Source organism: Oenanthe melanoleuca, chromosome Z, assembly GCF_029582105.1.
Source record: "Oenanthe melanoleuca isolate GR-GAL-2019-014 chromosome Z, OMel1.0, whole genome shotgun sequence".
NCBI classification, from domain to species: Eukaryota; Metazoa; Chordata; class Aves; order Passeriformes; family Muscicapidae; genus Oenanthe; species Oenanthe melanoleuca.
In genome coordinates, this window is record NC_079362.1 from 34,871,844 (window position 1) to 35,016,022 (window position 144,179).

Consider the following 144,179-nt stretch of genomic DNA (forward strand, 5'->3'; position numbering starts at 1 on the left):
TTCTCAGTCTTGAAAGAATCTCACAAACTTTCTTAATGAGCAGCTGCTTATTAAGGTAATTAAAGGCTTCTTCGTGCTAGTTGGTCATAATGTCCATTCCTCTTCCCCTTATTTCATGCTTGCCTGTTCGCATTCCAGAACACAGTTATCACCCCAGTTTCTATTTCCCTTTTTAATTTCACTCTGTGTGAATCTGTTCTTGATATTGCTGAGGTTTTTTTATTGCTTATATTGCTGAGTGCTCATATATATTTTTTATTATTATTGAATGCAAATAATAACAAATAAAAAGACAGGAGTTATTGTTGCAATCTCTCTTTGCAAAATGTGAAGTCTTAGCTGGGACTTTTTAAGTCATTACAGGGGTTTTCACTTAATAACTTAGGAGTGGAAAAGGGTGATTGTTTACAACAGAAACTGTTTTTGAATAGGCTCACAATAACAGAATTCAATCACACTAAAATGTTTTAGGTTTACTGGAACAGCAGAATTCTGAAAGCAATGCATGTGCCTTCTAGCATATGAATCATCAATCATAAAAGATATGCCTTAAAGGTAATAGTTCTTTAAACTGTAGTTTAATCATGTCTGTATCAAAGAAAAGAAACTATAGAGGTCTTCTGCAGGCAGACAGGAGGTGCTCTTGGAAAAGCCTCGGTGCTTGTTCAGATGTGCTACAGTTCAGGTGCCACAGGCAAGAAGAGGTCAGTGTGGCCTGACCAGCACACGCTGCTGTGCGCGGTGTGTCCGTGACCAGAACAGGGACTCCAGCTCACCTGTACTGCTGAGCAGGACCTGGTGTTCTACTGGTGCTTTTCAGGTCTGCTCAAGGTAGTCACATGTGTACAGAGTTTGGGAGCACAGATGTCACCTCAATGGTTCCATCTAGCAAAATTCTAAGCACTTCAGCTTTTGGAGTCATCTACTAGAGATGCAGCTGTTAGAGCCTTCTGCCTTGGTATTCTCTTTCATGAAATGTTGACTTCATAGACACTGTAGCTTTACTGAGAGCATTAAATACATCCAAAGAGTATTTCTAGTTTAAGCGCTAAGTTTTGGTCTTGTGCTAATCACCTTTCCCTCTCCTTTATTTAACAGTTTCAAAATAAATGGTTTCTTCAGTTCCTTTTTTTCTGCAAGATCAGGATGGGATCAAGCATGGTATTAGTATGTTTTCTATAGCCTGATGGTCATAAAACACAGATGATAGATTTAATCTGTGGATTGATTTTGTTTCTGTGGGTATAATTTGTGTTGAACTCTTAATGGTTTCAGGTGAAACAAGGTAGTTATCCTAATTTAGCAGAGGAAAATTAATGCCCTTCTCTGTTCCTGTGCACTTTGGTAAAGGAAGCATTTAGTTGCTAATTTTGCAGGGAGTGCTTTTAAACCTCAAAGTGATTTTACAGAGACTTAAATCTGGAAGTAGCATTAAAAGTTTGTAATGGATAAGTGGTTTATACCTTCCTTCCCCAAGGAGCTGAATTGTCAATTTTTGAGGTAGCATGATATCAGCAAACCTGTGGCAACTTCAGTGACATTTAGTCTTTTTTTTAGAGGTCCTGCCAGTTGAAGGACCTGAAGTAGTCCGAATGCTGCAAAACATTGTCAGCCCTGTTTGTATCACACTGGACTTGTAAATACAGCTTCAAGTACTGGCAGTTCTTTAAACTTCCTTTACAAAAGGAAAAAAAATATTGACAATTGAAAACTAAAAATAAAGGCTGACCAGCTTACAGGAAGAGGTGAGACCTAATGCTTCCCAGCTTTAGAAAACTTTTTCCAAATTCCTTGCAAAATTCACTCCTTAAGTCTGAAGTTTGGTAGGTTGTCAAATCTTTGATCTTTAGCTTTATGGAAAAATAATTATTTAAAGCACAAACGGGAACATGAATTGAGTATTATGGTTGCTTTTTGGTATTAAGGATATTGAGGTGCTGGAATGTGTCCAGTGCATGGCGACAAGGATTGTGGAGGGTCTAGAAAACATGCCTTATGTGGAGTTTCTGAGGTAGCTGGGTTTGTTTAGTCATGAGAAGAGCAGACCCAAGAGAGATCTCGTTTCTCTCTACAGCTCCCTGAAAGGAGGCTGTGGTGAGGTGGGAATTGGTCTCTTCTACTGTGTCTGCAGTGAGGGGATCGGAGGAAATGGCCTTCAGCTGAGACAGGAGAGTTGGATTAGACATTAGAAAAAACAAATTTTCACTGCGAGGTCATGTCAGACATTGGAATAGGTTGTCCTGGGAGGTGGTGGAGTCACCATCACTGGAGGCAATTAAAAGGCATCTGGATTTGGTGCTGGATGTGGGTTAGTGGTTTAGGGGTTACTGTGGTACTGCTGGGTTGATGGTTGGACTTGGCAATCTTAGAGGTCTCTTCCAACCTTGATAATTCTATGATTTTACAGTTACAAATTTTTTATATTTTGATAGTCGAAATCCAATCATCTTTGAAGGTAAAATATATGTAGCTTCTTTGAGAGTAAATCTGTGGCATAGATCTCCAAATCCTGTTGAACACTTTACTAGTGTAGCTTCTATGCCATGACTTTTTTTCTGCCAGCACGAGTAAGTCTGGGGATAGGAAGAGAGAGGAAGATCATAGCTTTATACTTTGAAAAATAGCCATAAGTTTAAATAATTTGGTCTTTTTATAAACAAATATTTCCATTTAGTTAGAGCTTCAGTAATCTGGTTTACCTCAAGATGGAGGAGTAAAGCACCTGCTTTTCAAATTGTGCTGTCCTTTTTCTTGTGGTGAGTCCTTCAGGTTTTCATCTCTTCGACACAAAAGGCTGTGGCTTGAATCCAGGATTAGTCAGGATTAAATAAACAGCTGGTGGAACGATTGCCTCTTGAATCTGGGAGAGAGGATGGCATGCTTTTGCTAGGCCATGAAAGTGGGAAAAGTTCTGCTGTTACACCTGCTGCTGTTCTCTGAGGTCAGTGGCTGTGGCTGCAGGTTGACTCAGCCACCCTGAACCACCTTTCCACCTGAAAGACATCTCCAGGAATTTTGTCACTCTGTGCACTGTGCACCAGAACTGTGATAGTCAAAACAAGCAGGCAGTGACCTGTGCAATACTCTACACTTCTCCCTGTCAGTTTGTAGAGGAAAAAACAAAAAGGTCATTGCAACACTTCCTTACTGTTCCAAGTGTGTATTCATTGAGTGGTCTGTTGCTGTCCACCTGCACATGAGCCAGCACTGATGTTGCTGTATGGGTCTTTTATCCATCCATTCGTGCATTTTCTCCTTGGGAAGGCCACATCCTTTACTTCAGATTTTCTCCTGATGCTTAGAGGTACAGTCTGAAGTCAGTTTCTTGGAGAGTTTTTGGAGACTCAGCACAAACTACCTATGAAAAAATGTTCTTTTAAGGACAAGGGAGAGACAAACATGCGTGTTTCACACATATCTGTGTTTAAGGGTGTCACAAGGGGAAGAGCACAACTTTCAGGCTGTAATTCTCCAGGATAATATTTCAAAGGCTACATAATATATATAGCAATCTTTGTAGCAGTTTGCCTTGTTAATCTGTATCAGCAAAAGGGATTTCCGATATAGCCCTGAGAAGGGACAAAGAAGAAATGCTTATCTAACTGAAAATAGCCCCTGAAGGAATTTCTCTTTAATATTAAGAGTATGCCAGATTTTAATATTTTTTTGGTCACTGTTAAGTAATTATTCATTTTTCCTCAGTAATTTTCCTCCAAACATGCATTGTGGAAATACAAGCAGACAAGTGGTCTCACTGAATGCTGCAGTATAATCCAACAGCAGCTGAGGTAACTCTGACTTCTGCCAAACCAATAAATGAAGTCCAGAGTGAATAAGCACAGGACTGAGAGCAAGAGCATTAAAATGCATAGAAGGAAGAGTAAATGGAATAAAGGAATATTATGGACTAATTCAGCATGAGTGAAACAAAAATTTCCATGTACTAAGTGGTTCTTAAAACAAATTTCCTCTATAGATAAATGTCAGATTTTCATTGTTTAATTATAGTCTGCAGTGCAGACTGGAGGTGAACAGAAGACTGATTATGTTTGGACTAAAAGGAACAGAGGACTGAATATAGAAATAGTAAAGGCAAAGAGTTTATTCATTTGTGCTTGGTCTGGTTTCATTGCAGTCATTAGAACTGCAGCATGTTCAGAAACATTGAGGGTCAATTACCTCTTTTGCAGTCATTTTTCTGTGTAATTTTGCCTGTTTCTACTTTATTTCAGGTGCATTCAGTGGGACTTAGATAAGCAATTACTCAGTTGCAATGACCTATGGAGATTTCTGGCTGTATATTTTATTTCTTTTGGAGAATGAAGGAAGAAAATTTCCCCTATAAGAGGAGTATAAACCTCTTAGACATTATAATGAGGAAAATCATATCAAAACTTTACCTGTATTACTTTCTATAATATTGTAGATATGCACACATTAGGTAGAAAGCTCTCAGCTTCCCACAGTTTCATAAAAATATAGAATTAAATCATTATAAGCTAGGTATGAGAAAATGAAACACGTTAACTTGTGCCAGACTAAAAATACAAACAAAAAAAGAAAAAGGGACTCTTGAAACAGTGGGGTTCCTTTTGCAATGCCTTTAATGTGTGGTCAGAGAAGAAGCCATGTAAAAAGGCATCAGGTGGACAGAACTGTGACAGGTATGCTTCTCAGTAGTGCTTTGCTTTGGCTGCTGTACAAAAGGCAAAATTGAGGGAATTTGTGTATCCAGTGACAAAACACTTGACAGATAGTTGTAAAGGGTGCACTGCCTGCCTTTGTCAAATGGGAAACGTGTTGTGATGCACCAGCTACATCAAATGATGAATCATACTTTAAAGCATGCTGTTTGATGTATTCCCATTGCCCTAAGAGACATTTGTTTGAAATTCTGTTTTAAGATGCTTGTTGTGATTTCTTTCACTATTTTCTAAACCACATTTCAATGAGTATTTGAAACTATAAACTCTTAAATTAGAGAAGAAATATGCAAGTATCAGCAAATGTTTTTTCTCCATTTCAGGCTAGAGCACCTGAAATATGCAGAAGAAAAGAAGTGTAAAAAAAGTGCCCAAAACCTGGGGAAAGAGTAAACAACACTGAGTCTGTGATCAAGACATCCAGTAGAGCCTGCTGCAGGTTTCATCATTTTGTTCTTGTACAATTCCATTGATTTAAAACTCACTTTTCAAACAGGTGAAGTAATTTATCAAATATACAGTAAACCAGAAAAAGTTAAGTCAAGTGGTCTTTCAGGGATTTCTCCGAAGTGCTATTTCCTCTACTCCATGTCAAAGAAAGAAAATAATTAGGGAAAGACAAAATTTTAAGGAAACAAAAAAACCAACCCTGCAATAGCATTTAAACTGGATGGCTTTGTAATATCTGGAACAGATGTGAAACTAAAATTCCATTGAATCCTAAAAAACCCCACCTTTTTGGAAGTAATGGGGCTCTGCAAATTTTAGCAACAAGAAAAAAAAAAACTAAGAATTTTTGCATTCATTTTTATATATGTATTTATTTTTGTTTTATTTAGAGGACTGTTTCATATGTGGAAATTACTAAGGGCTGCTAAATAGAGGTACAAAAGCTACTTTGAAAGTTATTAAACGGGAAAAGAAATAATGTTTTATATTCATTACAATCTGACTTTAGAAATAAACTAAGATAAGCCAAAAAGTTTAAATAAATCTCCAAGGCAGTATCCGTATACATATGGAAATGAAGAAGAAGGAGCTGTAGTGCTGGTTGGTATAAAATAGCATGCTTGTGTTTTATGATTACTTTGCAAATACATGCCCTCAGAAGGTAAGATAAGGATGGGACAATTTAACAGCTATAACCAGGGCTAAGAGAAAAATACAGACAGAATATCAAGAAGAGCATGAAGTGCAGTTCTCACTGATGTCAATTAGACTGTAGTCAGTGCCTTCTCATAGTGAAGTATTGCCTCCTATACAGCAGATGCCCTTTTTCTTAGGATGTTTGAAGTCTTAACACCCACTGTATCAGAGCATATTTGATAGAAATTTTAGAATGAGTAGGAATGAGGATTCAGCTGGAGGCTTGGAAAATAATGTGTTATATCAGCTATATTATATATTTGTTAAAGTAATTTGGAAGCAATGTGCTCAGCCACACTGAAGGCAGCAGAAGCTGAAAGGGAATGAGATTCCTACATCTCCACCATAGCTTATAACAAAATAAGGAGACAAGGAAAGAGATAGAACAAAAAAAGATGATGTGCTGCACTTGGTGGGAGTATACTTACACCCTTCTGAGAGTTCATGATCTCTACAGTAAGAAGTGTTCCTGCTAGGTAACACAAGATGAAAATCCAGTGAGATGCTAGTCTTTTTTTTTTGTCTTAATAGTTTTTGTATGAGCATTGCACATTAGACCTCTACCTGTGTGTGGTGAGTTAACACTGGTTAGATGCCAGGTACTCACCAAAGCTGCTCTATCCATCCTATCCTCAGCTTGATGGAAATATAACAAAAATAATATAACAGGAAAATATAACAAAAGGCTTGTAGGATAAGGACAGGGAGAGATCAGTCACCTGTAACCATCATGGGTAAAAAAGGATCCATGTGCAGAAAGTAGTTGAATTTATCGTAAAAAAGATCAGATTAAGATAATGAGAAAATAAAAACAAATCTTAAAATACTTTCACCCCACCCTTCCCTTCCTCCCAGATTTGTCTCTTGGTTTTCTCTGCCTCTTCCCCTGGGTGCAGAGAGGTAGAGAATGGTTTCTGTTCATGCTTTGCTCCTCACATTCTTCCCTTGCTCCAGTGCAGGGTCTCTCCTATGGGAGGCAGCCCTCCACAAACTTTTCCAACATGAGTTCTTCTCACAGACTTCACAAACTACTCCAGCATTAATCCCTTCCTCATCATATCATTCTTCAGGAACAGGCTGCTCTGTAGTGGGTCTCCTGTGGGGTCACAAGTCCTGCCAGCAAACATGGTCCAGCCTGGGCCCCTCTCTCCACAGGTCCTGCCAAGAGCCTGCTCCAGCAGGGTCATGTTCTCCTTCAGGTGCATTTACCTTCTCCAGAGTGGGGTCCTCCACGGGCTGCAGGTGTATTTCTGTTCCACTGTGGAGCCCCATGGGCTGCAGGGGCACGGCTGCTTCATCATGGTCTGCACCAGGAGCTGCAGGGGAATCTCTGCTCCATTACCTGGAGCACCTCCTGCCCCTCCTTCTACATTGACCTTGGTGTCTGCAGGGCTCCTGCTGTCATGTGTACTCACTCCTCCATTCTCTGGCTGTGATTGCTGCCTCACAGGCTTTTTCCTCCTTCTTAAGCACATTATTCCAGAGGCACTGCCACAATTGCTGATGGGTTTGACCTTGGTCAGAGGTTGGATCATCTTGGAGCCAGGTGGCATTGGATCTTCTTTTCACAGAAGCCCCCATGCTAAACCAATGCACCACACTCTTCAAGAGCTCCATGCAGAGTCAGTTTCAGTGGTGTTAACTGGCTGTTAGCACTGTATTAGTATGGGTTATTTAATCCTCTCCCAGCAGATGGATTCTGAATATACTACTCCTGAAATGGTAATGGCTAAAAATTATTTGCAGGGACTTTCCTGGTATTTCCACAAAGTTCAATTTGAGTCATCTCAATCCCACATGGATCAGTGGGATTCTGCTGTTCCCACTCCACATTTCAGGTTCATTCAAAAGCTATTCAGGAGTAGCTGAGAAGGTTTCTTGTAAGTATGAATTTATAGTTCTGTTTACCTGTATAATGTTTGCCCACAGCAAACTCTGACTTGGGTACAATAGTCAGAACAGACTCAGACTATGTACAGAAAGGAGTGTTTTTATCTCTATCTTTTCTGTTTGTTGGCCGATATCTGTCTTGTCTTTCTTCCATCAAGATTTTTATAATTTTCTTGCTGAGAACCAAAATTCTCCTTTTTTGTTCAATATATAGGGACCAATGCTAACCATGTAGCAAATATCTCAGATGATTCTTTTTGAATGGTTGATGTTTTTTGCTAGCCCTGCTGAATTATGAGAAGAGTTAGCAGCAGCCTACTCCATGCCAGATAGCTGCAACATGTAAATCACTGTGGATACCCTGAGTACATCAAAACCAGAAAGGCCGGTGCTGCTTGTTGCCTTATCTTCTTCATCAATCTCTCAACAAGGAAGAAGAAAGGCGCTGTATGGAAACACAATTTTAAAGCCTCTGGTTGTGTGGCCCTCACCCACAGCATTACCACTACACAAGTGGGAGAGGGCTTTCAGTAAGGAGTGTCTTACTTCCTTAAAGCATTACTTCATATGAAAATTTCAGCTGTGGCATAGAATTTGAACTGGGCAGCATTTGAACAAATACATGCTTCTGCTTATCTAAACAGCCTAATTAAACCCACTGTTTGAAAGCTTGCAGACCTGGCAGCATGCTTTATAAGGACAGTTTGCCAAGGAAATAAGGAACCTGGGACTAAAGTTTTTCTATCTTATGTACAGGAGCAATATAATTGAATTCAACTTCTTGCATAAAGCAAGCAGAATTTGGCATTATCTTCAAAGTGTGCCAAGCTCCTGTGTGCACTGCATGCCTTCGGGTATGTAGTAGCCTAAAAGCAATACAGAAATCAATAGAGAGAATGCATAACCACTCATTTTATTTCTGGAGCCATTTTAAATTTTATCCTGGTAAATGTCTGTATAGATCTTCAACACAGTGATTGATTTACTTTCAAAGAAAGTAGCTCTGTGCTTCATGTCTTCTGTGTTTTATCTCTACTGACAATGTGGCTGTTATTTAAGCAGTATATCTAGTACAGTTAAATATATACATATGTGTGTGCAATGTATCAGTCCAAAAAGGTAGTCATAGAACCAACTGCAGAGAGCACCAACAAAACCTTTTACAGACCTCCTAACCTGTGCTTGCACGTAGTATTTTGGCATGAAGCAACAAAATTGTCCAAGAAACTCAACAAAGCTTCAAGCTACAGAATGCTTGCACAGCTGTGCAGCAGTGGACATGCTGCTTCAATGCCAAGTTAGACACTGTGTCAAGTATTCTAACTTCCTTCATTTGTTATGCTCATCTTTATGCTTTTACATGTGGCATAGTAATGCTTTAACAGATATCACCTGACTTGAAGGAAAGGCATGTTTGATTTTATGAAATGCACATTTTGACAGAATAAAATATTCTAGTTTTCTGCCCATCTGTGTACCTGAGCACCCTTAGATAACCTTAGATGGACACAAATACATCAAACACGAACACTAATGCATTGCTGTCATATGGCTTTCATCTGTGCTCTTGGCTCCTTTATTGTATGCAATAATGTGCCCTTGCAGGAAAGGCAGGAAAGCTTGATACATGAATGGAGAATTGATCCTTAGCATTCTAGGTGAAAGCCTAATTCCATGAGAAGTGCCTTCTCAGAGCTCCAAATGGCAGGCAGTACTCTGGCCTATTTCCAGCTGACCCTAAGGAGCCCAATGAATGAAACCAGGTGAGGGACAGTTAAGGCAGTCCCTAGGGCACTGCTCAGGGAAATGCATGGCGTGGGAGCAGGGAGGGATAGTTGTACCCACACTCAGCCCACAGCTGCTGTTACTGGCACTTGGGAGTTGGTGCAGGACTTGGGAGTGCTGCACTTTTCAGGGTCCTAACCTCCTGGCACAGTCATCCCCAGACTTTCAGTATTCAAAACAATACTGCTGCCATGATATGATAGCCTCTCCCATAATGTAAAGGATAGAACTGGGCCCTCCCAGCATCATCCAGCACCTTGGTCAGTAGCTGGCCTCTGCTCTGTGCAACAGGAGTGGTCAGCAGTGACCAGCCTCAGGGTCATTGGCCATTCCTGGTGTCTGAGCACAATCAGAGGGAGGAGCTACTGGGGAAGGCATGGGAAGTGATTGGTGTTTCCTGGGAAATGGACATCGCCCCAACATGAAGAGCTGGGTAAGACAACTTTGCAGATGGTTTCTGGAAAGATCATAATGCTCCTCAACGGCTGCATCCAGACCCCTGGAAATTCACAGTGCTTTTTAAAATTCCCTTCAGTAGCATAAGAGCTTCCTGCCTGGAACTTCTTTATCAGTTAAGCCAGGTGAGTGCCAATCAGAAGAAGAGCTAGGAAAAGCCATTTATATTGAGAACAGAAACTCTTCCCTTTGGATAAAGTTTTTCTTCCTTTTGCCAAAGAATTTGATTTCATCCAACAGCCTCTGAGCCTGCAGAGCCCTCTCTGGTTGAATAATGTGTCAGCAGCAGGTACTGCCTGACAAACAGCTGGACTGTTTGTAAGCCACAGTCAGTTCAGGAAGCCCAGATTTTCCCTTGTTATTTCATCAGGTGTAGATATGTATCGGATTTAGGTTGCAAATACTTTGTAACTATGCAGATTACATTTGCATTTTGATGCCGGTTTACAGGCTGAGGACTAGTTGCAGCTCTAGAATACTGAAAATTTCTTCCTACTTGCTAGGAACAGTGCTCTAAGATAGAAACTATCTTGCCCTTCCCTTCCCTTCCCTTCCCTTCCCTTCCCTTCCCTTCCCTTCCCTTCCCTTCCCTTCCCTTCCCTTCCCTTCCCTTCCCTTCCCTTCCCTTCCCTTCCCTTCCCTTCCCTTCCCTTCCCTTCCCTTCCCGTTAAGTTCCCTTCCCTTCCTTCCCTGAAACTTCCCTTCCCTTCCCTTCCCTTCCCTTCCCTTCCCTTCCCTTCCCTTCCCTTCCCTTCCCTTCCCTTCCCTTCCCTTCCCTTCCCTTCCCAGAACTTCCCTTCCCAGAACTTCCCTTCCCAGAACTTCCCTTCCCAGAACTTCCCTTCCCTTCCCTTCCCTTCCCTTCCCAGAAACTTCCCTTCCCTTCCCTTCCCTTCCCTTCCCTTCCCTTCCCTTCCCTTCCCTTCCCTTCCCTTCCCTTCCCTTCCCTTCCCTTCCCTTCCCTTCCCTTCCCTTCCCTTCCCTTCCCTTCCCTTCCCTTCCCTTCCCTTCCCTTCCCTTCCCTTCCCTTCCCTTCCCTTCCCTTCCCTTCCCTTCCCTTCCCTTCCCTTCCCTTCCCTTCCCTTCCCTTCCCTTCCCTTCCCTTCCCTTCCCTTCCCTTCCCTTCCCAGAACTTCCCAGAACTTCCCAGAACTTCCCAGAACTTCCCAGAACTTCCCTTCCCTTCCCAGAACTTCCCTTCCCTTCCCTTCCCAGAACTTCCCTTCCCTTCCCGGAACTTCCCTTCCCTTCCCTTCCCTTCCCTTCCCTTCCCAGAACTTCCCTTCCCTTCCCAGAACTTCCCTTCCCTTCCCTTCCCTTCCCTTCCCTTCCCTTCCCTTCCCTTCCCTTCCCTTCCCTTCCCTTCCCTTCCCTTCCCTTCCCTTCCCTTCCCTTCCCTTCCCTTCCCTTCCCAGAACTTCCCTTCCCAGAACTTCCCTTCCCAGAACTTCCCTTCCCTTCCCTTCCCTTCCCTTCCCTTCCCTTCCCTTCCCTTCCCTTCCCTTCCCTTCCCTTCCCTTCCCTTCCCTTCCCTTCCCTTCCCTTCCCTTCCCTTCCCTTCCCTTCCCTTCCCTTCCCTTCCCTTCCCTTCCCTTCCCTTCCCTTCCCTTCCCTTCCCTTCCCTTCCCAGAACTTCCCAGAACTTCCCAGAACTTCCCAGAACTTCCCAGAACTTCCCAGAACTTCCCAGAACTTCCCTTCCCTTCCCTTCCCTTCCCTTCCCTTCCCTTCCCTTCCCTTCCCTTCCCTTCCCTTCCCTTCCCTTCCCTTCCCTTCCCTTCCCTTCCCTGAAACTTCCCTTCCCTTCCCTTCCCTGAAACTTCCCTTCCCTTCCCTTCCCTGAAACTTCCCTTCCCTGAAACTTCCCTTCCCTGAAACTTCCCTTCCCTTCCCTTCCCAGAACTTCCCTTCCCTTCCCTTCCCTTCCCTTCCCTTCCCTTCCCTTCCCTTCCCTTCCCTTCCCTTCCCTTCCCGGAACTTCCCTTCCCTTCCCTTCCCTTCCCTTCCCTTCCCTTCCCTTCCCTTCCCTTCCCTTCCCTTCCCTTCCCTTCCCTTCCCTTCCCTTCCCTTCCCTTCCCTTCCCTTCCCTTCCCTTCCCTTCCCTTCCCTTCCCTTCCCTTCCCTTCCCTTCCCTTCCCTTCCCTTCCCGGAACTTCCCTTCCCGGAACTTCCCTTCCCTTCCCTTCCCTTCCCTTCCCTTCCCTTCCCTTCCCTTCCCTTCCCTTCCCTTCCCTTCCCGGAACTTCCCTTCCCGGAACTTCCCTTCCCGGAACTTCCCTTCCCGGAACTTCACTTCCCTTCCCTTCCCTTCCCTTCCCTTCCCTTCCCTTCCCTTCCCTTCCCTTCCCTTCCCTTCCCTTCCCTTCCCTTCCCTTCCCTTCCCTTCCCTTCCCTTCCCTTCCCTTCCCTTCCCTTCCCTTCCCTTCCCTTCCCTTCCCTTCCCTTCCCTTCCCTTCCCTTCCCTTCCCTTCCCTTCCCTTCCCTTCCCTTCCCTTCCCTTCCCTTCCCTTCCCTTCCCTTCCCTTCCCTTCCCTTCCCTTCCCTTCCCAGAAACTTCCCTTCCCTTCCCTTCCCAGAACTTCCCTTCCCAGAACTTCCCTTCCCTTCCCATCCCTTCCCAGAACTTCCCTTCCCTTCCCTTCCCTTCCCTTCCCTTCCCTTCCCTTCCCTTCCCTTCCCTTCCCTTCCCTTCCCTTCCCTTCCCTTCCCTTCCCTTCCCAGAACTTCCCTTCCCTTCCCTTCCCTTCCCGAAACTTCCCTTCCCTTCCCTTCCCTTCCCTTCCCTTCCCGGAACTTCCCTTCCCTTCCCTTCCCTTCCCTTCCCTTCCCTTCCCTTCCCTTCCCTTCCCTTCCCTTCCCTTCCCTTCCCTTCCCTTCCCTTCCCTTCCCTTCCCTTCCCTTCCCTTCCCTTCCCTTCCCTTCCCTTCCCTTCCCTTCCCTTCCCTTCCCTTCCCTTCCCTTCCCTTCCCTTCCCTTCCCTTCCCTTCCCTTCCCTTCCCTTCCCTTCCCTTCCCTTCCCTTCCCTTCCCTTCCCTTCCCTTCCCTTCCCTTCCCGGAACTTCCCTTCCCGGTAACTTCCCTTCCCGCAACTTCCCTTCCCTTCCCTTCCCTTCCCTTCCCTTCCCTTCCCTTCCCTTCCCTTCCCTTCCCTTCCCTTCCCTTCCCTTCCCTTCCCTTCCCTTCCCTTCCCTTCCCTTCCCTTCCCTTCCCTTCCCTTCCCTTCCCTTCCCTTCCCTTCCCTTCCCTTCCCTTCCCTTCCCTTCCCTTCCCTTCCCTTCCCTTCCCTTCCCTTCCCTGAACTTCCCGGAACTTCCCTTCCCGAACTTCCCTTCCCTTCCCGAACTTCCCTTCCCTTCCCTTCCCTTCCCTTCCCTTCCCTTCCCTTCCCTTCCCTTCCCTTCCCTTCCCTTCCCTTCCCTTCCCTTCCCTTCCCTTCCCTTCCCTTCCCTTCCCTTCCCTTCCCTTCCCTTCCCTTCCCTTCCCTTCCCTTCCCTTCCCTTCCCTTCCCTTCCCTTCCCTTCCCTTCCCTTCCCTTCCCTTCCCTTCCCTTCCCTTCCCTTCCCTTCCCTTCCCTTCCCTTCCCTTCCCTTCCCTTCCCTTCCCTTCCCTTCCCTTCCCTTCCCTTCCCTTCCCAGAACTTCCCAGAACTTCCCAGAACTTCCCTTCCCTTCCCAGAACTTCCCAGAACTTCCCTTCCCTTCCCAGAACTTCCCAGAACTTCTTAGAACTTCCCAGAACTTCCCTTCCCTTCCCAGAACTTCCCAGAACTTCCCAGAACTTCCCTTCCCAGAACTTCCCTTCCCTTCCCAGAACTTCCCAGAACTTCCCAGAACTTCCCTTCCCAGAACTTCCCTTCCCAGAACTTCCCTTCCCAGAACTTCCCTTCCCTTCCCAGAACTTCCCAGAACTTCCCAGAACTTCCCTTCCCAGAACTTCCCTTCCCAGAACTTCCCAGAACTTCCCTTCCCGGAACTTCCCTTCCCGGAACTTCCCTTCCCATCCCTGAACCTTCCCTTCCCTGAAACTTCCCTGCAACTTCCCTTTCCCTTTCCCTTTCCCTTTCCCTTTCCCTTTCCCTTTCCCCTTTCCTTTCCTTTCCTTTCCTTTCCTTTCCTTTCCTTTCCTTTCCTTTCCTTTCCTTTCCTTTCCTTTCCTTTCCTTTCCTTTCCTTTCCTTTCCTTTCCTTTCCTTTCCTTTCCTTTCCTTTCCTTTCCTTTCCTTTCCTTTCCTTTCCTTTCCTTTCCTTTCCTTTCCTTTCCTTTCCTTTCCTTTCCTTCCCTTCCCTTCCCTTCCCAGAACTTCCCTTCCCAGAACTTCCCAGAACTTCCCAGAACTTCCCAGAACTTCCCTTCCCTTCCCAGAACTTCCCAGAACTTCCCAGAACTTCCCTTCCCAGAACTTCCCTTCCCAGAACTTCCCTTCCCAGAACTTCCCAGAACTTCCCAGAACTTCCCTTCCCTTCCCAGAACTTCCCTTCCCTTCCCTTCCCTTCCCAGAACTTCCCTTCCCAGAACTTCCCAGAACTTCCCAGAACTTCCCTTCCCTTCCCAGAACTTCCCTTCCCAGAACTTCCCTTCCCTTCCCAGAACTTCCCAGAACTTCCCAGAACTTCCCTTCCCAGAACTTCCCTTCCCAGAACTTCCCTTCCCTTCCCAGAACTTCCCAGAACTTCCCAGAACTTCCCTTCCCAGAACTTCCCTTCCCAGAACTTCCCAGAACTTCCCTTCCCGGAACTTCCCTTCCCGGAACTTCCCTTCCCATCCCTGAACCTTCCCTTCCCTGAAACTTCCCTGCAACTTCCCTTTCCCTTTCCCTTTCCCTTTCCCTTTCCCTTTCCCTTTCCCTTTCCCTTTCCCTTTCCCTTTCCCTTTCCCTTTCCCTTTCCCTTTCCCTTTCCCTTTCCCTTTCCCTTTCCCTTTCCCTTTCCCTTTCCCTTTCCCTTTCCTTTCCTTTCCTTTCCTTTCCTTTCCTTTCCTTTCCTTTCCTTTCCTTTCCTTTCCTTTCCTTTCCTTTCCTTTCCTTTCCTTTCCTTTCCTTTCCTTTCCTTTCCTTTCCTTTCCTTTCCTTTCCTTTCCTTTCCTTTCCTTTCCTTTCCTTTCCTTTCCTTTCCTTTCCTTTCCTTTCCTTTCCTTTCCTTTCCTTTCCTTTCCTTTCCTTTCTTTCCTCCAGGATTTTTGTGCTGGATGCAAGCTGTCAAAGGAGTTGACTGTGTGATATTGGAATGTCAATACCAGTATATAAAACTAAAGAAAGTGTGCATCTCTAAGTCCTTATATATGTCACAGTTGCAAAACTAGTTAGATTGGGTACCAAAAAGGGATTTTTTTTATCCAAGTTCAGTTTGGTAGGCCAGGTGTTGAGAGTAGACCTATGGTCATTAAACAAATGAAGTAACAAGAAACTGTAAGATCTCAAAAGTTATTATCTGTTGAATTTCATTACTCAGTGATATTTGACTGCTTCTTTGTAGTCTCCATAAAGATTATTTTGTGGTTCAGAGCCAAAAGCTTTTCTATAAATTATCAACAAGTACAATTGTTTGTAATTTTAAATAGTAGTAAAAGCAAATGACAGGAGGACAAGGCCTAAAATGCAAAGAAGAGATTATAAATTAGTTTTTTTAAAAAGCAACCAAGGTATAAATGGAGCTGGGCACCACAAAAAACCTGATCAGAACACCACAAAGTTTTATTTTAGAACATATGTGTATACTCTGTGAGATGTGCAGAGATGCATAAACAGAGATAGAGTTATGAAATAGAAACAGAAACTATAAAGAGAAAGAATCACCAGCCAGTCAAAAGAGGAGATAGTCCTGTTTTGCTGTGCACTGGTGCAGCTTCACCTTGAACATTGTGTGCAGTTTTGGTCACGACGATATAAGAAAGATACTAAGCTTTTAGGGAGTATCCCAAGGAGCACCACAAGGTGGTGAACAGCCTAAAGGAGAAGCTGTGTGAGGAATAGCTGAGCTCATTTGGTCTGTTCAGCCTGGAGGAGACTGATGAGAGACCTCATTTCACTTACAACTTCCTTGTGAGAGGGAGAGGAGGGGCAAGTACTGATCACTTCTCAGAGATTTAGGTTGTATATTAGAAAAAGGTTTTTCACCCTGAGGGTGAAAACACTGGAACAGGCTTCCCAGGAAGTGGTAACAGCACCCAGCCTGACAGAGCTCAAGAAGCATTTGAACAATGCTTTTGGGCACATGGTGTGATTTTTGGGAACATCCTGTGCAAGACAAGCAGTTGGACATGATGATCTTTGTGGGTCCCTTCCAACTCTGCATATTCTGTGATTCTGTGTGATTCCATGATTTTTATGACGAAAAGAACCCAGAGATGACCAGAAAGAGTCTGAGAGTGCCTCCAGAGAGAGAAAACCATGATGTGAGGGCAGCAGCCAGTAGAGGGAGAGATGCATCAGAGACTTCCTAGAGAGGAGCTGGCTCTCACTGAACTGGGAGACCAGAACAGCAGCCTTGAGCTAAAGGTAATGAAGAGGGTTGATGAGGCCAGGTTTATAGACAAGCTGAACAGTTCTAAGATATGCTTTATAGGTTAAATGACAGTGAGGACCCAAAGAGAAAGAAGTTTTAGTAATTGTGGTAGTAGGCTGTGGGAATCCATACTCACAGCTGCGTTACCAGAACAGCAGAAAGAGAAGAGGTCAAAATCTTTTGTAGAAAAAAAAATTGTTGTGTTGTTTTTTCTTCATATTCTGATCATAGCAATTGGTAGTGTTTAGGAAAAAATCTCCCTGACCTAGCTAGGATAGAAATACTTCACTAGTTGTGACATAGGACTGTTTTGAATAGAAAACAGGAAATTAAGCTCTGATTGAGATCTGTTTCTTATCACTCTTGTCCTACTTTGAAGTTCTTATGTCCAAAGTGTTTTCCCTGCAAGCACAAGATTGTTTTCATAGAAATAACTCCCCTCCCTTCCTCCCTTCATGAAATTAGCTGTTGATTCCTTTACTTACATACCCTGTCCGAAGAAAACATCTGGAACCAAGGCAGGAGTGAGGTATCTGCGTCAGGGTCTGGAGTGTCCATCTGTGTGGCAACATAAAGGCACCAGGGAGTGTAATGAAACCTGCCCACGCTGCCTGGTCCAGAGTGAAGAAGAGGTCAAATACCACTGAGCTCCAGATGTCTGGCTGAGCGAGCGGATGAATGTTGGCTGTGTATGAGCAGTGCATTAATGGCCCATGCATTAAAGGCAGCTGAGGGTAAAAAAATATATGCAGTCAGCAGAAAGGACTAGAGCAGGTTATAGTTCCCAAAGGCAGAGAAAGCTAGCCAGAGAGTCACAATCAGGTTGTGCTGTCCATATGACACCACAACTGCTTTTCAGAGTGACTGTGTCTGTCTTTTGCTGTCTGCATTCAGCTGCAGGAACAGGACCACTGCAAAATTCAGCAGTGTTGGGTGTGCATTTGCACCCACAGTAAAGAAGAAGCAGGGTGATGAGTATGCACCACAGGGACTGTACAGAATAACCAGAGATTGCTCTGATTGATTTTTCACCTAAATACCCTGTACAATGTCAGGGCACACGGGTGGGAGGGGGTGAGAGATAGTCCAGGGAAAAGTGAGTATGAGTGATCAGCATCTATGCACATAAATCATAACAAAGAGGAGATTTCTTAAACAGAAACAGAATATGCAACATGAATAGTCAAAGGAGCAGAATAGCACTACCTTGCAGCTGGCCACAAGCAGACTGTGAAAGGGGACTAGGGGAAAGAGAAAGGTTATAGTGGCATTGCAGAGTTTCCTTAGGGGGATACATGTTCTCCATATTAATGGAATCAAGAGCTTGGTCCTCCAGGCACAGGAATAAGGCTATCTGTATAAAAGCACTTTTCCTTATGCATTCCAGGACCTGCTCATGCACCTGGGTGGCCTTCTCTGCACAGCTTTGTGACAGTGTATCAGCAGAGTCAGTTCTCATTTCTCATCTTTAAATTAATTTAATTTGCCCCCAAAGAGGAAGATGCATGAAATAACATGGGAAGTTTTCACTTAGTTTAGTAATAAGAAAACACCAAAGAGGCCTTTGCCACTTTAACCTGGTTTTCCATGACATGTCAGCATACCTAAAACCAGCATATAAATGCCTGGGTGAAAGGGAAAGATCTGGGACTTTGGGTAATTTTGTGGAGGTCAAGTAGTTTTTTTCACAGTGTGCGTCTGAGATGGACAATAGAAGTGACAATACTGTTGGGGGAGAAAGGTCCTGCTCAAACAGGTCATATCTTTGTTATTTTAGTCTACTTTTTGTACAAATAAATGTACCTTGTCTTATTCATCTTGTAGTGCCCAGTTTTAGAACCCTCCTCCCTTATATGCGGAGACGGATACCTATGTATGTGATTTGCATGTTTGTGTATGCACTCACAAACACATACATGAAAAGTCCTGATAGCCCTATTGTCATCTTGTCATACGTCAGGCTTGATTTTTTTACAATGTGAAAGTAGTAATAGTACTTTTTGGGGCCTTGTATCTGGAATAGGAAATATGGGATCTGAAGAATACAGAAATACTGAAAATCTGCAGGGACCAATACTGCTCCAATTTTTCTGCTTTCCACAGCAGGAATTTTTGTTAGAAATCACTCCTTAAAGTCAATCCCAGGAGATATGGTGCAACGTTACAATTCTCTGATGAATTATAGACAGCATCACTGTGCCACAAAATATTGCACATGAAATGTATTTTCTGAGTAATAATTATCTGTCAGACACACGCTATCCAGAATAAAGTTGGGGAGAATTGCTGGTGCCCACAACAAGGTAGGAAAGATTATAGAAAATTGATGGGAGTTTATAAGTCACTGTAATAATTGTTGTATGTGCTTGTGTTCAATGTTATACACTCCTACAACATAAAGAAAAAACACAGCCTGATGCCTTTAGCTTGTCCTAGAAGAAACTCTGAAAAGTATGATTGTGCAGGTAACAAAATGCCTGGATTATGGTTCATGATCTTGTGTTCTTGCAGGTTTATATATAGGTAATGCTTGAATGTCTTGAGCCATCAGGTGAGACTTAGATCATGAGACTCTAACACTGGGTAGCTGCCCTTGTCAGTGCTAAGCTCAGCTCAAGGTCTGAACTATGTCTGTGGGTTTCTTGCTCCACAGCACAAACTGGACATTGCCTAAGTGTAGGGCTAGTGCTCTTGCAGAGGACAGACCCAAACACTCCCTGCTGCAACATGCAGGTTTCTCAGACATCTGTAATTGTTGTGTTTGAAGTCGGCTTAACCAGATACTGACACTTGGCAGGCTGTGTTTGACAAAACTACACCTCAACACCCACACTGCTAAAAGAAGTTATATAAGCAAACACATTAAAACAATTGGTTCTGGTGGTGCAAAATGTATTCCACATACTTTCTTAGCATATCATTTTTGTGTCAAGCTTCTCTATCTCAATGATTGAATTGCCACTGAAAAGGGTTATTGGGCCTTGCTCTCAGGAATGTGGTCTCTCTCCTATCAATGTTAGAAATTATTTGTCAAGTGAGATAAGCTTGTGGATCTGGTTAAAAACTGTGCCTTCAAGAAAAAAATACTTCTTCAGTAAGATCAGAGAGTTGACATCTCATGGCTGAGGGATGCCTACAAACGTGCAAACATATGGCAAGCCTGTGCAGCTGGATAGCACAGGAGAAGCAGAATTGCTTCTTTTAACAGCAGCTGGGCCTAAGATCAGCTCAGGGTGACACTGAAACCACACCCTCACTCAGGATCAACTCAGTGCTGCTCCTGACCCTTGGTATAATGGAGCACCTGGAAAAAGACAGCTACTGGCCTGTTTCATAACGAATCTCTGTTTCAGGTTGATGAAGTCTTAAAGAAGCTACAGACAATTTATCCCTCTGCATTTCCTAGGTGAATTGTGTCTGACTCTTAACTGAATGTTTTTTTGGTTTGGGGGTTTGTTGGTTTGTTTTTTTTTTTTTTTTTTGTTTTTTTTTCCAGATATAGCTGGGGACATTTGCAGACTGGCTTCAAGTCCTCTAAGGTACCAGTAGCCTTTATGGAAATTTTCATTAAACTGGTACTGCTGCATGGTTGTTATTGAAGGAAAACAAAGGAGTAAATGAAAATTAGATCTAAGCCCTCCCAGCAGCTGTCACAGCTCACACTCCCATTTAAAATTATCTGAGCATATATTTTTGTGGACCTGATATCTTGCTTTATGACCTCTGCCTTCCTGATTCTAGAGAGTTATCTCTTGCATAAAATTTTTTCATTTACCTTGTGGTGAACAGCATTGAACAAAAATAACTTTGCCTTGGTAACAGTATGAACTTGTTTCTCTTCCCTCACTGTGGACAAGCCTGTTAAAAATATTAAGTTTTATATTATTAGCATTTTTTGGTACCTAAAACACCTTGGGAAAGGGAGGATTTCATGGCTTTCTAAAAGCTGTACTCAGAACAGTTGTCAGAAGTAAACTGATTCATAATCAATGTTGCCAGGAAGGCATGACTGAGGCAAAAGAAGTATGTGGGCAGGAAATTTAAAGGAAATAACAGCTGCTTCCACAGATAGAAGTTGCTGGTAATAAATACCAATAATTTTAGAAATTTTTAGATCAATTATAAAAATGAAATTTATTGCTCTGACAGCTGATATGTGATTCTTTTTTTCTCCTTATTCTCCCCTCTTCCATACCATAAGGTCCCCAAATAAGATTTAGATTGCAGATGGAGATATTCCAGCTATTGCCACTTTTGAAAAAGCTAGAGACATCTAGACAGAAGGAAAAAGCCTCTGCACTTCTGAATCTTGTATCCCTTATGGATTTGATGTCTAATTTAGTGGTGGAATGGAGTTTGTGCCCTTGGCTTTCTCATCACTGCCTGAGATAAACTATTTGCTAAGAAGTGGGGCTCATAAAGGCCATCATTAGTAAGTTCTCAGCACAGAATTACACACGGATAAATCAAGTGCCAAGGTTAGATTGTTCCTTTCGGCTTGGTGACTTTCTGTCTTTTTCTGGACCTCCAAGGAACTGTCTACCTCTCCTGAATCATTTCCATAAAACAGCTCTAAAGTAAACCATCACTTTAGTTTGAAAAATTGGTGAAATTTAGATGTATGCTTTATTCAATCAACTGTTACCCGGTAGTGTTGCAGCACAGTGGTACAATATTGCTCATAATAGCTGAAACTAATTGCTAGTGTCAGAAAGATTGGCAGTGTTTTAGTAAAAGGGAACTCTACCATCAGTTAAATGGCTCTTGGGAAAGAGCTTTGGAAGGGAACTTTTCTCAAACACTCCATACGTTTCTCAGCTTCAGAAAATTTTCAAATCAAGAATACTAAATTGTATATATACTAAAAATTATGTTCATTTTCAAGATGCACCCAAAAAAATGAACCAGACAATTTTAATAGATTGAAATCCTTGGGGAAAAATTAAATTGCTTATATTCTTACTTTGGGTTTCTGCCAGATTAATATAGGACACCTGCTAACTAATTTACCTGTAAAATAACCCCCTGACCTACAAACCTATGAGGTAGATTCTGCAATAGAGTGATTGTAGGCCTCCTCTATAATATTGACCTGCAAGGTAGCTGTGGTCAGCTGAACAAACGCCCTGCTCAGACCAGGGTTATGTCCATCCCTCCTGCTGTGCCAAGTCCATCAAGGCCTGGGCAGTAACACCTGGCTCTCGAGAGTACATTCTGTAGTCATGAGTTGCAAAAGTACTTTCATGGTAAAATGGAGCTTGCAAACTTGGAAAGTACTGCCACTCTCATTTGACAGGTGGAGTAACAGATGTGGAGAGGTTAAGTGGTTTATTGAAGGTCTCATATAAAGTTGGTGGCAGAGCTGAGAGTATTTCAAGACTGATTCTCATGTCCTTGATCTAAGTGACACTCTTTGAAAGTCATCTTATTATTCATTCCTGGAATTTGGTTGTGTGGTGTTTTGGGTTTTTTTTTTTGTTTGTTTGTTTGTTTTTTGTTTGTTTGTTTGTTTGTTTGTTTTGTTTTGTTTTGTTTTGTTTTGTTTTTGTTTGTTTGTTTGTTTTGTTTTTTGTTTTTTTTTTTGTAAAATAGAGATACTTAATTACAGGAAAGGAGAACCATAAGAAATGGCAAAGAAATGGCAAATTATGAGACCAAGGCTAAAACTATTAATAAAACAGAGGAGGACATTTAGTGCTGAGAGACTGCTATGTTGAGTAAACTGGGAGCATGAACACTGCTGGTTCTGGCTTCTGCAAACAGAATTTGTTAAATTGAAACCTGGCACAAGTGATCTTCTGCTGCATTTCCAGATATGGGCTTAGTTTCCCCATGGCTGCCCTCTATGTATTCATGTTTTAAATCATATAAACGATGACTTCCTGAAAATAAAAATAGCTTTGTTAAACTTAGACTTTTAATAAGTACATCAGATTACATTAGGCAAGAAAAGTATTTCTTTGCAAAATAAAAGCTTCTGGCTAGTAACAAGACATTTTAAACTTCAAACATTTGCAACATCCTGAGCCTTCTCTCATGTTCACCAGTTCAGCTCTGAATGGAGTGAATGCTTCTTCTCTCCATAATTAATTTTCTCCTCGTACCAAAGTAAAAACAGCAAAAAAACCTTAAACTCTTAATCTGAATTGTTCTATCAGACAGAGAAGTGAAACAGCATAGAGCAGTATCAGCATTTTGTATTTTCTTCTCCATGCACAGCAGGACATCAATCTGCATTCAAATCTGTGAACAGTCTTACTGAAGGCAATCTAAGTATTCCTATGCTAGGGGATAAAGAAGAAAAATATGAGTTTTTAGCTTGTGAGGCAGATTGCCATTCTAGAGTTATCCACAGGCAATCTGTTAGGTGAAATCACAGCTTCTGGAGGACCACCAGGTCATGAAGGCAGCATTTAACTGATGGGCTACCTGCACTCCCCTCAGATCGGGCAGGTGGGGAGTGCAAGCAGCACAGGCAGTGTGAGTCACAAGTGGCTTCTTGTTAAATGAATTAAACAACTTGTCTGTATGAAGTTTGACATGGATGTGTGAAGGGCCAAGGCCTTAGCAATGTATTAGAGTGAATGCAATTATATTTTCGGGGAAATACTAAAAGGGAAAGTTAAATCCTACAAATACCTCCTGAGACCCAAACATAAGCAATGTACTATACCATCTTTCTGGGTCTGTCTGCAGGCCTGAATCACAGAGGATTTTTTGCTTGCATTGCAATTTGTCTGTTCACCACAACACATGCTTCAAGCAAGTTAGGTAATTTGTTTTTTTTCTTGTTCTCTGGTTGACAGATATGGGAATCCTTGGCATCATGAAAGAATGGATGCTCATTCAGTCTAATCCAGTCAAAATCACAAGCCAAGGAGATTATTCCCTTGCTGAAGAGGATACTGAGGACAGGGCCCTTCTTCCATGGGTACTTTCATTGCTGGCTGCCAGTAGCTCTCTTTCTTTCATTTCTCCATTGCTGCAAGAGGTTTATAACCTCTTGGCAATTGCAAACCCACTTCACCAAAGACAGCAGAGTGAAGTGACAGCTGGGAAGGATGTGTAGGAGAAGCAGCAGCTAAGAACACACTTTTCTATAGCACCCTGCTGCCAGCCTGAGGAGATATTACAGAGCTACTCACAACATTTTCTGCAGTAGTTATTTCATCTGGGATAATAGAAGCACAAAATGAGAAAAAGCCAGCTTACAGAATTAGCAGCCTTACAGTATGGGCATATTGTGACTATATAAAGACAGCAATCACTGAAGTTCCTTCAGTTGCTTCTCTCCAGATAGCAGCATTGGCAATGACTCAAAAATACAGTATGAATTCCAGCAGAACCACTGATACAAAAGGGAATAAACAAGAACAGTGATGATGTTTTTAATCAACCTCCTGCTCTGTCAGAGGCAGTTTTAAAAGGTTATTTTTACGATTACTTTGTATTTATATACTGTTATTTGCAAATGCACTCCTGCTAGTACATGCCACTGACTCAGTCTGAAAGGCACTTCTCTGTTTTTTATATCCTCACAGGAGTGTGGAGTTGTTGAAGCCTCATGGAAATGGTTCTTTCTCTCTCTCAACCATGCATGCATGCACGTGGATTTGATCTAAATATTTATTAATTCTCCACAGAGAATATAAATACAATGAAACAGTCCTTGTATGGCCAGGGTCTGACAATCTAATATTTCTGAGCATTACTGAAGTGAAATATTAAAAGCATAGCTGTTTAATTTACATCTTTAATTGTACTTCAATGAATTCAGGTGGCCTAAGTCAGGTTTTAGGGCACTCTACTATATTTGGAGATCTGTGTGTCATCTGAAATTTAAACAAGCATATATAAAAGGGGTTTTCTTTTTGTACTGATAAATTAGGATCCAGCACTAGCTGTCTTTTTCAAACATTTTCTGAAACTAAATCTGTCCTGTTCTTGGGTTATAAATTTGTATGTTTGATGCAGAGGTATTTTTGGGAAGGAAAGGAGGAATTTACAGCTTTAAGAGAAGGGTTTGGGGTTGTGTGTGTCTGTGTGTCTGTGTGTGTGTGCTTGTATTCATTTTAAGTCTCATTTGGAAGAAATGGTAGTAGGAAATTTTTAGAGGAAGACCAGAACATATTTAGTTATTCTGTTCCTGCACCAGATTGTCCAGGCATAACAGAATACAATGACATGTCTCTAATCTGAAAGTCTAATTTGTCTCTAATTTTGAAAGTCCTCCACTCTCTTTTTGCCAAAGGTAAACAAGTATTCTGGTTCTAAAAGTCCTTTAAAACTACCAAAGCTTAACCTAGTTCCAATTGAAGTAAATAGGAATTGTGAAAAATTGATTTCACTGGGAAGAGTAACAGGCTTTTAGGATATATCCTTCCATTACTATTTATTTCCTTTAATTTCATCACATTATGTCTTCATAAGAATATCTGCATTATTGAGGATGTGGCATGGGAGATAAAGAATCATATTTCCCAGGAAAGCTCACATTATTTTCCAAATCTAGAATGAGTTGGGGGAAAAAACTTGGAGGAGTCCTCCAAATCTGTCCTGTAACCCAAATTAGTCAGTACATTGTTTTTGTTTCAACATCCAATAACATATGCCTAGATATTAAACTTGATTTGCCCCTGCAAATATCTTATAAAATATCTTGCAATACCAATCTGTAAACTTTTGCTAGAGGTTAGAATTTTTTTTTTTGTAAAAAAATTCCAACCTTTTGTGAGTAGTGTGAATCTGCTGGCGTAATATAACATGGAAAGCTCTGGCAACTATGTGGAACAGGTTTGAGCAGCACTGGTTGCCAGCAACGTCTTTGCTGTTGTTCCCACTTGTTTTCCACATTACTGGAGTTGTTCTAGAACTGGCAGTATTCAGGTTAAAAAATACATTTAAAGAGAGCTAGTGCCTGAGAGGATTTAATCAGTTTTTAGACATGATCCCACTTTGCATGGGTAAATGGGGCTATTTTCCAGCAAGACTGTGGTTTAAACAGAGATATAGCTTCCAGCACTTGAAGTTCCATGGGGACAGGGTCTCAAAATTGATGCTGACAAAACTGTGAACACTGAGGGTGGGAGTTCTGAAGCAGAATATCATTCCCAGTCTTATTCCCAGAACTCCGTTGCTTTTGGTGTCCTACACATCCTCTTCTACCTAATAAAGCCAAAAAGAGCCTTTGTGATACTCCTAGATGTTTTGAATTCCTTGCTCCTGGACAATGCAATGCAGTGTGTTAACGAGGATGTAGCAGCTGGTTCTGGTTTTGTCCCACAGGTAGGCTGCATTACCCCTGGTGAAGCAGGTGGTGGTTAGATTGTTTACCAGTGTGTATTTGGACCAGCAAGGCTAGAGATACAGAAGCCAAAAGGGAAACAAACATGTGGCAGAGACAAAGCACCGGAGTACACAATGAGTTTCCAAAATTACACATCCTTATATCCTCCAGGACACAGTCCTATTTAGATATCATTATTATGTACAGCTCAGCTGTGGGCTGTTTGAGGAAAAGACCTTTCACCGTTTCAGTCAAGTATTCAGGACAGAAATCCTTGTGATATTTTCCTGAATATATAAATGGGTATTTTATATTGTTGTTCCCTGGTGCTGTCCTACACATTTTCATTAAAACTTCTTATTTAACTTTATTTTTGTTTGGTTTTAGTTTTGGTTTCTTACACGCACTGTAACCAGTCGGGAATTTTTAAACTGGAACGCAATTCATCAAGAGTTTTCTCAGACTGTTTTTGGGTGGTTAGAAAAGTATCATTGTACTATTTAGCAAAGGGTAGCCTGTTAAACTCCTGAGCCTGGTCTGGGAGAATACCTGACTGGTATTCATACACTAGTGTGCTTTGTTCATAGAATGAACTGTATTGAGTTGAATAGCTATTGCTTTTTAATAAGATATGTTCCTGAAGTTGCTGTAAATTTCAATGGGAATTCAATATCTGGAGAACCACCCAGATACAATTTGGAATTACATTTATTATCCATTTAAAGCATTTTTTCACAGAAACTTAATTGCATGAGTTAGCGTGGTTGTTTCATTACTTTCACCTCAAATATTTTCTTTAAACAGTTCCAGAACAAGATGGAGGTAAAACTTCTGTGAGACAAGTTGTGAAGTGTGAATGTTCCAAGAGTTCTCTGAGCGAATGGAAGATGTTTCTCAGCACGACAATCACCTCCTGCTGTGCTACTATTGATATCCCATGAAAAAAGAGGTTCCAGGGATACTTGCAATACAACAGGGAGCAATAAATGTCAGTTAAAACAACTTTTGTGCCATTTAAAGTGTTTGTTATCATAATAAAAGACATTTAAAGTCTTGTCTCCCTGGATGAACACCTGAACAAATACCACTGCAGTAGGAAGGAAGCTTCGTTCATCCCACTCTCACTACATCGGTACCAATCTACTCACCACACCTGCTGTAGGCTGCCAGGAAAAACCCTGAAGGCACAGCAGAAAACTGCTTCCACTGAGTGCTCAAACTTCTGAAATCCACTTCTTTTGACACATCTCAGGAAGGCATAATTGATTATCTTTTAGTTTGCAACTTACCAATGAATTCAAACAAACTTTTTTTTTTTTCCCAGAACAATTTCCAAGGCATTAAAACCCCTTAGTTTAAAAATACATTTGTATGTTCATTCATTTTTCAAAATAGTAAGATTGTACTTAATTCAGGTTAAATATCATACCGTGATGCTCTGATATGTTAGACAGAAATGTTGCTACTGAGAGCTCAGCAGTTACATCTGAGGAAAGCTTCCCACAATTTGCATGGTTTCCTGACAGAAGGAAATAAATTAAGATTAACTGTACAGTGAACAGAAAGAAAACCATTGATTAAATAATGCCTTCTCAACTTTGTGCCATGGGGGAGAAAAGACAGTCACTCAACACACAGAGGAAATACAGTTTAACAGAATATTTGGATTACAGTGTGATTAGATGGCAGATTTTATTGCCACTATATATTGCTAAAGGCACAAAGCTGGAAAAAAATGTATTTGGCTGCCTATGGCAGATGTGATTTCCATCATGTCAGTGGGGTAATTGGATAGATCCATTTTCTAGGCCAATTCTCCCAAATGCATACATGCAAAAATAAGAGATTTCTCTACAGCTATTTTCCTCTTATTCCATTTGTTCTCTTTCTCAGTTCTGTGATAGATTTTTTTTTTTGTGTCCTCATAAGTAAGGTTCTTCTTACCTTAGTTCAAATTGTACCTGCCGTACAATTTGTGTATTTATCATAAAAAGGTAAAGTCACAGGTTTGTAGACGGTACAAGTTTGACCAAAAGAGGTAGCCCAAAAGATAAGAGAAATACTGTCCAGGAGATGGAAACCAACAGAATCTTGTTTCCCTTCATGAGATTGTGGAGAAATGACACAAGAGGGACTTCCTGAACGTCTTCTCTGCAAGAAATACTTTAGTTATTTTTCTTTCTGTCACTGGGGAATCAATCACAGGATAGAAAGTCAAAGAAACTAGAATATATGGGTTACAGAATTCATAGAACTTCAAGTCCATCTTAGTCATATTTCAACCTATATGCATACTTTTGTCTTTTGTAGTTTTGGCACAAACTGAGATATCTCTTCCCTTTGCAAATCTGAGCCCAGCATCCAGAATGGATGCTAATATCCATCTCAGCTTCAGGAAAACATTCTTCTACACCATTGTCAATGTTATTTGCTATCAGTGTGCTTGTTTGGCTCAGCAATGAAAAGGCAGGTGTTTGGGTGCAGGCCTGTGCAGACCCACGCCCTGTTGTGGCAAATTCTGTCTATCTGGCAGTGCATCTGGACATGCAAAACTGCACCTTCCCCAAGAATGAATCAGTTAGGCTGATGGCAAGATGATAAAAAAACCTCTGTAACCTCACACACGCATTTTCTGGGGCATGAGTAGCAGCTTGAGGTGACTTCTTACATAGTCTGGCTTGATCCAAGAGTTTTCTGAAAGACTCCCAACTCAGCTAGCAGTTAGTGGGTTTTTTGTTATTAAAAAAACCCCTTCAGTACAGTTTTCCTAGCACATCAACTAGTTCTGTTGTGAGCCCCACCTCCTTTGACCAGTACTATGGACATGAAATAAACACCTGTACTCATCACTGTCTGACATCCCAGTTGCAAGTTCAAAGCATATGCTTCAGGTTTACAGCTGCTGGTCAGATGCTGAGGGTGGTTGTTTTCTTCTCATGAATATGAATACCCTGTTCAAAACAAAGGTGTCAATCCGTGGTGGCATAGGCCTGAAAACAATTCTGAACTAATCTAGCAGGTTGTTAAGAGATCAAAAATACCAACACTGTATGAGCTGATGCAACTTACTGCCAGTTACATAAACCAGGAAGGCATCTTAATGGAGTGACTGATAGCACAGCAAATACTACTGCAAGAGGCTTTTGGAGTTACCCCATCATTTTAGGTTACCGTTTCATTAACTGAGTAACATTGTATTCAGTTACCTAACATTAAATGATTAACTTAACTAGCTACAATAAACAGTGTAGGAGAAGGCAGACAAAAATCAAAGGAAAAGATACACTGTATGTTATAAGGTAGAATAGAACACGAAAGACTCTGGCATAAAGAAAAACTACCCAAATACACACATTCCCCTGTTAAGACCTGAAATTTTTTACAAGGTGAAAAAACTGGTCTCACTGACGACAATGGTATGTCTTCCACTAAGTCATTCAAGTCTTAAGGTCAGGATCAGACTGAGTTCCTGAGTTTACATACTTGCCTGTGTTTAAGAAGCAGGGAACATTTAATGGATATGACAGAGTTCACCTTACAAGCACAAAATACCCCTGACACTGGATACGCCATTCTACTTTATTTTTCAGAAGTCAGAAATAGAATTATTCTGAATGTACAGGGAATTCTAGTTTTCTTTTGATGTTCCTTTCTTTTTGGTGATGGGGCAAAATTAGTTTAAAAAGCTTGAAGTAGGAAAAAGCAATGGAGGTTTATATTGTTACTAGAGCAAGGCTTGTCATTAATCCTCAGTTACACTGAGTTGGTTTATTGCAGGGACAGGTAGCTTAATAGTGGTTAGAATGTGAATACACCTGGCTTGCAGTTCAGAACAGAGTTGATGCAGTCGCATTGAAAAAGAACCAAAGGAGTATAAACTTGTAGCAGGAATGGCAATTTAAAAATAAAAAAGATGTAGCAGGAAAATTAACTCAAGGAATTAAACCCATGTCAGTTTTCAGAAAGTGCTAGCTGGATGTTAAAAAGTCAGAGGATTTTTTCCCAGACAAACGAGTTTCCTTGGAAAATACTTGAACCTAGCTAGCAGCACTAATAAGTCTGTAAAAGTTTCTGTGCCATTAGCAAGGCACCAGGAATATTAACAGCAAGAAAAATCAGATGTCACAAAGGATTCCAGAGTGTTTCCTCCCATGCACAGATCATACTACCTGTTTTCACAGTAGCTTGTTGCAAAGCCTGTAAAATGCAAAACTTGATTTCTACTGTGCCTAATGGAATGTCCCCAGTCTCTGGTTAACCCAGCAAAACTTCATGTTCATTAAGAGGAAACCAAAGTTAATCCCTAGAGCTTCATAAATAATAATGATTATAAAAAGTGTGGAATTACTCATAATTTGTATCACAATAGCAAGTAGAGAAGCCAAATAAATTGCGAGTTGCTTAACACTGGGCAATGTGCAAACATAGCACAAACATCACAGAAATATGCAACCTAAACAAACCAGACAGCCAGAGGGTGAGAGAGGAAACAAAGATGCATGCTAAATAATTACAAATTTTCAAAGCCAGAATAAAAACCAAAGGAAGTTAGAGAAAATACATTAGAAACTTAATTACCTCAGGGTTCTTGCAAGTGTAAAAAATGCTATTGTTTGTGGAGTTTCATTTCTGGCAGAATAAAAGGACAATGAATGAAGGTAAGTAGATATTTTATTGTAGACTCACAACAAAGCAACTACATCTCTCCAGCTACTTAGCAAAGTTCCTTTCTGATAGAAACAGTATGACTGAGAAAATCCTGTTGTGTTTCCATTTGGTGAGTTTCTTTTGTTTCAGGATCTTTATTTTATTATGCAGAAAAGCTCTGAGCCACTTTGCCAAGTTCAGGTCTTTACATGTTGAGTGAGAAGTTACTGAGTCAAGAGGACACACATTCTTTTCCATTCTTCCCACAATTTTTTGATGAGTGGTGAATCTGCCTCACACTACTTGGTGAAAGAGCACCTCAGCTTGTGTTTCAGGTGTCTGGATCTAATTCAGAAAAAAACATATGCTACCTAAAGCCTTAAGGGAGCACACACGGTGCATCAGCTTCCACATAGGTAGTTATCAAGCACATACAGGGACTTGGATGCAAAACATATACAGATTAAGGGAGCTTGTTGGGACTTTCAGATGAAACTTCTGCCTTGCCTGGAAAAAAAGCACAAGTTTTTTTCTTACCCTGGCTTGTTTACAGAGAAGAACCAATTAGAGGAAACAGTGAAAAGTGACTATCCTCAGCAGTTTCCTATTTTACCCTAAAAGAAGACAAGCAAGAAGTTAGCCTTTCTCCTCCACTCACACCACCCCCATTCACTGGGCTGAGCTCCCCTTAAAACTGGCAGCTGCGATTGGAGCCTTGCAACCAGCTGAGCAATCAGAGCATAACACATTGCCTCTTGTTAGCTGAGCCACATTAACAGACTGTATTTCTGGTTCCTTGCCTCTGGCAGCTGCAAACCATATAAGTTTGCCTAGGCTGCAAATCACAGAATCACCAATCATTTCATTTGGAAAAGACCTCCAACATCATGGAGTCCAACCTTTGCCTGATCACCACCTTGCCAACTAGACCATGGCACCAAGTGCCACTCCCAGTGGCTTCCTGAACATCTCCAAGGATGGTGACTCTACTACCTCCCTGAGTGCACATTCCAATGTTTAACAGCCCTTTCCATGCAAAAGTTCCTTATGAGGGTATGAGGGCAGACAGTTGCCACAGTGAGAGACTCAGGTATGGTCAGCTAAAGCAACTCAGTGTGTAGCTGTCTTGACCACTTTTAACTGCTGGTACATACCTTCACTGACATGTTTATGGCTAGAAAAGAAATGGAGGAATCCTGTTGTGTTTATGAGTGTTTTATTCAAGTACAACTATTTAGTCACAATTAGTGGGTGTATTTTATTGCTCATTTGAAAAAGCAGACAATATATTTTAAAATTTGAAATTATAAGCTGATTTTCCCTTTTAAAATAAATCTTTTATTTTTTCACAAACACTGCCAATCCCAGAAATGATAGCTTTTTCTATCTGTTTTGTTTGGTATGTTAACTACCAAAAATTCTGAACCACAGAGTGGGAAGGATGCCATATGAACCATGAAAGGTTCATATAAATGTTGAGCTATTTCTGCCTGACCATTTCTTTCAGGCTCTGTCATGAGGCCCTGAGGGACAGCAGGAGAGGAAGAGGTTTTTGAAAGATAAAATTCTTGCCTATCTTTGGCTATGGGAGAAGGGATTTATAAAGGTAGTCAGTAATACAGGCAAGACTGTCACTGGAGAAAGAAATCAGGAGAATTGCCAGTATTTAGTAAGAAGGACATGAGAGAGATACTTGGAAAATGGTAAAGGCACCATGACTGCACTTTTGAAGACCTAACCATAAAAAAGCAGAATAAAAACTGTTGGTCAGAGCATGTTTGTCCAACACAGTTCAATCTTTTGAAGGCTTGAGTTCACTTGCAAGCATGGCTTGCTCTATACAGGGCTTGTTCTCACACACAATATGATTAGTACTCTGTTAGTAACGATGGAAGCTGAATACGTACCATTGCTGCCAGAAGAAGCCTGGCACATGACTGTCCTCTGACAAGAATTTGGCACATGCTTTCACAATGCAGCTGACTCTGCTGCTAGACCTGGTTTGAAGAGTTTGGCTTCTTACAGGTTCATGCTGCTGGCTACACAATTCCACTTTGGGCATACCAGTGTCTGTTGAGACACATGACAGTGGAGAGGCTTGAAACTCTGAAGTGGTACCAGAAGCATCTAACACAGATGACAGTGGATGTACTTGACATATCTTTGTTCCTTGAGAGGAATTGCTGTGGGGAACAGTTGAACTGTGTGTTATTAGAGTGCTTAATGAAAATGTCACAACTCTTTAGAATATAATGGTACTACTAATGTGGTCAGTCCTTCAGGATATCATTACTGTGCTAGAAGTTTTGGCCAAATCTTTTTATCATGTTTCTGCAATTCATCTGCTCCTGCATGAAATGTCACCAATAAAAACTGGAAGTTCTTACATCACATACCCTAAATGTACAATATTGAAACAGAAATTGCATGGTGTTCCCCTTATTGGTTCATATGCTTAGGAAAACAGATATTTGTGCTGATGTTTTATGTGTAAATATGCTTACTCTCAACATTTCCATGTGAGAACACATTATATTCTGTGCAAATTCAACAAAATTTCTTTTAGCATGTATTTTTCAACATTGCTTTGCTCCTTCTCACAATAGTGTTTTATGAGCAGAGTCCTGAGAAACAGAGCTTGAGAAAGAAAATTAACTTGTGGTTTTAAACTAACTGGATCTGCACCAAAATTCTGGATTAAATTTCTGGTTTTACCACATACTATATATATATGACCCGAGGCAAGGTATACTGTCTCTTTATGCTTCTATTTCTCATCTTGAAAGGAAGGATAATAATAGTTTCTCTATGTAACAGGATTCTTGTGAAGTAAAATCCATGAACGCTAATGATAATCGTCAGCAGAATGGAAATAACAATTGCAGCTATTCTTTGCAGGTATAAAATAATATGAAATGAAATATATATATATGAAATATAAAATAAATGAAATGTCCTGCACATGGGTCTCAGCAAACCCATGCAGTGCTGCAGGCTGGGGGAGGAGTACCCTGAGAGCTGCTTGGCAAAAAGGATTTGGGGGTGCTCGTTGAGAGCCAGCTCAGTGTGTGCCCAGGTGGCCAAGAAAGCCAATGAATTGTGAACCAAGAATGGTGTGGCCAGCAGGACAAGGGCAGTGGCCATCCTCCTGTGTTGCATTGCTGAGGCTGCACCTTGAGTCCAGTTTTGGCCCCCTCTTGCCTCCAGGACACTGAGGTGCTGGAGCTCATCCAGTGAGAGCCAACAGGGCTCACAAGAGGACTAGAAAACATGTCTTGTGAGAAATGGCAGAGGGAGCTGGGTTTGCTTAGTCATGAGAAGAGCAGGCCCAAGAGATGTCACTGCTCTCTACAGCTCCCTGAAAGGAGCTGTGGTGAGGTGGGGGTGGTTTCTTCTACTGTGCCTGCAGTGAGGGGATTACCTTCAGCTGAGACAGGAGAATCAGATTAGGTATTAGAAATTTTTCTTCACTGTGAGAGCATGTCAGGCATTGGAATAGGTTGTCCTGGGAGGTGGTGGATTCACCACCTCTGAAGGTGATTAAGAGGCATCTGGATGATGTGGGTTAGTGGTTTAGGGGTTACAGCAATAGCACTAGGTTGATGGTTGGACTTGACAATCTCAGAGATCTCTTCCAATCTTGATGATTCTAGGGTTCTAAATAAGGGTGTTCATCATCTAAACACAGCAGAGACACCATCTGCAGGGCACTGAGCAGAAAATGGTTTTCAGTGACTGGCTTTTGAAGGGAAGATCAGTGTCAGAGCAAAGTGCTTCTCACACTATGTCCTTCTCAAAGCAAACAAGACCTAAGTATATTGGTGGGCACAATGCCCTCTTAGAAAAATATCAAAAACTGTAAAAACAGTCTGGGGAAATAAGAAACCATAAACACACTGACAATTAAAAAAAAAAAAAAAAGTATATTGCCATATCTTTCACATTAAGTCATGCTACCGAACCATGGATGATGTGCAAAACCAGAAGCCGTGCACAGGCGAGATGGCTACCTAAGTCTCTCTGTAAAGAACCACGGCTTGAAAGCAACGGTGTCACTATGTATAGCTTCCAGCCATACTTCTGCACTCAGCAAGGAGTACCTGCTATTGCATGTTCATCGTGCTTCACATTAGAGTCATGTTTGCCACCTTCAGCATTTTTCCCTTATCTTTTACATCTAAAAGACAGTGTATGATCTGTGGAATGGAGCTGAGATAGCTCTCTTCAAGACTCGCAGCGGCACCATACCTATTTTTGAATCAGTAAACCAGCTACAGGTGCGAGGCACCCACGATGACTCACCACCTCTCTGTCAGCAACTTAAAGAGACTCCGGGGGAACGATGGTCGTGAGAAATTTTACCGGCACGCAGAGTGAGCTTGCTTGTCAACAGCTGGAGGTCAAAAGACAAGTCCCCTTACCATTTCCTTGTCCGACCACCAGCACACCAGCTTTCGTGACCTGCTTTCCGCTACTCTTGAAGGCCGTGGCGATGCCAGCGCATTTTGCTTAGGGCACGGCCACGCAGGGCGGGAGTGGAGCGGAGGAACGGGGCGGGCAGGGAGCGCTGAGGGGGGAGCGGGCCGGGCAGGGAGCGCTGAGGGGGGAGCGGAGCGGGCAGGGAGCGCTGAGGGGCGAGCGGAGCGGAGCGGGCCGGGCAGGGAGCGCTGCGGAGCTGGCGGAGGTTGGACCGGGCGGAGGCGGCGGAGGAGGAGCGGGCGGCACAGCGATAGCGCTGACGGGCAGCGGCAGCCGCTCTTTGTCCCCTCCCCTCCCCGGCGCGCCCAGCCCAGCCGGCAGCGCGGAGCGGAGCGGGCCGCCCTGGAGATTCCTTCCCCGCGCCGCCGAGGTCGCCATCTTCGCCCCCGAGCTCGCCTCGGACGCTGCCGGCCGGGCTCCCGGGGAGCCGCCGGGAGCCTGCGCCGCGCCTGCCCGCTGCATGTGACCGGCGGGCGGTAGCGGCCTCCTCCGCGGATCTCGGCTGCGTCCTCCTCCGCCCCCGGCGCGGCGGGGAGGGGGCGCGGGGCGCCCGGCGGCGGGAGACGGAGGTGCCGGGGCGCGGCGGGCACACAAAGGAGCGGGCGCCGCCGTGGGCAGCGGTGAGTGGCGGGCAGGGCTGCGGGGATCCCCGCTCTCGCCAGCCTTCCCTGTACCTGCCGGTGGGCTGGGCTGGGCCACTCCCTTTCCCGGGGGCCCTCTGGGAGCGGTCGGCGCGTCGTGTTGCGCCGCCGCCGGGGACCGCCGGTGTTTCCCGCACCGGCTGCCCCGCGGCCGGGCAGCGGCGAGCGAGGGCCGAGCGAGGTGCCCGGGGGCGGCGGGGCCGGTGCTGGGCGGGGCGATGCGGGGGAGGCTCCGGCCGCGCCGCCTCGGCAGCGGCAGTGCCGCGGGCGCGGCGGGCGATGCTCAGCCGTAATCCCGCTTGACGCCCGGACAAAGAGGAGCGAGCAACACATTTTGTGGTGGGCGATTTAAAAAAAAAAAAAAAAATAAAAATGAAGGGGGATTTGTGTTTCCTGGGTTTTGTGGGTTTTGTTTTTTGGATTTTTTTTTTTTAGGTTTGTTGTGAGGCTTTTGGGGCTGGGTTTGGGGTCGGTTTTTTTGGTTCTTTTTTAACGCTCTGCCCCCCCGCCCCGTGGCCGGGCGTGCGCCGGAGCGCAGGTGCCGCGGCGGGCCCGGGTCTGGCTGAGCCCGGGTCTGGCTGAGCCCGGGTCTGGCTGAGCCCGGCGCGGGCAGGGCGTGGTGCCGCGGCGGGGATGCCGCGACGCCTCCATCCATCCCTCCATCCCTTCCTGCATCCCCCCGTGTCCCCGAGCGCCGCCCGGAGCCCCCGGGCAGGGGAGCCGGGCCCTCCCGGCAGGGCGAGGAGGGCGCTGGGGTGCCGCGGCCATGGCTTCGGTGCGCGTCCGGAGAGGTAAATCGGCGTTCGACAGCGGCTGTTTGAAATGTGGCGCTTGTCTGCTGGGGTGAGCGGGTGGGTTTCGGGCAGCTCCTCCGGGTGTGTGACCCTGTGCGCTTACCAGAACCGTAACTCTTCCGCAGGAGAGCGTTCCAGGCGAACGTGAGGCCCTGTGACATTTAACTCTAAGCTGGATATGCATTAAACTGTAAGTTTTCCAGTTTTGTTTCTGAACTTGGATTGATGAATGGCGTGGTTATTTCATGTCTGCGAGGCAAAAGCTTGAGAAGTTATTTAAGTGAGACCCTAGGTAGACTTTTTCCATGCTGTTGCATATATATGTCTCTCTCCTAGATGGCAATAACTGGCTAGAAAATAAAAAAGTAAAGAAAATGTGGGAGAAAGTGATGCCTTAAGCACTTGCTTTAGGTATGGTAATGGGTCTTACATAATCCTCCAGCGCTTACAGTCACCTTTTAGACTTTAATCAGTGTATTTCCTACACCTGTAATACTAGTGTGTTTCCCTATTTTTCACTGAAATAACTGAGATTAGATGCTGCTTTTTCCTCACTCATAAGGCATATTTAGTCAAGTGTTTTATTAAGGTGATCTGATTAATAGCACCTTGTTGAAGGTATAGGTTTAATTTTGAGGGTTTTTTACAGTGTTAAAATATAGATTAATTTTTAAAGGTGTAATTAAATATTAAATTTCTACGGTAATAATGGGGTTTTTTGAAGGGTAAAAGGGACTATTGAAGATAAAATTGCAGGAAATAATCAAGCAAATGACTACAACCACTAATGAAATAAGTAGCAGATCAAAAAAGCAGTGAGATAATTCACTGTACAAATAGTATATACATAAACTTCATTGTATGTCAATAGGTACATCACTGCTCTTTTAAATTTGGGTTCTCCCATAAACTTGAGCGAGAAGCTGGAACCTAGATATAGTGTCTGGGCATCTAAAATGATTTTGCTTTTGCTATCAAGTGTGAGTTATTCAATGTTCAAGACACTTCCTAGTGAAGTTTCTCTGTATCTCTAGGCCAGAGTTGTATAGTTTACAAATTACATCAAGCAGTCCATATAATGTTATATAGCATTTTTGCACCAGAGGAAGGAAGAACTCTGAAACTGTTGCAATATGTAGCTTGCCCAGAAAAACTACAATTAAATTATCTTCTATTCAAAGGCTGTGTTGCAAAAAAATAATTGTCAATTTACTTGTGCTGTCATGTAATGATACAAAATTCATTTATTTTGGAGCCTGCTAGTAATTTCGATGCTATGAGTTTTTTGGAAGTTCTGTAGTGGCTTGGTGTGCAGTGTGGCAGTTTGTGAGAAGTCCTGAGGACATGGTGGCTGATCACAAAAGGGAAAAGACAGTTAGAAATGTTTCAAATATCCCATAATGAAAAAAAAAAACAAAAAACAAACTAATTTAGAAAGAGGAAAATGAGATGAGAAATTGAGTGTGTGTTCCAGCTTTCTGCATATTTTACTGTCTTTTTTAACCTGTGTATCAGAGCTTTCATTGCAGTGATAAAATAGTAACCCTAAAGTGGTTTCAGAAAATCAGATCATGTACCATGGAGTTGTTACAGTAAATAAGAAGGATTAAATATCTCATTTAATCTCTTTCCCCAACAAGGGGTTGCTTCTCTAGGAGTAATGGTTGTTGGTGGTGAAATAGCACTAATCAACAGTTGTTGCTGTAATTGATTGTCCACTGCAGAGGAGTCCATGTAACACTCATTAACTTAAGCAAGCTTCCACAAACCATTAAGATACTTGTGCCAGACCTTTTGAACCTGTGGTGGGGCATGAAGGGGCTTCTTTTTTTGCCTCTTGACTTTCTCCTCACTAGAATTACAGAGCACTGTTAAAAAATACTTTTTCCTTTACACCACTGACAAGAACATATTTCCTTCTGTGATATATCTTTGAGGTGACAGTTTCTTGAAGTTCAGGATGGTTTTTTTCAAATTATTAGGAATAGCACTGAGATACTTGCTTTGCTTAATGTGATTTATAGACCTACCTTTTAGGCATGAAGCATAATGTGAAATTAAATGACTCAATAATGGAAAAAAAGAGCCGTGGTGTTGAAGTGCTCCCTGGAGATACTGCTCCTGTTGAATTTTTTTGTTGTTGTTGCTTTCATTTTCAGTGAACTTAGCTTGACAAATTAAATGTAAACTTGGCATACCAACCTGCTAAGGAAAATCTTGTGCCTATCTGTTTTGCATACTCTGTTGTGTTTCGTTTTAGAGCCCACTGGGTTCTGGTCAGTATCAGTGAGTGCTTGGTTAGAATTAAAATGTGACTAATTTTCACTTTTAAGTGCAAATTTCTTTGCCTATGCAAATCAGTTTTCAGCAACACAGTTGCAGCTCTTGATTGCACTTGACAGTCTGAGTCCAGGTAGTGAATGGCAGTTTATCATGTTATTCATTAGGGCAATGCATGTTTTTCCTAGGTAAGATTCTAGCAAGCAATTATAGACTGTAGCCTTACGTAAACATATGTGAACGCTTATCTTTGGTCACCGCCTCACCCCTGGGTGTGTGTTTCTCGTTCTTCGCCTCTGTGTGTGTGTAGATAGAGAAAGTGGATGGAGGCTTGTGCCATATTCATTAAAATGCTTGTCACTACCACATCGTTTAAAATTAGCTGTCCTGTGTCTCCTAGTTTTAATATTTGCCTTGTATTGTATAGCTAATAAAAGAGTTTTAAAGGAACTTAGGGTGTTGTGAAAGTGTTAATCACTGTTTTCATACTTTAAAAGTGAGAGAATTGCTTTCTTATATATTCTGAAAGACTGTGGACAATTGACTGCTGGAATATGAATGCCTGTCTCTCAATTTTATCAATGCTCAAAGTATATTTAGCAGGGTTAACATGAAGGAATTATTTTAATATTATAGCTGCTGTATTACTTTTGTGTTAAAAAGTACTGAAGCAAAATGTATTTGATGACTGCACAAATTTTTTTAATAGACTAGATGTAGATGCGCTAGAAAAGCAGGCACATGGTGTTCTTTTCTGTAACTAAGCCTGGGAAGAAAATAAAGGAGGGGGGGGATGGAATGCTGCTCTGAAGGATGCTCGTCTTGAGGCAGGTGGATTGGATTAATTTTTCTTTAAAGAACATCAGTTGATCTGAAGAGAGGCTTTTGAGTTTTTCCCTGTGACATAAAGGTTTCATGTTATTTTGATCTTGCATGATGAGCGTCTCATTTTATTGTATGACTAGCAATGATAAGAAACTATGACGAGTTCAAGGAAGAAGCAACCTGAAGCAATTAAATGTGGGTAAGAGAGCAATCAGACAGCTGCACTGAACATGTTTAAGTGGGGGCTTCACATAAAAGGCAGATTGAAGAGTAAGTTTAGCAGTGAGAAAGCTGCCCATTAGTAGCAAAGTGAATGTAGGAAAATTAGGCTGGTGATTGTCCTACGAGAGGGTCTTGGCTCAATGCCCATTACATAGATGGGTAGCTCTGCCTCAGGACTCCTTTGGTCTTTCTCAAATTGAATGTTTTGTGTGTGCTTAGAAGTGGGTGTGTGAGATGAGTCTGCTAGACCAAGGGTAGTTATAAGAGGGACAATAGTTTCTGGTGAGTGCTTCGCCTCAACTCCAAGGGGAAGAGGAGCTCTCTTGTCTGTGTAAAAGACAAAGTTAAGGGAATGCAGACCTACTTCAAAGTAGTCTTGCATGTTCTTTGTCAGTATCACATTAACAGAACAGCTTAGGAAAGAGGTATAAAGAGGAAGACGTAAGATGTCAGTGTAGTTGTCAGCAGGTTTTGCAGGCTTCTTCCTGGAAACATAACTGAACTGTATTAACTTCCTCTTCTAATTTATTTAGTTTTCTTTCTGGTGTTTTTTGTTTTGGTTTTGGTTTTTGGTGTTCTTTATTTGTTTGGCTTTTTTAAAATTTTTTTTACTGTGGGACATCAGAGGGAGAGCTAGCTGCTGGTGTGACTCTTGGGGATAGCCTGTGCATGGCTGGGAGTTGGACTTAATTATCACAGCATATTCTGTGATTCAGTGGTGCCTTCTGTCTGCATGTGCAGGTGCATGGGAGGAAGCAAGCTGCTGGTAATTGCACTGTCTGAAGAGCTAGTAACTGCTACACAGCTTGCTTCTGTGTTATGGCTAAACTATATTCAACAAACAGCTGAAATGGGTCTCTGTGAATTGTGTTCAACAGTTTACTTATTTGGCTGATGCTGAAAGTAGGGGTCATATTATAGGCTGGCATGTAGTAATGCAAGAGGTCTATTGAGTTGCAGTTACCTGAGCCCTTGATCTGATAGTTATTAGAAAGCAGTTACCTCAGTTCTTCACTGGACAGGATTTTAATCCTTTCCCCACCATACATAAATTTTAACAGAAGTGTGCTGGCCTGTGATGAGGTTTGTTTGCACTGCATAAACCAATGCCTCTGTGTTGGGGAAGAGGTGCTGGAGGAGAAACTGCAGTTCATCCTTATAGAAAAGGAGAAACTTTAATCTATACAGTAAGGGCCTTGTAATGCTGAGAGTTTTGTACATGGAAATTACCTCTCTGATCTAATAATTTTTCACAGCTAGACAGTTAAAGTGCTTTGAGTTGCAGTTTAGGCAAGCAGGGATAAAATATTGCAAGTATCTCTAGCCATTTAGGCTAAAAGAGAGAGCTATTTGTTTTATTAGTATATGAATAGTACAAGGTCAAAACTGTGCATGAACCAAGTAGCTGATTACAGACTGCATCATGGTTTGCTGGATATTTTGGTATCTTGTACTTTTTTACAAATTGCTGTACAACTCAACCTGTTTTCTTCTGACTGTACGTGCCTTGAACTTTATCAGTTATTACAAAAAGTTCAAAAATGTTTCCTTAGGAAGATTTTATTTTCACAGAATAGAATGTATTGTCACCAAAGCCTCCCCAGTTAAAATCCCAATTGTCCTCACAGAAAAAAATAAATGTGTGCTTTTAGATTGAGGTTTGTGAATTCAGTCTTAAATTTAGTATTTAGTACCTTTTCTGTCTTAAAGTTCTGGCTTGTCTTTGTATGGGCTTGATATACTTTTCCCATGCTTCATTTTTGGAATGGGACATTTATTCATCTTTTTTTTGTTCTCACTGAATTTGGAGACCAACTGTTTAAATCTCATGGCAAAATAGGACTTTTCTAATTTGCAGCTGGCTTCCTTGTCAAAACAGTTCACACTGCTTAGTACTGAAATATTATATGCAGAAAGTGTCTTGTTACATTCATTGGTTGCTTTTATCTTACAACTCATATTCAATAAATCTTGTGCTGTCTGATAACATCTCTTTTAATTGGCCCCATGTGATGCAGCTATTAGCATCAAACACCAGTTGCTAGAGGAATTCCACCTACTCCTTTAAAGCTTCCTGAGAACAATTTTTCACTTGAGCTCAACTACCTATTTCTTCTCTTAACCCTTCAAGTGAATGGTATCTTGCTCTGGTATGTTTGCACTGAAGTCCTTTTCTAGTAAGATGAGTTTTATAATGTTTGTTCTGCCCTGATATAGTTAAAAAACCCTTAAAATTGATGTAAGAATGTAGTTTCAAGTTAAGCAGTCCTGTTCACTTGAACTGTATAAACAGATTTTGAGATACAGTAGAAGCTGTTTCCTCCAGCCAAAATTATGTGTTAAGTATTTCAGAAATAGAAGTTTACCCATTTTATTTGGTAGACATACTCAAAAAGTCTGTATACAGTGGACTGGAAGAAAGGCTTAAAATGCATATTTAAGTAACTTCAAATTTTTAAGGGGATGAAGAAGGGAGCAGGGAGTAGTCTTCACCAGTTGGGTTATTTTTGGTATTTCACGCACTCCTTGCTCATCTGATTTTTTCCTCAAGCATATGGAAGGAATAATTTGCAGAGGTGATAGAGAACTAATTTTTGATGCATTCTGTTATTTTACTTCTTTTTGGTTGGCTGTTCTGGTCCTATCAAAAAGCACTTTGCACAGATGTTTAGGTCATGTTCTTACAGTACGAGCATGTCACTAGTACAGCCAGGGGTTTGCTACATAGTCTTTATTTCAGTGTTGAAATAGTGACTTTTTGTGAAGGATAAATCTAGATGTGTTGAGCTATTTTCTGTAATTGTACCTTGTTTTATTCTAAGCTGTCTTGTAAGTGGCAAAGCCTTGTGGTACTCTTCAAAAATCTTAGTTTAACTTGAGACTGCATTGAGATGGATTTGAAGGGCAGTATGTTAGTACAGGCAGTTTCACTTTGTTGTGAAACATGTGGACCATCCTCCAGGGCCTACTGTCTCCAAGCTTCCTGTAATCTTTTTCTGTAGAAGAACCTCTAAATCCCTGCACTGGTGCCTTTATGTTCCATGAGTTATTGTTAAGTGGCACTTTCACTTAGCACAGGCCTTTCTTGGGAAGTCAGCAGGAGTGGTGACTCCTTTCAGCTCTAAGCATTGCAGGTCAAACCCTGGCTATGATTAAATTAGTGGTGAAGCTTTCATTGAGATCCTAAATTCATCACGGTTTAAAGTCAGCAAAGCAAGTTAACCGCATCTCTGCAAGAATGCATTTGCAAGGGTGATACTGGCCATCAGCCAGCAGTTATGGTGCAGTCTTATTCCTTGTATTTATTCAGTAGAATTGCAGGTAGTTGGATCCAGAGGTGCTTACAAACCAAAGTGTGAGCATTATCAGCTTATATACAGAAAAATACAGATATTGGAGGTTGTGGTGGATTTGGTTTTTAATGTATTTATTATTTGGTTGAAGTACAGTTGTCACCTTTGCTCCCAGTCCTTTGTCCTCTGTGTTATCAGGAGATATATATATAGATATATTCACAGTAAGATGATCCTTATTTCTTAAGATTATTTTATTATTATTTAGTTCAGTTGAAAATTGTATTAGCAAAAGGAAACTGCATGAAGAATGATCCCGCTTGGGAGAAACTTACAGCAGGCTCAGACCTGTGATAGTCCAAACAAGTGTGCATTTTAGTGAAATAGTGTGTAAATTAGGAATTACAATAAACTGTTGTTCTGAATGTGACACTTCCACAGATCAGATAGGTACTCAAATATTGATATAGATAATGGGTGATTCTAGATTATGCTTTTTATACTGTGTATATGCTACCTCCTTTTTCAAATTCTTAAACTTTGTTCTTTTTTTTTTTTTTTTTTTTCAAGGACAGAAAGTGTGATCTGAAAGCTTTGTTGCTTTGTTTCTACTGGTTGAAATCATATCCAGATATTTTTGTCATTGTTCTTCTGTACAAACAATTTTATCAAGCTATTTGTGACTTACTTCTTTTAAAATGTAACTTAATTTGTATCTGCATCTATTCAAAGATGCTGAGGGCATTTCAAATACTGTACTGTTCTGAAGTCCCAGGCAGCAAATTTTGCAGATCACCATGGTAATGTGCGTGTGTGTATGTGGGAGGGAGGCTAAAGTTGGAATCTGCATTAACAGAATCTGTTAATATTACATATGCTCAGTGGCACTCGTACTGCTTGTTCTTCGACATGCGTGTTCTTTGGCTGCATGTTCTTTGCCTAATTAAAAACAAAGTAATACGATGGAATTAAAAGCCTGTATTGTCTGATCTTAATTTTTTTTCTTTTTGGGGTGTGTGTGTTTCTGAAACTAATCTACAGAAATAATCAGATATGGTTAATTGTGGAATCTTCTTTCTGTTCAGAAAATGGCATATAATAATCTTGTAAACTAGCAAAGAAGCTCCACAATTTCTTTGTTCCCTCTCTGATAACCTATAGATAGATTTTAAAAGTCATTGTGTTACAGCCAGAGATATCTACCAAGAACACTTACTACTGATAATGTATGTCATGGTGATTTCTGCCAAAACATTGTAAATATTTGAGGTTCTTGATTTTGGTTAAGCCTATTTGGCTTCTTTTGTATTTGCAGTTGTTTTCTCAGTTACGAAGTTTGTTCTGATGTATCATTAATGCTAGTTTGGTTAGTTTGTTTTTTTTTTTTAATGCAGAGGAACTGTGTTGTGTTCTGAAACTGGTTCAGACCTTAGCCAGTTCTGATGACAGATAAACTTATAAATGCCTATAAATTTGTAGGAAAAGTGGACAATAGAACAGTTAAAGCTGGCTTTTCTTGTCTCTTTATTACTGTAGCCTAAATAAAGTTGGAAAAATTGGTGACTTGCATTAAGAATGATGTATTTTCCCTATTACTATATTGATTGTCTCTAATCTCAAAGTATAAACAATGAAGACTGTGAAGGATGTAGAGGGGAAGAAGTACGAGGAGTGGCTGAGGTCACTTAGTTTGCTGAGCCTGGAGGAGACTGAGGGGAGACAGAGACCTCATTGCAGCCTACAATGAGGGGAAGAGGAGCAGCAGGCACTGGTCTCTGTGATGACCAGTGACAGGACCCGAGGGAAGCTGCTGTGCTAGAAGGGGTTTAGGAGTTAGGAAAAGGTTTTTTATCCAGAGTGTGGTTGGTTCCTGGAAAAGGCTCCTTTAGGAAGCAGTCACAGCATCAAGCCTGACAGAGTCCAGAAGTGTTTGGACAGTGCTCCTGGCCACATGGTATGTGTGACTCTTGGGGCTGTCATGGTGATCCATGTGGTTCCCTTTCAGTTCAGCATATTTTATGATTCTATGAAATTTAAATTACTTGCAATAACTTACTAATTTAAAAATGACCTACTGACCCACTGCTATTGAGAATTTCAGGCATTGATACAGGTTCAAAATCCAGACCAAGTCATTATGACTTTTGTTAGATGGCCTGAGAGAGTGGGCTTCTTAACTCTTTCATTGCATAGATAAACCTTATAGCAAAACAGCTGAGTAGGGTGGAGTTGATGTGCTCTTGTTGCATCAGGGTTCAGATAAGTTAGGAGGTTCATCAGAGCTGCCTTTACACCAGCAGAACAGAGTTGTTATTAGCCTGGCGTGACGTGAACATTCAGACTATCCTTAACTTGGGAGGTCATCTGGAGATCTGAGCCATCTGTGTGTGCATTCACATTACTTGGCGCATTTGTTTTTACAGTGCTATTCACTTGTTGTATGCAATCTGTCATCGTAATAACGCTTATTACTGTGATATTTTTCCTTCAAAATGCCAGGCCTCTTTTTGAGAGTGCAAGTGTGGGAAGTGATGACTTTGACAGTCTTTGCCTTGGGAAAACAAGCTGTTTTTGTGAGGGCTGAGCATCACTATGTATGCAGTGTAATCATTTGTGTATCTAGAGACTTGCTAGGTCCTTTTTTGCTTTTTGAGGAGGAAGATACTTGCCATCCACTAGACTATCTCTCTTTCTAGTTCTTTAACAGACAAAACTTGAGGGTCAGCAGGACTTGAGACAGTGAACTGTTGTAGTTTTGGGTGGGATTTTTTTCATTTCATAATTCCCTTGACCTGCCTACTTCTGTTAGTACAGTGTCTGTAGTAGCACACAGGTTGGTTGTCACCAGGGTGATTTAAAACAGACAGATAAAGGATTTTTCATATTAGATTTTGAAGAAAAATTTAAGTAAACTACAACCTTTATCTGATGAATCAATGAAGTTACTCATGTCAGGTTTTCAAAGTCTGTATTGGCAGGTGTGAAAACAGAGTACCTTCTTTGAAAAGCATGCTAGTAAATGCACCTTACTCCCACTCCTTAGGAAAAGAGAAAAGTCTATGGTAGTAAAATAATCTGAGAAAGAAATATTAGCACACAGATACCTTTTCTTTCACTTTAGAAAGATTTAGCCTCTCAAACTTTGTAATACATACTGAGTTTTTCCATATTCAAAATTCAGTGTGTCTAAATAAAGTGAAATACAAGGTTTCAGTCTTTATGTAGCTGAATTTCTTCACTTTCTGCTTCTGATCCCAAGGTATCTTTCAGTCTTCTCTGTAGTGTGTTCATACAGTGTTATGTGTTCATTTTCTAAAGCAGACATGTGTCTCTGATGAGCCAAGGAATTTCATTAGAAAGAGAAGGAATAGGAAAGCCTGATGCCAGTATGGATAAACATAACCTAGACACCAGTCTTCTGGGTGTCTGACTTCTACTAGTTTCTGGGAGAATTATTTGCCTTTTTTTTGAAATGTTGGTATTGCTATCTTCTGAGGATCTCTTGAGAACACTATTTGAGGTGAGGAAAAGGCATTTAGAGGTAAGTTTAAGTAGGCTACTGTCCCAAGTCCTCTTGTAGTTTAAGTTGATGAGTAAAAGTATCTTTCTCCTAAAGAAACAGAGTGTCTTTCTCCTAAAGACATGTCTTAAGTAAACTCCATCTCTAGTTTGTCCTCTAGGGAACTCTAATTTTGAAATTTATATCCCTCTGATAGGAATGGGAGAAACTAAAATGAGCCTTCACAACTTTTTTCATCTTACCTTTAATGTTATATACCTTATATTTGTTGCCGAATATGCAGACTCAAATTTCACTCAAATTTCACTGCTCCATTCATTATGGTACTGTGTAATTAACTGCTGTACCACTTACAAGCTTCGTAGTGAAATAATACAATGTGCTCTATGGGCTGTCTGTAATTTTCTTTATGTATCTGACCTTGCCTTTGACTAGAAGAGAAAGAGAATTGTAAATCTGTATGTATATATGGTATATGTCTATGGAGATAAAAAATACTTAGGTGCAAGATTAATAATTGGGGGTTTTTTCCATTTCTTAAAATAACTTTAAAAATGATGAAAAAGTTCTAATGAAGACAATGAAACCCAATGCAGACTTTAGATTTTTATTTTCTAATGGATAGAACAGCAAAACTGCTGAAGTTCACTGCTTTTGTTCTTCTAATGGACAGGACTGAATGTTACAGGCTATTTAACTGTTCTTGTGTTGTAAATTCATGGGCTCTTTAGCTTAGAAAATATTTTTCTTCATGTACGAATACATTTTTAAAGTTTACACAGTATGTGTATATTATTTTCAAGTTCTGTATCAAATTTCAACCTGTTTTGTGTAATTAGAGAACAACTAAGACAATGTTAAAATGTTATGGACCTACACTAATGATTTTACTCTCTGAATTTGATACTTAGGAATAGCAGTATTAATTTTCTCAATTCTGTTGATGCTTATGATGCTCTTATAGCTGTTCCACTAAAATACACTTTTTTGGCATTGAGGTTCTCTAAAATAATTTGTGTCTCTTCAGAGAGTAGAAGCAGTACAGAAGAAGTACAGTATTAATAGATGTTTCACTTTTTAAAGGGAACTGATATCTCATTTACCTTATTGATTCATTTCTTGTCATATTTGTTTTCATGCACAGGTTTTATAGTGAGCTTTTCATAAAAGGCTAATGTGACTTATAAGCTTGGATGGACTAAGTGAAATAAAAGATCATCTGAGAAGATAATATCAGGATGACAAAGAAATCACCTGTTACTGTGGTAACATTAATGATTTCTTGTAACTGGTTAAATCAATAATATAATTATTATTTAGAAATACAGGCTTGAAAACAAGCCTACAGCTTCAGATTCTCACACAAATGATACCACTTAGACAAATGCTTGTTATAAATGGCTTTTTTAATGAATGTGATGTGGGCAAGTCTGCAGTAAGCAGACCAGAGTTAATAAGAAGCTGGCACAGCTTGATTAGTAGTGTGCCTTGGCAGTACCTGCAAACAACTACTTTTTACACTCTGCTGTCATTTAATAGCCTTTCAGGCCAAAAGTCTACCATTTTTAGAAATGATTTTGTTAATTAAATTGTCCATTGGGATGTAGGTTTAGTCTACAGGCTTCATGTATCTGGGATTCTAAATAGCTGTGACATTATGACTTAAAACCACTGGTCCAGATTCTCATTTGTGACTGACTTTTAAAGATAAAGGTACAAGGAGGGCTTTCATTATTCTGTCCTGCTGCTCTTAGAGCAAGGCTGTAGATCTCTAATGCTGAAATTTAGGAAAATCTACTTTTCTTTAAGGAGAGAGGTGGAGGAAGACATATGCCTTAGGGATTGTAAATCTAGATATTCTTATATCTACTGTTACATCATTTGTATAAATATTACTGCATATTTAAATTGTTTTTACAGAATTGCTCTCTACATGATTAGGATGTTATGTGTGCTATTAATGTGTTCTCTTTGCTAATTTCTCATAATGCAGGTTTTTTCTCAGTGCAAATTACTAATATGAATCTATCTTCACTTTGCTTTCAATTGCATTGCATTTGAGTGAGGAGGTCTGTGTTTAAGTGCAGATAAAGGAGTTGTTTCTCCTATCTGTGTATCAGATATTGTTCACAGAGTCTTTGACTAGAAGGTAGCTAACTTTCAATGACAGCTCTATTACAAAATTGACATCTACTCTAAAAAGACATGCTTGCCTTTCTGGCTTTAAGGAGTTTATTTGCTTTCATATTGGACTTTCATAGCTCTTGACATGTAATGCTTTGTGGATGAGTTTATCCCTTTCCCCTCTGCTTCACAACATTTTTCTTTTAATTTACCATTTTTCTGCATTTATACTCTGTTTTACCTGCTCTTGTCTGCCTTAGCTTCTAAAACTACATGGATAAAGATAAACCCCACCCCCCCTTTTTTTTTAATTTGTAAATTTCTTATGTCAGTCTGAGAAAAAAGAGAGGACTTGGTTCCCTGGTTTGTGAGCATTGAAGAGGTGAGATGTGATAAAAAAGCCCCCAGTAAAAGTCAGCAAGGAAATGCCTTGCCATGTAGGGTGAAGGTTAAAATGTTGGAAATCTCAAGTGTAGTAGGGAGGTGGAGCTTTCTGTCTGGAAGGTTGTTCTGCTCTGTTTTTTTTTTTTTGTTGTTTTTTTGGTTTTTTTTTTTTTTTTTTTTTTTTTGTTTTTTTTGTTTTTTTGGTTTTTTGGTTTTTTTTTTGTTATTTTAATAAAATTTGCAAAACATTGCCCTGTCTAACATAGGAAATGTAGAAATGTAGAAATTTACTTTACTGGATTTACTTATTTTTATATGTACATTTGAAGTGTGAACTAGATTGTTTGGTATTTTCAGCTTTCCTCACGTCTTCTGTCTGTTTTGAAACCCATTTCTGATAGATCAATGCTGTCATGGCTATGTCATTGCAGGTAGATTCTCTGTCAATACCAGGGTGTTCGGGTTTGTTTGGGTTGGGTTTTTTTGAATAGAGGTTTTTCAGCTGCTACTTCAAGTAGCAGTGCACTTGTCACTCAGAGCCAGCTCTTATGAATGTGTTTCCTTTCTGTTATTGCCTGCAGTACTTGTAATCCATCCTTCCTTTTACTGAGAACTGCTGAACTTGGTAACAGATGTCATGGACATGATTCAATAACAAACTTGTTTGCTAGTTTCACACACTTCATGGCATTTAACTACCAAGTTATACATTTTATTGGGAACTAGTACAAAACAGTTATTCCCTGAACTACCTGGTATTACCAGTACTTTGGAATCTGATCACTAAGAAAGGTTAGCTAATCATGCAGAAATAATGATGGAATATACATACAATTCCCACACACCCCTGCTAATATAAGTCTGACCCTAGCAAAGGAAGCAGCCAAAACTAAGTAGGTATTTCATTTAACTGTGAAATGTCAAATGTATGTGTATATATACATAAAAATATTTATATGTTTTTAACTGTGTGTAAACATGCTGGGATATAAGAATTCAGAGGACCTGAGTCACAAGTCAGTATTAATTTCTTTCAGCACTGCTGTAAACAAGGTAGGCGGTAATGCACAAGTGGAAGGAGATAGCTCAGTCATTTGGTGCTTTTCCTTGAACCATGAAGTTACATTGCTTTTCACTGTGAATCTTTTGGATTAGGTGCTGTAACAGATAGTAACTTAATGCTGTTTTTTCAGTTTTTCTTCACTCTTTAGAATTGGGGATATCTTCACTGAATAACTTGCTGCTTAAAGAAAGTAACTGAAGTTGGGAAATTCAGGTAGGTAATACTTTCAGTTTACTTTTCACTTTAAATGTTGGTGCAAATATGTATGACAGATCTATAAATAATTCATTGTGGTACCAAAACCATCAAAGCATGATATAGATTTTAACCTTACTAAGATTGAAAGTGGTTTCATGGCACCTCTTGTGAACTCTAATCAGCCCCTGATAAGAAATCCAACAGACTTAGGATATTCAAGGGTTCATTGTGCTCATAATAAAAATATATTAGTGTTCATATCTAGTATGAGAGGAGGTCCAGGTACTTTGTAATGCTCAATGAATTCAGCAAATTATTTTTGACAGTTTTGTCTTATAGCCCCAACAGACAGGTATTCATGGTATGTGCAGACACTTCAATTTCTTCTCCCAGTTTTCTTAGCAAGGAAAATTCTTGATGAATTTGCTAATTGCATCTGTTTCACATTTCACTTCCTTTGTTTCAGCTAAGGCTTCTAAATAGATCTCTAATACCTAATTCTTATGTAAGATGACAAAATTCCTTTGGTGTTCTTAGTGTAATAACTTTCATGGCTTTAATATTTTGATTTGTAACTCCATATAATGCAGTGTTGTTTGTTCTAGTTTTCTCTGATTTTGAGGATCCATCCAGCTACATTTCACGACTTTCTAGTTTTTGCTTTGAGTACATATGCTTTGGTATGGTATTAAATGATGTGTAGGAATGGCCAGTGGTTTTAATAACCTGAATTTGCTTCCACCAAAATTCTCAGAGAGACTCTATTCCTGTTTGACTTCAGTCACTGATGATAATTGTAGCACATTTATGTAGGGTTGATTTCTGTGGATTACATGAATACCAATGGAACAGCTAAACCCTGAAACTATTGCTGATTTCTTATGAGCTCAATTCCACATAGCAATTTTAATTTTAAGCTTGTAGTTCTTCTTTAATATTTTTCTTTACTGTTTTCATATTTTACTGTCCAAAAATCCAAATGAACTCTGTGGAAAAGGACTCTGTGGTATATCAGTACCTTAGGAAATGTGGGTAAAACTATCTTACACATGCTGTTTCCTCAGAAAGAAATTTAACTTGTGGAACACAGGCTTTATGCAGGCTTTGTTGTCAATTTCTTTTTCGAGAACTAAGTATCTTTCTGTTTACCTTTCTCTGTGCTTTTGATCATCATTCATGTAGTATGTAATTCAAGTAGGAACAAAAATTGATGCTTTACCCTAAAAATACTCTAAATATGTTGAATTTTGTTTAAATACTGGTAAAATTACATTTTAAATGTAATTAAATTTAAATTACATTACATTTTAAAATACTAGTTAGTGTTACATTTTCTGTTTTGTTCTTTCTGTCTCCCTTCCCCATGTGCCTTTGACAACTCTGAAGTGTTTTCAGTACGACTGACGATACCAGACATGTTTGGGCTTATCCTTCATGTTGTGCACTTCCTCTCCATTATCACCTGATCTTTTTAGCTGTGATTTCACTATTACTTGTAAAATGCTTCTGCCAGAGAGTCTGGGGAAGAAAGTCTGCACAGGAATTTACCCTGGAAAAGCATGTGACAGAAAGGTGATTGTATTATTAGTGTGAGAAGCTGAAGTGCAAATGACATCCCACACTGGAGCAGGAGCTGCAGTCTCTGTTACTGACCCTGCAGCTCCTCCTCTGGCCTCCTGCTTACTGCTGGGACTCAGGGGCACCCCCAGGTATTTTGTGTGCCCACCAGGTGAAAAAATGTTTAATTGCAGGATGAGAATGGGCTGTGCAGATGGGGAACCTCCTTCCCTTTGACTGTCAGGAAAAGGGAGAGAGAAAGAAATAGTAGCCCAACCCTGAAGTAATTATTAAATAGTTTTTAGAACTGCCAGCCTCATAAATATTCACAACCAGAAGAATCCTGTCCTGTGAGGGTGGATGGAAGGGGGAAGAAGGAAGGCATGCAGTTGGGTAGCATGTGTAGGGGTGATAAGGGTGGGTAAAAGATGATGATGATGTATATTTGAAGAATAAGACTCAGAGGAAAAGAGGAGCAATATTTAAAACCAGAGGGAAGTAAGGGCTGTACTGTAAGCAGCAGCAGGAGGGCATAGGGATGGATGACAATTGGTGCAGGAAGGAAAGTGAGGAAGAAACAGAACTTCTGGAACAGTGGTTCAGTGAATGTTGATCCCCACTGGAGCAGGAGCAGAGAGAAGGAAGAGGAGAGGAAGCAAAGAGAACTCCACAGTGCAAAAATATGTGTATTTCATTCTTGTGCCAGAAACAAGTGAAGTGCAATGGGTGTTCCCAACCTGTTGGCTGGCCTTTCTGTATGAGCTCCAGGAGTGTCTGCAGGAAGCTTCAATCTCAGATCAGGAAGTACAGCCTTCCTGACTTGCCTTGCTGGTAGCTATGAAGTTGGTAACAGTAAAATCTCCATAAACACCTTATGAAGTGGCCTGTTCCAAATTAAAAAAAAAAAAAAAAAAAAAAAAAAATTTAGGTCCTAATATTTTTCTTTATTTATCTTAAGTTTTTGAGGTTCAGAAATTGAAAGAATGTAGGATAGTGATGGACAGTGCTCTAGTGCCATTTCCTGCTGCCTCTTTGCCTAGAACCCTGCAACTTTTCCTATCCCTGCCTCACTGCAGTTGTGTGGGTGGACTTGCATCTTTGTTCACATGCCAGGGTTTTTTGTCGCATGACTCTGACCATGTGCTTTGTGGATGTACTTCCAGTCATGTGAAGTAGAAGCATTTAGGCTTTGGCTCTTTTCATACTTAGTATATTCCTCTTCTGGCCTCACAATACTCTTAAGCATACACTTTCCAACTGTTTAGAGAAACCTCAAAAAAAAATCTGAAAAAAAACCAAACAAAAAAACCTCACTCACAATACAAAAAGTGTTTTTCCCAATTTTTCCTTTCTCATATTGCTAAATCATGAAGTTCTAGAATACTGGGGTAAGGGAAAAGATGGAAAAGAATTCCCTCTTGTCAAGGTAATGTCAAAACTGTAAATTACTTAAGTTTGGCAAAGAAGCCTTTGTTCCATTCATGTCTAGCACTAAAAGCTGGTGCAACATTCCTGCATTACTCTTTGCATCCAAAAGTCGTACCCTAAAATGTTGGTGGACTGTTCATATGTTATGTATGCATCTTGATGCCACCATAGAAAAACTCAATCATAGAAAAATCTCAATTATGTCTTTCATGTTTTCGTGCTTTTCTAGTATATGATTTTCAAATTTGGTTCACAAGCTGGCTTTCCTGCACAAGATTTTAGTTTCCTGTGTAAGGAAATGTTTAGACTTCATCCACCATGCCTTCATTAATTCTCTGCAATTCTAATTTTCAGTTTAATAATTGATTCATTAATTTGGAGAAATGCCATGAAGAGAAATTTTAGTTAATTTATGTAATTGAAATTTAATTCAGTGCTTTTTACTTTAAAGGCAAAGGAAAAAGAACTCACATGAGATGTGGGATTTCAACATTTTACTTCATGAAGGACTCTGTGTTTTCAGTGTAGCTTAACTACCTCTAATTTCTTAGTTCATATGTTATATTAATCCTGTAGAATAAGTTAAATAACATGGGTAGAAAACTGTGTTACACCATTTCAGATGCCCCTTTGTGGAAACATTTAATTACTGCTGACTATTGTACCATCTGTATTTGTATCTGACTGTCCTCCACTTCCTCCATTGTTAAACTTGTGTCAAATCACTGGGGTGCAGCTGACTTATGTATCTGATCCAGCTTCTCACATAAGTGTTCAGAAATGGTTTAATATTTCCCTGAAACACTTTATTTGCATTTTGAGGTAGAACATAGCTGATCCAGCTGAACTATATTAGTGTGAAAGTCTACAGTCCTTTTGCTCTCACTTTTCACAGTATGAACATGAAGCACAAATTCTCTAAAGCTTTGTGGCATTGGAGACCATAAAACAGAGGAAAGCTAGGAATTAGAGTCTGTCAATAAGAGAATTGCAGTCTTGGAAACCAAATTTCATTATACCTGTCTGTATGAGGAGAATAGTAAGCAAAAAGTAAGATAGAAAGGTGTATAGGGAATATTGGTTAATGTCTAAGTTAGATACTTAAACTAGTTAGTACCCCTCTGTGCTGTAATGGGGGAGAGAAGGAAAGCACAAGATTCACAAAGGAATTATGCTGGGAAATACATCTGCATGATGTGCAGTTTCTGTAATTTGAAATACTGAGTACACACCTGAGAGATTTTTAATTTTTGGAGTTTTATAATTAGACTTCTAATTTGCTATAAGAACCCACTTTATATTGCAGATTGAGTAGTTCTCCTCTATAAGACTTTTTTTTTCTTTCTGGAAGTTGTATGCTATAATCTTTTCCTTAAATTGGCTAATCTTATGTACAGTGGGAAATAAGACTTCCTGAAAAACCTGTTTCCTGCTCTCTTACACTATACTTTGCAATCAGTTTTTTTTTAATGTGTGACTTTATACAGGAAAAAAATCTGCCATTTTTTAGAAATGGCACAGAGCCCAAGAAGTATAAGAGTGTAATTCTGGCTTTTCCACCTTGAGTAATCACATCTCCACAGAAAATGCCCCAAAGTCCGTTTAATACTTAATGTTTGAGACAAAGTGCTCTCTGCAGAGAGAGGGCCGAGGACAAATGTCCTGGGTGTACTTGAACCCTGGCATCCTGTTTCCTAGGAGATCTTGGCCTGAGTGTTAATAGTTCTAGCCATGTTTAGTGCTTATTGTCTTCTGTTCATCAGATTTGTATGTGCCATGCTCTCCATTATTTACTAAAGGTGCCAGACAAAGTGTTGGTGTTACACAGTCAAATTAGATTGCTATAGGTATGAATAATTAAGGACTCCTATTTTGCAACATGAAGTTATTTGAAATACTTAAAACCTAGTAAGTTAGGTAGCTCTGAAGCAGAGAAAAGCTCCTGTGAAATATAAGAGCTGTCTGAAAGTGAACACAAGGAGGGGAGATCTGTTTGTTCCATTAACATACCTAAATGTTCTTGAATTCTGGGTAGAGCTTCTCATCATGCAGCTGTCCATTCTCTTGAAAGGAAAGAAAAGGATCCTATTCTCTCCTATATGAATGATCTAGTGGAAAGAAGGAAAGAGCAAGGAATTAACAGACTTGTGCTAATGGCAGAATTTAATTTTCAAGTTCATCTTTGCCACACAAAATAGTCTTGCAGTCTGTCTTTCAGACCAGCAGTTGGTACAGCACACTGAAGGACACAGAGTGGACTATATTCTGGCTTTGTTCTTAACATTATGTGCAGCTTACTGTTTACTCCCTTATTAGGAAAAGCATGTTCACCTGTGTCCCTTGAAGTGATGTGTTCCATACGCACACGTTCAGAATTTTGGCACATAGATTCAGAATACTGTCTTGAAAATTTTGGTAACATTTCGCTTTGGACTTGAAGATTTTGCAGACTTCTTGCTTCCTTTCTGTCATTTCTCAGAGACCTAGTTTGCATGTCTACTCACGTCCAGGATTGTTTGACTGGGCTGTTTGGGTGCTGCCTTATGTCCAGGATACACTGATCCAGTTTCTTGGAATATGCTTCATTCAAATTATATTAGGTTTACCATGAGACATCCCTTAGTTATATTTTCTTTTTAAAATACAATGAGTGAGGCGATATCTTGCTGCTCCTGCCCCCTTTTAGCATGAAGTAGAGGCTGTAGATTTTTCAAAAATCCAATTTCTTCTTTTGACCAAGGCAATTCAAAAGAAACACATCTTGTCTTTAAGTGTTCCTCTGCATTGAAATGTATATCAGTCTTTAATCCTTCTAGTCTTTCTTCATTCCCAGTTATTAATCCTACCAGGAATGTTTTCTGTTACTGAGTAAATTGGGGAGGAAGGGTAAGTAGGCCAGTATTTCCATTATTCCTGTTGCATAATAGATCTGCCTCTCTCTGTCTGTATTATGCATGACTGACCTTCTGTTTGGGGCTGATTTATTAGACTTCAAGTATTTGTCAACAGTTACTTTGTCAGTCATGTTGGCCCTTAAGTGTGAATCATGTTGAGAGGCTGAACTGCTTTTGTACATCCTGGGCACATTCACTCGTTGGTGCACAGCTGGAAGACCTGTAAGAGTGGATGGCCTCAAGCTGTAACTTCTTTAAATCCCATTGACAGGCAGAAGAGGAATGCTGCTTTTGAGTTGTCTCAGGCAGGAAAATAGTGGGGAGTTTCAGTAGCTTCAGTGGGGTTTTGTTTGCTTTTTAGTTCATAAGAGTGGATTAAAAAAATGAAAATGTTAGGCCACCCTAGCTCGCTTTTTAAGAGTATTCTATTCAAGTTAGTGCAAGTATTGTGGGAAAAACGCTTTTACTGTGCTAAGGAGGAAGTGTGAAGTACCTCCTCTTAAAGAAGACTACGTGGGTGATAGTTACTTGCTATAGCATATATGTGTGTGTGTGTGTGTATCTATGAATTACCTTAGGCAGAAGAGGGATGGGAGGCACAGGGAAGCATTGTAATTAATTACTGGGAGGCAGGAGTGCCAGAGGAATTGTTTGATTTGTAAAGTAGCAAGCTAAATCTGCAGCTGAGTAGCACCTGCATCTCAAAAAATCTGTCAGGCATTGAGTCGAAACTGCTGGTACTTGGCACTTCTGATAATCTAGCAATCTAACTTTCCATCTGAGTTTTGAGATGCTTCTAACATAAGGCCCTAACTTGAGAAGCCACAAGAGACTGCTGTATTGAATGTTTTCTGCCTTTTAATGGACTGTGGCTTAACAAGTAAATGAAAAGACACACAGTGACATGAATCTCTGGTCCCCACTGATTTTAAAGTGCAGATCCCCAGAGCAGTTTGTATATCGGTGTTACTACTTGATTTATTTGTTGCAGTGAAAACAAATGTATGGAGTTTTCCTGAAATTTCTCGCTGTTAACAGAATTGCTGTAGAAGAAAACCACTTACTGTCAAAATTTTATTTACCTTCAGATAACCCAGTCTAGAGGATGATTTTGCCAAGTACTCTCTCATAAATGGCTCCTTTGTTTCTCTACCCTCTTTATTTGCTCTCCATCTTGCTCCTCCATACTTCCTGCAACTATCTTTGCCTGTGAATATTTAGATATATTGCAGTAAAGGTTTGTATTGTAGTAGGTTATCTGTGCTTTTACTTTCCATTCTTTAGATTTTTTTGTTTAAAACCAAACAAATCTCCCACCCAGTTATTTTAGATTATGTGTGAACTTCAGACCTGTTTCATGAGTGTAGTTTCTCTCTCTGCTATGCTCTGCCTTACTTCTCCTCTTCATCTCTTTCCCCCATTAGAACACCAGCCTTTCCTATTTCCTCCAGTATAGCACTAACCCTTCCTGTTAGCTTCTGCCTCTCCCTTTCTGCTGCTTGCATCTCAGAATAGCTGTAGTGGTTGGTACCACTGTGGTGATTCTCTTAGTTTGACCTAGAATTTGGCGGCTGATGGCTTGCATCCTTTGTGGTGGGTAGTGCAGGAGAAAGACTGTAACTATTTCTGTTTTTTTTAAAGCCTGGGACAAGGTGATAGGTCTGCAAATACTGACTGTAGTGCCATTAATTGGGAAGGGAGTTGATATGTGATGCAAATTACAGAATGGTTTGGGCTAAAAGGAATCTTTTAAGGTAGTATTGGAAACTCATGCATGCTCTTTGTGAACCTATAGATTGGTTTGCTGTGACTAGTAACCCCTTGCAAATAGACACCTAATTCCCCAGTGTAAAGTTTTGTAGCAGAAAAATTCCTGTGTCCCAAAGCAAGCTGTTACAAAAGCATGTGCTTGTTCCAGTCTCTAGAGGTTGATATACTTTCATTTCCATATGTTTAAAGAAGTCACGTAGCATTTACTCACCGGAAGCTTTACAATAGAGTAGCACTGCAGCTATTGCTAATTTGGTAGCTCAAGTGTGGAAGTGGTTTTTTGTTTGTTTCACTGCCTCTTTTTTTTTTTTTTTTTTCATATAGCTGAGAATCCTCTAGAAGCAAGATTCACATATATCCAGAAATAATAGCTTGTTTTGCAGAAGCTTATGATGTTCTGAGGGTGTTTTTAATAACAGTTACTAATAACATGCAGCTACAAAAGGAACAAAAGTCCATCACTTGACAAATTAGGACCAGTAGCTTCTCAGAGGAGCTTCTAAAAGACGTTTCACTATCTTGTTGTTGTGCTATTAGCATTGGTACACTTAAAAAATGCTACATTTTTGATAAACTGCATTTTCAATTTTATAGTAAAATATTCATCAAGAAGTGAAAAAAATGTATTTTAGACTATTGTTTTCAGAACTTTTGCAAAAAGCCTAAGCACTGTGTCTTTTTTCCATCAAAATACCAGTACTGTATTAGTCAAAGTTGATAACCATTATGCATTGACTGTTGTTAGTGGTGTTACCAGCTCAGTCAAATTTTGCAGCTGTCTGGGATATCAGTATATTACAAAGCAAGTTAAATAAGCTTTTTTTTTTTCTTTTTTTCAGAGTGATTGATAGATTTGTGTAAATCGCACTGAAGCAGTTGAAATGATTGAGGTATCTATCTAGCTATATAAGAATATACACACCTACTAGTTACTTTCAGATGTTCAATAATAGATGTACTGGTGACATAAAAAGAAGATTCACTCTCTTTTAGCATGTCAGCATTATTCACTACATTGCATGTTCAAGAACTGCAGTTATTTCAACATCACTGTTGTTATTCTATTGCTCTTCTCTTACCCCTCTTTATTTTCCCAGTTACTTCTGCCTTGTGGGCTGCCTAATGTAAAATACATGTGTTATTTGTAGTGGTTTTGTTTTTTTTTTTTTCCTTGGACTCTAGCTGATGTATGTCTTTAACATGGAAATTGAAGTTCTTTCTACTAGTTGTTTTGTCATCCCAGTTACAGAGCTATGCAACAGGAGGGGGAGAGAGAGATGGCAGATAGGGCTAGATAAAAGAGCAGGTGGAATCAAATACTGAAATACATAGTATTGCAAGTAAACAATGGTATCTGTACCATTTCTTGATCTTTTGCTCATGCTTTAAATATTTATTATATATTCACATGACAGAAGAACGGAAGAACACCCACAATTTGTAGGTTAAGAAAAAAAAAATAAACCTTTTGTTGTACTAGAAATATTTCACTGAGAGTTCTTGAATAATATCAGTTGTATTCTTCAGGATTAGATGTTTTACACAGAACTGAGACAATTTACAATTAACTGAGTTAATTGTAAATGTGCTGCTTTTTACAAAATGTGAACTTTTATTTTGTTGAAAGAAGTGAGGTTTGCTCAACTCTGCTTTCTTTTTCCCTTTAGAATTAATCATGTAGGACAAAGACCTCAGTAGAACTACCAAGGGGAAACACGTGAGGGAAGATCTAACCTGTTTCTCAGAAAGTTGCAGTGAGCTAGGCTGGACTGTCCTTTGTTAACACAGAGTTGAAACAGCGTGCTTCTGCCTATGGATGGCCATTCCAGTCCTAATTCACAGTTGTCAGATCATGGGATAGGTGCCAGCCTTTTGGTTTCAGACTGTATCTGCAAGGTATCATCCCCTGACTATACAGAAGCGCAGTAAGTGCTCAGCCTTGCCAGCATGCTCTGGTTAACTTACGGGCAGGAAACAATGGAATTCGTGTTGCCTTCTATGGAGACTTGGTTTCCTCGGAGCTGGCATGGATCCTAGATGTTACCTCCACTATCCACTGCTGCAAAGAGACAGACCTTCAGGTGCAGGACTGCTGATTTGAGGACATTTAGTGAAAAACTCATCTGGCTTTCAGTAACTGTGATTTCCTTTTGCTGTGTGATAGTCTGACATGTCGTGTGGGAATGCTTTTGTACCCTATTTACTCTCTGCATCTGCTATTAATCACTTCATTAAAGTGTATGTGTAAGATGTGCATGAAATAAGCATTCTGTTTCCACTGTAAACTACTTACTTGTACATAGCCACAAAAACATATTTTATGAATTGTGTGTTGATACTCAGGGCTCTTATGAAGAGTTAATGTCTTTCTCTTCTCTAATAATTTTCTGCTCTTCAGCAGTGAATTTTTGCCTTGAGAAAGAGAAAAACAAAATGAGAACAATTTATTTTAATTGTTTTCTTTCTTCTGACACCAGAAATGCTAAACAACTTATTTTGAGGAAATTGCTGACAATATTCTGGCATTTACAAGCAAGAAGATACCAAAACTTCTCCAAGAAAGGCCTAATTTTTAAATATTTCTAAATTTATTTATTTAGCTACATTTTCTGAACGGAAACACTGCCTATAGCTCTCTCCTTCACAAGTGTACAGAATGAATCTAGCTCTTAATGTCAATAAAGATTTAAATTAAACCATGGGAAGGTTGTTCAGTGTGAGTGAATAGCTCTTTGGACCACAGCACATTATGCTGATTTGGTCATGGAGTCCTTTTCTGTTTTCTGTTTTCAATCTGTATGCCCCAGAGAAGGCCACATCTCTGAAACAGAGCTCCTCCTTCAAGACTGGGTTTATTAGGAGACTGTTCTCACTAGTTTAAAAAGACAGATCTCATCTCAGTGGCTCTTAAGCTGGACTGCAGCCTGAGCTCCCCAGCAGCCATGAGTCCAGATGGGTCACGAATGAACAGGTTCTGCAGTGCATCCCTGGAAGGGAGCTCTGGTGCTGTCAGGTGCTGAGCCAGGGCACTGTGCCTGCTGCAGCTCCTCCTCACTGGCCACGTCTGGGCAAGGCTTGCCTGCCTGCTGCCAGGGGGAGAGGGGGGCAGGCTCTTATCTGCAGCTGGGAGGAGCAGATAATGAAACCTTTTGTGTCCCCCTCCGGAGACATGAGCTACAGCAGCAATGAACTGTGCAGCTGCAACCCTAGCAACAAGGGCCTGGAGAAAAGAATGAGGGCAGCTTCCCAGCACAGGATGGCTGGAGGGTTAAGGATGAGCAAATTGAGCGGGTAGCACAGTATTTAGATGAACCTGTGTGTCTGTTATTCTTCCTAGGAATATATATATATATATTTGTTTTAATTTTGACCCTTAGACTGAAATATATCCACATGTCTTTTAGTACACAGATAAATCAATGCCTAAATGCTTGCCAGTCTTTGTTGCTTTTAATAGTCTTGATAGTGCTTTTTCTGGAGAGTTCACCATGTTGTTTGGTACAGTGCAGACAGTTCATTGTCACCAGTTAAGGAGCATGAAAGAAGTCAGTTTGAGCTGATTTTTGTAGTGTAGGTGCACAAAATCCTTAGAGATGCAATGGTTTAAAAAAGGAATTAATTTTTAAAAGTCCACTAATTCAAAGGGTTATTTGCATTGGTGCTTCTATGCTTACTGTGACAGATGTTTTCTGAGAAACTAATGTCAAATATTTCATTTCTAAGGTGTGGCAATCTGATCTATTTCCATGGGAAGTTCTATGAAGGAGTTGAGGATAACTCTACTGATGAGAATACGATAGGCTTCATTAATTACCTAGCTGCGGATAGGGATTCAGTTTGGGCTGCATGTCTGGGAGAGAGGGGGCGTTTGTTTGAGGGAGAGACTGAATAATGAATACCTTAAACCAAATGATCTGTGTCTGAGTGGCAGACAAAGAGGGCTTTGGGGCAGTGACTGATTATTCTGTGTGAAAGGACCACAGCCATATCTGGCCTGCATGCTGAATCTCACATGTGAGCCATCGCTTCTTATTTCTCCAGAAAAAAAAGGGAAATCAAATCTGCTTAGGAAGCAAGTGCACCTTGCCAGTGAAGGTTCTATTACCGACTGCATGATGCTTATCTAGTTACTGTAATGAGAAAACTTTGGTTATTTTAGTTCCTTTTTCCAGTCTTTTGACTAATGCAGTAGACATTTTTTAGCAAGTTATGTACAGATCTTTCTTTGTTCTCCCTTCCACTTCCATACCTCCTAGAATATTTGTCCTACAAATCACAGCCCAGAGCAAATGGAGCAGCAGATGTGGTGATTCCTGGATGTTTTCTAATAAGGTCAAAATGCTGACCTGAGGCAATTGCAAGTCCAGGAGCACGTTCACTTCCACTGGCTGTGCTACACAGGCACTGTTGTCCTGCACTGGAGCTGGGTGAAAAGCTATCATGTTAAACTGTTCAAGCAAGATTTAATGATGCTTGATGGTAGAATGAATGAGTTTCTGATTTCTTGGCTTCCCTTTTTTTTGGCTCTCAACCTGAGCACTGAAGGTGAAAGCTAAGAAGACCATTTTCCTTTTACTAGGTATATATGTTGACTTGCTGTAAAGTGCAGAGGGAAAGGTCAAGTGTTAAAGTATTTGGAGGCACCTCAATACTAAGTTGTAGAATTCTCTGTGGTTTTTTGTGAGGGGTAGGAAAAATGAGAAAAACATTTTGGATTGGGAGAGGATTTGAGACTGTACTTAAATACTTAATTTATTTATGTCATAATTATATCTTGTGCTCTTATCAGAATTTGATAGAGAAATCAAAGCTACAGATTTAAGGTTTGATACAGAGCAAATCTTCATTAGCAGATACAAGGAAATGTCTCCACACCACCCACACACAGAGAAGGAGAAATTAACAGTTGTGTGATATTGGGGGAGATAAAACCTTGTTTGAAACAGAGAATACTTTTTATAGTTGCATCTTTCATTAGAGTTTATTTGCTTAAGTCAATTACACATGCAGATTCGATTGTACCCTCCAGCAAAACTCTAATGACTTACAACAGATCTTTCACTGGAAAGGATTATACAAATGAAATACTATTATGTTAGTAAATAACTCAAAGCAAACAAACAAAACCAGACAGAATTAAGACAAGTGTTAAGGCAGGAAACACCTTTCTTTTTTTTTTCTGTGATGGAGAGGCTTCCACTGAATCTTACAGCTTAACTTGTCACAATAATGGAGTTTCACAGCAGTTCTGTAGTGTACAGACAGAGTGCTAAAGTGAACTGCAGTTTGTGAATGTCAGTATGAAGGTATTTACCAGTTGTAAATACCAGTTGTATATTTCAAAGATGTCTTTTTCAGAAGTGTCGCAAAGCTTCTTAGGAATTCAGGGTAACTGGACATAGGGGAAAGCGTCTCCACAGAACTAAACAAAACAGTGCATCTTCTCTCAAAGTAAAAAAATGTCTTGTTGTACCTCTTTTGTAAAAGGCAGAGAGCTAGTTTGGGCTGTTTTTGTCTTTTCAAAATTACGTAATGCCTGTTTTTGGGTCATTTGCCACAGTAGTTCTTGAGAGAAAATGAAGCTGTTGTACTAGTCAGTGGTTTGTATCTCTACATTGCTGCAATGAGGGCAGGGGACAAGTTCCCCTGTGTTAAATTAGACTATGTCTTTGTTTTGAAAGGGAAGCTTGTGCTGATCATGGCAGTACTAGTAAAAGTAGTAGATTTGTATCTTAGGAAGTTCTTATGGTTTGTCTTGTCTCTCCATAACAGTTGGAGCCAGGAGGATGCTTCTGAACATATGTTTACCTTGTGGTCTAAGGAATTAAGTAGTTGCCAAGAAAAATAACTGATTAACTAAGTTTACCTGTCAGAAGAGTAGAATAAGACACCAATGGTGACAGTAGTGTAGCAGGTTCTGGAAAAGCATTTATTTTCCAGACTTAAATTCGAAAGCTTCTGATCTGAAGTCCGTCAAGAGCTAAACCTTCTAGTGTGCTGCCTGTGGCTGGTTTGGGTCTTGAAGGAACTTGGTAGTCCTTCCTCATGCAAAGAGCTGCAGTGGTTGTCACTGCCATTTTCCTGACGGCTTTGTCATGTGTGTTACAAAAAACTATTGTGTTTGCTGTCTGAAAAAATCTGTAGTTGATCTTGAATAAAGGAACTTGTATTTCCCTGTTTCAAGTGGGTAAAGGGTTTTAAATGATGTGAGAGGCACTTGAGTCTTCCTGCTTATATTTATTGAGATTGTTACTCTGTGTGGAAGCAGCATTCTTTTCATAGCGAGGCAGCACAAATATTATATTTCACATTTGTTGTTCCGTACTTTTCAAGTTATCAGCAGAAGTACTCCATGCCTTGTGATTGTTTTGGCATGAGAAATACTGTGGTCAAAACATTGTTTATTTTTTAGGCTTCACTTAGGGTTTCTGTTTAGGTCAGAAGATTGGGAACTAGAGGGAAATATGTTGTGTGTGTATTTCATTTGCCTTCCTTACCTGTTGGTAAGCAGGTAACTAACTAAAATAATGCAAGAGAGATTGCTTGGAGACAGTGTGCCTCTGATCTGTATCACAATTGCTGATACTGTTTTCAAATATGCATTCTTACAAATAATCTGATTTTTTCCCTTTCCCCCTATCAAACAAATTCTCCAGAGCTAAGTCTTTGTACTTGAAAGCATTCGTTCAGTGTGGATAAGCAAGTACTGCCAGGTAATGTGATGGCCAAACTGAAGTGCCCCAATGGGACAAAGAATGTAACTTCATTGCTGTGTCGTTTCACAGCAATAAGATTTTATTTCATGCTGGTAACACCTGCTGTAAGTAGATACTGTTTTGACCGGTACAGAATTTTGTATAGTGGATCATTTTTCCTTGCCACATGTATTCAGTGGAGGAGAGAAGTACAGGTATTCTTGAGAAAGAAGACAAAGCAAGAAGTAGGTAAGAGAAATGTCTGAAGACTGTGCTGGGCTGGTGTGGAGATCTGGACAACACAGAGCAGAAGCAGAAAGCATAGACTTCTCTATTAACAAAAGCTGTAGGAGCGAAAGTATGAAATGACTCCGTAGTAAGAAGAACCTAGTTCTCTTTCAGTGGTTGTTTTTCACCATCACTGCGTGAAAGGGCTTCTTGGCTTGTTCTTTCTGCTTGGTTTTTCAACTTTTGGCTTCTGCCCCTACTGTCCTCAGGACATGCCTGCCTCACAGTGCAGAACAGGAAGAACAGAGACAGCACAAAAGGAAAAGCATTAGAGACTGAGAATTGTGTAGCATGACTCACCTTGAGGGTGATTGTTTTGTTTGTTTGAAATACCAGCAGAAAGAACATTTGCACACAATTCTCACATTAGTTTCAGTCTTACCAGCTGCATACCAGTGCAAGTGTCCTGAAGAATATGCCTAATAGCTTGGGGGCCACTTTTCCCAATTTCTGCATCTTCTGTTACTCTAATATCTTTATTTCTTTGAGATTTGAGCTGTACCGGTTCAATCATCCTACAGAAGCTTGATAGACAAGAACAACAGAATATTTATTAATTTTTTAAAAGCTGAAAACATATGGAATGCATCCATGGCAAAAATGTCAAGGTAAATTGTGAAATAGGAAAATTGCTACAAAGCCTTGGTTAATTTATTTTAAAAGAAAACAATGTGTTTTATGTCTTTACTTGAAATGTAATTCATAATGAAAATAGTAGTAAAAGGCTAGTGATGCACTAGTTCCCCAACATGCACACTTTACAGCTCCTTATTTGTACTTCTTCCTGTATCTTGTGTTTTTAAAAGGGAGGAGGTAAAGCAAATGTTCTTTGATAAAGAGGGGGAAGAAGTTAAGGGGAGGGGGTGGGATGAGAAAATGCTTAAGGAAATGAAGGGGCTTATTTTTCAGACTTAGATGGCTTAGTCATCAGAAAAACTTTCTAATGGCACTAATGGAAACTGCATCATTCCTTTTCTTCAAATGGTATTTGAATGCCTATTTTAAAAAATAAATTATACAAATGGACTAGAGGTTCAAGATCTTCAATTACTGTTTTAGTGTCTTTAGTGTTTTAGTGTAGAATATTGGTTAATGGTGTTTTGGAGGCCTTTTCAGATGGAAGCACACCTGTCCATTTATCACCGTTTCTGTTTGTAACTAGAAATTCCAAAGCCGGCTACCTTTAATTAATCTGACATTTATCTACACAACGAAATTTCAAACTTCAGGGGTTTTTTTCCTGCTTCTTAGTTTACAAAATAAAAACCCCAAGCAAACAAAAGAAGACTAAACATTTGGGTAAATGCAAAGCAGTACAAGCATGTTAGTGGTCACAAATCAACCAATGACTTAACTATATATTTATTTGTTGTTTTAAAAATATACTTGCAACTTAATACTTGGCAAAGAGCAATTATGCAAAGAAATGTAGTTCTAGCAAATATATCCATCAGAATTGAATATCCATCAGGATTGTATTAGTGTTTTTTTGTTAACTTCAGTGGGTCAGCGTTAGTAACCAAGATTTCTTTCCAAACTTTTGGGTTTTATAACCTCTTTTGTTTTTTTAACCTGTTTTTCTTGTGCAGGTTGTCTCAGTTAAAAGACTTTTGACTCTTATTCATAATCTCAAGCCAGAAGAATAAAGTCTGTATCTTGAGGAAAAAATGGCATTTTAAAATCTTATGTCATATGAGAATCCTTTCAAAATAGAATACAGAATTCTGGTGACTTGCACAAACCCTTGTATTAATAAGCGGTGAGAAATAAAGTGTTATCTGGCACAGTTACAGTCCTGTGTTGTTGCCTGTTTGTAGCGAAGACAACAAATCTTCTTTCACGTTTTTCTTGGTGTGTTCCTGGAAAGTAAGCATTGATAACTCTGACAACTGTGTGTGTCTTTTATTGGTGTTACCTAAAGAACAGACGTCCTGTATCCATTAGGGGTTTGTTAGATGGTTGAACACTGAGTTTTGTCAAAGAGCTGCTGTGGATACTGCAGAGCTTTTATAAATGCACAAGATTGACATAAGGGGAATGACTCTACTAAAAGTACATAAAACTTGCTAAGTGTATACTCTTAGCCTGCCATGTGGATACTGTAATTCTGCTTGTCTAGTAGAGAAGTAGTTTATGTTGACACTGCAGTCACTGCAGTATATTAATATTATATATCCTTACTTCTGTCAGTCTTTCCACTTAGAACGGGATTAAAGCTGGTCTTCTCTTAAAATTGTATTGAGGAACAACGTGTTACCACCAGACGTGCAGAGGACCACTTGTTATGTTTGTTCTGAGCAGTAAATCTGTATAACTGAAAAGATTACCTTTAAAAACAATGTGATCTTGTAGTGAAATTATTTGAATATGTCTTTGTAGTTGTATTGATAGAATGCTGTGAAAGCAGATACCAAGGCAGATGTGTAGAGTTCTTTTTAAATCCATCACAGCTCAAGTAATCAGTAGTGCATATTCAGTGTGGTTTTTTTCAAGGCACACTACTCAATGAACTACAGAGTTCTGTGAGCAAAGTACAGAAAAACTTCTGCTGAGGCATGTATCTGTTGCTTTCTAAGAAAAGATAACATATTTTACTTTCATTATGTCTGTTCATAGAATTGTAAAATGCAACATACAGAATTTCAAAAACTACTAGATATTTGTTGGCCTGTTGAAAGGGTCTCTGGCTTTTGCATCTGTGAGCAGTTCCAATGCCCCACCTCTGTGAGAAGATACACACTGAAATTCTTAAAATGGTGGAAATGTGTGCATAGAACAAAGTTGATTATGAATGTCCTTGGCTGTCTTAAAATACAATTGTTGCATGGCTTAGTTTCCCATACATGTAAAGAGGAAGAGGTCAGGAGAGTTACTTAAAGCCTGTATATGTTAGGAGCTGCCTGTTTGTTTGTTGGGTTGATTTTAGCAATTAAACTAATTCCTATTAAATACTAGAAATAGAATTAATGATAATTGATTATACTCAAAGATCCTTACATATATGCACAATTTTTTTATTTTTATTTTTATTTACAGTAACTATCAGCCTTTGCTGTGATAATTCTATCTCAAAATAGACATCAAAGAAGTCACTGGATCTGAGATAATGAGTCATACTCATTCAGGGAAAAAACTATAGGCTGCTTACCTGCTTGGTACTATTTTTCAAAGTTTTGGCCAAGTCTTTGAATCCTTACTGAATATTTTTTTTTCATAATGTAACTTTTTAATATACATCAAGAACCTTTTTATTTCTTCTGCCACTGAATAACGTACTGAAATTTCCTGTACTTGCCTACTGAGACTGTTATACAATTTAGAAAAAGACCCCAAGAAATTTTTTTTCTGGTAATAGCTTTCTGGTTTTTCCCTATACCATTTAACTTGATTTAGTGGATAAATTGATTAATACTCTAATAGAGTAGTAAGGGGAACCTTGAGTCTGGGTGTCAGAGTACGAAAGTGCTGTTTTGCAAACCTGACTTAGAAAGTAATAACCCAGTTATATCAACAATGTCCTTTGTGTTTTGGACATAATAATAATTTTTTTAATTAAAGTTGTTTTATGGTTCCGTATTTCATCTGAAAGCATGGCCATGCAAATAAAAACCTTCAATGTTTGATAAATAGGTGGATAACTATCTTATTACTATCCTTCATAATTTAACTTTGATTTTTTTATTTATTGGTGAAAACACTGTACTGGTCTCTTAATAGTTCACAGTGATTAAAAATACTTCATTAACAGATGGCTTTCTATCTAGCATCAAATAAATGAGAAATCCACATCTATGCTCAGCTTAGGCACCTCTCTTTCCCTTTAGAGCCACAGTGTCTTTCTGTGAAATTGACAGACAGGTGTGGTACAAGGTGTCTGTCTTGGCAACATGCTCTGAGCTTGTTTGTGCTGTGTAGTAGCTATTGACAAGTAGCTCCATGTTTTACAGTAGAAGCCATTTATGAGCTCAGTGCTATTGTAAACCATTTACCTAGGCCAAACACAAAATCTCTTAAGTCCCTATTTTTGTTGTTGTTGTTACAATTATATGGGAATAGTTTTTCAGTTTTGACACGATGCAGCTCTGACCTCTTTGTGCTTGATAGCAATACACTGCACTTTTCAGGAGGAAAACACTGGTCTGGCTAATTTTTAGCTAGGCCATATGGCATGAGTCTGCTTTGCAACTATCACGTCTTAAAAACAAAGTTAGATTTAGCTCTGGATGCCCTACTGTCAACCCTACAGAGATGGCCGTGAGGGGGTTGAGGTGCAGCAGTGTGTGAGGGTCAGGGAGGTGCTTTGGGAGGGGCCATGCTCTGAGGCTTGGCCAGTCTGGATCGTGTCTGTCTGTGGGAGCTGCAGCAGCTGGTCCAGACTCACTTTATGCAGTCTGCTCCAGAATTCTCTCTGGTGTAGGTGATTCTGTCTGGTTCTGCTTGTTCAAGTCAGCACCCTCGCATACAGCCACACTTAGGATCTCCAGAAGTGCCATCATGGGGTGTGGATGAAGTGTAGCACAGTGTTTATGCATGAAATCACATCTCAAACATCTAAACACTTACCTCTTCTTGTATGTAACCATGGGCAGATCTGGTCTTGTATCCACTGTGTTCTTCATTGCCTTTTTTTTCCCCCCTTTTCCAGAATATGTTTTATGATTTCTTAGTTAATAAATTGGTCTCTAATCTGTGACTTATGTTAAGAACAGACAATCAAAGGCAGAAGTGTAGGAACATGATTAACTGAAAGCTAAAAGGAATTTAGTAGCAAATGCTCTGTGGCTTTGAGCTAAATAATTAAATACCCTCACTGGGGAGCAGGGAGGATGGTAATGTGGTTCTTTGTGGGCTTTTTTGTGTGGTGAAGATTTTTTGGGACCATCTTATGTTGTTGTGATAGCTACTTATTAATTCAGAATAGAAAGAACTCTCTGATCAGTCCAAGAAAATGAACCTGATAAGAAGAGCTGGGCACCTTTTTAATTTTTGTTTAATGAAATTGGAATCTAATTAAGACTCCAGATAGCACAAGCACTGTGTTTGACTCTGCATTCACAACATCTCTTTCTGAACTCTGGGTAGCAGAATACAAAGTAGAGTTTTTCTAACTGGGCTGAATTGAGAAGCAGGTAACTTTGTTGGGAGTTGAGTTTTAGCATACAGAAAATGTCTTCTACCAACAATAAGGCTAAGAATTTACCTGATTTTTTAAAAATTGTGTTATTTAAATATTTTTAAAAAGAGATTGTATTTAGTAGCTGACATGACTCAGCTTTGCAAATGTCATGTTCTGCCTCCAGTGAATATAATTTTTATTGGGTGACATGAGCTTAATCTGGTATTGAGAAAAAAATAATAGAAAGGATGTTTCTGCTTAAGAGCAAATAAAAATAATTTTTAAGAAAGAGAACTAACAGCAGATGCATGAGTGCATCAAAGCCAGTTGGCTGAAGTACTTCTGCAGTCAGAATGAATGAGTAAATGTAACTCAGGTGAATCAGATTTTATTTGTGGGAAGAAAAATAAAACCTTAGTATTCTGCATCCCCATCTGTTTTCTCCTTCAGCTTTTAAAAGCGTCAGCTACCCATGCTGAGAGTGCTTGCAGAGATAGATAACATCCACGAGGCTGTACGTGGGGGTTGGAAAGCTGTCTGGCATCCCTGACCCAGGGCTTGCCTCCTGGGGTGAAATCTGGAGCCAGCTGCATGGCCAGTGGCTGCACCCTTGGCCAAGAACCTGCTCCAGATCTTGCCAGTGTACCTGCTGATCTGGTTATTGTCCCCTGCTGTCACACAGCCCAGATCTTAAGCAAACCAAATGCTTCTGTTTCACAGGAAACTTTCAAGCTAATGGTGAAATAGGCACAACCATGAAAGTTTTGTCTTGAGGAGTAGGCAAGAGGCTATGCACTGAATCCAGGTGTATCCTGGAAAGTTTCTTGGGCTGTGTTCTGAGGAACAAAACAGGAAGTGTCCAGGTATAATGTCTCAGTCATATCATGTTATTCATGTAACTTAGAGAAAATAGTTTGCATCACAGAGAACAGAGGGTTCTTCAGTTGATGAATTACATTTTTCACAATTTATTAAATTGAGGTTTGGAATTCTTTTTTTTGTATTTATTTAAAAAAAACCCTCAAAACTCAGAGTCTAAAAGAGAGGTTTTTTTATGCTTTGAAGCATGTTTTAAGCATGTTTAAACATACTCGGTTGGTAGTCTTTTGGATAAGACAGGACAGTTGTGACATGAGATTATCTGCAGTTTATTAGTGTATTGTTGACAGACTGAATTAACATCTATCAAATTAAATCCTATCTGTGAATATACCTGGTTTTTTAAGAGGCTGTTTCTTGTATTTTCTATCTGCTGTAAGACAGTACAATTTTGAAGCTAGCAAATATAACTAGCAGAGTTCATATAGGATCATTCATGGTTATTTGGTGTCAGAGTATGCTTTTCACATTACCTATTTGCTTCCTTATAGTGAGAGGTTAAGAACTGAGACAAAAGATTCCTTCCATATTTAGTGAACAAGTACTGTAAGTTGTTTCCGGCTTTGTCAGCAGCTTTCAGTTTTGAAATGAATCTGTTTAACATTTACTGGTATGAACCAGCTAATTTAAAGCTTGCAGGAAAAATGGCTTGTAGCCTTGACATGTTTGTTCTAGGTTTTCCTTTCCCTGGACGCCTGTCAATATAGGTAAGCCATACACCACTGCATATGTGTATAGGTGAGTGTTCCCTGTGAAAGTCAAACCATTTGAGGTTGCAGTGGTTTTACACTGGTTGTAGAGCTCCAAGTGGGTTTTGCTTTGCCACTGCGATATTACCCACAGGACGTTTCCCAAATGGACATTTTTTGTGGGTACACAGGGAGCACAAGTCAGTGTTCCTTGGCAAGATAGGCAGCTCATTTCTGGGGAGACCATCTAGTTTTCTTTGGGAAATTTCAGAACAGCAGTAAATGTTCTGCTGAGAATATGTACTTTGTTAAAATGTTTCTGGAACATTTTGAAACTCCCTTTTTTGTATAGCACTTTGTTTCTTAGCTAGTTCAATCATTCTGGTATCTTCAATGAAATTACATTGAACTGTTCAAAATTTGTGCACCATGTGCTTTTACTTCAAGCTGACTGTATGTACTTGGTTATTTTTCTGCATGTGTGGGAAAGATGGCATTGTGTCTTCCGAGCTTAAGACTGGACATCTCTACCTGGTTTCCTATTTTATTTTTCTAGATTTTAATAACTTATAATTGAACTTAATTTGGTAAAGTTGTTCATATTGTCTGATGTATAAAATGCCATGTGGCAGGTGAACTAAGAGAAGCCAAGGTTATAAGGTTAACTAAAAGGCTTTTAGTAGTGATTACATGGTGATCAAATTGCTATTAATCAGTGATTAAATGGAAATTAAATGATAATCAATTAAGCAGTAATTGAATGCAAATTAAGCAGTGATTTAACCCAATTTTCAAGAGAGATGAGAAGGACTGGTAACTACAGGCCTGTCAGTCTCACTTCAGTACTTGGTAAGGGAATTACTGAAAAATATCCTAAGGATAATGCAGTCATTGGTCACAACCAGTGTGAGTTCATGAAGGGAAAGATCTGTTTGCCAGACTAAATTTTCTTTTACAAGGTAACCTATCTAATTGACCAAGTGAAGCCAGTTGATGTAATCTTTTTGGATTTCTGTAAAGCTTTTGACACTCACTGAATCCTTCTGGAGAAAATGTCCAGCCCACAGCTGGATAAACACATGATGTGATGGGTGAGCAGCTGGCTCATGTGTCAGACACAAAGGGTTACAGTGAATGGGTGACATCAGTCTGGGGACCTGTCACTGGTGGGGCTGCATCTTAGGGACAGTGCTCTTTAATGTTTTTAAAAATGGTCTGAATGCAGGTATTGAGTAAGTAGCATTACATGAAGTAACTTTATCAATTATACTAAATTAAGAGGAGCTGTGGACTCCCTTGAGGGTGGAGAAGCCCTGCAGAGAGATTGGGATAGACTAGAGAACTGGGCACTCACCAGCCATATGAAATGTAAAATGAGCAAATGCCAGATTCTACATCTGATCCAAAGTAATGCTGCTTGAATATACAAACTGTGAAGCAAATTTGAGAAGCAGCCATCCAGAAAGAGAGTCGGAAAGAGATCTGAGGCTTGGTTTTATGGCAAGTTGAATATGATCATGAGTGAGCAGCAGTGCCCTGGCAGCCAGGAGGGCCAGCCCTGTCCAGGGGTGCATCAGGCACAGCATCACCAGCCAGTCAAGGGAGGAGATTGCCACCTCTGCTGTGCACTGGGGCAGCCTCCCTCTAGTGCTGGGGGCTGTTATGGGTTACACAATTAAGGACATAAAGCTATTAGAGAGGGAAAGGTGACCGAGATGGTAGTGGGTCTCGAAGGCAAGATTTCTGAAGAGTGGTTAAGGTGACTTGGTTTGTTCAGCTTGGGGAAGATAAGGCTGAGGGAATGACCCCATCACAGTCAACTCAGGCTGGTTCTGTTAGCTCGTGGTAAGACATGGCCTAGATTCCTTAGTTCCTGTGAAGTTATGCCTAGCAGAGTTCTGCACAGCAGGGCTGGCTTCAGTCAGACCTTCTTGTTGATGATGTCTGAATCAAAGCACTCTTCACTCAGCATGAGTTCATCCATCCATGGACTTTCCAAACAACAGACTTGATCTCCAGCCAAAAAAATCAGTGAGCATCTATCTAACACAAAATGAAAGTCAGTGAGGATTTTCAATATTTTGTTTGTAGTTACATTTTTTTCATACTCTGTGGAGGTAAACATTTTTATCAGTGTAAGCAGCAAGAGTTCTCTGTGGTCAAGCACTTATTTAAAAAAGTAAAGTAAATAGTCAAATACACCTCAATATTAAGGATCATTTGCATTGAATTTTGGTTTGGGAAAGGGAGAAGCAAAGAGCAGTAACTCAATTAATGTGCATTATTAATGTGCATTATCTGAAACAAGCTCATATTTGAAGATAGTCACAGAAGAAGGTATTTGGGGAATTTCAGTATTTTTTCTATGGTAAACAACCCTGTATTGGTACTGGTGTTATTGCTAGTAACAAGGTATAATTCTGTTCATCTGTAATATCTTAGCGCAAGCAAGTGTGGATATAAAAAAAAATCGGAAGAGTTTCTGATTTTTCTTCCTTTTCTAAATTGTATTCTCTTTTGAAAAATGAGTGGTCCTTCCAGCAAAAAATCAAAAATTGCTGTTGACCTGAAAAATGTTATTTCATACAGTCTGCAACTTTAATATATAATTTTTTATTTATCAGGAGTCCCTAGAAATTTTTTTCAGTTTGTAGTTGTTCTCCTTAGTAGAGGCTGGCTGAAGTTTGTAGAGGTAAAAGCTTGTTAGTTTTCTGGTTGGTGGTTTGTATACTTGCTGGATATAGCAAGTGAGAGCCTTAGCCACTGGAATGAAACACTTTCTGACTGCTGCAGTTACTAATTGCAGTGTGTGTGGCTTCATATGGACATGTGCACACACATGCAGTCACATAGCATTTAGCAGGTTTCTTGTGTGTAGAAGTGTCTGAAAAGGGTTTTCTGTGCTGTGGAAGCGTAGAAGCTCTCTGTGTGTGCTCTTCAGGAGCTGTATTTCTGTTCATCTCTTTCTTTGCACTTGTTTAAATGTTACAGAATTAGGACTCTCTTACATGCATTATGGCATTGCTATAGGTACATCTAGATTTTCCTTTCCCTTAAGTGAATTAAGAAAGGTCTGGAGGCAGGGGAAGAAAGCATTTAATGCTGTACACTGCCAGAAAAGGATAAAATCGGACTCTCCTGCTTAGGCATCACTTTGTGCTGTGTGTTACACATTAATGTGCTAGCTAAACTCGGGCTACTGATGGAGAATAGGAAAAAGCCAAGCATTTTACCAATTTTCTGCTTCTCCACATGGTCTGAAACCACACATAATGCTATGGTTAGGATTTTCACATGAATGCAGGTTTCTGACTAGAGCATTCTTTATGAGATATGGCGCCACTCCCCATGCTTATCTTTAGAGTGAAATCTAAATGGGCCCAGTTAGCACTTGCCGCCTCTCACAAGTTATAAAATTTCTTTGCTTTCTGGCTCTGCCATATGCCCCGCCTGTTTTTTCTGCCAAACTTGGGTGGTGTTTCTGCACCATTTTATGTCTGAAGATGGACTGTATGTAAAATAAACCCAGTGTTTAATACAGCGTTCTCAAGTGTCTAGTCAGGAAAAACCAGTATCACTTCAGACCAGTCAAAGCCTAATTTATACTTGTGTATGTGTGGTTCTTGTGTGAGTGCTCTTCAAATAAGCAGACAGTAACGGTGGTAGAAGTTGAAGCCAGGAGATACACCTGCATTAAGCTGCAGAGTGGTCATTTAAGTGAGTTCTGAAAGTACAGTACACTTGGCAGTAACAAGAGACTGTACTGCTTCTTGGGAAAAAATGGACTGCATGAACTCACAGGCCTCTGCCTACAGCTTCTGTGAGTATCTACTCCACAAGTCCTAAATTGCACTTCTACTCTAGAGTTACCCAAAGTATCTTTGAAAATGTGATTTGTCTTAAGTTTTAAATTTAATTTCTTTGAGCCGTCTCCCGTGTGCCTACATATGGATGCATATACTGAATTCAGGTCATCTAAATGAGTTGAAATAGAGAAATTTTAAAAAGGCTAGAAAACAAATATTAATAACTGGTAAGGCCTTAAAAGATAGAAGATTAAAAATGTGCAGCTCTCTTGTACTCTGAACAAACACAAATTGGCTTGTCCAGTCCCACAGAATGTGAGAATGCTTTTGCTTGCTGCACTTGGTCTCATAATTGTTTTGTACTTGAGTGGGAGGTGAAGAAGTGATGTCCAGGTATTAGATAAATTAGTTGTAAGTAGAATTGCCTTGTTAAGATTTAAGCTTTTACATTCTTCTGTGATTTCAGACCCCAGGGGAGGTTGACAAAACTTGGGGAGAAGAATGTACTGCTGATAGTGGACAAAAACAAAGCAGAATTTATGTGCCACAAGGACTTTTGGCACAGCTTCTAAGATAAGGAAGAAGCTAATAAAGCAAACACAGCAACTGTGCTGAGACTGGCTCTAACTGGGTAAGGAGTAATTCTGGCAGAGAGAGACAGGGACCACTGACTCACAGCCCACCAACTAAAGAAACCTGCCGACTCAAGAGAAAAGAAATCTGCATATGTGAACTAATTATTGTAACAACTTGCTAACCAGTAGAAGGTATAATACTAATTAATATGAGAATCATGTAACTTGTAGACAGTGAGCTGTGATTTCTTTGTTTGCTGAAATGTAGAAATGGTGTAAAGTTTTGATGATCGAGGAGCCAGCCTTTTATGGGCTGCCACCTAGCTCGTATTTTGCACAAACTAGAATAAAACAATAGAGATCTCTTGTCTCAGTGTGTAAATTGGCACTGTACACCAAGCATTTGGGACAACAGAAGTGGCAGCAGTAATTTACTGAAGTATATTAAAAGGTCTTTAGGTACAACCTCAGACTTGTGTTGCAGTACTGTTTTACAATGGCTGGTAATAATGGTATGTTATAGTGGTATATTTTGAAATGAAACACTTGCTGTGATATTAAGAGTTTGCCTCTATGAACTCTTGCACTTTTCTTCTCTTTTTCACACTTACTCCTTTCCTCTGCCCCAAACTTTCCTTGGAAATTACTTTGATGTGTTAGTTTCCTGTGGAAAAAAGAACATTATAAATGCTGTGAGTAATGCTTTTTGTCAATTGTCATACTGAAAACAGGTGAGAGTCCCTTCATTGGCTTGTATGGTCTGCCATGTAGTATGTCATGAGCACAGACTGTTCTGTTCTCTTCAATGCTGCACTGTTTTTAAAAGGATGGTCTCCTTGGATGCCAATATTGAGGATTTCCCATCATTACTGTAGAAGTAATAACTGGGCATTAGGTTAGTTTTTTTTGGGGATTTATTTCTTTCCATCCTTTACAGAAATGATACATTGTTGATGGTTTGCCTTTGGGCATTACTTTGCCCTGTTTATTTGTTTCCTCCCTGACTGGTATTACCTGTTGCAAGTAACAAGGAGGCCAGCTGAGGAAAGCATTGTTTTTCCTTCTGTAGGACTTGCCACTTAAAAAGAAAATGTTATTGACCACTTAAAGCTTTGTCTAACAGCATTTTTTTTTTTTTTAATGCAAATAGGAAGCAATTCTAAAATCAGATTTTCTGATAGGGGTGACTTCTCAAAGGCTTCTCACTTGTTCTTAGCTGACTGTTTATGGAGGTAGGGCAAAATATGTCTAGACTATGTCTTAACTAGGACAGAACACATGAGGTCTTTGGATTGCCTTCCTGTTATTTAGTAAAAAAATTTGGATTATTAATTTTCTGTTAGTCTTTCTGTATTTTTGTAGTGCAGAACTATTAGGTCTTCAGTGCTGTGGTTTCAAGAGAAGTAGGTTGCTGCAGGCATGTAAATGTGGAGAATAGTATCAGCTATGAGTTGGCTGTTTTAGAAAGATGCACTGAAGCCGTATATATATCCAAAGTAGTTATTAGTTAAAGACAGGAGGAAGCTTTGAAATGGACCTGGACATGAGGAATTTTAATGTGACCAGGCGGTACTGTCTCATTTGTTGGTTCTGTGCACAAAACAGTAAGGACCTTTCAAGGGCTGGATCTCTCAGGTGAAATAAATAAATGTAACTGAAGGGCTACAGAGTAAAACTCAGGCAGTTGCAGATGGGGGTCTATTTAAAAATAAAATAAAAAAAGTAAATATTTGAAGGCTTTCTGCTTCAAGGTCACAGCTGCACTTGCAAATATGTTTACTGTCACACTTGGTCCTTGACAGAATTGTGTGCTTTCCTGCTGTCCCCTTTGTTACAGCTCCCTTTCATGCCATCAGCAACCTGATAAGGAAAACCTAGTATTTCTCCTTAGAAACTTCCTGTGGTTTCCTTCCTGTATCTTTTGCTGCCCTCCCATGTATTATTCCAGGTGGCTACATTTATTGCAGGGGAGCTTGTCATGGCTTCTTACAAACTGAAAGCACAAAAACTGGAGAGGTTCCAGTATAAGATGTGATTGTTCCAAAAGCTAGATGCTGTACTGTTAGCAACAACAATTTAAAAAATCACCCCATCTGTCTCCTTTAAGTAAGCTATAAATAGTACCGACATCCTATTCCCTTGTTTTCATAAGTCTTTCGAACCTTTAACTCCGAAGCAAATTGCTCTTATAATAGTAATTGTTTATGGCTATTAGTTTGTGTTGAGCTTGATTTGAAGTACAACCTATTTCTAAGTTGCTTAAGGAAATATATTAATGAAAACTGTTTCAGTATTAATAGGGGCAAAAAATAAGAACTGACTCCAAATGATCAATAAACCCAAAATAAAGCCCTACAGTCTTATCATTTTAGTAACAGTGTGCAAAAACTGTATCACAAAGAGGTGAATAAAATAACCTTTTTACAGAGTCTTGATATATGCATTCAGGGTTTTAAAATGTACAAGAAAGTCTAACTCAGACTTTGAAGAAGATTGTTGAATGTCTTGAAACGAGACCGTAAGGCACTTGAGAGGCACTAAGGCAGAATTGATATGGGAAGATTATGAGGAAATGAAAAAAGAATTTCAGCCTTTTTCAGGCTATGTTGATAGTGAATGTTGTCTTTTGTGTGGCAACAAAGGGAAGTTATTTGCAGCTTAAGTTTCTCAGGATTTGAAAGTGCAAAACATAATTGCTGTATTAAAATTGGTGTCAAAGTGCCCAGAAGTGTCTGTTCTTGTAGTGGGGAATGGAGGAAGAGCACTTCTGCAAATTCGTTGCCCCAACGAGATAAAGCTTTTGATACAAAATTCATGAACAAAGGAAACTTTCTCTGTAGGTTGTGTTTGTTGAAAACTTCTTGCTTCTTGTAGATTTTTTTAATTTCAAAAAATGAGGCTGGCAAGTGAATAAACACCTCCTACTGCCTCTGAGAGCTGGAGAGTGTCCTTCAGTTCTACAGCTGTAAGTGTGCATGAGCACAACCTCTCTCTTGGTTTGGACACACCTTTAGTCCTCTCCTCCCCCCATTTCTGGTTGCTACATGACTTTATTTAGTCATCATCAAGAGGAAGTAGTGTGGCTGCAATTAGAAATTTAAAGTGCAAAATACGAAAGAAGTCTTAAAAATACACTCAGAAATGATTTTTGTACTTACAGCTTTCAGGATTGAAAGAAATGATAGCTTTTCAAAGCCTTTAAGGCAAACAAAACCCCAAAAAACAAATCAAAATACATGTATTTCATGGGATGAATCTCTTATAGTATAAAAAGCTATGAAGCATTTTCTTATGAAGTACTTGAGACTAAAATACTAGTAATGGGCTTGGTCGTGACTTTGTGCCTACATGTGCTTATTATGGCACATCATGTTGTGTCGTGACATACCATGACATAGCATGATTTTTGTTCATTATTTGGTTGGGGTTTTTTTTTGCCTTTTTTTCCTCATTCTCCTTTAATGGTAATCTGAGCTTTGTAGCAAGCATAGTTAAATTCAGATGCTAACACACCTGTAATTTTTTTTTTTCTCTTCCTCTGGTTTTATTTGCTTCAAGTGATTGTCTAAGAGCATGTTACCACATTTCCTGTTTGAAGCCACAGTGAACACTATACAGTCAAAGGATATAGAAAGTTCACCCTTCAAAGGAACTAGATAGATGCCTTTTTAAAAAGAGCAGGCTGTTCTCAAGCTGTATAATTAATAAGCAGTTTTATTTTAACTGACTCTCCACATCATAGTGCATATTCCTGTTTGGATCAGTTAAGGTAAATGCTGTCTGACCTTCTCTATATGAATAAATTTGAAAAAATTTGAAAAGCTCAGAGGGAAAATTGATGTCTTAGTTTACCTTTCCTCCTTTCCTGCTCTGTATATTTCTCATGGAAAAGTTAATACTGCTTTACTAAGAAAAATGGATGATACTATAAAAAAAATGTGCTTTGCCCACTATTCATTAATGCAGTGCTTGCACTTACTCTTTGTGACTGGTATTTAACAATAAGCAGTAGTTTTGGTTTTTGCATTAAACCAGCCTCTGTAGAATAAACCTACAAAAACTACCTTATGTAATTTTGAGTGTTTAATTTTAAATTTTAAACAATCTTAAAATCTTGATTTCGTCATACTTAGAATTTCTATAAATGTTAAGAAATTGATATAACTAAGCTATATAAGCCTTTAAATGCAACAAAGTTGTTCAGCCTGATAATCCTGAGTGTTTTTGTAACGTGAATCATTCTCCCTAAAATAAGTTGCATTCAGAGTTCAGAAAGTTTTCGTGAGGAAAGCAGAACAGTGTTTCACTGCTCATCACTCTGATAAATTGTCTTTTCAATGTGAGCTCCACGTTGTTGTGCCACTCTGAGCACCATAAGCTGGGCAAAGAGCAAAACTGATCCATCAACTATATCTTTCAACTAAAAGTCAACAGGTTGAAAAAGTGTTAGGGATTGTAGAACCACCAAACTGAAGGCAAATGTAGCACTTTACAGGCTAAACAACTGAAAATAATTTTTTAAGAATAAACACGTAATCAGAGATTATTATTTACAATCTTTAGCTTGGCTTTGTCATTCAAAAACTTTAGGTCTAAAGCAGGGAGTCACAGAGGTCACAAGTCCTGAGTGCCGAGAGTGGCTGTGTAGAACAAGACTTCTGCACCCTTGGGCATTCTGTAAACAGGAGGAGCTTTCCAGGCTCACAGGTGCCCACACAAGCCCTTCAGGTTTGTTCCCAGGGCTGCAGCTCAGTGCAGTGCTTGGGGATGCAGGGAGCTGGAGGAGTGTGCCAGCAATCAGTGAGCAAACACAGAGACAGATCAACAAAAGGAATCTCCCTGCCCTTCAGTGTGTGTTTTCTGTACTTGGGTGTAACAGATCAGAGTTAGCCCTCTGTGAGAAAAACAATTTGATATGTCAGTTCTGGACTTTGTCAAAAAGAGATTGTAGGGAAGCAAACAAGTGTCATAATTTTAGAAGTCACAAATCAGAATATTGGGGCACTTGTAGAGCAAGAAAAGCCCACTGCAAAATACCCATTTCTTGCTCTTGCAGCTTACAATATATCAAACTTCAAAATGCTAACTTTGAGTATTTGATTTCTAAATTTCTTATGATCTGAACAGCTAGCATTGGGGATGCATTGCTATGTTTCAGAACAACTTCACACTTCTATCTTAAGTAAATCAGCCAGGTCTTAAGGAGACATAAAACATACAGACACTGGACTAGAATTGTTAAATGTTACATGCTTAATGGAGGTTAATTGTGTTTTACTTCTGATTTTGTAACATAATAAATCAAATTTAGAAAAGAATTGTGTAGCTTGCAAATTCTGAGCCTGTAGAGAAGAACAGAGTATTTTTCCATCAAGGTTTTCTTTGTTAATCTTGCTATTTAAAATTAATGAAATTTTCAGTCACCAGAATAACTGAGAAAATGAATGTGAAGCTACCTAATTACAGTGAGAACTTCCTTAGAGACCTTTACTTTCATTCTTGGATTCCATGCTACTGGTAGTTGAATCCCAAGTTTTATTACCGTTTCTTGATTTATTCATGGAATTTAGATGGTGATCTTTTTAGTAGGAAAATCTTCTCTTAAGTAGTTAAAATGTCACATTAGCACTGTTCCAAGACCTTTTTTTTAAAAATGCCTGATGAGCAAAAGGTTGTATTTTTTTGCCAAGAAAAGAAGTATTTTTGGCAGAGTGGGGATTGTTTGCTTGTTTAGGTTTCTTTCTTGCCCTCAAGGTATCCTGTTTAATAAAATTGCTTTGTTTTATATGGTGTTAGCAATAGGATAACTTATCAAAGCAGATTTCCCTCTTCCTATTCTTATCTCTAAGCCAGGAATACCAGAAACAGGCAGATAAACCTAATTTTGACACTACTGATTTTTTCAAAGCTAGGAGGCACAAGTGATTCGGCTGGGGTTTTGCTATTTAGATGTTTTTACTGCAGCATGCATTTGTTTCTCAAAGAACTTCAGTTAGTGGCTTAAAAGCTGAGAAGTGCGAGAGTTTCCCAAAGGCTTTGGATAAGGTATGGGAAAGGTTCTGCTGTATTCTTTTTGTGTGTGTTATAGATAGTAGTCCTCAGAAGTACCTGGCTAGTCATGGCCACACAGTGCAGTGACTTGGCATGCATGTAGTGAATGAGGGGGACATCTTTGCTCATGTGCTTGGCACATGGAGAATTAGTGAAGGTGGTAGCAAAGTGAAGCTGCTGTGCCACAGAATGTGTGTGCATATATATGCAGAGTTTCATGCATTGCATGTAGACTCCAAACCACTGCATACTGTGAGGAATTGCATAGAAATAATAGTTGTGCAAATGTCTGTGTGAGTGAAGATGCAGTTTTATAAAGAATTGTTAAGGATTATTCACTTTCTCTGCAAGTAAAGTTTATGATATGCAGCGAGATAAGTGAAGTCTCAAAGGAATTTTTATTGCACTCCTGCTGAAAGAAACCAGAATGGAGGTTTACCAATAAACATCATTTAAGCAAAGGAATGGTTGGAATCTGGAGCCTCATTTGTTCCACTTGAGGAGTTTCAGAGGTTTAAGGAAACAATTTCAAAGTCTACAACTAATACCCTGTTTTGAAGTCAACTGTAAATGAAGGATAGAGTAGAAGACAGTGGAAGGAAAATACACTGTGTTGACCAGGTCCAGCCATTTTGCAAATTTTTCATATACCAAAATGTATTTATTACTCAACATTTAGGATAGCATACCTTTGATTGACAATTGTGTAGAAGGGTTGAGGGTAAATACCACTGAAATCTCACACTGTGAATGGACAGAGTAGCTTTTCCATCGAGAAATATGATGTGTTAGCAGGTGCAATTCCCTAAGAAGCGTAAAGGGGTGTATGGACAATTATCACATCCTGAAATTACATTTGAAAGTTAGAAACAAACCGAGATGATTGCCAAAAGATTGGACACCAGTTCTTGGTATTGCTTCATCTAACCAAAGCTGGAGTGTAAATCTTATATGGATTTATGGTATATGCTGGTTTTGGTAGTCACTGTAGAAAAAAGCACATGACTTGTTTGTCATGTTTGACAGTGGTGTGGGTGGCTGGCTTGATGCTTGATATTCTTTATATTCTCCCTTTTTGACTAATTTGACTTATTTCTCTCTTTTTGAAAACTTCTGTTTTCAGGTTCACGTAACGCTAGGGACCAAAGAAGCATACGTAATATTTTTCTGGTGCTGGGACCAACCTTCTGGAAGAAGATTCTAAAATAACTTTTTGCCTTCAAGTTCTTTGTCCTGGGACTGACTTGTCTTTGGAGAAGAGCTCAACAGAAAAGAATATTTTAACATTGGAGCCATTAAAAATAAACCTGTTCAAAGAACTTACTACCTGCAGACAGACTTACAAAGGTTGAGTCCTGCTTTTCGTCCGAGTTCCCACTTCAGACTGTAAACAATGAGTGAGTTCTGGTTGTGTTTCAACTGCTGTATTGCAGAACAGCCTCAGCCTGTAAGTATGAATATTTTCACTGCTTTGCTTTTATATAGTTAACCAAATTTTTCATGTTTTTTAGTTTTCTTATGTTACTTTTTTTTTTTTTTTTTAAATTACAGCTGTTTGTCCAAGCTTGGTGAGGATTACGCAATTAACTGATACCCTCCTTGATGCAGATCAAAAGACGTTTGTTCTAAACTGTTGTCATTTTCCTGTCCTTGAGATCAAATCTATCCAAAATCTTTGCAAAGAGCCTGTATTTGTTGGAATAGAAAGGGAGGGGAAGGGAAAAGGGTGATGAGGATGTAAACTGTCACTCTAGAGTAAATAACTTTTTATTGGAGATGTGTAGATGTCCTCACTTCTATATGACTTAAGGCCTGCCTTTGGATTTGGCTTGACAATGATGTTAGAAGGAAATTATTATCTTAAAAAGTCTAAAGTGAAATCCAGTCCTCCACCACCTTAATTTAAAAAAGGATTTAATCTTTAACTGTTCAGTTCGTTTTTAGATCAAATCTTAGAAGAGTGAAGGGTTGCACTCATATTGTAAATACTTTTTAAAAAATAGAATTTAATATGGCTGTTGTGTAAAAATGTACATAGCAAAGTTAGATAAAAGAAAATTTCAAAGCATATGCTAGGAAAACAGAAAATACAGAAATATTCTAAGTTTTCATTTATTTTTAAGTACCTTTAGAGTATGTTTCTGAGTCCAGTGCAGTTGGAATAATTCTGTCTGCAGGAAGGTGGAATTAACCAGCAATATCGTAACAACTGGGAGAAAGATTATTGTATGGTGTGACATCCAGATCAAGCTAAGTGAATTTATAGAAATGACAGTAGTCATACAGTAGTTTGAGTAGTACAAGTAGTACAAGAGAAAAACTCAGAGTGAATAAAGAAACCTCACATTGATATGCTCAGCCGCATATTTGGCTTTAGGGAAACCAAAGGACTGGGAAAAAAGTGCCTCACATTAGGCATTGTCATTACACAAAACCTGAATGCCAGACTGATGGCATGCAAATATTAAAGTGTGACCATTAACATTTTGAACTAATGAGTGCAACTTTATCTCAGTCTTAGTCAAGCAGAGCTGTGGGAGATGAACTCTGAGATGCCAGCATGGGAAGCTGTGATATGCCTCTCTTGCTTGAATACCATGCAGACCTTTAAAATGCTAGCTGTACCCATATAGAGCAAAAGTTATTTGTCTCAGTTTTTGAACATATATTTGAATAAGATGTGACAGTTCAAAATATTTCAGATAGAAAAATGGCATATTCTGTTAGTTTTTGAGAATCCCAAGGCTTGATTCAAGTTCTGTGATCTGTTTAAGTTACTGCCCAAGAAATCCACATATGTTAATACAGTGATCTGTAGTTAAAGCTTCATGAAGCAGGTGGAGATTGTATGTGGAAAGTAGAGGAAAAAGAAGCAACCCACTGTGTTTCTGCTGATATGGTGGTGTGCAGTAGCTTGATAATTAAAACCATCTTTGTATTTAAGATACTAATCGCATGTTGTTTAGCACTAACCTAGTTTCTGAAATGTGCCCTTCAAATGTTGCAGGAGACTTGTTTGTTACAAGGTGCCAAAATTCTTCGGGATATGTCTCAGGAAAAAAAGAGATGTATGCCCTATTCTTGGCATGCTTGATGAAAGGCACTTAGTTGTCCTTTCCCTGCAGTTACTCATCTCATTTTGCTGTGTTGTATTGTACAGCCATTGTTCTGCCATGCTTGGCTGCACTAAGTGGAGTGTTTAATCAGACACTTATACCTCTGAGTAAGTACAGGAATGTTTTCCATTTCTGACAAATAGCAAAGCATGTACTGTAAGTCTGAGGCAAACTGATAAATGGGACAAGTGATAAGGAAGCAGTTTTCCCTGTGTCTGCAGGTGTTGTATGATTGCATGTTTGAGAGACTTACATGCTGAAAAACATGCTAGTTTTCAGTCTCAAAATACTTGCATATTTCCCCATTGTATCATAAACTAAGTGAAACATGTAAACTTGGATAAAAGTTGCATGTCTGTCCCCTGCTGTGCATTCAACTCTCAGTTGAGTCCAGTTTCTAAGGAGAAATGCCTGATCTGCCCACTCTCGTTCCTTTCATGTGCCTTCTTTCTTTAACTCCTGCATCTCAACTATTTCATGGCCTGCCTCAGTTTCTCAGCTATTTCATGTTCAGCCATTACATGTTCCTTCTTCTGTGGAAGGACTAATATGGTCTTTTAGCAATACCAACAGCCACCAGCCTCTCAAAACAGACCTTGAAAGCAGGAAGTTAATTTGCCACTTGTTCTGATCAATGCTGAAAATGTTTCTTCTGCTTTTAAGCTTATTATAGAATACCATGAGTCAGAAGTGACCCAGAACGATCATGGAGTCCAACTCCTGGCTGTGCAGGACAGTCCCAAAATTCACTCTGTGTGCTCAAGAGCATTGTCTAAACACTTCTTGAACTCTGTCAGGCTTGGTGCTGTGACCACTTCTCTGGGAAGCCTGTTCCAGTGCCCAGCCACCCTCTGGTGAAGAATCTTCCTATCCAGCCCACACTTTCCCTGACACATCTTCTTGTGTTCCTTGGGTTCAGCAGAGAAAGGAGGATCAGCACAGCAGGAAACCCTTGTCCACATCATCAGCTGTCTGTCCATCCTGCTCCAGGGCCTCATGCCTGCTGTAAGGGCACTTGGGAAGATGAGGCAGCCTGGGAGGGAGCTTGCCTGTCAGCACAAGCAGTAGTAACCTCCATTTGCCCGTGTCTCCTAGTCCCCTCCTTCTGCCAGGGGGCATTCCCTGAAATGGTTTTTTTTCTCATTATCTTTGGCAGATGCTGATGTTTGAGGCACCTTTAATGTCATGGATAGTGACATAAATGTTAACCCTCCTTGCTAGAGGGGAAAATAAAAAGTCTTAATAGTTGCATGTATTTGTGATATTTTTAGCATTCATTGAGCTAAGCAGTTTCCTTCTCTCCTGAATTCAAGGATGCCAGAATTGTCTCTGCTTTCTGCTGGCAAAATTTTAGCTTACCATATTTGAAATGGTCAAATACAGCATCTCTATTCTTTTCAGCTATAGTGCACTTAACAAGAGAGCTGTACATGCACGAGTTCTTTCTGCCATTACTTCTCTAATAGCATACCCCAGAGCAGAACAGTAACAATGTTGCAGTTATATATTAGTGTTCTTAAATCAAAGACAGTGCTCAAGTATTACCATCATCTTTTAGTGAAATGTATCTTGGCACAGCTTTTAGTCTTTTGTCAGTGCTAACTGGATGCATCCTGCTGCTGTGAAATAAAACAGCTGTCTTGGAAAGCAGTGTTCTACTCTCACTCCTAAATGTTACTTTGGTTGCTAAATATTTCACTTGGTGTATCCAAAACAGCAGTACTCACCATCACGGAAGGCACACTCTGGAATCTGGGTCTCTAAGCTGCTCTGAAATAAAGTGATAAAATGAAGAAAGCAGGTATTCAAAGCAACAAAACTAATTAGGGATGCTGCTGAACAAAGCATGTTCCTCATGGTGGCTTCTTAATAGACTGTAGTTCTTACCATAGTAGAATCCAAACAAAAGTCAAGGGAGAGTGTTCTTCTATCACCCTCTAAGTTCTTTGTTTGTTTTTTTTTTAATTCAGAATATATTTCACCACCATGAACTTCAGACTACTAATTGCTTTCATGATACCAAAGAGGAGAGATACTGATCTATTAATAACTATGTCCCAAATTTTCATGGTTGTTTAAGTATCCTGAATTCAGTTTCTTATGATCTGACCTTTGTTTTGGGAAAAGCAGCACTTTTTGTGATTGCACCAGTTTTCTTACACCTCCTACTGATACCCTTAATAGGTTCTGTAAGCTGATTTTGCATTTCCCAGTGCAGTCAATTTTTCTCATGCTTCCTCTGCTATCATCTCATCCACTGCTATGTGTAATGACACATATGCCCAATTGTGTAATGACAACTATGCCCAATTCCCACTGCCAGATGCATTGCTTGATAACAGAAGTTTAGAAAGCTTGCAGGTTTTCAGAGAAAATGTTTATGGTTTCTTTCTAAGACTAAGCTTGTTGCCTACACCAGGAATCTGTTATTTTCCTATACTGCTCTCTTCCTGGTCTGTCCATTTTTAACTTGCAAAGTTAATTTTTGGTGTTAGAAGCCTTTGGTCATGATCTGGTGCACTCCCACCTTATTTGGGCCAAAGCTCAGTACAGCTGAGCTTTTCAGTTTGTTTTGACCTTGCAGTAAAATTGTACTGCTCTGGTACAAAAGAATAAACTCTGCTTTCTTACTTCTGGCTCCAGGCTTCCTTCACTAGTTAATCTGTAGATGTTTTGTTGCTTGTCTCTTATTTAGATTATTTTGATTTTGTGTTTTTTCAAGGGGCTGTTAAGAGTTTTGTTGTATGCTAAACCATAAATGTTTAAAGTGGTTTGGAAAGTGAAGTTTGTTTAGTGTCACTTTTGGTGTATGAAAGAGGATCAGCAGGTAGGTATTTGGAGTGGTGAGCCAGTCTTGAAAGAGAGGCAGGAAAAGCCCTGCACATACTGCTGTGTAACTGAATGCTGGATGCTTCAGAAGATGATTTTAACTCTGTTTTACTTAAGGAGATTATCCATAGAGGGATATTGTCAGCCCCAGCTTCCCTCCTGGAGAAGGAGTCATAGATACAGCTAAGGATACATCTAACAGTGCAATTTGTGCAACTCTTAAAAAGGAGAATTAAGCATTCATTGTGCCTTACAACTGCAGAATAGATCACCCCCAGCAGGCACACATACCACCTTGCTGCTTGAAGAAGTACTGGTTCAGGCTCCCTGTTCAGTACAACAGCTCTATGCAAGTGCAGCTTCCAGCATAAAATATCCAAAACTCAGGCTCTTTTTTTCATTAAATTTAATCAGTCTGCAGCATTAGGTAAGCCTATGAAAGACTTATGTAAAAGATGACAACCTTAGAGAGCCCCCAGATTTCAGAGTTACCCTACTGAGTTATGTTTTGAGCTGCCAGTTTAGATGCTTGAAATTCATTCTTTTTCCTGTTCAGTGCTGTTGTTAGAAGTAGCTTGAGAGAGCACCTTATCAAAGGGGGCAGAATCAAATAAGCAGCAAAATGCTTGACTTTTATTTATAAAACCTGATCTGCTTGTATGGCTTTCAGCCTGATAGAGCTGCTCTAGGCTTTTCTTTTACCTTTAAATTAGCCGCCACACATCTCAAAATATTTTTGTGATGTTCAAGTATTAAAATGTTTAAAAAGAAAACAAAGAAAGAATTATGTGTTTATGTATAAATACCTGAATGAAAATTGCGACTTTTATTATGGCTGTGAAATTTTTGGCCCTTCATTAACTGCATTGCTGCTATTTACTCAATATAATACTAGTTGATGACATGAAAAATAGCTCTTTGGAGAAGGTTGGAATCAAGAGTTATGCCAGCTTTCTGTTGATGAGAATGTGTCTTACCATTATCAACATACTTGAAGAAAGATGTAATATGCTTTTAATATCTGCAGGCTCCACAGAGCTCGGGCTTTCCACTTAAACATGGGCATAAAGTAGATTGTGCTATTTGTTGGTCTGGACACTAGGGCTAGAGCACTTGAATTTCTTGTTTCTTGTTTCTCTTAAATCTCCAAATTTTTCAGTGAGAAGACATTTTCAAGAGGAAAACCCTGGTATGAGTCACTGACAAAAGGAGCTTCCACAAGAACTAGTGGATGCTGCTTAGTAAAAGTTGATAGTTTTGCAAGCACTGTTGGAGACTGTGCTGTGAAGCATTTCCAGTGCAATTTTTTGTAATTTTTCTGTGATTTTTCTAATGGAAATGAAGCTATAAAGCCCTGGTATTTTTGGTGTGCCTTAATTCTAATGTTTGTCAGTTCAGCGGTTTTATCCCATTCTGCTTTTTATGTCAGAACAGGGGAGATGGGGAAGCATGAAGATTTAGGGGCATTTCTACTTGCCAACAGCTAGAGGCCAGGGTAATCTGGATATAGCCTGAGAGATGTGCACTTTCACTGACACCATTTGGAAGTATGCTTTGTGTTAGTGAATAGAGCAGTCAGTCGTTGCCCTGAAGCTAAGCATTCAGCCTTTTGGCTTTAACTGCTTTTGATATGAAAGGGAGTATTGAGACTAGAAGCTTCCTCTGCTGATATCTTGCTCTATTTTTATTGTAGCTTTTCTGGAATAGGTCTCAATAATTCTGTTGGTGATAATTCTTAAGACCAATATGCAACTCAAAAAATACATCTTTTTAAATTGCTGTTTTAAAGATCTTTGCCTGTACTTATATTTTCAGTTCCCAACGTTAGTATTTCACAATGCTGAAAGTTTTTGTTTTTCAGACTGTTCCTTAAATCTCTAGTTCTGCGGTTCCTGTCATGACACTTACACATGAGATATGCACGATACCAGAGTTCCCATTTACTTACAATAAAGCTATTTTCACTGTTCTCAAAGGTCCTGAATTTATAAGGTATCCATTAAGCCACAGACTTTAATAGGTAATCACTTGCAATTATTTTCTTGCCTTTGTCTTCAAAGTGGCTTAGCTGATCACTCTAAAATGCTGACTTCTGTAATTCTGGGTTAATATCCTGCCACAGGAGGATATTCTCCTGAGTGAGGAGAATAGAAGAGTGGAGGCAGGGCAGAAAAGCTAAAGCTGTCAAATTCAGGGAAGTGATGACTCTCTGAGCCCATCAGATATTCTTTGTCAAATTATTTTAGAGTTTTTTTAGTTAGTTGGATGTATCCTCAAGAGATCTGTAGTTAAGGGTAGTCAAGGTCTTTGTGTTTACTGTCTCAAATGAATGTGTAACACTGGGTGACTTGTTACTATGTCATGCTCTGAAAGTGCTTGGCATTAAAAGGGATGAGGCTCACATGGAATTTTAAATATAGTTTAAACTATCTACATTATCTCTCTTATTATTGTAAATTCAGCTCCTTCAGGCTTAGAAAATATAATATGTTGTCTTTAGCATTCCAGGGTGTTAATGATTGCTTTTCTCTGGCTTATACTATAACTTGTTCAGGGTGAGCATAGGCATCATTGATACTTGATAGTGTATTGTAAAGGACTACCTACTTCATAGTTCATAAGTTTTGGTACTGGGATGCTCTCAAATCAAATTGTTTCAATTTTGCCTTGTCTTTGGCAGGACTACGTTACGATTTTTGTATTTCTAGTCTGCAGAAGATGGTTTCAAGTTGGTATGTGGCTGCCTTATCTCCAGCGATTGAGGAATTGAGACCAAATTGTGATTTGTTTTTTTCAGTTTGCCTGGACCAGACTTTCTTTGTTGACATAGGGTGGTGTTTCATGCTCTACTGTTCAGCCAGCTGTAGTTTTCCATCTCTGGACCAGATGTACAGAGCTCATCTCATCGCAGTGCATATTGGAGGAAATAGCTGTTGCTTGTTGCTTATCAGTATCTGCATTCCCTCTGGTTTACGTCCACTTCTCTGAGTGGGATATGGTGTAACACAGAGCATTGTACGTCAAGTTTGTTAAAAGAATTTGTGACTTTTGAAAGTATTGTACTCACTTAAAAAGTGAAAACATGTCCCATGGGCAGGGTGTCATGACTGCTGAGTGTAGGTAAATGCTCTGGGAATTTGGTATTCTTTTATTCTGGCCTCAGACAGCTCCAGGTAGGTTCAAGTCTCACCTTTGCTGAAATCCTCCAGTTCTCACTGATGCTGAGTTCTGTTTTCTTGCAGTTCAGGCTTGATGCATTTGAAGGTTCAACATCCCAATTCTTGTTTTACAGCTGGAAGATATCAGGCAGGTTATTTGGAGAGTTGCATGGTGTTCCACCAGTGGCTTCAGGGCCTGTGACCTTAAATTAGGAAAGAACAGAAAAATTGGGATGTACAGGATGACGTAGTGAAAAATGAATCTAATTTGAATAAAATGGAGGAAAACACTTCCAACAGAGTTTATGAATCGATAGTAATTGGCCATTACCCCAGAATGATAGAATTTTAGAGGAGATAACACAGTTAGTTATAAGAAAGTTGCATAAAATTTAGTTACTAATCGTCACCTCATTATGTATATTTGCATAAAACTTATCTTTTGGGGTGCTTTTTTTAATTTTGCAAACTGAAAAGCTAATGCTTTCAGGGATTAAATTGCCTAACGAATGCACATATGCCTATGTTCAGCCTGGAATTGGAACTCTGTCAGCAGAGTGTAGTACTTACAGAAGAAAGTTTTATGATATATATTCTAAATATAGGTGGCTTACAAGCTAAAATCCACTTCAGGTAGATTTCTTGAAAGACTAGAGTAAAATTCTATATAGGACATGTCCTCTTTAACAATGTTTGGAACAAATACTGCTTTAAGTACAGCATGTTGTACTGCAGTCACTAAAACCCCATTTAATTCCTAGGCTATCGGATGGTGGTCAAATAATGGATTACTGTTAAAATGGGAGAATAAATCCTGCCAGGCACAATTCCAAAGAAATCTGCTGGGATATGTAAACACACAGGCACATACATGCATGTGCACGTATGCAGTGTACTGGATTGCTTGCATTTGTGGCAGCAGCTTGGCATTGCTGAACCTGAGAAGAGTGCAAAAATGCCAACACAAGAATAGGCATGCTGATCCACAGAGTAGCAGGCAGAAGAGCTTGCAGGCCTTTTTCTCTCCTTGGAAGAATATCAAATGCATGTTTTCTCTTTTTAACGTCAGAACTAAACTTTGAAAATTAAATTACTTCTGGGTTCATAATTCAAAGAAAGGAAAATTTGAGGGAGAAAGGAAAAAAGCTGCAATGTGTATAGTTCAGGGAATGAAGAAATGAGACTTGTATGTGAGATACTTTTTATTGCTTTAAAAATCTAATTTAAAACCTTTAAAATACATGTTTGTGATTAAAGCATGGATTAAACTGACTGCTGGAAAACTAGAAATGATGCAGTTGAGGCCTCTTTGCATGGCCCTACCCCTAAAGAAACAAAACATGTGCCATGCATCTCACGTCACTGAGATTCAGCTGCTCTTTTAAATTCAGGAATAAAATGCCAACATTTCCATTATTAAAGGAGATTAATCTTCCTACACATAGAAGACAATGGAGAGGAAGTTTACACCTTTTCATACCTACACCTAGATTAAAATCTTACAAAAATCTGAGGCATGAAGATAGGTGTGTTTTAGCTGATTTAGTGGTTAAAGAGTTGAACGTGGTGGAGATTTCTGCAGGCTGTAAACTTAAGGTTCTTCTACATAGCAAAGATGTTTTTTCTGATTTGTGAAATTATTTGTTGCATGATGGGATGGATTTTGGTGTTTAGTTGTTTTTTGGTTTTTTTGTGTGTGTGGTTTTTTTTTGTGTGTTTTGGTTGGTTGGGGTTTTTTGTAGGTTTTTGTGGGGTGGTTTTGTCTGGAGTTCTTTTGGTGTTTTTTGTTTTTCTGGGTTTTTTTTTCTGTTGTTGGGTTTTTCTTCTGTTGGATTACAGCAAAACAAAGCTGCCAGAGTATATTCCTTTGTGCTTTCCTGGGATCCTGCTGACTGCCAAGGTGCTCTCGGAGGATTATTAGTAGTTTTTATGGGGCATGTGTATAAGCATCATTGTTTTCTTTGAAGGCAGCTCACCTTGCGTTGAGGCAAAAATTCATTCCGGTTAGATTTTTAAATGGATTATGTTAATTCTGGATTACATTGTTTTTTGGTTGGGTGGGGGTTTTTTTGTTTGGGGGATTTGTTTGTTTATTTTTACTTACTAAACATTCATTGTAAGCAGCTTTTTTGTATCTAATGAGATTACAATACAAGAAGGATTTCTGAAGGGACCAATATTCATGTGACACTGGTGCTGCAAAACATATCCTGTAACATCTTACAAATGTGAGGGTGTCTTGACCATCCCCCAAGACAGTAAAATTACCTCCTTGTATACTAGTAGCACTTTTCATATCACCTGAGTCATGTTTTGCAATATCTTTTTCAATTTCTCAGAGCCTCTAAGCTAGGCACCAGTGTAAATTCTCTTCACTCGGTTTAGTCAAAGAAAACAGAAGAGCTTACACCGCTCTGACCTATCTTTATATGATAGGAAAAGTGACCAGGTACCCTACAGTACTTCACATTGCATAATAATTTATGTAATTTAGTGTTCCAGAATTAGTCAGCTCACATTATTCATCAGTGAAGAGGAAAGAAAAATGATAAAGGCAGTGAGATTTTATTTGGTATTGGTGTGTTTGTAACTTTTATCAAAAAAGACCAGCAAAGCTTTTTCTTTGAAGGATGCTCTGAGACAGCTCAAAAGCCTGTTTTACCCTAGAGTTGTTTGTTAATTACTAAATTGTACATTAAGTGGTTGACTCTTACTAATCACTTTCAAACTTCCAGTTCTCAGCTCTACAAGCTCCCTCTGTGTTCAGACAGTCAAGCTGAATCTTTTTCCCACACTGGTACAGTAAGCGTTCCATGAACAATCCCTCTGCTTCAGCTCACTGGAATTTAGTAAATAATTTGGTCATGCCCAAGAAGGAATAGAATTCAGCTTAGGTTCTTAGCAATGTTGGCTCTGCATGCATTGCAGGGGTGAGTATTACTGATAAATTATTTTTTATGACCAAACATAGCAGACACTTATTTTTATAATGCCTAAGATAAGAAATGCTGTAGGATGCACTGACTGTGGTATGGTTTGTGCTTTTACTATTATCACAGATAAACAGCCACATCTAAGTTCTGTATTGTGGTTTTATGCAAGTTTATGTGGTTTAGTTTCTTGAAAAGAAAATTAACTGTAACTACACAATTTCTGAACACAGAAGAGTGGACTGAAAGGAAACCGTGCTGGGAAACAATTAGGAAGGGCAGAAAGATTAGAATTTCTCAATATTTTTATGTAATAATCCCTAAGAGGGTATGTTGATTGTCACTGATAATGCTGAATCCTGATTTTTTTTTAAGCTTTGCAGCTGGAAAAAAACCCTTTTTACAGTGTTCTTAGTGAAGAATGTTTTCCCTTGAGTTTTGACGAATACTGGATTCATAAATTGTACTCAGAATATATTTACATTTTCAGTAGGCGTTAAAATGAACTTAAAAGCTTAAAATATTGTTTTAAATTGTCTATAATGGTGTTATAGAGAAAACCAGAGTCACTTCTTGTCCTAAATTATTTTGATGTAGTATGCATCTCCCCACAGTCTAAAACTTCACCACAATTGAGAAGCACATGTCAGTGTCTGTACACGACAGCAGTTGTAGGTAGCTACTCTAATCTGTTCAAAGATACTGACAGACCTTCAGGGAAACCTGGTGAGATAGTAAAGCAAGGTTAAGGCATAGAAACCATGCAGAAATCTGGGAAGAAAATTAAATTCTTTCAAATTCTGTACCTTGATTATGGAAGCATGTTTCTGGGTAGTATAGCCTGATGACAGTGTAGCATAGGAAACTCAAAATAATTGGGTATGATTGAGGCATAGGTGCCATAGTCCACTGAAAACCTGTGTGTTACTAAATGGTATCTGACCTTCGGGTTATGAAACACAGAGTGGTGATGATAATGTTTTAGCTTAGTTATTAGTGTTTTTCTTTAATTTAGGAACAATGTGTATCTTTGTACCAAAAATTGCTATTCACTTCTGTATTCATAGCTCAAATTTTTAGGAAGATAGAGTTATGTCCTGTCTTTTTAGATGGTTCCATTTGCTGCACAGTAAATGAAAAATATTTGCTAAAAATAATCTACACTTATTATGCAGCCAGTTTAGTAATTCCCAGCCTGCAGCTCTTCAGAAAACGTGATTTGTTCTGTTTATTATTCTACTCTTCATTCTGACTTCAACTTCCAGTCACTGTAAATCTGTAGCCAAAAGCTAATGTTGGATGTATCTTGGTTTTTGGTAGAAGCTGACTACACTTGCAGAACTGGGAAGCAGTTGCCCTGAAGTTGCCAATAACACACGAACCTGGAGGAATCTTAAATATCCGTGAATCTTAAATTCATGATGCTGAGTGTTGCAATGCCAAAGCTTTCTGTTCAGCTGTCAAAGAACTATGCTTTCCTCTTCTTCCTGTCATAAGAAGCTCCAATATTTGGTTTTATTCTGGCAAGATCACTAGATCTGACACGCTGAGAAAACCACACCATATGTTTCCTGGATTTCTACAGTGAGTCCAGCTTCAGAATTGCCAGTATTAGGCTGAAGGAATTGTATGTATGGTATTGTATTGTATTGTATAATGGTATCAAAAACTATGCAAGTAGGAGACATGGACAATAATATAAAATCTGCTTATGCAGGAATAAATTTATCATGGATAACTTGGTGCAGAAAACCTGCAAGATAAGGGCTTGCCACAGAAATGGATTAGTAAGTAGGAAGGTTCTCCTAAATATTATGATCAGCCAACACTACCTCTAGAAATGATGGTGTGATGATGTTGATACCACTGAGTCTAGTAGTAAATTATGACTAGTGAATGTACCTGACTTCACAACATTTCTGTAGTGCATTTAGTGGAACAGTTAGAAGCTATGTCTGCTACTCTTCCTGAATACATCCTTTCAACAACACTGAATTTAGAGGAGTAGAATGGGATAAATAAGTTAGGAATATAGGGTACTTCCTTGCTTGATGAAATTGAAATAGTAATGATTGTTTGCACTTAAGACCTGTGGAATTGTGGCATGCCTCAGCAAGACTGTGCAGAAGGGTCTGTACATGTTTGGAACTGGTGTCTAGTGTTTTCCTTTTGATGGGACACTGGACAAGGCAGTAGAAATTCCTTTGTTTTGCCAAGAAAAGCAGGACACTTCTTGAAAGGGCTTCCTTTTTATGTTTCTTGTTGTAATAAAATATGTAGGCTTACAGTGCTTGACTAGTTTCCTTAGACAGTGACTTTTTGTCTTTATTGTCTGTCTTTTGAACTTACAGATTTCCAGTGGCACACCGTGTTGCTTCTCCTTTGCAGCCGTGCTTCTGTTGGAACTTGTTAATTAGTTCCTGAACAGCTTCCCTTCTGTCATTTGGGGAGATTTGCCACACGTCAGGCATAGGCTTTTGTCTTGCTGCTCTGTGTCAGTTACTATTTTGAATATGTCAGAAGCTGAGCAGGAAGATAATTGAAGTCTAAGCACAGCTGCTGATTTAAGCATTCCTTAAGACTTACTGATAGACTACTCTTCCAGAGATGCTTCTAGCCATGCTTGATGTGTAAGCATCTCCAAAATACCTACTGCTCCATCCCTTGCTAAATTGTCTTGGTTGCTTATTGTCTTGTCTTTTTGTAAATTTGTGTATAGTATCACCATTCCTACGTCTGCTAGTGGGATCGCCTTTCATGTGTGTGACTGTTTTTCATACAGCAAGAACATGGGAGGCTGTACCTCCTTCCCTTGTGTAGGCTCTAACTCGTTTTTGCTTTGATGCCTCAAGCACAGGCGAAGACAGACTGTCACATTATAATGTATTTTGGGATGCATTTTTTACCAAATGATATGCCTAAAATGAAGTGGATGAACAGACTGGCAGTCAAATTTGGGACCTTTGCAGAAGTCTTCACAGGAGCAAGAAATAGGATGGCTACTGAAGGAAATTTGTGATTCCATGCTTACGAATTCTTCTCCCCTACTGCAAATCAGGGTATCCAAGACCATGTGACAGCATTCATGCTGAGGATGTAACTGATCAGTATGCCTTTGGAGCAGCAGGGACAGCCCTGCGACAATCCTGAGGTCACTCAGGTGGCAAGTAATTTCAGTGGGAAAATCTCCAGAAAGGTCAGCCATCAGGAGTGTGTCTCAGACACACAAAGATGTAATGGGATTAATTCCCTTAAAAAGGGATTTGTACAAAAAAAAAAAAAAAGAAAGTATCTTGATTTAGAGCAAGTTCATTTTGATGAAACTACACTGAGAAGTAAGTAGTACAGTACATCATTAGAAAACCAGGAAAATATTTAGGTATTTTTTTGCATATGAATATAAATATACATATACACACACACATATATATATATATATATATATATATATATATATATATATATATCCATGCCAACAAGAAGCTGCTGCTATCCAGGCAAACTAATGCCAAATTTCTGAGATGATACTCACAGAGGTGTTTAAAAACTCAGGAATTCACTGTGTGTATGTTTGTTGATTCCTGAGGATATTGCTATTAAATATTGTGGCTTTGTTTTTGCCTGCATCAAATCCTACTGCTAAAAAATAAACAGTGCCATAACTCATGAAAATCCATTGTCTCCCAATAAGGGAATTACAATGAGTTGCATAAAGAGATTTTCTGAAAATACCATGTGGGCCCTGATTTATTGTCATAGTTAAAGGAGAATCACAATGTGCAGGCTTGTAAGAACATATGGCAGTGCATTTAGGGGTATTACCTTTGGTGCAGTAGATGCTTTCACTTGTCCAGAGACAGCATTAGACTTACTAAGGGATTGGTTTTGGTGAGTGTGAGGATCTGTGTCTGACAGTGCCTGTTACCTGTTTGGAGGTAATATTTCAGATAATTTTTTTAGTCTTTTAATTTTCTGCAGTGGAATTTGGTATGTGCATATCGTTCTGATGTAGAAGGTTATGCAGAGTGTACAAAGGAGTACAGAAGGCTTGCATGTGTTGTACCTTATGCAACATGTGTGCCTCCATCAAGATGCAAATGTGTTCAGACATGTGGTCACACAGGACATAACAAACCTCTTTATATTAGTCAGCTATCTCTAGGACGTCTTATTATAGCATGGAAAATAATTTCTTAACAGAACTGTTTCAACACTCAGTGTTCTTAAGCATATTCAAAGCTTTTGTTTGTGTTGTATCTGGAGGTAAAGAGACATTCATTTGGCTGGGCAGGAGGGGCTACATACTGTAATCCTGGCAACATCCTCTAGAGAACTACATGCCAGATGATCCTTCAAGTATTTTGTGTTCTTGTTGGGCAAGGTCAGTAAGTGAACAGAAAGAAAGCTCAACTTGATGCATGTTCTTACCAACAATTTGGGATTTGATTTTTATAAGAAGCTATTAGAAGTTTCCAGAAAGTTTGTACTGTGGTGAGTCCTTATATCATTTGTTTAACCTCTGTTTTATGTTATTATCATTTTTGGTTACTTGGGAGAATATACAGGAAAGTCAGTTGCAGTTTGCTTTTCATCACCATCTAAAGATAGAGGCTTGCAAAGTATTCTAGTTGACAAGACACCTCTGGATGCCATCTGGTGCAATGCAGCTGCTCAAAGCAGAACCAGCTAGGCTTGACTTTTGCAGGGTCAGGACCAGTTCTGTTATGGGGATCTCAAAGGATGACATTGAAATTCACTGGGGTTTTGGTCCAGTGTTTGACCACTTACATAGCTGTTTATTGTATTTATATATTTAATTGGTGTTTTCTATGTTGTAACTTCTGGCTGAGGCCTCTGAAGCTGCCACTGTGCACCTTCACCTTCAAGGCTGTCTGTCTTTTGTTCCCTCATGTATAAGTAGTGGAAGACCTTTAAGGCCTCAAGGAGATGTCTCTTCTTACTCATGAACAAACCCACTATTTCAGTCTCTCTTCCACTGTCCTGTACAGCAGAGTTTTTGTCCCTTATCCATGTCATAGATCTGGACTGACTCTGAAGTTTCAGTGATTAACTTTATTTTCAGCTCTGCAGGCTGGTAATAAGCACTTGATCCAAGCAACAGCTAAGGTATTGGAAGTTACTCAGCTGGGCAGCTGATAGGATAAGAGTTAATAGATAAAGATAGAGTTAATATGTTAATGTTAAGTCCTGATTTTTGCTGGAAAACTAAAGCTGGTATCACAGACAAGGGTGCCTACAAAGGCTGGAAAGGGATTTTTTGTAAAAGCAGGTAGTGGTAGGACAAGGGGGAATGGCTTTTGACTTAAAGAAGGTCGAATTAGATTGGATATTAGGATGAAATTATTTATTGTGAGGATAGTGAGGCACTGGAAAAAGTTGCACAGGGAAGTAACTGCTGCCACATCTCTGACAGGGACTTGGGGCAGTGTGGTCTGGTGGAAGGTGTTGGAACCGCTGGAGGGAGGTTGGAACTTGGGGGGCAGAGAATGGTCTTCAGTCTTCCAATCCAGACTGTTCCTTGGAGTCTATGATCGGTTGCTTTAATCATGCTTTACTGTCCTTTAATTGATTACCTGTTAATCTGCAGTCAGATTTCACAGTCTACAGACGTTGAAGCAGTATAGTTACTGTAGTAGATAACCAACATGATTGTTTTAGATTACTGGAGTTTTTTAATACCTTTTAAAAATTATGTTAAAGAGACATTAAACCACCCAAAGTAATAAAAATAAAATTATTAGAAGGATAAGTAAATTTGTGGACAAATATAATCTTAAAATTTTAATAAAGCGTATTTTGAAAAGGTCAGTGCTTTCTAGGTAATGCCAAGGAATAGATTCGGATTTACTGTGTAACTTAAAGGTGGCTTATGCATCTGGAAGGGAACAAGTTCCCTTTGATGTGTGAGCTAAGCACATTTCTTAAAAGATCTATTGTCTTTTAGAGTCATTTGACCTCATCTGGCAATTTTTTCCTGTTTATTTAGAAAACATAGGCTACAATTGCCAGTTTTGTCATATGATGACTAACATCATAATATAATGGAATATTGTGTAAACAAAAAAGCTTATCATTCAAAAGATGCAAGAAGGTGGTGAATTTGCTGAAAAAGGGAGCTGTTTGAGATATTATGCAATACAGTTTAAGGTATAAAGTTATGAAATAGATTAATTTTATGAGAAGTTGAAACTTAATGAAATCTTCCAGATTGATTTTATGTGAGCTTTACTGACATTTATGATTCTTTTATTTTTCCTTTAATTTAGTTTTTTTTTTTCCTATACATGAATGGAACTGCTAGCTGTTTTGCTGAGGACCTCAGACAATCAGATTTTATAATTCTTTTTTTCCACTTGAGTCAGTCAGTACATGCCAAGTGATTTTGCTGTTAAAGCTAAATCCAGTGTACACTTGATAATCGGCTTATTAGATACTAGTTGTAACAGCTCACATAATTAAAAAAACTTAGCTCTTTTCAGTCCTTGTTCACAATTTCTGAACTCCTCTAGCTAGAGAAATCATGGGGCATCATGATCTTTTGGAAACTTAATGAAACCTGAGTGTGCTAGAGACCTGCTACTTACCTCTGTTGCTTAAGAGCTGGCATGAAAGCCAGTTTCCTCCTGCTTCTGTTCTGATACAACAGAGTGTTCTAGACATAGAACATATGTGGGCAAGATCCTTAATCAGTCAGGAGTCTTTAAACAATCTGATATAAATTGCCCAAGCTGCCCAAATAGGAGATTGAGAAAAATGTGTTTTAGTGAGGGCAGCAGCTTTGGTGTCTTGTAGTTGATGGAGATCACAGCATTGGTCAGAACATCATTATGCTGTGCTTAGATATCAGATGTTACTGTTTTAGAATAAATCTGTCACTGAAATTCCATTATTTGGAGGCAGTGTCTAGCATTTCAGTGTATCTTGTACATTACCTTAGTTGTGCACCACTGTGTTTCTTCTGTGTAGGAGATGTTTTGACGTGAGACATTTGAAATTCACGGGTCTATTCTTGCTTATTCAGAGAGTATGTGGGCTCCTACACTTCAAATGGTCATTGTCACTTTATGATTCAAAAACTGAATTAAAACAGTGAAGTGTTAAACACATGCTAATGCTGGCTGGAATTTTATATTACTCTGTAAGGTGTCTCTTTCATCAGTACTTGGAGATTGTATAAATGATGGACTCTGCAGCATAACCTCACAGATTTGAAACAGCTGATAAAAATGAGAATACCACAATATTCAGAGAAATGTTTAGGGAATGTGCAACCTTTCTTCTCCAAAATTATCTCACTGACTTTGTGATCCTATATGTGCAGCTATTGGTTTCATAGTGATAGCTTGCTACCTAATGATCTAGTTGGTAGAGATGGGTGTTAGCTTTTCAGCTTTACATGCATACATGCCTTTTGTTGTTTTCAACATGAATCTATAGGTTCCTCATTAGGGTGGAAAGTGTGGAGAAATTTATCTTAAACATGCAAAAACAAGTGCAAGGGATACCCTTACCGCCAGTCACCTTATGTGGAGTTTGATGCAAGACACTACTACCTTTTTAGGCAATTTTGATGGGTTGGTATTGGGAACTCAGACACATCACTCGGACCACAGCTTGTCTTGAGACGCATTCAGACCTTCTGTGCACAAGACAATTTTGAAAGTAGAACAGCCTGTGTGTGGGAGGGCAGAAAACTACCTCTACAGGGTGATGTGATACTTCCTATTCTGAGCAAGTGCCTAGCCCTTCCTGTGTGTTAGTGTGTGGAGGATCATATGGATGCCACAGCAGAGGGAATCTTGCTGCTAGTATTTTTTCAGAGCAAATAGCATGAAAGGTCAAAGAAGGAAAATAAGGGGAAGGATTTCAGCTTCTCCTATCATCATCCAAATCCTCCTTCTTTGGCTGACTATCTTGACTTTGATTAAATCCTTCCCTTAGATTTCTGTCTTGGGATTTTTTTTTATCTTTGGCCTGCACTGCTTTTGAAGTTTCAGCTGAGTTTTTTGAATGCAAAGCTAGCAAATAACTCTATTTCAACAGTTCTATCATTGAAATGTCCTCAGGGAAGAGATAGGAAACACCTTTCTTGGTAAAGAAAGATTGGTAAAAAGAACCCAATGTGAATTTGCATGTTAAGAGTTGGTTTTTTGCATTGGGTAATCCTGAAATTAGCACTACAATAAATGGTAACAGAAGTTCTCCCATAAAGGCTTGCTGATTGAGGGCTTTTTCTGAAACAACAAACACAGTTGATGTGAGATCCTATAGTCTGATAGTTACTATTTAATGTTGAAAAAAAAAATCCATATTGTATCCATATTATCAGTCTCAATAGTGCACCCATATAGTGTGAAAACAAAATATAGTGAAATCAAATAAAGGAGGTAGATAGTGAGGAAAACCAGAAGCATATTCCTTCTTTGCATTTGCCCTGTCTATCACAAGAATGGCATCTGTGGTGGCTCTACTGGGATTTATTTTGCTTTAGGAGTATTTGGGATTTGGATTGGTTTAGTATGGAAAGATGTATTTGCACTACAACTCCTAGTGTTACAGAAGGTTAGATGGTATGGTTGAAAGTTACTGTATTACATTATTTTCTAACAACTATACTGTTACTTAAAAGTCAGACAAGTATCAGAGAGTGAATTATTTCTTACTGTATTTGATGCCATTGTAATGACTGAGCTAGCAGTCAAAATTGACCCTCATGTTATGAAGACAAGTATTAAAAGCTGTGTAACTTTCTAGTGTTTATGAATGAACAGTTATCTTTGTGCTTTTAAAAAAGAAAACTTTTTTGAGGCAATAAATATTAAGTGATTATTCTCTGACCACAGAAATCCATTCTGCAAAGCAGCTCTTTATAGCATGCAGATGGATCATTCAGTTCTCTGCTCACCAGGGAGAGTTTCTGTGTAGGGAGTTAGCAAGTAAATTTATTAAATCTTGAATAAGGCTTTGGAGAGGAATTAAATGTTCTTTAGTGAGCATTTGCCAAGAGAGATAAGCCTGTTTTATGACAGTATTCATTGAAGGAAAGGGGAAAACTATTCTTTGGCTTGGCAAGTTGCTGAGCCTGCAAGGCAACAGTAAGCATTGCATGAAGAGCAAGCCTAGCAGGTGAATGGGGCCCACTGAAGCTGATGCTCCTGCCATAACCCACTCAATTGTGGGCTGTTATTACTACCTTGATCTGCAGATTGTGTAGATCAGGGTATTTGTCTACCTTGATTAGATTGATATTAATCTACCTTGATATTAAAAGGAGTGCTATATGTGTGAACTTTAATAAAAAAACATTGTTTTCACAGATTTTGTGTTCACAATATGGCAATAATATATCGTCCCCCCTGAATTTCTTCAGTTTCCACCATGTATTGCTTTATGCTTTAGTGCACATTCCTCACCTGCACCTGTAATACCACTTTCATTTGAGGGCTGCCTTCTGCAGAGAAAATCCATGCAGATTTTTGTGTGGTAGGGTCCTTTGCAATGCTGTATGTCACTTGCATTTCACTTAGAATTTGATTTTCGATATATTTGTAGCAGCCATCTCAAAATATCTGGTGTAGAATTAGCAGAACATGTTCTTCTGGAACTGAACAGATTCCTTTGCTTTTGATACCCAGCAAATGTAGGCTGGCACTTGACTTAGGAATATCTTTATGTGAGACTTCATATGAAGGTTGACTTCACTTGCAACTTCAGCTTTTATCAGGGAAGTAATTGTCAGCCTTGCAAGATCAAAGTGAAATCAGTATTTTTATATGTTTGAGACCTTGGTGTTGCTCTGCACGCCTTAACTTTTTTTTTTGAGAGGACCTCATGAAGAGAAAGGAAAAAAAATTTCAAAACTTGTCTTTTTTGTATAGGCAGAGAGCTTGCCTAATTCAGAAATTCTGCCATCACTTATGAAAGAGCTTGAACTAAAGAAGTGCAGCCTGACCTTTGGACAAAGTCTGGAGATAGTGAAAAAAGATCACTTCTTCCCTCAAAGTCAAAAATACAGGGGAGTAAAAACAAAATTTTACATACTTCTGGACCTATCTATGGATATTTTGTGTTGAAATAAACAAATTACAGTTTTGAATTTCTTGTAACAAGTAGTCTATGGAATTATGAAAAACAGCATTTCAGTGAAATGTTTGTGGCTTTGCTGGAAGGCAGGTTGAATATATGGTACAATTAGTTTAACTGTCTAGGCAACAATTTAAAATAGTTTAAAGTTTGAAGAAACTTGCAGGGTTAATATATTTTGTGTGATGTAACTATTGGAGACTTTCTGATTTCTGATCTGGTATTTTGAAGGAAATGCTGCCGTGTGGGTACAAAGCGTCACTCGTAGGTTAAGAATAGAAAAGATTCACTTTTACTTCATTTCTATGGTAACTGAAATGTGATCCAGTTTCATTGTATCTGGTACATGTTCAAAGCAAGGCTTCTTAGGTGGATCTTCAGACTACTTCCATTCCTCTCAAGACATTTGACACACAAGCCTGCATCTCTTCTGGGTCAGTTTCCAGATCAGTTTTTCTTTTCATGGTGTAAAGATTATCTGGTATGTACTTAGCAATCCAAATTCTTCAGCTTCTTGTTAAGGGAAAAAATTGAGTAAAGACATTAAATGATGGCACTTCATATTCCACTTCCAGGATCCTTTTATAGATCTTTTTCTCTCATCTCATCCTTATTGTGCTCCTTGTCACCCCTTGCCTTCCTAGTAAAAGGGCACAAGGCAAAGGGGAAGAAATACTTTAATACAGATTTTAAACTTTTTTTGTCCATTGGTAGCGAATGTTATAGTAACTTGACCTAAACTGCCAAGAAAGATAACAATCAAGTTACCTAATCGTAATATGAACCTACTTCTATTTCTCTCCTGCTAGGAAAAAAATCCACAAGGAATGCAAATAGAGGACACGGGACTCATTGTAGTTAGACTGACATGGTTAGGGCATTTATTTGTTTTTTCAGAAACATCTTGAAAACAAAGATTTACGAGTACAAATACACAGGGTTGTGTGTGTGTATGTTGAACTTCTTTGCAATAACGACATAAACATTCGTTTTGTAGATGACCTTTAGTCACATTTCATTACTACTTTTTGCTAGATAAGTGGTGTGTAAATGTATTCTGAGGGTAGTTTTTTATGGTATGATATCAAGCAGTTTGAGGTATAGGTGAAGCTTAATGGGATTAAATTTTGCTGAGTCCTGTCAGCATTTTCTATTTCCTTTTAACGCAAGATATTTTATGTTTTCCCCTCCTGAAAGCCATGGTGATAATCTCAGTTTATCAGCCACAGCTTCTGTGGCCCTGGGGAAGACAAGCCACTTCCCAAGCACAGTCCTTTTAAATCCAGAACACAAAATCAGTCCTTCACCACAACAAATCAGACATGCAAGAAGGCTTGTGAGCTGATCAAGGAGAGAGCATGGAAGGACACAGATGGTAGTGGGAAATAACTATGTTTAATTTCTTCCTAAGTAGGAGATGAATGTTCTGCTTCTCAGCTTTTTTCAAATTCAGTTTGCTGAAAAAATCAATCTTGTGTGTTAATTCTTACTGTGTATAAAACATTGTTATGCATGTATTCTTACAGATACAAGGCCTCAGAAAATAGAGCTTCAAAACTAAATCCTGGCAAACTTATGGTGTCCTCTGTAAAAGCTTTGTAACCTTTCCAGGCATGTTCCCCATCTGCTTTCCCCTGTGTTACACTCCTTGTAAAGAGGTGATTTTTACAGTCCTCCCCCTGTACCTTTACACATTCTAATTGGTCATTTTGGAGACCATGTCTACAGGAACAGCACATTCTAGTAGGATCATCTGTGTAGGACAGCAGAACAGTTGCTGTTGGGGCGTCATGATGTGTATCAGATGTGTTGTGATCTACTCCAGCCTGCCTCACCTGGTTCATTGGCCTCGATGTCTGTTAGCAATGGGAGAACATCAGTTGGTCTTCCAGTTCACTTTCATCTAAAAAAAAGTCTAATTTGTGCACTCCAGGGTTAGTCTGAAATTAAAATTGAATATGATAAGTGAGAACTGGTAAAGTTGCTTCGAAAGCATTCACAGCATCCAAGGTAAAACAGAAATGTAAATGCAAAAAAAAGGTAAATAAATATTTTATATGCTTTCACAGTGAACTATTTTGTGTCACTGCATACTGTTCCATAGCTTCAGGGAGCTCACATCAAGTGGGCACATGTCAGGGAGTAAAGAGCTGATGGCTCTGATAAAGGAACTCACTTAAGATAAGAGACATGGTTTGGTGGCAGTGCAGTTTAACTAGTGGTTACTGGTTGACTAGCTGATGATTAGTGGGGAATTATTTACAGTCATTCACAAGATCCAGCACTTCATTACTGGCATGCCAGTGATCTTAGCAACAAGTTAAGGAGTAAAATAAGTTACTTTGCACAAAAAAAGTTAAATTGTCTTAAAAACTCAAAAACAAGGTAAGAAAAATCTAAAATCTTTGGGTTTGTCCACATCTTCTCTGCATCAAAATTCTATTAAAATCAAGAAATTATGGATGTGTTGTTTAGTTACATAAATTTGGCTGATCTTTTTTAAAAGGAAGAGGGGGGCAACTGCTGCAGACATGAAACAATTTAAAATGTTTTAATTAGAGCAGTGTATTTTCATACAGCTGTTTAGATCATCTTTCTCTGTCAAATTCACAGCATATTACAGTATGGGATGGTATAAATTTTTTTTTTAATGGCTGGAATATTTTATTGGATGGATTGATTGATTTTGTAAAATCCTTTGGAATTAGAGAATTCACTAGTAGTTTTAGCATGGATCAGATCATTGTATTTAGCTGTTTCTACGGAATTTTATGTTTTCCTTCTTATCCCAGCTACTCATAGCATGCAAGAAGGTACTGAAACCTACGGAAATCTGTTTTTTGTAAGAGGGAAAAGGTGCAGGACAGGATTAAATGTGTTTTGTGCTTGCTGGCTAAACCCTATGATGTATTCTCATAGCTGTGGGCTCTGATTCATAAAGACTTCCTCTGTAGCTGTTGAAATAGTAGCTAGTCCGTTCGAGGCATGTACCTGCCTGCCTTGAGTCTGTGTGGTCTTACAATCCCATAGCCAATAGAGATCATTAAAAACAAGGCTGAGTGAACTTCAAGGTAATGTGAAGGTTTCACTTGAGCTCAAGTAATTTTTTAGCTGCTAAACTATTTTGTACAACAAACCTTAAACTGAGATATTGGAATTGTGTTTTGTGGCTTTTTTTTTTCCCCCAAATGCAGGCGTTTTTCATAGTATGGACATATGGTGACTACACACTGCATGAATTGCTCCGTGTAAGCTCCTGGTTTTGGCCTAAGAAACGAGGATAGAGTTTTCTCCTTTAGATGCAACTCTAGCTGGAGGCAGGCAACCAAAGCAGCTTTTATTAGGGAAATTCTTTATTGCCTCTGATTTTTTTATTTGCATGTTATTAGATTACTAAAGAATGAAGCTGTGACTCTGAAAATTGGGAAACAGAGGTTAAGCAATTCTTGCCTTTTGTCGTATGGTATAGGAATCAGAAGAGTCCCTAGGCTGGCATTTTGCCTTACTAATGCACTGCACCCCTTCAGCTCACAGTCAAGGATAATGCAGACTGGAGTTATCTTGAGTCATGGGTTCAGAGTTCAGTAAAGATACGTTTGTGACTAAGCCTGATCAAACTCAAGGCACTCTTCTGGACATTGCCATGAAGTGTATTCCAAATAGTGACATCAGGGCATGCAAATAAGAAATTCTATAAGTTAATGGCTTCATAGGCTATTCTAATACTCTTTGATCCTTAATTCTTGTTTTGAATGACTCAAATTTGATCTGCCTCAGAAGTTACTGTATGAAACATTACAAATACTAGTTAATAAATGTGTATTTAGTAAGGTTATTTGCAAATATTTTGTTGGCCTAAAAATTAGGAGTGGTATCCATGCTTCTCTGGTACACATCCTCCAAGTAAAAAGAACAGTAATTAGTGTTTTGGTTAACCTCAGAATTCAGCCTCTGTTTTTTGACTCTGTTGAAATATCTTACACTGTATGCAATACCCTTCCTATAGATGGTGAACTTCAACATTTATGAGACATAATTTTGCCTTTTCAATGAATCTCAGATGTTTTCTTTACCTTCCTTTCAGAAAAGACGACGGCGGATTGATCGAAGCATGATTGGGGAGCCGACAAACTTCGTTCACACAGCTCATGTAGGATCTGGAGACCTATTCAGTGGAATGAATTCAGTAAGCATGACTGGATGAACATCATTTCATATTAGACAGAATACAGGAACATTGAAGCAATGAGTCTTTCAGCTATAAGAAAGAATCTGTATGAAACAAGAATGACCTGAGAGCATTTTAATTCCAAGTCCTAAACACTTCCATTCAAGAATGTGGGATATAATTTTTTTAATTCATTGGGAATTTATATTATGAATCTATATTTCTTGGCAAGGAATTTTAAATGCTGTACATTATATAGAATACTTTTTAAACTAAAAATTCACTCTGATTTTAAACTGATAATCATGTGAGCAGCTTGCTTGATTACTTTTTTTAAGCATGGCTTTTACTTTTTCATATTTGTTGTTTGTCCTGAGAGAACCTTCCTCATTCTCACAGCTGAGCTGCTTCATTTGAGGTCTGTGTAGATAGCCTGAAACTTTATTTTTTTCACTTTCTTCCTGTTTGCCCTTACTTTAGTCTTGCATAATACCCAGTTTATCTCCAGATAGTAGGTAATCATTATTGTCTCTCTACATAAACTTCTTAATTTTGAATGCTTTTAAGTAGCTCTTTCTCTCTTTTTTTTTCTTTTCATTTTTTTTTCATTTGGATAATGTGCTGCATCAGTGACCAGAGAGATTTTTCTGATCCTAGATGGAAAGTATTTGTATGTAAAAAATGATCATTCCCACATCACGTGTTTCAGAAATTCAAATCTCTACTTTCTCACACTGCATATTTTCTGACTCTTCTGTGGTGGTCTCCACATTCATTCTTCACAGTGTAAATTCCAAGATTACAGTGTTAAACTTCACATGTTCTTCGGCTGCATAATTTCCTTTATAGTATGGACATTATATTCCTTCAGGAACCTCTTATTGCCTTCATTTTCTAAATAGCTTAGGTGAATACCTGCAATTTAATTACTGCTTTCCCATCTAATTTGGTTCTTTATTCACTTTCTGTCTGCCCTGTGCCTTTTTTCATCAGCATTATTCTTTGTTATACATCCTTACGATTCTGTCTATTCAGAATATTTCTGCAATATTTTCTGTTTTTGTTTGCCTTCTCTGTGGAGTGCCTTGCTCCATTGTCAGAGGTGTACTTAAACAGCAGGGGCCCTCTGTGCACTGTTTCTTGTTTATTCCCATCCCTTTTTTCCTTATTTTTCTTTCACAGGCCATGATGAAATCTCTTTCTTCTGCTACTTCATATTTCTTCAGTTCAGTCTTTGATTTCATGTATTTCATGTAGTTTCCCATTGTCTTTTCTTAAGGTCCATCTGTGCTGTTTCCTAATTCTGAAAGGGAGGGAAAGAAGGAAATTTAATCAGATACAAAAGCAGCACAACCATTTGTGTGATCCTTACAATGGGTACAATCCTCTTTCCTTTCCAAAATATTTAAACTCCCTAAGTCTCATCTAAATCAGACTAAGAGAAATAACCTTGCTGTTACATACCATGAAAGAAAGGCAATGGCATCTTTGGGAAAGAAAAAAACAAAAGTTGCATTTCACAGTGCTTGTTCTTATTACTCAAACAGCCTGAAAAGGAGGGTGCTTCAGAAAGAATGCCACCTTGTAAACCTTTTTTGCTCAGAAATTTTAACATTGTATGTCTCCTACAAAAGTTTTCATATTCCAAATAGCTACTAAACTGTTAATACAGACTAGTTTCATTTGTTGCATTCTCTGTTTTAAGGGCAGCAGTCTTCATTTAAGACTGATACTTCTGATACTGACTGATACTAACTCAGATGTGACTCCTGAACTGGAGAAATGAATCTAACTTTCAGAAATACTCATAAAACCTTACACTTTAGCCTTGCAATTTGTGTTGATTTGCTGCTCTTCAAAATTTTCAAGTCTTGTAAGCAAGTTGTTAGGCTGAAAGGTCATTGTGGCCTGGGGATTTTTGTAGTTCTTTTTTGCTGGAGTCAGAGTTCATTCAGATAAAATTAACAGCATCCTATATTCTCTCCTGTGAATACATTTACATCCAGATTAACTATTTTTTGACAAAAAAAAAATCTAAATTCAAACCTTGTTTTTTTCCACGGGCAGCAAAAGATGGTTGTTGAAGATGAGCTTGGTAAAAATGTGAAAGCTCTTAAATACGTCTCCATGCACTTCGGCACACTCTTTTACTGAATTTGTAGTCTTTGATGTCAGATGCTCTAGAAAATTGGCTTTGAACACTTTTCCCTGAAGAAGATAAGATGGAAATATTGCTTTGCTGCGGCTGTATCACTTATTTTAGCAAAAGTCCGAAGTATAAAATGGTTTTACATTGCATTGCTTAAATACATATAAACACAATCTTTTGCATAGCCTTGCAATATGCTGCATTGTTGAAGATAAAGATGAAAAAAACAGGCTCTTTTGTCACATAGGTTTGAAAAACTGTGTGGAAGAATGAGTTTGCTGATGCATCCCATACATGTGTGTGTGTTTTGCTTGCTGTGGAAAAAAATACATTTCTTTTGTCTTTGTAGAGGGGGAATACCGTGCAAGCTGCTTGGAAATATTTCTTCTGTGCTGTTTTAACACAGCTTTCCAGTGATGTTTTTGGGTCTCTGTGAAGGAGGAGCATAGATGAAATAATTGCAAGTGGTGCCCTGCAGGCATAGCCTTGAATGAATGTTATTTTCCACTCTTTGTGTAGTCATTATGCATGCCCTGGGATGCAGAGAAAAAAGGGCTAAACCTTTAAGATTCAAGTTGTCTTCCTGCAGACACTTGGACTTGATTATTTTGACTCATGCAATACAAGTAGGAGAGAACTCTGGGTTCCTTTTCTGTTTGGTGATAGAGGCAGTGAAAGTCATAGCAGGATGTGTATGTCTTGAAACAAGGGGGCATGAAGGGTGTGTCTCCATGTATTTATGTGCATCAGGCTAAACCTACCTTCAAATCAGCTATGTTCAGGGAAGTTCAGATTTACTGTGGTTTTAAAAATAAATGCCAAACCAAAAGGCCTTTTTTGATTTAGAAAATCCTAATTTAGCTCTGTTTTAATGATCTGAATTAGCCATACAGATATTTCCAAGTTGGCTATTACACTTTCAACGTAATGATGAACTTATGCTTCGTTATACTTGTCAGAGAACATTTTCTGTGTAACAGAAAAATTTTAGTTTTTCAGGTGGAGTGCCCGTAAGAGATTGATTTCTTTTATTTTTTGATTAATAAAGTGGGTCAGTGAAACTGTAAATCACCCGGTTTTCTTTGGGAGAGAGGAAAAAAATTTGCCTCAGCACCACTTTTTTCATCTCTTCTGCTGAGCTATGTGCCAAAGTTAAAATTTCAGCAAGCCTTGGATGCACATGTCCTCGTGGGAAAGTAATGTAGCTTTACTGGTAATAAAGGAGCACTTGAAAATTAAACCTGGAGAAAAAATAGAAGTAGAAGCAAGAAGATGCTGCAGCTCACTATGTTTCTTCTTTCCTCTACCCCTCTTTTCCCTTCTATCCCCAGGTCAGCTCAATTCAGAATCAGATGCAATCCAAGGGAGGCTATGGAGGTGGCATATCTGCAAATGTTCAAATGCAGCTCGTAGATACGAAGGCAGGATAACCTTGGGGATATTTTTCCTGTGAGTATTTAATTCTACTTTTTAGGCATTGTTAGAGCAGTATGAAAAACAATCATACTGCTTCATAATTATCTCCCTATAAAAACCTGTGTCTTTATGATGGCCAGTTTTAAAATACATTTCTGGGTAAAAAATTAAATCTTTTGTAAGATTGTTAATATTTCACAGGAAGAACAGCAGATTGTTCTGACTGTATCAGCCTGTTTTAAGCATGTTTTAACCAAAGGTGATATTGTAGGCTGATCTTTGCAGGTGAAGTTGGTTGTAAAACAAATCTCATAAGAAGTTTGTGATGTGGTTATGGTACCATTTTTGCAGTGGTTCCTAAGATGTATGGTGTTAAGTCAATGTATAGCAGTATTGCAGTTGGAAAATGGTCACTCAGAATGCTCGAAACTTGGTTTAATGCATGTTTTCTGTCTTTTAGGTTTATGTGAGTTCCTGTATCTTCTTTCCTGTGTCCTCCCTTTTGCCTTGGTGACTGCTTTCTGTGCTCATGAGAAGAGAAGTGATGGCTCATTGTTCACCCTTCGTGATTAGTCCAGTGAAAAGTTGCTGTTCTGCTCTGATGATGCCATTTATCAGATTGGTCCAACTGTGCCTTTCAGTGGCATGCATGCATTGGCCTCTACCAGTGTCATGGATGTAGAGCTGTTTAGGATTGGTTGCCATTTTTTCAGTTGTTTTAAGGCAAATTAAAGCACTGACCTTAGCTTTCCTCATTCCTCAGAAATACTAATGTACAACATTCTGTTGCTTTTTAGTCCTTTAATCATTTCTCTACTGAAGTATTTTAGAAATTAATGAGTTTTCACTAATGTCTTCAATCAGCTAATGTTTGCCCAATTTTTGAAAGGTCTGAGACCTGCAAGCACAATAATTATTTCATACAAAATCAACAGAGTAGATGACCGCATGCTTTGTGAGGTTGCTTTTTATGGTGGCCTGCTTGGTGCTAAAAGAAAAATAATTGCTTACTGCAGATGTGAAAAATTTTGCTGTGGCACCAAGTCATGCCTGTTTCTGAAAAAGGACTTGTAACTTAGCTGCTTCAGAGTTATGTCTTTATTTTAGTTTTATCCAATTGGTCTTGAAATAATAAAGAGAGAGCTTGCATTCATGAGGCATTTGTTGTAAATGTTCAGTATATTTATTTTGAAAGAGCTGACCTTGAGACTGTAAACCAGTGTAGTACCGTATCTAATAAGTGTTGTGGAATTGCTTTAGTCTATTTAAACAGAAGAGCAACATGTTTGGCTGCTTCTTTTTCTTTCTACAATTTTTATTAATTTCAACCTGTACAGTCATTTCCAGTAGCAGCATGTCAGACTTCTTGCAATATTGGCTGAAAAGTTTAATAGACCTTTCTAAGTAGTTGGCAGTTTCTGTGTACTAAATATTTAGGGGCCATGAAAGTTGCTAAGAGCGACAAACTAATCTGGCAGAACAGGTGCCAATGAAAACAACATACAGGGTGACTTTACTAAGTCAGTAAAATGCCTTTTGCTCAGGTTCCAAAGCATGTTTCTTTCACGTGTTGTGAAACTGCATTTTAATATTGCACTGTTTTCAGATTATCTCTATAAATGGTCCCTTTTTTTGCTTCTTGCAGGTGGTTTTAGAGAAGTCAATTACTTGAGGCCTGGTTACATTAAATTTTTATGTGGGGAAAAAAACAAACCATCCAAACAAGGCATAACTGAGCCTAATCAAATCCATGTCTGTATGCAAATATGCATGTAGACTGCTGTCATAAATGATTCTTTATTCTATTTCTATCCTTTCCCTGATTTCACATTGCAACAGCTATGTGGTGATTTATGAACCTACCTAATCTCTCTCTGTTTGTAAACAACTCATATAATACACAGCCATGGAGGTAGTTTGCCTTCCCTAGGTTGTATTTGAGTGGTAGATGTCTCTTATCTGGTTGAATAGTTCAAATTACGTTGGATAGTATTCACTGATAAAGATACTGATTCCTGATGAGATGTTCAATTGTCTGAATGCATAAACACATGGCAGTGCAGTGATGCATACATTTTTTTTAGGGGTTAGCATTTCCAATGCCACTTTAACAATGACTCTTAAATATACTACAAAACTATTACAAAATTATTTGATCTTTGCTGTTGGTAATAGCAGCTTAAATTTGCTTGCCAAACCTATCTTGCACTTGCCAAAATGTTTTCAGCTCAATAGCCAGGAAAAGAATTGACATATTTTTATAACAGACATACTTTTTTTGTACATTGTGTTCATTCTTGAATAAAGTCAGTTCAGTGTTGGCTTGTAGATATTAAAAGGAAAGTATTGACTTTGATTCAATAAATGTTTTCTTTCAGTTCTTGGCCTACCCTTTTTCCTTTCCATAAATTATACTTGCATTAGAAAAACACTTGCATCTTATGATAGATTTGTGGTGAAAAGAGTAACCTATTAGTGACAATAAATAATTTGCAGACTTGAGTTTTTTTCATGTCACTTGATCCTTTTTTTGCCAGATGGATTAAACCATAATTTTATCAGTATTATTTTTGCATTGATTTAGTATATTTGCCAGGGGCTTCTACAAGGAAGGGTGTCTTAAAAATACTTTGGAAATCTTTCCTTTTAACTGCATTTCATATGTTTGTTACTTCCCTGATTGTGCTACAGATTACTGTGGTGATCAGTAAAAGATTTGTCACCATAATATGTTCATCTACATTAAAAGTACCTTCAAGGTACAATATTGCCTACTCTCTGGGTCAGTAAATTTTTATATTTGACACTCTCAACGTTTATTACTTAAGCACTAACTTACTACTTTAAATTTCATGCCAAATTCTTCCAAAGACTGATAATTAATTCTTTAGTTCATGCCGCATCCATTAAATTGCCAGTGGAGGAGAAAGAGCAGCTAGAGGGAAAATAAGGTTCTAAAGGAAAATAGAAATAAATTCATGAGATACCAATCAACTAAAGGATTCTTATTTTTTAAGTGCTGAGGTTATAGACACTTAAAACTGTTTACAGAGGTGTATCTCAAAAGCCAGATGTTCCACTGTAAGTGCATATTCAGTGACTGACATTAAAGCTTATTAAAAATTATGTGCTGGTTCTGCCAGTAATTAGTAGGATTACTTCAAAGGCATACCAGTGAAACTGATTTGGACTGCTCCCCTCTGCTTACCCTTACTGTCCGTGCTAGCCTGACACTGATTCGCCAGCTAACTCTTGGATACTGACCTATAGTAAAGGTTGGGGCTATGTGATTGTATGACCAAATTGGTTAGTTTCAACCTGGATCAGTTTCTTAGTGCTTATTCAGAGTAAGCATGAGAGTGAGTGTCATGGGATCAGAAATAATCCCTATAGGGAACATTGATAGCTTAACCTATAGAAAAACATCAAGCTTTTTCTGAACTTAAAAAAAAAAACCAAAACAGCAAACAAGAAACAAAACAAAAACAAAATGAAAACCCACCCACAACACAACATTCAGATTTTGCAACTGTGAATTTATCTACTGGGAAGACAATTCCACATTTTGGAAGCTCTTTTTCACCAGCTTTGTCCGGACTATTCTGCTTGGGGGCACAGAGCATGTTGAACGTGTTGCCAAAAAAACCCCTGCATCATCAGAAAGAATCAGCCATCCTCATGCAGTATAATTAGTTTCCATCTATCAGCACTGCGCAAGAAATAACCTTCTACCTTCACATAAGCCAGCAGGAATTTTAAGTTCTGATTTCAAGCAAGTTTTCTGTTAAGCCTGGAAAACTCAAAATGCTGGTTGAGTTCAGCAATAAATCATTGAATACCAAACTTGCTTCCTTAAATATGATGCAGAATGGTCCATTTAGTAAGTTGTAATGCAAAAGATGCATTCATTTGTAGCTATTTAAGCATTGTGAGCTTATAGCATTCATTATTTATAGATAAGCTTTTGGTTTGTTGGGAGTGTTTTTCAAGAAATTTGATGATGTGTTTTTATATACAAAATAGTAACAGAGCCTATCAGCAGAAAATTAAAGTAGCTCATTTATCAGTTCTTTCAAGAAAAGCGAACACCTCTTTTGAACTTAGCTTGCTATGTAAGACACTTCTGGTATGCCATGACATGCACAAAGCAGGGCTGGAGGTCTGGTAGGTAACACTGAAATTACCTTACTCTGATTTTCCAACAGGTCAATTTGGTATTTGTAAGGATCATAGTAACTTTTGTTAGTCCAGCAAGTGACTGAGAGTAGGTGTTGTTTCAGCATGGAACAGTGAGACACCCACTATGGACACGTCACATTTCCTCAAAGTGCTGAGCACTAAGATATATTGTCAGCATTCTAGGAATGCTAGTGTTCTACCAGTGCCTTGCATGTCAGTGTCCTGGGCATATCCCTGTTTCACCCATACTATGCTTTCAGTCCCAGGAAGGGGTTTCAGTGTTTTAAATCTCTCACTATCACATCAGTCTTTGTAGGTCCTAATTGATTTGAAATAATCTGCCGTGCAAAGTAAACATTTATCACATTTGTGCCTTTCCTGGTGGGAAGCTCCAGGTGAATGACTCCTGTTGGTGGAGCAGTGGTGTGAAGAATATTCATACACCACAAAGGAGCCTGGGTTTATCTTTTGCACCTGCTGTCATTCACTGTGATACCTCATCCAATATGTGAGGTTGGTTGCTGTTGTGCAAAGCCAGTTCTTAAAACATTGCCTCAAGAAGGGAAATGGGTACTGCTTGAAACTGATTTTGAAGTTCTCAGCTTTCTTGAAATGTGGCAACTCTAGGGAAATGGCTATTTTGAAACAGTTTTCCTTAGGAAGTCATCTTTGTCAATAAAACTTTCAAAGAACCACGTACCTTGGAAAAGAGTACTGTTTCAAAGTGGTTGATGCTAATGGACATCTTGGCACTCCACAGATTTTTTGTCAAAATTCCACCTTCTGGAACAGCAAAAATAATCTCTTGTATGGTATATGCATTAAGCAGTAATGTATATGTTATGGGGGCATGGCACAGCATTTCTTTTCATGTTTATAGTAGAGAAAAACATTTCCAAAGGTGGAAATAAGGAATAAGCACATTTCAGTAAGCAGTATTGGGTTTGGAGGGATGGAGTACAGTGGGGAGGGCAGATATAAATGATGGGTAAGTGAAAAGAAAGAAGAATAAGTGGGAGAAGGGTAAACTTTGATAGATGACCAAGCACTGTATGTAATCCCTATGACATTCTTTCCAAGGAGTTATTGGCAACAGCCACAAAAGCTAGAGGCCAGTGCAGTGAGGTTTGTTAATTTTTCACTGTTTTAGGTAGTAAGTTCCAAGACAATTACTCTTTCTATAAGTTTCTGTAAGATGTTTGGTTTCCAGCTGGCATAATCAGGATCTGTCTTAGTAGGCAATAGGAGCAGCCAGGGCAACAGGGCTGTGTGGTGAACAGAGCTAGGAAATGAGACACTTTTTGACAATTTTCAAAGTCTGTTTTAAATGTAAACTTAATGTGAACGTACATAGGATGGTGAGTGGATGGCCATGCATCTCCACATCTCTTTAAAAATTTACTTGGAAGTCTGTTTCCAAACTCATTTACTGGAGCTGGACAAAATCAAGACTATACTTGGACCTATAGATTCAAGTCCCACTATTTTGTTATATTTACTAGAACCACTCACTTCTATCTTCTTCCATCTAACTGCAATTGCACAGATGCTGTTTCCTCAGGGACTGCCAAAATGCACCCAGCCCAGTCCATAGAAGGGAATTTAACTGCCACACCATTCCTTGATTTAAGAACATCCTTGCTCATTCTCTGGATCACAACCAGAGTCCTGGAAATACATGACAGAAGGAAATACTGTGGCTAAAACAACAGCTTTGTAAAATCTTGAACTGTGAAATTACATGAAGATGACTGCTTACTAAAACAATTGTAAATAGGATTTTCAGCCTCTTAAAACACACATAGTGTCATAGAGCAAAATGGAAACCTATGCAATGGTCCATACTGTCAGCAATGTATGTGCTGTAAGGAGACATAATAATTTCTTCTCTGAGGGTGCCCTAGCAATTTCTCAGAGCCCAAAGCACTTCTCAGCTGCTGTGTGAGGGTTCTCCTTTTCGCAACAGAGCTTCCAACATCCATCCCACAGCAATGTGAAGGCCAGTGCAGCACTGATGGGATGGACATTGTATCCCAAGCCAAAGTGGCAAAGCCATTTGGCTCAAGGGACTTGCAACTATTTTTGTCAGTGCTTGCAGCAGGTAAAGCCTGATGCAAGTGCCATGCCCCCAGCTCAGTGGGGTGCCACCACAGCAGCTGCCCTGTTCAAGGGGCAGCTGAGGCAGCCCCAGATTCCCCCAGCCTCCCCACACATTAAGTGAGGCATTTACATCACATTCCTGGGCTGCACTGCTGTCTTCCCAAGTGCAAATTTGCACAGTACTGCACTAAGAAAATCCTTTTCAAATCACATTTTCTAGGAAAGGGCATTTGGTTAACTCTGTAAAGAAAGTCAGGTCCCCTACCCCCACATAGCAGGATTATGCCAACACAGTCAGCTAATGGAACGGCAACTGGAGCTGGCTATTATCAATATAACAATCAGAGCTGTCACTGCTTGGAAAACTGTGATCAAGTATGTGCAGCTGCTCATTTGAATAGCTTTCTCACTGAGCAGAGCTATCCACACCCATGCTGAAAAGTCCTCCAGGGAACAGACATGCCTTCTAAATTTAAGCTCTTTAAGTAAGAAATTTCCACAGTCCTGTCCGACAAACCATGCCACAAGCTTATAACCTTCCCCTGTCCTACCTCATTATTTGCAATATTGATGTTCACATTACAATATGTTTAAAAATTTTAAATAAATATTTAGGTAATAAGAAAGTGGGCACTAGCCTCTCTAGATGGGCAATTGCTTTAGATTCCCTACTGTCTCGTTGTAAAGCCAGTTTCACAGCACACTGGACTATTTCCCAGTTGAGAAATCTACTGTCCAATCCTCTGATGATGAATGAACCTCCAAATTATAATGGCCTTTTCTAATCAGGCCAAGATAATCTGGAATCAGAGGGCTGCAAAGAATTTAGAGGATTTCACAGAACTAGAATACTTTTCCATGGTTCAGGATTTCAATGCTTTGCTTTTTCCTCTGCACAAACTTCTGCCCAAATTTCAGGTACACCACATCATCTGCATTTTTATTCCTTCACTGTGTACTACATAAGGTTTTGGGGCTCCTGAGAACTATTTCTAAAGATTTTGTGTGCTGCTGCTGTTTCTTGTTTGACACCTGAGAAATGTCTTAATTCTCCCACCATAGATGGCATCATGGCCATATCTCAATGGATTGTCTGGAATATGCAGCCAGAGCTAATGAATTTAAGTGAGATTTGAAATAGAAAACATAGGAACACTGCCCCTAAATATCTGCAGTGCTCCTAAAGCAGTAGCATCAGCAGTGTTTTGAAATTTGTTTTGGGGGTTTAAACCCTCTAAAGGCTAACAGCACTGCCACATTCTGCTTTTGTTACATATCATAAAATGACTAGCATCCCATGTCTTACCCTCACTCCAGCAGTAATACTTATTGTAAAGTTACTTCAGAGCTTTCTAGTGAGATGCACAAGCACACAGGGTATAATAGGCACTTTAAAAAAAGAAAAGCTCTTTTTTTTTTTAGTAATAATTATATAAAATCAGCCCTTTTTTCCATGAAGTAATTGCCTTGTCCCTTGCCTGTGTTCTGTAGTCATAAAGATAAGACTGCTGCAGAAGCAGCAGGCTAACAAGAGAGTTCTCTACCACTTCAAGCAATTACCATGACATAAGAAAAAATAGATCCTCTGAGTAAAGTAAAAAGGGTCACAGCATTATTGTCAAAAAGCCTCATTTGTTTTAATAAAAAGATTTATTTGAACAAGAACTGCAGGAACTAAGCCAACTTGTCTTACCAGAGGTCACTGCAACTTACTTTTACTTTCTTCCTTTATGTGAGTAAGAACACTTAAAATCATCTGGTGAAAAAGAAAGAAACTTCCACTTCTACTACAGCTTCAGATACAATTTTTAGTGACATTTATCTCAATTATTCATTTTTGGGACACAGGAACAAGATCTGTAATCTGCCAAGCTTCTGCAGAGACAATTATGTTAATGACATCTTGACATAATGGAAGAAACACCCTAGCACAGTGGGTAAGTCTCAGGGACTTACACAGATAGATGGGATTCTCCTTTTTCCTCTGATTCCTATATGCAACACCTCTAGGGAGAGAGGGAAGAAGAGCAGAAGGGTGGCTGTCACAGTCATGACTGCTGCAACCGAGAGCTCTGTCCACAAGGGCTGCTCATCTGGCATTTCGCTCAAACACAGTGTCACAGTATATCACCCAGTCTTTGCAAGACTCAGAGCTCTCTGGCAACTTTGCATGGTTTTGACAAATATTTTTGACTCTATGCCTGCATATGATCATCAGAGAAGTTGTTTACAACATTAATACATCCTTCTAGTCAGCCCCAATGGCACAACACTGTCACTGATGTAATATGATATTCAGCTCTTATCTCTGAGAACAGAGGTGTGAAAAATATACCACCTGTTCTCTGTACAGAGAGAGTGATTAATTGAGGAATGCTGTTGTGAACCATGTAGTCCTCAGAGCTAAATGCTTCAATATTGATTTTGACTGTTTGAGATTCCTTAATCAGCAAGTGGGTGTTTGATGTTTGCATTCATGTGTTTAGCAACAGAAAAAATCCCAGCCTGCCTGGAGTTGAAAGTGCACTAAAAGGTGTGTGTTGCAGAATCAGCAGTTCTCTAAAAAGCCAGACCCACAGTGAAGCTGTCCAGTTGCTTTGAGGCTGAGCACAGGTCTCAAAATAAAAGCCCACAAATAGAAGCCAGCCTTGGCAGCAGTTTTTAAGAGTGAGAAAAGGAAAATACAGCAGCTGCTGCACTTCCAGGTTCCACTTTCTTTGGTCACTGTCAGGTAAAACTGACAGATAGAGGAAAATGGAAAGAGTCATTGGAGTGGTCCCAGATGTGGTCCCTAAAGGAAGGAGCCCTTCTGGGACAGACACCTGGTCCTTCTAGACTGACAAAGGGCAATCTGAAAGTCTCAATACGACTATCAGCATCAGGACTCAAGGGGAACGACAGACTAAGTGACATTAATTTCTTTAATCTCACAGAAAACTGGAAACTGACTTAAGGAGGAGCCATGAGAGGTTTGATGCAGAAGGGACTAAGATGAAATACATAGTGATATCTGCTTCTGAACTGAAATATTTTGTCTGTTGCAGGAGTCTTTTCCAACCCTGATTTCCCCATTAAATTTTCTCACCTTGTCATGTAGTCTGAGGAATCATAACACTTAAGAACAGATATTTCCCAGCTCTGTCTTCTCTGCTCTTGACCCTTGTATCAGTTTGCCAGCTGTGGTAGGCTGACCCTGGCTGGACACCAAGTGCCCTCCAAAGCTGCTCTACCCTTCCCCTCCTCAGCTAGGTAGTGGAAAGAAAGTATAACAAAAAGATCATGGATCAAGAAAGGGTCAAGGAAGGATTATCAGTGATTACCATCACAGGCAAAACAGTTTGGGGAAATCAGTTAAATTTAGCTAAGTCTTTTTCCCAGGCTTAGCTTCACTCCCAAATTCTCCATCTCCTCCCCTGCAATGGCATAGGAGGGCAGGAAATAGGGTTAGTTAATCACATGTCTCTGCTGCTCCCTCCTCCTTAGTGAGATGAATTCTCACACTCTTCTGCTCCAGTGTGTGGTCCTTCCTGCAAGAGACAGTCCTCCAAGAAGTTCTCCAAAATGGGTCCTTCTCAAAGACTGCAGCTCCTCAAAACTGCTCCTGCTTGGATTCCTTCCAGGGGGTGCAGTGCTTCAGGAGCAGACTGCTTCAGCATGGTCCCCCACAGTACCACAGGTTCTGACAAGACCTTGCTTCTGCATGGGCTTTCCACAGGGTTACAGCTTCCTTCAGGCTGATCCACCTGCTCCGGTATGGGGTCTTCCACAAGCTACAGTTGGATACCTGCTCCACTGTGGACATCCTTGGGGGAGCAGCCTGCAGGGGGACAGCCTGCCTCATCATAGTCTTCACCAGGGGCAGTAGGGGCCGCAGAATCTCTGCTCTGGTGCTTGCAGTACCTCATTCTCCTCCTTCTTCACTGACCTTGCTGTCTGCAGAGTTCCTTCACTCACATATTTCCATTCCTCTCTCCTGTTTGCTGTTGCACAGTGGGGATTTTTACCCTTTCCTAATTATGCCGTCACCAGTTGCTACCAGTGTTCCTGATGGACACAGCTTTGGTCAGCAGTTGGTGCATCTCAGAGCCAGCTGGAACTGGCACTGTCTGTTGGGAGCAGCTTCTAACATTACCTCACAGAAACCATCCCTGCAGTCCTCCCTTCTATCAAAACCTTGCTGCACAAATCAAACAACCCCAATACACCCCTGGTATTAAGCTCTCCTTTATACCTGATTGCTTATTTGAAATATATGGTGAACAGACATTATCCTCTTTTGGACAAGGTGAACTGGTGAGTGCTAAAGCTTCATTTTCTTCAAAACACTGCGCGAAACAGGTGGTGTAAGATGTCTGCTGCCAAAATTCATATTAAGAACTGACCTACCTCTAAGAGTGTAATGGTGATTTTAACTGGTGCAGAACCTCAAGGGTTCAGAGGTCCTCTGACGTACTTCAAGTGGTGGTGGGAGTGGCCATGTTAGTCTCTCTGGCGTGCTGCTGCCCTTGGATCTCTGCATGTCTCCCTGGATGAAGGCACCACAAACAGGTGAGAAGCACACTGACGTGGTCGATATATAGGTTTCTCATTCCAAGACAAAAATAGAAACACATGAATCAAGACCAGGATGGTAAAACCCTATATGCTTTTTTCCCCCCCCGACTTTGCTTTCTTGCCATTGCAGAACACTCTGCAGCCTTGTGGAGACTTGTCTCACACAGAGCAACCCCTTTCATCACTGACCATTTGGTTGTCTGTCTTACAACGGTCTAAAGTCCTGAAAAATAATATAAATTAAGAGAAACCCCAGTGTGACACTGCTTATCCACTAGAACCCAAGCACTTGATAAACTTTTGCTGCAAATGAGCTTGCAGTGGGTGGCTGGGTGGAGTTGGATGAGATCAGGACTCCTGCCGTGCACCCATCTGCACTCTGAGCCCTTCTTCCTCGGGGCTGCGCCTCTCGGCAGCGCAGGCGGCGCTCAGCGCCCGCTGTGATCAGCTCTGCGATGATGCTCACGAAACCCTCGGCTCAAAGGAGAGGCAAAAAAGACAGCAAAGCACAAGTTCCCGTCCAAAGGGCAAAACAGAATTGCTTGTTTGACACAGTGCCATATGTGCCATATTACTGTCTGCTCTAATCTTTTGCTTCAGCTAAAGTTGAAAATCCTAAGTGGCAGTGCCAATGGCTTTCTTCTGGCAGCCCTAACTCCTGTTGCACTGTGTGTCCTCACTTCCAGCTATGAGACTTGCTCTCAGGCATTTTAGCACCAGTTCCACGCAGAGACTACCCATTTTCCCACCTGACATGCCAAAAAGAAACATTTTACCACCCTAAGATATTTACCAGCTCTAGAAATACAAAAGGTGCTCTGCATGTCCCTTAAGACTGTCCCAAATCTCTGAGGACCAAACCAAAGAAATAACTAGAGACAGTGCTTTTTCTTCCCTCCCCCACAGCAAGAGACTATAAGTTCTAATAAATACGTGCATGACCAAGAAAAAAGTTACATATTTTCTCCTGCATTTGGCTCTCAGAAATAAGCCCTAGTTGGCACAAAAATATGCATGAGGCAGATGAAAATGCATTATTCAAACTATGATACTGTTGTTTTCCAACAAATCTGGCTGAATTCTTGATCTGTTTTCTCCTCTTAGATCTGGGAAGCAGCTGACCTGGCAAGCACTGTTGAAATCACTGTTGTTTTTTGACATCTTTCATCTCCATTACTTCCCTATAGATAATTCAAAGATCTGTTTGTGCAACCACCTTTCTTCTATCTAGATGGAATAAAGGCAATTCTGAACTAGCTAGGAAATACACTGTTTTTGAAACATGCTGTACAAGAAGAGTGTACGTGGACAAAAGAGGACATGCATAAGCATGCCTGGTTCTCAGGTCATGCTGCAGCCTGGTATTGGTTTTCAGTGTTTCATTGGCTCTAAGCTGCTTCTGAGAGCAGCTTTGTGAGATATTATTAAGTAGTCAGAGAGAGTGGCTAGCCTTCCAGCCTTATCTCAGGTCTTCCTGCAGCGCTTTGTTCTTATATCCCACTCTATCTTTCCTGTCCTAAAGCTGATCCTAGCAGTTAAGATATGCAGGACCAAGATGCATGAACAGCTCAAAACATAAGGAGTGAGTCCCAAAGAGAGCACATCATAACTACAGTAACCCCAAGGGCCTCATGCCATTTCCCTTGGGAAGAGTCCAGTCTCTCTCCACTAGGGAATGGCAGAGGGAATGAGTGTTTCCCGCTCTGGGCCTCTGTATTTGCTTTGCCTTGAAGTGCTGCTGCATGAGGACAAGCTGCTTTCTAGCACCACATGTAGAATTTCTCTACCAACACCAGGAAAAGAAAGTTCCCCATCCCTCAGCCCTGGGAATATATGCTTTGTGCAACAGCAAAGCTCATATGAATGCTTCTTCAAATTGTCACTTAGGATAACAAACCAGCTCTGCAGACACATGAAGTATTTTAAGAGCAGATATGAAAGCTGCCTAGGCAATCTAAAGGGCATTGCAATTCTTGATGAAGCTATTTACATCGAAGATATTATTCTGCACAGCTACAAAGAGACTAGCTGCTCTGTGCTTCATGCAGCTGTGCCATCTAGGCTATTTCCTGCACACTGAAAATGGTGGCAGTGTGACTGCTGGGTGCATTGCTCCATCAATCTCCACATCACTCAATTTTCCCCTCCCTTCACTCTGTGTGTCTATATACCTTGGATTATTAGAAGATATCAGGTACATTTATCACACAGATAAGGCCTGTGCTTCCCACAGTAAAGAAAAAAAAAATTTAACACTCTGCAAAATAATAATCAGAGCAAGTTACGCTGCAAATATAGGGCATGAAAATTGTCATCCATGCATTTCATTTACCTATAAAACCCATTTTCTTGTGCCAGTCAGTAGCATGAAAATATTCAGGATATCTATGCAGCAACTGGTTGGTTTTCCCCCAACCTCCTACTTGTTCCCACACTTCTCATGCACTAATAAAACAGTTTAATCTTCTCTTCAAGCTGAATTGAACAAACTGTGACTGAAGAACCTTGAACAAAAGCACCAGAACAGGAATGTTTTTAAAGCTCTGCTGTAGTCTGAATGGGAGTTCTGATCTTGGGTCAACAGCATCAGAAGGAACCACTTTCTCAAGTCCCCTCTCCTCACAGGTTTGATCCTGTGGCCAAAGCTGGGGAAAGATTAGTGAATGAGCACCACTCATGAGCACCACATGAACACCACTGTCCAATTAGTGTGATAAGCTACCAGAGCTCCATACTCTAGGTTTTGATTATTAGATTTTCTAGAAGAGATATGCCACAACTCTTGTTCATATAATTAAGGTTCTTCATTATAGCAATGAAGCATTTGGCAAAAGCTCCTCTGCAGAGAGGTGTTTCAGCTACTAGATCACTTCGATCTCTTGTGAAACATGTCTTCACCTCTGATGCTAGAGTTATTTCCACAGATTTCCATTATTTCCTTTGAGTAAGCTTCTTTTGGGTCCCATCTACTGTAAGGGAGCTTCCTCAGGCTGGCAGGTCTCAGGAAGTAGTGCATATTGGGGTGGAACTTAAGGGTGCCTTGATTACTCATACTCAATCTATGAGCTTTCCTTGGGTACTTAAGAAGTGGTTATACACTTGAGGAAAGATGCAAGGAAGTTTTAATGTTAAGAGTTTCCAAGCCCATGACAGAGCACAGAGACTGATGAAGCACTGTAGATAGTGCTTTTGCACTTGTACTTCAAGCGTGCTGTGCAGAATACTGTGATTCCTCAACCCCTGCTGACCTCTTTTCCAGGCAGTAGTGAAGGGAATGTGCCAGTTAGAAAACAACCCTTTAAGTATACAGACAATTCTTTTTCTGCATTTTCTTTTTGTGGTTTTGATTCTTTAGGTAAGAGTTTTACTAGGGATGAAGAAACAGAACTCCAGCAGTACATCTGATACGACTTCAGGAACAATGTAGCAAGATCACAGGAGAGCTGTGAACTCAGCTGGGAGGCTGAGGCTTGCGTGAAGCCTGGTGCCGACTAAGAGAAAACAGGGACTAAATGCAGCCTAAAGCCACTAACAACAAAAATTTCCAACTTTCACAACAAAAACACATATATGAGGACTCAAACAAAAGGAAGTAAAAATGGGCAAATTCCATCAGAAATAGACAGGCATTTCTAATTTCTTTTCTGTCATTCCTGTATGGGTGAACTGTTCTAAAACAGTTCTGTCACTATGAGCCAGGATTGAACAGCTTGGTAAAAAGTATACCAGTAGCCAGTTGGCCAGTAGCTGACGAGACACACAAGGCATGTGCCTATATTTGGTATTCCTCCATTTCGACTCTGTCTTTTACAAGATATTCTCCCTCTGTAATTAAGTTGTACATCAAAATGAATCTGTCTATGTACAGTATGCATATGTAAGCAAGCATTTACGACCAAAAGGAATTTGGCTGCTGCAGTTTTGGAAAACATGCTGGAGCACCCATTCATTTCTTTTCCATGACTCATAGCAGTAAATGCAGTAAGAAAGAAATGCGAATGATCCACATACTCTCTGAGCTGTCAGTGCTCCTACTAACAGTGAATCTTAATTACAGACACTTCTGAAAGGGTTGCACACCTTTTGTGATGCTTTTGCAAGAGTATGCTCACAGAAAATCTAATTATGTCAAAGGAGGAGCCAGAGGGTCAGAAGAATGTGTGTCCCAAGACCATGAAAAGTGTAGTTTTAGGTTGGTTTGATTTTTCCTTTCCTTAGTAACTGCTGGGTTCTTTTACACTTTTAGTACCAGGATACATATCTGTTCTAACAAATATCCATAAAGATAGTTACCAATCTTGCAAAATTAAGTAAACCACCACTAAAGCATGAATATTGTAATGTTGGCCTTAAACTAACAGCACATAGAGAAGGGACAGTTATTTTGAAGTGAAACTTGGAGACTGTTTTTTGTTGACATTTTTAGGGACTGTGGAGGAAGAAATGTAGGACAAAGACTGAGAGGAGCCAGGTCAGGTCATTCTGACCTTTTCTGTGTTTTTCCACTCTTCCTTTCCACTTAGAAGCAAACCCAAAGTACAAGAGCACAGTGTCCCTAGCTAATAATGGGGTTGGTACATTTCTGAAGTCTCTGCTCAACTATAAATCTTTCTTAAATGCTCAAGCCAACTGAACTTTCAAACAATGTCAGAAGAGTAAGCTGCCATCCTGACTTACAAGCATGAATAGTGCATGCATTCCCTCAAGGACAGACAATGACCAGTGGACAGAGGAGTGTATTAGCAGCAATCTTTAGACTACATCTGCAATGCCATGCTTGTTAAATAATTAATATACTTAAAATTACTCTCAAGGGAAAACAAGGGCCTTAGGATATCTACAAATTCATTGATGTAGTACCCTGGACTACGTTGTTTGGGTTTTTTTTTAATTAGAATTATGCCTAGAGGCTCCAGCTTTGTCTGAGAACCCCATTTTCAATAGGCTCTGAATAGTCAGTATAGTTACTATAAGCTCTCCAGGGAAAATTGAATCAACAAAGCAAGAGATAAGACATCATTGTTGGGAGTCAGATCAAAATTACAAAGAATCAACTTTTTCATCCCCCAAAAATTTAGTGCCTTCAGGTTGTGGCATAATTTCCTGTGAAGGAGGTAACAGGCCAAATTAGGAAGTATTTCTGCAGAACTAGTTCATGATTGTCTTTCATCAGTCCTAAAAACATGTCAAATATTAAGTCTCTGTGCTCCCTTTCCATTCCATTACAGAATATAACCAATGCCCGCATTGAAGCATACTTGCTGGAGGAATAAGTTTAACGTTACTATAGCTTTTTCTCTAGGTGATAGGTGTGCCAGTCCAAGCTTTGAACTGGCATTAATCTGGTTCTCTTTTTTTTTCCATAAGCCAACTTACAGTAATGAAAGAAATACAAGCCAGACGGTTTAGTACCTTGTAGGTGGCATCTCATGTAATTAAATGCTAATTTAAAGGAAAACCACGATGGTTTCTCTAGCATTCCTCCTAGAAATAGCTCTTGGGAATCCTTCCCATTGAAAATATATTCCTTAGAAGAACGCTACTAAAAAAGTAGAAGTTACATGAGGGAATGTCCATTCCAGTATGCTTTCTCATCTGAAAAGAACCTGCCTTCTTCAAAAGTGTATTATCTGCTCATATCTGGTAGATCTGATGTACATTCCATTCATAAATTCCTTTACAATGGTGTTAGAATAACCTTATAGCAAGCAAGCCAAATATACTTTTTCTTCTTCCTTGTCCCCTTAGTACATCAAGAGATCCAGTGTGTTGTTTCTCTTGTTCAGAGGCACCAAAGCTTTTCTGCCCTTCCAAACCCCTTTGCTAAAAAAAAGAAAAAAGTGATTTTTGCCTGAACAAATGGTATCAGTAAGGAGTTTCTTCTAGAAGGAGATTAAAGAAGGAAAACTCACATTTCATGAGCCCAGGTCCTAAGGCTAAAGAAAGGCTCAACAAACTATCATATGTAGCTTTTACTCAAATATAGGGGTATATGTACAGAAAGGCAGAAAAGCATTCACTTAATAAAGATTTTATTTGTTTAATACCTTAAGTGAGCTGTTCTGTTGACTGGCAAGTTTTTCACTAGCTGAAGCATGCCTGCCTAATGCTGGACACCTCGGTCATCAAAAAAATGCTACTGCAAACAAGAGATTTAATTACTACCTCGTATGCCAAGAGATATTTTCCATGCATCTAAAAAACACAAGATGAAAGCACACTGAGTAGCTTGCTGAAACATAAGCTTCTCCATATTTTCATATATGTGCCTGACAATATACAAATGCATGCAGAAAGGTACTCATTTCAGATTTGCCAGGAAAATCTTTAGCAACTCAACAAGGGAGAAAAGTGAATGTCATCATAACTTTTTCCAAAGCAGTATATTAGTTAATTCACAAGTGTTGCCTATTCAGTATAGCAGTTTTATTTCAAATCTATAAGGTTAGAAAGCAAAAAGCAAAAACAAAGACCCTAAATTAAACCGAAAAAAAAAAAAAAAAAAATTTAGGCAAAATTCAGAAGCTATTGAAAAATGTGCATTTTCTGGACATCAACAACACTGTTATAAATCGGGAGATATATTAAATCACAAAATTTGTTGCATTATTAACAGGAATTGACCCTGTGGCGTTTGATGAAGAAAAAACAAAGTGAGGAACCAGCTCTCTGAGGGTCTGGTTCCTCTGTTGCAGTAAAATATTAAAAAGGATACAGACAGGAGAGAATCCAAGCAATAATGGAGTTGTTTATCTTGATGGACAAAGACATCAATATTCTGGGCTAAGATCATGCACTCCAGTGATGGAATAATGACATTGTCCCACCAAAATTTTCTTTTTTACTGTGAATTCCCAGAAGAACTGTTAAAAATTGAACACTAAATTTTAGCATGGAAGATTAAAATGTGGAAATTAAATATGTTTCACTCAACAGCTATTTACTCTCACTACCCACATTTATTGTCTTCCAAAAAATTCTTGACAATAATTTTTTTTAATTGCTCTGAGCAGAAATTTCTGACAGACAAAGCAGCAGATCCTTTTTTCTCCATACATAGACCATATCTGAGGAAATCTTATACAACAGAATTAAATCTAATTGTTAACCAAATATGACACATCTAAGAGCTAACAGAAATGGATGATTTAATGAAGTATTAAGGAGGGCACAGGAAACAGGTTTACTCCAAACAGCCCAAAGCTACAGGGCATGTTCAGGAGAATTACCTCTTGTATGTAGAGTTATTGAAAAATAAGGTATGTCACAGCATGGAACATGCACTGGAAACATTCTCCTCTGTGGCTATTGCTCTGAAGCAGAGAAATTCTACAGACAGAAAATTGGGTAAGGCTTTAAAGGAAGTGTAAATACAGATTTAAAAAAAAAAACATCTAACTTACAGAATCACTTTGTCTTTGGATGGGCCATGGGGTTTTTTTCCTCCTTTGCACTTCTTGATTAAAGAATCTGGCCTAGCATGAGGCAGGAAGTTTGGAAACAAAGAAGGGAACTTTGCATCTCAACATGAATATATTTAGTCCCCTAACAATTTACAGTATCTGCCTCATAGCGTTAAAGACAACAAAAGTTAATATACAGAGTGAGGAAGATAAATTTAAAGAAAAAGGCTTAAACTATATTTTGCAGTTTTGAAAAAGTACATCCTGTAATCTTGTAAAAGAAACTAAAATATAAGAATAAGATAAGAATTTTTGAAAGCATTACTGTATTCCATGGTGTATAGCAAGAGCACAAAATGTGGACTAGGCATTGGCCACACTGTCCTTTTTTTGCCTGAAGGGGCTGCCTGGACAATCATTATATATGCCTTTCCAGAAGCATACACATTTCAAACATTCCACTAGAGACTGAGACACTAACAGGGCGACAGGAAGGCTCTTGCCAAGCAACAGCTGGAAAAGATATGCCAGAAACAATGAATAACATGCTGGGAGAGCTACAAGAGCAGCAAATCACTGTGCAGAAGAAGCCTGTTGGTTTGCATGGGAAAATAGTAGCACCAGCAGGAGGAAAGAAACAGAATGAGGTTTCTGCCCAAGCAAACCTCTTTACTTTAAGTTCCCTTTTTTGATACAGATCACTCTCTTCTTGGCTTTTGAACACCTCTGTTACTCAAACACCCTGTCCTAAATCATTCTGAGGAAGTAAACCTCACAGAACCGCAGTGTGTAGGCCTCAGGCACCAGAGTGATAAAAGCTACAAAACGTATTGTTACACTGTTTAGAACTATACAATCACGAGCCCCAGGGGTTTTTGCATTAGAGGTTTCCTGTTGGCAGTAAATCTCAAAATACTAAATAGCAATAGAGCTCTGCTGACACAGGAATTGAAAAAATTTGGGGATGCTTCTCTAAGGCCTTTGATTTACTGACCTCAACATACTTGTGTCTTACAAATACAAACCTGTGAGACATTACTCTGGTTTTCCTAGATTGTCAAACCAGGCACAAATTTCCAATTAACCTGCTGACCCAGTACTTGCAGATAGGTTTGAAATGCTGATCAGATAGAGGCTTTGTCCGAGACAGCAAAGACTTATCTTGTGGGACCACATATAGTGTTGGTGCGAATACTGAGCTCATTCCTTCTAGAGATAAATCAAAACTCTGGGCAGCACTGTGAATTTGGAAGGCCTGTTATCCAGCTATTTTATCTTAAACTGCACATCCTGGTTAATTTTTGTGGTACTTCCACATGATAAGATTGTTTCCTGTCAACAAATGTGAAGTAAGCACTATTCTATCCCACATATTTAGCCACCAACAAAAGAAATTGATGATAGACTGACTTAGCCTGGCAATGGTTCGCTCAGCAGGTGTAAAATCTTCCTCTTCCCCTCACTCGCCTGTAACTGTTTTTTTGGGTTTTTTTGGTTTTTTTTGTTTGTTTGTTTGTTTGTTTGTTTGTTTGTTTGTTTGTTGTTTTGTGGTTTTTTTTTGTTGTTTTTTTTTTTTTTTTTTTTTTTGATAATTTGATGGTTAGCTGTTTCCAGGTGATGCAGAAATGGGATTTTTTTCTCATGAGTATTTGCACAGAATGTGACACCTTCATCACCTATACAGTGTGAAGCAGCAATTTAAAAGTAGTCATTAAAAATATGTCTAATTGATACATATGCAAGGTCTGGAATTGCTTGTGTTTATCCTTAATTTTATATATAAGCACAATGTAGTATGACCTGCTATGCAGGCCAGATAACAAGTCCCAGGAAAAGGGCATCTCTGTGTAATAGCACCTCACTTTGACATGACAGACAAACTTCCCAGATACACAGGGAATTTGTGGACTATAGGAATTTGGCAGAGGAACCTGTAGCGAAGATTTTCTTATTGACCAGTGCTCAGGGTCTCAGGATTAAACTCAACTTGCTTAAGATAATTAAAAGTCATTCCGACATTACAGGGCAAAACTTCTGAAAATCAAGTTTTTGGGTTTTTTTTTCTTTTTTTGTTTTCTTTGGTTTTTTTTGTTTGGGTTTTTTTTTAATTAGCTCACATTTTTTATCTCTGTCTTTAGGTCAGTGCAGATTTTTGCATTGATGATGAAGAGTTTAGCATTGAAATCCTAAAGATGGTGCTCAAACACAGTTTCTGAGTCAATATTCTAGTTTAACACCTAGAAGGCACTTGTGAATGGGGCTAGGAAGATTACCAAGGTATTCTGCAGAACAGCTGACTAGTGACTCAGATTGCTACAGACTGCTGAGACAGTTTACCCTTGAGATGAATCATGGATTTCACACGCTGTGTTGACAGACATTATTAAACTGTATTTGCAGCAGGCTTAGCTGTAGGCACAGAAGCACTTCCTGTTCCCCACAGTCAGCACTATCCCCTGCCCTGCTGCTGGCTGTGGTGACAGAGACATTTCCTAGCAAAACCAAAGCCAGAAGTTCCTGCCTCCTTGTCCCCTGGTATCTTCCTGCTGTCATGTTCTCCCCCAGTTTTGCTGGTTGCGAAGTCTGTGAGATGGCTTCTAAAGCCACAATCAACAAAACCAAGGAACTGACCAAGGTTAAAATTAACTCTTGAATTAGCAAATGAAAAACAGTAGCTTTGGTCTGGGGTCAGGTATCCACAGACCCATCACTTCTAGTGAGAATAGCATATTCTTTACAGGCCTACCACTGGTTCCAGCCTGATATGTATAAACTGCTGATGACGTTAGCTTATATTATCAACAGAGGAGAATAGGGAGAAGATATACATGTTTGCACTGCATGCTCCTGCACATCTGGGGTCAATAGTCCTTGGCGAAGGCTTGAGGGAGGAAGAGAAATCAGCCATTGGTGCTAAAGTTCCTTGTGATCATGAGTCGGCATTCTTGAGCTTCAAGTAGCATTGTGCATCTGTTTCAATTTCTTACATGTTTATTCTTCCTTTTCAGAACTAGTAGTATTAAAAAGAAATTTCAAATTCTGGAGCACAGTTTTGTGGCAAGGGCTTGCCTAGAAGGCCAAGGAGACTTGCTCAGCAAGTTGAGTAGGAGTCTGTGGTTGGTAGTTTCTGCAAATATTTTATTTCCTATCACTTCAGAATAATTCCATCTTGGCACTGTGTTGCTTTTGGCAAACTTTTCCGTCCCTTTAGAACACGAGATCAAATTTATCCTAAGCCGCTCAATTGTGGTTCTATTCTTGTTTCAATACATACAAAAATAATCAAGTAATTATTCTTCCTCAGTGTCATGACCAATCAGATATCTTTTTTTCTCATTATTATATTGACATTACAGACTTCAGTCACTTATACATTTCTCAGGCATCTGAAATTCCTGTTACTGTCCACCAGAGGTAGGCCAGCAGAATTCCTTTTTGGAGATACCATTACATTGTCCCTTTTTTCTGTGGGTGAGGAAAGCTTGAGAGACAAAAAAAAAGAAGGAAAAAAAACCCACCTTTTTTTCCTCCACATGTTACAACATAACTTTCTATTAAGCACCAGAAGATATTTCATTAAGTAATTTATATCCCTTTCTATAAAATCTGATGCTTTCAATGTATTAAAACATAATTTCTTTATTTTTTGTGAAGGTCTGTTGTCTACTTTTTGCACATGTAAAATACACAGAGAAAAAAGAATCTTAAATACTATATCACACTTCTATCAATAACTTAGAAGTTTGAAAAACTTGCAAAAACAGATGTAATTTTTATAGAAAGTCAAGTGACACCACTAATTAATTTAAGGCTCCAGCTATTACTCTCGGGAGTGCAGCTTTTCCAAATGCATACTAAGCAATAACATCAGGTAATCATTTTCTGCAGTCATATAATCAAAAAGGAAGGCATTCACTAGCTAATTCTGGAGTGTTTATGACATCAAGCTGATTTTACTTCTGTAAAACTCCATCTGCTTTGACAATGTCTCCAGATTTCCCTCTGCTGGGATAATGGGATCATTACTTATCAGAAATAAATCACTGCAATCTACTTGTTATACTTTAATAGGGAATACCCTTAGAAAGTTTATAAATGTAGAAAGACAGTAGAGGTTTCCTTACATATGTGCTGAGAACTGCAAATAATCAGACTGATCAGGTATCACAGTCTTGTCTCTGCTAACAGCTTAGATGGCATCAGACAGTTTAGTCTTCCTGGATGTACCTGGCTGTTTTGGAACTGAGAGCAGATGCAACAGATGAGGCACTGAGAGAGACATCTCAATGCTGCTACTTTGAGAATTTTAGCTTTATATATTCATGCAGGTGTAGCACTGGCTGCTGCCCAGTAAAACATTAAACCCTTGCTGTCATGACCTTAGCATCCAGTCTTCACTATTTCCTGATCTCCCATGGGTAAACACTTGCTCTGAAGGCCCCTTATTCATATCCATGCCAGAAGAACTGGCATCAGCAGCTCTGTCTTTCATTCCCATTAAAGCAATTCACTACTGGTACAAGAAGGTAACATTATGCATCAAAAGACTGATTGATTTGAAAAGAAAATTAACAGGCTAAGTCCTGTTCTGCTTACTGGGGTTAAAGAGAGTAGGGTAAAAAGACATAGTGTACATCTTTGAAATATGCATTTGTTTGCTGTGCTGGCACACAGGGTAGTTGATGAATTCAGACCAGTGAGACTTCCAAACTTTTTTGGCTCAGCATGACTGTTGAGGGTCTCATGTTTGAGAGTATAACTGTATGAGAGAAGGAGTAGCTAACAGGGCTAGCTTGACAGCTCTCGGTGAGAAAAATTCTCACTAAAAAATTGTTTGTGGTTTCATGAGAGATCAAAATAAGTATGCTTTAGATGAGAAGCTGCTATGTTAAATATTAAATTGGGACGTCTACTTATATTTTTCAGGCTATATAAATTTTGCTTCACTATAATTTGCAGTCTATTTTAGACACATTTTTTACACCTACTCTAGCATTTTCTACAGAAAAACACTGACAATACTCTTATTCCAAAGAGATCAGCATTTTTAGCTTGACCTCACACATGCAGCAGCTAGAAGGTTCCTCTACAGCTCTAGGTCTAGTGCACACTGTGGTCCTGCTCTGCAGAAATGCAGACTGCAATGCAAATGTGTTGGAGACTATTCCAGTGGTCATGCATATAGACAGTATTAAGTCTGTACAGCTAGATAGCAATTTAGTTCACATTACACAGCATTTATTTAGTTACTTACTGCAATAATGTTCCCTGTTCTTGGAGTTACTCTCAGACAAATAACAGAGCTCACTTGGTTACAGTATGGTACATTTGACTCCAGGATATGGATCTACTCATTCTTTCCTATGTTGCAGGCTGTTACAGAGCTATACTACTCCAAATAACAGATGTAAGAAACATTATTTACACTTAATTTCTCCTTCCTTTAAGTGTGTATTCATTTGATAGGCTTAGATTAATTTTTGGATTTTCTAGGAATCTAATTTGTCTGAACTGCCAGGGAGATTTCACCTTTCACAAGACCAGGAGAATGAAAACTAAACCAAAACACTAGTTCAAACAAAACTTCCACCACTGACTCACTGTGGTACCCTGTCCAACTTCTGTATTGGGTCTGTAGAGGGTGGACTTAATTTTCTCTATAGCAGTCCTGATAAAAATGCTGTACTTTGTATTTGGAGCTAGAAGGGTGCTGACATACCAGTGTTTTGGCTGCAGAGCTCCCACAGCATCAAGGCTGCCCTTCACTCAAGGCTGCCCATCAACAGGACCAGCTGACACAAACTGACCCAGGAATAATCCATAAACTATGACATCTGTTCAGCAATAAAAGATAAGAGAAAGGGGTGGGAAGCATTCATTCTCTAGATGTTTGTCCTCTGGACCAACTGCTAATTGTTCTGAGACCTTTCTTGACTGAACATCACCTGTTGATGAGATGCAGAGAATATATATTTTGTTCTACTTTGCTACCACACAGAGCCTTTGCTCTGTCTTTATTAAACTGCCTTTATCTTGATCTTTAAGGCTTTTTAAATCTGATTTTCTCCCCCACTATCCTGCTGAAGTGATAAAGCAGCTTCCTGGCACCTAACATCCTAAGGTCAATGCAACACAGCTGGTCCAAAGGAAATCTATTCCAAGTGTTGAGGTTATATTAATTTTCCTGACTTAGCAGCTCTTTTGTCATTCTTCTTTGGTCATTCAGGAGGCAGACAGACATCTTGCTCAGGAGAACTGAGTTTGCTCAGCCTGTTCAATTCACATTGGTTACAGGGTTGCCACTGGTTACATAACATCAACATCTACCCACCATGAACTCAGTTCACAGTAATTTTGGATAAAGGAGCCAGACCCCCAAAATCTTCAGAACTGGCACTACGTAGTCTGCTCTGAATATAACCTCATCATTTTACACGGATTCACAGTTCTGTGCTCAGACAAACTGAGAAATATATTCCCTGTTTCGCAAAAATTCATTCTGTACAGGCAAATTCATTCTGTACAGTTCAATTCTATTGAACTGTAGTTCAATAGAATTTCTTTCAAATTGGTGGCATTTTTTGAAAAGAATCCATACCAGTGTAGTAGGCAATTAACTTCTGGTTGTCAGGCCTAAACGCATTCAAGAGAGTCTAATGCTCCATCACACTAAGTGGATGTGCTTTGCCAAGAATGGAAATGTTCCACGTTTTAATCATTGTATACCATATACAGCATGAGAAACAAAATCCTTAGTTTGATTCCCACCTATCTTGCTTGAATGTCATTACAGGAATAAGGTGCACAGGATTTTTTATGTATAGATAACCTATTTTTCCCCATTTAAAATGTATGTACAAAGACCTACCTCTATTCTTCCATCATTCATATAAGACTGCCTAATTTCAAAAGTATGGCTTATGAGAGCTTATAGTAGCAAATCACTTCTTGTAAAGAATCCCCTTGCTCCTGATCAGACTGAGGAAGGGGCAAAGAGCTTTATTTTCCCATTCAGTGCTAAGAGATCTTCTCCTGTAGCACAACATCACCATGTGTAATCCTGAGAACTGCATCTGAAGAAAAAACATTATATATATTAAACTATATATATATATGTTTAATATTTTATATATATTTTTAAAATATAAAATGTTATATAACATTTTATAGCCAGGGCTATAAAAATTCAGCATTGTGTTGTAAAAATATTTTCTTTTTCTGATTCATTATCTGAAAAAGTCCCAAATGGCAGTCTAATTTACTGGCATCAGAAAGGAAGTTTATGACATTAATTAAAAAGTTAAAATACACTTTTGTAAATGTCCAGTTCTTCACACAGATGTGCACATACAAGATTTGCCTGGTATTTGATGGAAAATTAGTATCTTGAGAGGGAAGGGAGGGGATGGGATTTGGGTTTTCTGGTTGGTTTTATGCAAATGCATCTGGAGAATAAAATTTTTCCTGCCTGTAGGGGATGCATCAGGTTTAGCATAAGATTGGTACTCCACAATACATACAGCAGTACATAGAATATCAGTAGTTCTGCACAAGCACTCTTTGAAGCTTTTGGACTGATACTTATGATCAATAAAGCTGTTATCTGAGCAACGATGGGAATGGCATCGGGCAGAGACGGAGGAGACCACCACTTCAGACAGAGATTTTCTTGCCACAAACAGATTCAGGAAAAAGGTATTTCTTACCTAGTAGTGTCACTGTTTAGTTACTTTGAAAAGGCTTTAGTTCAAGTGCTTCCTATTTGCTCTTCCCATTTTCTTTTTCTTAGGCTTCTTTCTGGTCTTTCTTCTGTGCACCTGTGAAACCACTAAAGAATCCAAGTATTAGAGTGCTTTCCAAACAAGGCAATGCCAGTTTTCAGAGCTTAGTGTCAAGTAAGGGAAAGATGGTGACAGTAAAGGACTCAGTAAAAATACATAAGGTCAAAGAATATTCTGAGTTGGAAGGGACTCACAAGTCCAGCCTTTCCCTGATGTCCAGCCTAAACATTTCCTGGCACAGCTTCAAGCCATTTCCTCAAGGCCTGACACTGTTCCTCACAGAGAAGAAATCAATGCCTGCCCCTTCACCTATCCCCATGAGAATGTAGAAGACCAAAATGAGGTTCTCAGTCTTCTCCAGGCCGAACAAACCAGGTGACCTCAGCAACTCCTCATACAGCTTCTCCTTGAAGCCCTTCACCATCCTTCTAGCCCTCCTTTACCCCTAATTACTTACTAACTTCTTTATAATTTGGCACCCAAAACTGCCAAAATATAAAGCCCCAGAACTTGAGGTGGGGAAGGCCCAGGGCAGAGCAGTGTAGGACAATTCCCTCCCTTATCTGGCTGGTGATGCTGTACCTGATTCCCCCCAGGACAGGGCTGGCCCTCCTGGCTGCCAGGGCACTGCTGACTCAAATTCAACCCTTGTCCTTGCCCAGGAGCCCCAGGTCCATTTCTGCAGCACTGCTCTCTATCATGTCATTTCTCTGTCTGCCAGTTCATCCAGGGCTGCCCCTTCCCAGGTGGAGGATCCAGAACTTGCCCTTGTTGAACTTCTTACAGCTGGTGGTTGCCCAGCCCAGTGATTTGTCAAGTGCCTCTGTCTTCCTCCTGTAGACTCAGCATCCCTTCAAGCCCACCTGTATTTTGTGTATTAAGATATACCTGTATTGTATGTATCTGAAGATAAGAAGCACACAATTGTAACCCAAGAGCTGTTATTGTCTTTGTTTTCATTGAGAAAGAACATTTGCAGATTTTAGCAGACATCTTTTCCTGGATTATGTGAGTAGTGGGGAAAAACACCACGTTCTATGAATAATGAAGCAGGACATAAATGCAGCAACTAAAATTGCTCTATGTAACACCTTGCGAGCTACAGAGCTGCGAAAAGAGTAGACATCGCCCAGATTTAGTATTGGAAAGCCAAAAGACACTTGTAAAAAAAGTTAAGTACTTTAAAAAATGTCTAAATAAGTAAAATCAACCTAAAAATTTAAATTTAATCTGCTGCAAAATAGTGAAGACTGAAGAGCTGAGGGTGAAAAGTTGCAGGATTGCCAGGCTTACATGTTGCAAAGTGGCCTTTGAGGGGAATAACATGCTGGTTGGGAATGCCTTGATGCTCCAAGGACAGCAAACACAGTGTAGAATGCCGCTTCAAATACATAAAATACTGGGAGTGTCAATTCTAAACTGTGACAAGACAGACACGTTGAAAGTCTACGTGAACATGTGTGTTGAGATCTTTTTTGCAGGGAAAGGGAGAAATACATAAATTTAAGGATCTATCATTTTAATCTGACCGAATAAAGTCCATAAATAAAATTGCTTTTTAGAAGGAATTAATTAGCATATTCTGTGATTAATTCTGTTGTTTTCCTATGCCAGGACATTTAAGTGCTGCAACTGAGGCAAAAAATGGGTTCTGTTACTTACCTCCTTTATATATTTGTACTAGGCAACTAAGGAAACTATTGTCCTTGGACAAGAATTCTCTCATTTTTCTTTCCACTTTCCACAAATACTACAATAAAAAGAATTAGTAAGCAGGCTAGATGCCAATCTATTAAAACATGGTTTATTTGAAATGGCCCCATTGTGTCTGACAAAATCAATCTGGGTTTGCAAACTTGTCACCAAGATCAGTAGCTGACTGTTGACCTCAGAGTTTTTGAGAAGATGCAGCCTGAAGTCACTGGAATGAGGTTTGCACACTGGCAACTAAGTACCTGGTGTTTAGCTGAACGGAAACCTCTTGGGAGACTGCCAAAACCAACCAAACAAAAAAACCAGGGAGAAATTTAGAGAAGAAAAACAATTGCATCACTTCTCTTGCCTTCTGTCTTCCACTGTAATTTCTGGGCAATCTATGCCATGTTCTATAGCTATGTTACAATTTAGGAAATTACTTCACCACTAAAATGCTGAGTCATCTTTGCTGAGACAGGCCTGTAACCTAATGGTGACATAATTTAGGGATATCTTGATTCAGCATTTTAATCAATCCTTTTATGTGGTTTGGCCAGAATAAATTCCTTGCAGTATCTTATGCTGTGGATTACAATGTGAGATGGTTATGTTTGTTTTACCAGTTACTGCCTCTACAGACTTACGAGTATTGAAGAGTTCCTCACAGATTGCTACCAAAATTGACAGTATTCTGGTGGAGTATTTTGTCAGCTCCATTTAGCACTTACTTGTGAAAAGTGAAATAGATAACAGACTTCCTGTCAGTTTTAAACCTCCATCTCAGGGAGATAAAGGTTAATTAAATGCTGCTGCAAGACAAAATTAAATTTCAGCCAAATATCCTTTCAAAACTAGCATAGGATGGAAGGCTGCCAAAAAAACCCACATGTATTTGGAACTCAAGAAAGAAGAAGTGCCTCCAGGTCTGCAATGCAATAAAATCATACTTTTGATAGTTTCTCAAAGGAGTAGGTCAGAGCATGCAAGGATGGTCCTATAGTTTTTTTCTACAATAACTGACAAACTACTAAAAAGTAGGATGTCTACTAAATCACTACTCAGTTCTTAGTTCCTCTGGAGCACATTCAACACTTAGCATGTCTTCAAGCTTTCTTTGTCCTTCATAGAACAGTTTCACATTAAAACCCAATTTTAGACAAAACACTTTAAGAACAAAATTAAAAGCAAAAACCATACAAACTAGCACAAGAGGACATTCCCTCCCTCCCCCCCAAAAAACCCAAACCAACAAACCAACAAAAATCCCAATCAAACCAACTAAAAAAATTCCTAGCAGTTGGAAACAGGAACCCGAATCCACAGCTTTTCACAATCAGGATTAGACAATCACTCGTGATCCTTCTTGTGTTTTTTATGGCAGTAGAACTTTCCTCCTTGCTTAGTGTCAGCACCAGACAAGGTGGAAGAAGAATGCTCTGAATTCAGTTTGTCACTCTTATTTTGATCTTCCAGTATCTACAGAAATGGTTTTGGTCCTGTATCTCTTGCTTCTTGATGACAATTTTCGCCAAGACCCATTGCAATAAGAGCAAGCAGCACCAACAACCCATACCAGAGTCACTGCTTCTGTGCTGGCAGAATCCTCTTCCCCACTGATGCCTGCAATGTACATCCTGGTTTGGTGTGTGTCTTGGGTTGTATCACTATGCTGCACTTCACTCATTTGCTGTCTGTGCTTATCAGAGGTAGTAAATAGGAACAATAAGATTTTTGACAATTCTGAAGTTCAGGGCTAGGGAACAGTGGAGGGGGGATGTGAAGGTGGACCTCCCTGTCACCAAGGGTTTCAGCTGGACTGACCCTGTAGTTTGCCGTAAACCCCAAATGCTACATTCAACAACCTTACCAGCCAGGCTTCCCAGGTCATATCAACACACCACCTGAGCCATTGGAACTAGTGTGTTTCTCAAATGCACATTCTACTTTCAAAGTATTTAATTGTGAAAGCATCCAAGTTAGGTTAGCTTTTTACTCACACAACATTCAGATAAATAAGGCTCTGGGTTTTTGTGCTGATTACACATATCTTATTTTAAATGCAATGAAGAGCTAAAGCATGGAGCCATGGATTCTCCAAAAAACTAAAACATTTGAGGTTTCTGTTTCAAGTGAGCTCAATGGTAAGAGAATAATAATTTCTCTTCTCTTTTTTGGGTTTGCATAAAGGAATTATGATAATGAACCATTCACACTGCACAAGTGTAAACCACCTCATTAGTAAAGGACATTAACTCCCATATGGACTTTTTTTCCCCTTTTCTTTTTTTTTTAAAAACCTTTATTTAGGGACCTAAGCACAAGTTTTTAGTGACTTTCCCTAAACTACCCATGTAGAGACTTGCCCTTCCTCCAAGCTCTCATGAAGAAGTCAACTGGGCAAGACAAAGCAGAATTGACTTTGTGACATGCAGACATTATAAGAGGCGTCTAAAAGAAGAAAATTATTTTCAACTTATGTTCTGGTTATGAATGAACTCCAAGAGGCAGAGGGTCTTTTATTTCATACAATTGCTTTCAGAAATCTAATGCATTTCTTCAAAAGCAGCATTGCACAATAATAAATATTGTAAATCATAGTAATTTATCACAAGTGAATTTTATCATAGGTGATAAAAAGAACAGAGAATTTATGGACAAATTAAATTGGAATCGTTTGAAAGGAAGTTCACAATGCTTTTTAATTATCTTACTGGTTTAAAAATAACTCACAATCTTCAAAGGAAAAAGACCATGACATCTGAGGAGTCCATTAGCTCTACATAAAGAGCCAAATAACTTCAGTACTATGCAATTGTTGAAGTCTAAGACACAGGGCAAAACAATGGTATAGATTATATTTTCAGAGGAAAATTTATATAATTTAAATTCACATAAAAGTGTGAATACAAATGAATAAATGGTGAATTAAAAGAAGTGCACTAGCAATATGACTGCTTGTAGTGGCAGAAAACACTACTAATTTATTTGAAATTGTCCTAGGACAGAAATATTTTTGAAATACTGCTGTTAATATTTGAAAAACATTGTGAAAATATATCGGTATGATAAACAAACTATAGTTTTCTTTTTGTATGCTATGACTACTAAGAAAATTTGTAGTAAATATATCCTGTATGGGTATTTTTCTTCTCACATTAATATAGGAGGCTCATTTCAACGTCCTTGAACATCTACAAGCTAAAGAGAGAATAATGATTCTTACTCTGTGAGAAGTGAGATTGAGACACTTAGAAATATTTATTTCTACTAAAATAATCAAACTTTATTTGAGAATCAAATAAAAAGAATCAAACTTCATTCTCCTGAGTTCCAGGATAATGTATTAATTACTGCACAGCAATGAAATGCAGTATCACATACATAATAAACCTTCTTTTAGCTAATGTCAACATAAGGTTAAAACAAGTCATCAGTGCTGTAAGAAAGTACTGCACTAAATATACATATTTACTATGCTTGAAGTCAGAAGCCTTCAGAGGAGAGAAAAAATGGCTGAGATACTTACTTGAGTTTTTCATGGAGTCTTCCCTGGTTTAAGAAATGAGCAAACATGACAATCTTCAAGAAGCCTAAAGAATTTGCATAAATCATATTAACTAAGGTTTATCTATTCCAATTTAATTTGAACATATATGACATATTTAGTTAATATATTCCAATATTGATACATCATTATATTTCACTGCTAGTCTATCTTTGCAGTTTGGCACCTTAACACTAGAAATACATCAAGATGTCTTGGTTTGATTATTTAATACTAGCCATTGTTTGAAGGTACTCTTGAAGAGCACCACTCCATGTAAAAAGACAGTTATAATTTTTAAATGCTGTTATTTGGAGGCTTATAATGTACTGTTTCACATTGTGAAACCACATGTGCTAAGATAGAAGCACAAATACTATGACATATTCGTAGAAATTTCTGGGGCAGAGGAAAAGCAGAAGGTTTATTAGAAAGGATCAGTAATACTTTGACACTGTTCTCAGTTGGAACTAGGTCACTGGATGGTACCTCTTGACTAACATCACTAAAATAGCATTAACATTATTAAAATAGCCCCTACAATTTTTCCTCTGAATCTCAAAGACCATTCTGGAATAGCAGGAGTTGACACTAGAGGAAGAAATCACACTTCCCTGCAATAAGCAGAAGCTTCTGACTCCTTACAGATCTATTTTTCCAAAATCTGTGGGTGTATGAGCTTGGCATTTCCATGCTAAATAGGAGGGAAGCTACACTAAGGAGTATATAAAAAGCTGCAAATGGATTAGAAGGAAGAGAAGCTAGAACTCCAGCTAGCTTCAAAACTTACTGTATATGCTAGTCCACTCTCCATGATCCATTGCATTTCAGTGCTTAGCATCATCCTGTGTAACAACATAGTTTTCTAGGCTGTAAATGTGAATATCTAAATAGTCAATTAATCTAGTCTAAATTATTTTCAGTCAAATGGTAGAAGATATATTCTGACTCCTATCAGCCTTAAAAAAATTGCTGTGCTCTGTCAGCAGAAGTAAAACATAAGGCTTAGCATATTAGCTTCTGCAAAACTGCAAATATTGGGAAGTTCAGTTGAACAGACTTATGCAGGA

General features: G+C 39.2%; 1 protein-coding gene across 4 annotated transcripts; it reads left to right on the plus strand.

Annotated features, from left to right (window-relative positions):
• The first annotated feature begins 35,197 nt into the window (after nucleotides 1-35,197).
• CDC42SE2 (CDC42 small effector 2) lies at nucleotides 35,198-114,355 on the plus strand. Of its 4 annotated transcripts, none has more exons than XM_056514680.1 (7): nucleotides 35,198-35,511; nucleotides 36,452-36,516; nucleotides 50,168-50,250; nucleotides 83,107-83,430; nucleotides 108,205-108,306; nucleotides 111,769-111,886; nucleotides 112,314-114,355. In XM_056514680.1, the coding sequence occupies exons 4-6, from the start codon at nucleotides 83,377-83,379 to the stop codon at nucleotides 111,865-111,867; spliced, it is 255 nt and encodes an 84-aa protein (XP_056370655.1). In that variant the 5' UTR covers nucleotides 35,198-35,511; nucleotides 36,452-36,516; nucleotides 50,168-50,250; nucleotides 83,107-83,376; the 3' UTR covers nucleotides 111,868-111,886; nucleotides 112,314-114,355. The 4 variants fall into 4 exon arrangements, with proteins under 4 accessions (XP_056370655.1, XP_056370657.1, XP_056370658.1 ...); XM_056514683.1 differs by lacking the exon at nucleotides 35,198-35,511 and adding an exon at nucleotides 35,753-35,871; XM_056514682.1 differs by lacking the exon at nucleotides 50,168-50,250.
• The last annotated feature ends 29,824 nt before the right edge of the window (nucleotides 114,356-144,179 follow it).

Bases quoted from the DNA above. Each gene is read 5' to 3' on its own strand.
- CDC42SE2 (XM_056514680.1), top strand. From the start codon at position 83,377: ATGAGTGAGTTCTGGTTGTGTTTCAACTGCTGTATTGCAGAACAGCCT. The intron at 83,431-108,204 runs GTAAGTATGAAT...CCTTCCTTTCAG, and splicing joins TTGCAGAACAGCCTCAGCCT to AAAAGACGACGGCGGATTGA. The intron at 108,307-111,768 runs GTAAGCATGACT...TTCTATCCCCAG, and splicing joins TATTCAGTGGAATGAATTCA to GTCAGCTCAATTCAGAATCA.